This window comes from Esox lucius, chromosome 3, assembly GCF_011004845.1.
Source record: "Esox lucius isolate fEsoLuc1 chromosome 3, fEsoLuc1.pri, whole genome shotgun sequence".
Taxonomy (NCBI): domain Eukaryota; kingdom Metazoa; phylum Chordata; class Actinopteri; order Esociformes; family Esocidae; genus Esox; species Esox lucius.
The window spans coordinates 23,969,725-24,079,410 of record NC_047571.1 but is presented as its reverse complement, the minus strand read 5'-3'; the positions used below and the strand labels follow the sequence as shown (position 1 = coordinate 24,079,410).

At 41.5% G+C, this 109,686-nt stretch overlaps 10 protein-coding genes across 17 annotated transcripts; 6 read left to right on the top strand and 4 right to left on the bottom strand.

Annotated features, from left to right (window-relative positions):
* Positions 1–3,453: 3,453 nt before the first annotated feature.
* ranbp3b (RAN binding protein 3b) lies at positions 3,454–12,134 on the bottom strand. Of its 4 annotated transcripts, none has more exons than XM_010890830.4 (16): positions 12,058–12,134; positions 8,980–9,035; positions 8,830–8,866; positions 8,563–8,652; positions 8,348–8,425; positions 8,063–8,128; positions 7,551–7,747; positions 7,276–7,368; positions 6,941–7,032; positions 6,493–6,568; positions 5,611–5,704; positions 5,402–5,526; positions 5,138–5,258; positions 4,676–4,818; positions 4,126–4,303; positions 3,454–3,928 (listed from the first exon to the last, which is right to left on the bottom strand). In XM_010890830.4, exons 1-16 carry the CDS (start codon positions 12,077–12,079, stop codon positions 3,885–3,887), a joined length of 1,512 nt encoding a protein of 503 aa, XP_010889132.1. In that variant the 5' UTR covers positions 12,080–12,134; the 3' UTR covers positions 3,454–3,884. The 4 variants fall into 4 exon arrangements, with proteins under 4 accessions (XP_010889132.1, XP_010889153.1, XP_019896601.1 ...); XM_010890851.4 differs by having other exon boundaries at positions 7,551–7,735; XM_020041042.2 differs by lacking the exon at positions 12,058–12,134 and adding an exon at positions 9,974–10,076.
* A 5,863-nt stretch (positions 12,135–17,997) lies between these two features.
* On the top strand, positions 17,998–20,199 carry LOC105022442 (C-C motif chemokine 21). The gene is given in 5 exon segments (NM_001311038.1): positions 17,998–18,061; positions 18,524–18,645; positions 19,218–19,335; positions 19,516–19,612; positions 19,691–20,199. Coding segments are annotated over 4 exon segments (309 nt in total). The 5' UTR covers positions 17,998–18,061; positions 18,524–18,584; the 3' UTR covers positions 19,724–20,199.
* A 9,816-nt stretch (positions 20,200–30,015) lies between these two features.
* On the bottom strand, positions 30,016–36,244 carry LOC105022449 (serine/threonine-protein kinase NIM1). Its single transcript, XM_010890877.5, has 4 exons — positions 35,732–36,244; positions 35,012–35,320; positions 32,211–32,479; positions 30,016–31,095 (listed from the first exon to the last, which is right to left on the bottom strand). The coding sequence occupies exons 1-4, from the start codon at positions 35,802–35,804 to the stop codon at positions 30,349–30,351; spliced, it is 1,398 nt and encodes a 465-aa protein (XP_010889179.3). The 5' UTR covers positions 35,805–36,244; the 3' UTR covers positions 30,016–30,348.
* Positions 36,245–39,861: 3,617 nt separating this feature from the next.
* im:7138239 (uncharacterized protein LOC497366 homolog) lies at positions 39,862–46,477 on the top strand. Its single transcript, XM_029118926.2, has 7 exons — positions 39,862–40,121; positions 40,750–40,845; positions 42,823–42,959; positions 43,342–43,618; positions 44,099–44,280; positions 45,527–45,585; positions 45,993–46,477. The coding sequence occupies exons 1-7, from the start codon at positions 40,067–40,069 to the stop codon at positions 46,141–46,143; spliced, it is 957 nt and encodes a 318-aa protein (XP_028974759.1). The 5' UTR covers positions 39,862–40,066; the 3' UTR covers positions 46,144–46,477.
* Positions 46,478–48,368: 1,891 nt separating this feature from the next.
* Positions 48,369–50,681, top strand: admp (anti-dorsalizing morphogenic protein). The gene is made up of 5 exons (XM_010891636.3): positions 48,369–48,681; positions 48,907–49,043; positions 49,192–49,314; positions 49,395–49,590; positions 50,254–50,681. The coding sequence occupies exons 1-5, from the start codon at positions 48,369–48,371 to the stop codon at positions 50,679–50,681; spliced, it is 1,197 nt and encodes a 398-aa protein (XP_010889938.1).
* A 421-nt stretch (positions 50,682–51,102) lies between these two features.
* rab8a (RAB8A, member RAS oncogene family) lies at positions 51,103–67,086 on the bottom strand. Of its 2 annotated transcripts, XM_010890934.4 has the most exons (8): positions 66,905–67,086; positions 66,130–66,190; positions 65,897–65,957; positions 65,723–65,800; positions 65,503–65,592; positions 64,902–65,018; positions 64,696–64,793; positions 51,103–51,682 (listed from the first exon to the last, which is right to left on the bottom strand). In XM_010890934.4, exons 1-7 carry the CDS (start codon positions 67,026–67,028, stop codon positions 64,704–64,706), a joined length of 621 nt encoding a protein of 206 aa, XP_010889236.1. In that variant the 5' UTR covers positions 67,029–67,086; the 3' UTR covers positions 51,103–51,682; positions 64,696–64,703. The 2 variants fall into 2 exon arrangements, with proteins under 2 accessions (XP_010889236.1, XP_019900890.1); XM_020045331.3 differs by lacking the exon at positions 51,103–51,682 and having other exon boundaries at positions 61,381–64,793.
* cib3 (calcium and integrin binding family member 3) lies at positions 52,734–60,569 on the top strand. Its single transcript, XM_010890905.3, has 6 exons — positions 52,734–52,784; positions 53,279–53,313; positions 55,920–56,031; positions 57,604–57,751; positions 60,043–60,238; positions 60,429–60,569. Exons 1-6 carry the CDS (start codon positions 52,734–52,736, stop codon positions 60,448–60,450), a joined length of 564 nt encoding a protein of 187 aa, XP_010889207.1. The 3' UTR covers positions 60,451–60,569.
* A 471-nt stretch (positions 67,087–67,557) lies between the features above and the next one.
* Positions 67,558–75,247, bottom strand: tpm4b (tropomyosin 4b). Of its 2 annotated transcripts, none has more exons than XM_010890949.4 (9): positions 74,918–75,247; positions 73,323–73,448; positions 70,728–70,861; positions 70,421–70,538; positions 70,222–70,292; positions 70,001–70,076; positions 69,786–69,848; positions 69,418–69,487; positions 67,558–68,539 (listed from the first exon to the last, which is right to left on the bottom strand). In XM_010890949.4, the coding sequence occupies exons 1-9, from the start codon at positions 75,029–75,031 to the stop codon at positions 68,457–68,459; spliced, it is 855 nt and encodes a 284-aa protein (XP_010889251.1). In that variant the 5' UTR covers positions 75,032–75,247; the 3' UTR covers positions 67,558–68,456. The 2 variants fall into 2 exon arrangements, with proteins under 2 accessions (XP_010889251.1, XP_010889260.1); XM_010890958.4 differs by lacking the exon at positions 67,558–68,539 and adding an exon at positions 68,772–69,011.
* Positions 75,248–84,585: 9,338 nt separating this feature from the next.
* LOC105022495 (lipoprotein lipase) lies at positions 84,586–93,518 on the top strand. The gene is made up of 10 exons (XM_010890971.5): positions 84,586–84,771; positions 85,576–85,751; positions 85,913–86,092; positions 86,436–86,547; positions 88,469–88,702; positions 89,707–89,949; positions 90,243–90,363; positions 90,664–90,837; positions 91,290–91,400; positions 92,104–93,518. The coding sequence occupies exons 1-10, from the start codon at positions 84,681–84,683 to the stop codon at positions 92,168–92,170; spliced, it is 1,509 nt and encodes a 502-aa protein (XP_010889273.1). The 5' UTR covers positions 84,586–84,680; the 3' UTR covers positions 92,171–93,518.
* Positions 93,519–98,028: 4,510 nt separating this feature from the next.
* Positions 98,029–109,437, top strand: ap1m1 (adaptor related protein complex 1 subunit mu 1). Of its 3 annotated transcripts, XM_010890994.5 has the most exons (12): positions 98,033–98,248; positions 99,085–99,241; positions 99,623–99,690; positions 99,939–100,069; positions 100,204–100,351; positions 100,473–100,599; positions 100,769–100,911; positions 101,164–101,235; positions 101,413–101,571; positions 101,751–101,876; positions 106,583–106,658; positions 108,614–109,437. In XM_010890994.5, exons 1-12 carry the CDS (start codon positions 98,207–98,209, stop codon positions 108,634–108,636), a joined length of 1,272 nt encoding a protein of 423 aa, XP_010889296.1. In that variant the 5' UTR covers positions 98,033–98,206; the 3' UTR covers positions 108,637–109,437. The 3 variants fall into 3 exon arrangements, with proteins under 3 accessions (XP_010889286.1, XP_010889296.1, XP_019896585.1); XM_010890984.5 differs by lacking the exon at positions 106,583–106,658 and having other exon boundaries at positions 98,029–98,248; XM_020041026.3 differs by lacking the exons at positions 98,033–98,248; positions 106,583–106,658 and adding an exon at positions 98,271–98,377.
* Positions 109,438–109,686: the final 249 nt, after the last annotated feature.

The window sequence follows — 109,686 nt, the reverse complement described above, 5'->3', positions numbered from 1 at the left end:
ATCTAGTTTCGATATTTTGGGATGGATCCGCTCACCCCTAGCAAACAGTAGCCTAACTAAAAAAAAAAAAGTATACCTCTACTCCAGTAGCGTCATGTAGGCAACATTAGAGATTCCGTAGCAACAATAAGACTTCCGATTTTCGGATTCTGCCTTCAAAATAGAAGTCCGCGGTAAAACGAGATTTTAATAATATTAAATGTATCGATTTTGACACTTTGCTTAGTGTATATTGTTAAAATGGATTGTAGGAAATGTTCAGGAGAGTGGATAGAATAATTATATGCAAAGAAATCAAGGGGCACTGTGTATTTGCAATTTGTTGCTGGCATTTGCTGGCATTTTAAACACCAGCAACAATTGCAAATACACAATGCCCCTTGATTTTTTTGCATATAATTACTCTATCCACTCTCCTGAACATTTCCTACAATACATTCATTGTGGCGTATAGAATCGTTTTTTCTGTATGAGTCAATATGTATTTCATATCCATTGAGTTACACTGTGGAAAAAGAGGGTGTGGAAATATTGTGTTGCTAGATGTAGCACACCGTTCCCCATGATTAGACAGGTTTGTCTTACTCTACACATTCTCCTGGACATTTCCTACACTGCTTTCTCTGTGGAATATTCAATAGTTTATGAGCTATGAGGCAATATGTATTCCATATTCTGTCATTTGCACTGTCTGAATTTTACCCTTGGAACGTGTTTTAACACCCATTTTTTATCGAAATTACTCTTAAATGTGATCATATTTGAATTGTTGTCAATGTTTTAAGAGGTACATGTTTTCAAACAATTAATAAACTCAATTTATCTCAGTTTTTTAAGTAATTCGTTGGTCTCTTGCTCACAAGACGCTGATGGGGAATAGCCAAATTGTTTAAAAAACGATGTTTAATATTCGCTCTTTGTTGTACCTTCTTAGCGAAGTCACCATTACCAAAATGTTCCCGCAAACTCGAGGGTCAGCCAAGCGAAGGTGGTAAACTGGAGTGTTAACATCAATCTGTAGGGTGATGAGCCAAAGTCTCATCCTTTCAGTGTTGGAGAACGGAAGCCGATGGAAAGAGATCCATGAGCTAGGTTTCATTTTATTAACACAAATGGGGACTGCATACTCTCGAACCATTGTGATACATTTCCGTAAATTCTGCTTATTGCAACCTAGTAACCGCCATCCTGAGTTCAGTACCGTAGTTCAGCTGGTTTTGAAATAGTTCACTTCTTCTCTTTCGTTGATGTTTAAAGGCGGTTGCCATCCATCAACTTAAGTGCATTACCGCCACCTACTGTATTGGAGTGTGGTCCAGTCCCGAGTCCCAAATAAAAGTGCATTTCATTTCACTTGATGATTGATCCAGTAAGTCCCTAAGTGAATTACCTTGAACCCCTAACCTTCTTAAGCCCTCTCTCACCTTAAGCCTTTCCCTCTCATAATTCTGACACCCAAACACCACATATATTATTACCACTCAATATTATTACAAAAGTCACATCTTTCTGAAATATTCTAACCCAAAATATGTAAACAATTATTCAGCCCACAATGCCCAACTCTTAATCCAGTAAAACGACTTCCTCCCTCCTATTATTTCCAGCAATCCTCTGCTCCAACCACCACTTGTAATCTGTAGGGTCTCATTTTCTCCTCTGTGTCCCAACATACCTGCCACCAATACTTCCACAGTTCCTGTTTTACTGGCTTTTTTTTTTTAGCCAAACCATCCACCATGTCATTCCCCTCAACCCCTATATGTGCCAGGACCCATGTAAACTTTACCCTCATCCCCATCTGACAAATCCGGGTTTGAGTATCATACACAATGTCCTGCGTTGACTGTGATTTGAATGTATGCAAAAACTTTAAAAAGCTCGAGTGTGGAAGTTTACACATGTTGTAAGGTAGTGCGTCATTCAAGAAAAGAATAGATTGGTTTCACAGAGAACATAAAATATTCCTACGTTCATTAGTCATGACCAGCATTATCAAGCTGTCTTGCTAATATGCATTTGATATGCAAATGCTTCCCTCGACATCCCATTCTGTAGGTCCTAGAATGGCACGGTAGTTGGTACAGACGTTTTCTTCTGTGTCCTTAAAAGTCGTAATTCGAGAAATACTCAAAATAAACATGTTGATCCATTGTGCGAAGTTTGTGAACTTTATGTTTACCCGAATACGCAGCATCACCAACTAAAGACCCGATGTGTTATTTAAGTGTTCCTTTAATTTTTTTGAGCAGTGTAGTTTTGCAGAGATGCAAGCTAGATGGATTTCCATCCTGAGGGCACAAAGCGGAGATCCTCGGACGCACGAGCCAAGATGGATGCCATTCTCCTAAACCCAGCATAGCAAGCCTCATCTGCTGCACTGAGTGGAGCTCTGAAATCTGTTTGGTATTATAACTCCCAAAACTACAGAGATAGTTTAACAACTTATTTTCCATCTGGGAAAAATATTAAGTGCTTGGTCCAGGTTTCAAGAAATGAAAAATACAAAGTCAGTCCAAAATATTTTATTTTGCAAAGAGGGAGAAAATGGGTTGAGAAACATTGTGTTCCGCTATAGGATAATATATTCAAATGTACATGACCTTCAAGGGTAGATAGTTGTTGAATGCACTCACAAAATGTTTTCACTCACAAAATAAATCTCATTCCAATTAGTTTTTTTCTCCATATGAAATGAAAATTAATTATAAAAAACATTTATATATAATATCCAATAGAAAAATGTAGTATGAACACAAATGCACAAGATGACATGCAACATGTAGATAGATGTTGTCAGGTTATTTACTTGAGAAACAAAACAAAAAAAGCAGGGTCAATGATCAACAAAACAGCTCCATCAATAGGAAATATTCCTGGCTAATCTGTGGATATGACTCAATTATGTTTCTTCACAGTGTGCGATTCCCTTCACTGATTTCAAATAAATGAACTTGAGCAGCAGGAACCCATGTCTCCAACACATCCAATGTTTCTGTAATTGTGGGAAGTAGTGAGACTCCACACATCAAGAGAAAAGACATATTGGGGCACACCTTTTCTTTTGCCTTGTCCGTGGTTATCCTTGGAGCATTAACCCACAACAGAGCGTATTGTTTTAAATTCTTTATTTTCCAAGTCAATATGGAATCTAAGAAACTACTATCATTAAAGACCTATTGACGTTGACCAGGTCTAACCATTAGAAAACAGACAATGACCCAAAATAATTTACATGTCCAGAAACTATTCAACACGAGCTGCATGGATGGAGATGGTGGGATTATGCAGAAACATCAAACTGACCACATGACTGGTCAGCTGACTAACCATTGGTGGTTAGTTAATAACTGACCATAAGATAGGTCAGACTGTGACAGACTGAGTTCCTCTGGGGCCGCAGACGGTTGGCTGGGTCCCAGGGGTATGGTGGTGGTAAGTAAAAAAATCCACGTTAGAAACTGCAGTCTTAAACATGTGCCATACCTTAAAATATAGAGGAAAACACCCTCACACTCATCAATATGATGAGCAGCCAAGTCCCAAACCAAAAAGCTGTGAAGTCTTTATTTTTGCAGCCGAGGGAAAAAAATATATATAAAAAAAAAAAAGGAAAAAAAACAACTCCAGATTTTTTTTTTTTTACATTGGTTGAATGCAGAGGGGGGGAGGGGGGAGGGAATGAACTGCACAAGTTGGGTTGAGTTGGAAAGACACTCCAGCACAGGCTTCTATTCCTGGAGCTAGAATCTTCTTCCAAATATCCAAAAGTTCTGGTCTGAAGAACCCATGTTGGTCAAAGTAGGGTGTCCTTTGGGGTGCCTGCAGTAAAACGCCCATACAGCAGCAGCGTCCTGGCAGGCTGTCCTTTAGTAGGACAAACGTTATGTGCTCCCAACTGCCTGGGCCTCCTCTCCCTCAGAGTTCCCTGTTGGGATAGAGAAACAACCCTGTTAATCCTATCAGTGGCACGCTGAACAGCAACACTAGCAGTACATCAATTATGACTGTGAGAACTAGCTGCCCGCTACAGGAAAAAGATGTGCGCTGTTTTTCCTTGCACCAAAGAGGCAGTGGAAGAAACCCGAAATCGCACCGAGCTTTGTTTATTGTTATCGACCAGACCTGGAGCATTGTTGACCTGGTCTTCCTCGTCGCTGTCCCCTTCGGAGTGGGGCAAGTCTGCTTCCGGGGCGCAGTCTGAAGCCGGGGCCTCCTGGGGCTCCTGGTCCGCCCTGCTCTTCAAAGCCAGGATACGATGGTGCAGTGCTGCAGCCAGCTGACCAGTGTCCTTCGAACTGGCCTGTCAATCACGAGGCAGAGGGCAGTTATTAAAACCAATGACAACAGGGACAACAAGACATCGGCCTCACACACACCGTCCTCATTAATAGATTCAACTGAACCGTGGTGACACGAGGCAGCAGGAGTGTTCTACAACTCAGGTGTTTCACTTGCTCAGGCTTAACATACTTCCCCATCCCTGTACTCCCACTAGCGCAGGAGTATTCGACATTAACCCCCACAAGGTCTGGAGCCTGCTGTTTTTCTGTTCTACGCCCCCAGGTGCGTAAAGCTTTTGTAACACCTCCCCATGGATTAAAGTCCAAGGAGACACGACACCTGTGATATGACCACAATGTGAAGCAGGCTATAGGGTGGGCTGACGTTTTACCGATATTAGGAAGACCTTGACTCCCTGGTCCTCTGTGTCCATGGCGGTGACGCGGACACTCTTCTCGCTGGCCTTGTCCACCTGCATCTGAGGCCACAGCTTGGTGTTCAGAATCAACCTCAGGCTGCCCTGTGTCCGCATCACTGTGGGGCACAACCAAGCCCGTCGTGGGCATTACACTCTGAACTCTGTTATACACATAAATAATGTAAACAGACATACTTGCTCTGGTTCCACATCACTGGGATTGGATGTCAGCGACAGACCATTAGGTACAGTCCTGGCCATTCAGAAGGCCTATTGTCTGGTGTTCACCTAAGGTGTCTTTCTACCTAATCCATGACTGTACTTTATGAATCTATTACAAAAGAGCAGCAAAACACTACAGACAGTGACCTGAGGCGGTATTACTCTTCTGTTCACATGTTGAACGTGTACACGTCCAGACCAGTGTGGACCTACCAAGACGTGACTGTAGTGATCCGTCCTCTGTGGATGCCATGTCATTAAGCCTGAGCAGACCTCGACCCCGCTCGATCCACGACTGGGCAGTCTTATCAAACACAAACAACTTGCACTGGACCTAAGGAACGGAACAACAACAACGTAAAACCCTGATTCGAAAGAAGGCGATAAAATCTAAATCTGTAAGCGAGGTACATTGAGAATACAGAACTTGAGGTGTGTGTGTGTGTGTGTGCGCCTCTATACATATCAGCTGCTGACCTGTAAGACGTTACTCTCTGATTCCTCTCCAGTTTTCACATCTACTTTCTCTAGGATACACTTCTTGGCTGTAGCTTTGGTGTATGCTGCTGCAGATTCTTCCAAGGACTCTGTCACACTGTTACCTGGGATACAACAACGCACACACCAAATTAACGACACCAGTTGATACAGCAGGAATAAGCCCTGGGCTGTGGTAGCTCCCATACCCTTTTCTGGTGTGTTTTCCTTTGCTAAGGGTTCAGACACCGGGGGAGCCGCTTTGGAGTCCTCCACTGATGGTTCTCCTGCTTTAGGAGGACTCTGGAAAAACACAATACGTTGTTAGTTGTGCATGCATCGTCTCGACCACTCCTACAGCTCAAACCTGATAGGTGCACTCACAATAACGGTGCTTCTACAGTTTTATTGTCCTTATCAAAACACAACGAGCCATGCTTAAATCAACTGTACTGTATCCTAACCATCCCAGACCGTTGCCTCTCTCAGGAGACATTTGGGTTCAACTCGGTTTGCTCTATCACAACTACAATCCCGTTTCCAAAAATGTTGGGACTCAGTGTAAATTGCAGATAAAAACAGAATGCAACCAACTGCAAATCATTTAATGGAAAATAGTACAAAGACAACATCTCAAATGTTGAAACTGAGAGATGTTATTATTTTTGGAACAACAATTGAAAATCTTATATCAAGCAAGAATGGGAATACAATTCACTTTCAAAACTACAGCAATTGGACTCCGCAGTCCCCAAACGGTTACAGAGTGTTGTTAAAGGAAGAGGCGAAGCAACACAGTGGTAAACATGCCCATCCCAACTTTTCTGAAACATGTTGATAGCAACAATTTCAAATTAAAATGGCACATTTCTCCAGAAACAATAACATGTCTCAGTTTCAAGATTTGATATGACATTTGTCTTTGTACTACTTTCTATTGAATACAGAGTTTCAATGATTTGCACATCATTGAATTCTGTTTTAATTAACATTTTACGCAGCGTCTTAACTTTTTTGGAAACAGGGTGGTACTTCCAATGTTCTGGTAATGGCCTGAAGACCAACACCACCAAAAAGGACAGTTTACTCACTAGAACTCTCTCGTACATGTTCTGTCCAAAGACAAATTTGGCTTCCTTGTCGGCACTGTTCGTGGCGTTCTTTGAACTGAAATTTAGAAAAACAAGACATTACAACATTTTAGTCAACTTACAGACACGACTTCGGAGAACTGTACGATTAAAGTCTGGGATTTCTTTTTAAATCTCTCTCTCATACCTCAGTCAGCCAAGCAATACAAGCAATAGTAAATTTGATCACATAAATTACACATACATAAAGTTCCCCCTTTTCGAGGACCCGAAAAAACTATAATGTCCATAAATCCCAGAATGCATGTCCAACACATTCAACTAAGGCAGGTAAAACCTAAATCATGATTTTTGTAAAACAAAAAAACAATTGGCAAAAAAGATTGTCCAAATCCCGTCCTTACTTGTAATGAAGCATACATTTAAAGAAAAGGTGGTCAAATGTTACCTGGGCGTGGCAATGTACTGTAGGAAATAGTTAGTTCCTTCCTTCTGAGAATCCAGGGGGAATAACTTGCCATCTTTACTATACTCCTCCAACTTCATAGAGAGACAGGCGCAGGGACAAACCATTGTAAGAAGGAAATTACAATATTTCAATATAAAACTGAAACTAACCAACAACTTGATAATAATAAATTGTTGAAAATGAATTTCATAATTGATCAGTTAGATATATTTGGAACAAAGCAAAAAATATATACATAAATGTGTTTTCATTATAAATTATTTTTATCTAACATTCCACAAAAAATATTAATTCAAAGAGAAAACAAAATGTACCTTTGCTCGGTCTTTGATATTTTGCCCAAAGACAAAAGAGGCCTCTGCTGGACATTCGTTCTCTCCCCTGCTTCCATCGGCCCGTTCATGATTCTACAAGATACACAAGTCAGACATCATGGGCCAATTCATCTGCTGTTTTTTATGGATTAAAAAGGACAAACAAAAATAAAAATGTGTACCTATTACAACTACAAACGTCCACTAAAACCCATTTCGCACTAGTGCAAGTTTTTCCCCCTGTACATTACACAGGACAAGAGCGCAGTTCTCACCGGTGACTTGGCCAGGCCGTCTGAGTGCTCAGTGTTGTTCTGGAAGATGGTGGACCCTACTGTTGACCTGTCAGAGGACTTCACTCCGTTGGTGGACTCCGAGTTGGTCTTTGCCGGGGGAGCTTGAAGCAGGGCTGGCCGGAGCACACTGCGCTGCTGCTCTTTGGGTTTCTGACAGGGGACGCCTGGAACAGAATCTGCTAATGGATTGGATCTGAATGCCTTACACAACTACCCCATGCAAAACCATGTACCACTAATATATCCCAACTAACATGCATAATCATATGCTATTCACAACTACCACCATGCAAATCCATATTACCATGCTGGACTGTCATCTAGGTTGACCTGTGAGACTGTGAGCTGATTGGGAGAAATGCTTGGACCTAGTCATGGTCTATGATGGGGCACAACCTGTTTCCTTCTGGTCAGGTGGCCAGGAAAAAAATAGCCCTAGCCATAATCAAACCCAAAAAAACTCACTGTCAGAACAAGGCATCAATACCCACCTGAACTTGGCGCCAGGCCATGAATGAGAATTGGTGGCTTTAAACGAAAACCAACAGGCTTTTCTTCTGGAAAAAAATTAAAATAAGAACCACAGTTAGAAACATTCAAAAGATAAATAATCAGTGTAGCGCTGATACAATATTTCGACAATCTAATGAACACGAGTGCTAAGATCCAGACTACAGTTGATATACACACTAGCTACTCAGGTTACATACCAGTCAACTCCTGGAAACCTCCTACATGAAGCCTTGATGATTAGGCTTTACTCTAAGACATCTCACCTGGCTCGGAGTCCTCTGAATTCCCAGTTGGAGACTGGCAGACTTTCGGGGGCATGAAAACATTGTTTTTACTACCAACTGCAGAGAGAGAGAGAGAGAGAGAGGCAGCTATACACATTTAAAAGACTAGATGCAGCACAAAAAACATTATTGTTGAAATAAAATACAGACATTAGGGAGATAGCTCTGATGAGTTCTCTAATGGGGAATGTTACCAGCATGTGAAGGGGGAAAGTGTGTTAAGGACGAAGTTCTCTCCCTTTTCATTGGTGGACAGTAGCCACCACCGTCATCTTTGTCGGAATCTGAAAATATGCAAATAGCCCTTTCTTAGCATTTAATTTCAATCTAGCTGGCCTCCAGACTGTGCTGTGGCAGCTGATCCAGGGTAAATGTATTGAAATATTATGGATAACATGCATTGTAAGATTAGATGGAAATCCTGACTGAAATAGTCTGAGTCAGAACAGATGTAGGCACACCTTCTCCATCTTCCGCACTCGATCCATCTGCTGACCGCTGTAACCGAGAGTAGCACTAAATCAACTGTTGTTTTCTCAATCTGGGAACAATACAGTGAAATGATTGAGTTTATGGTGACTTTGAACGGAATGGAATACTGTCCGTCTTACCTTCTGCGCTTTATCCTTCTGGAACACGAACACTGGTGGTGCTATGGCAGCCTTCTCTGATTAATAAAGAAGGGAAAGCATGCTTTACCATACAGAACACTTATGCAGAGTACTGTGGGACTAATATCAACAGAGAACAAAGCCTGTGGCTCAAATTATTCATTCAACAATAACACATTTGTTGTGTCACACTGATAGCAAAAAACAGTTTGTGCAAACAGCAGCAGTGTTGAGTTCAGATATTTTTTTGCACACTGCTAAAAGACCTTAATGTAAATAAATCTAAATGAAGGCATGGGTTTTGGATTCTAAAAAGATGCGCAAGGTGCCAGTTGAGAGAATTCAGGAATAATCTGCTAAACCAAAAGTGGTTCTGCCAAAAAGAACTAACCACACGGATTCAGTGTGTTTGTTTTTTTCTCCAACCATCTGCTAACTGGCCTATCATGCAGAAGACCACCACTCCCCATTCAGACACCTCTGAATAGAAGGATTGAGAATAGACAAATTACAAAATCCTTTATTCCAAGAGTGGTTGAAGAAACAACACCATCAGTTCAGAACATGTTTTATCAATAAAAAAAACATAGCCTTAACACATTTAAATAAAAATAAATAATAATACCTAAATTAAATGAGGCATTTTAAAAAGGACTGTCAGTGTCAAACAAGAAGGATAACAGAAAAGTACTAAATTTAAACGGTTTCCAAATGTTAGTAGAAAGGCAGCCCCGTGAAAGAAAAAGTCTCCTCAGAATATTATCAGGAAAGGCCTACTCCATCCATCCCAATTTCCAACTCAGGCTTTGTTATATCACAGCACCTTCTAGCAGGCACAAGACAGTCAAAGACAGAGAAGGTGTACTCTTATGCACATCTAGCCAAGCCAGTCCCTTTCACATGCTAGGTGGATCAGTCGGGATTCGCCAGAGTCCAAACACACAGAACATTCAGCAGCCAACCACCACATTCCGCTTGCATGCGCCCAACCCACCAATATGAATTGGTAGAGTATGACCAGGCAAGGCGACCCTGTCCGACATTCCATCCAACCCGGACAATGCTGAACCAATTTGCACCATCCTCGGTGAGACCCTTGGGAACTGTCAGAAGGCCTCAGAGAAAATGAGAGTCCTCGTCACATTGACGCAACGGAGTCGCAAGGCAGGGGCTTCACAGCAGAACTACTCGGGAGCCCTTCAAATGACATTTCAACATAACTTTATTGGTTGTCCATGCAATTGGTCTGGTCGAAAGTGGTGATTTGGTGCCCACAAAACAGTACATGTCAACCGACTTTTTGACGTGCCAGTCTGTATTGTGGATACATTTTCTAGTTTGTACTCTCTTCTGATGCTAGAGACTGTAGAGTGTAAAAATCACAGGCCAACTGCTTGATGGGCTGGAACCACCAAGTCTGACAATCCTACCACAGTCAAAGGCACTTAAGACTTCTTCCCCATTCTAATGTTTGGTCAATCAACTAAACCTCTTGACCTGGTTTGCATGCTTTATATACTGAGTTGCTATTCCATGATTTGCTATTTGGCTATTTGCGTTAATTAGCAAGTTTATCAACTTAAGTGGTTAATAAGTTGGAAGTGTTTCCAGTCTTACTGCCAGAGTGTTCCATCTGTGGTTTGGTTATGCTCTGCCTTGGTTTTTAAAACAGAACAATACACAGACCAGCATACTTAACGACAGGTTAACACTTCCCTGTGGATATTCTGTCTCTGATTACATCCTACATGAAAACAAACTCAGCAAGTAAAGTACATTAAAAAAAGGTTTGACCAACACTGAATGCAGAAGCTTCTGTTCAGAAAAGGTAAGCCTACAATTTAGAGGACGAACCTGTCTGATTATACAAAAAATAGGACAGTCTACACAGCTAGGCCTACATGTTGGACACCACATTGACAAAAGGAATGCAATTTTAGATTCAAAACTCAGTCTAGATGACGTTCAGGGGACAAGCACAAGTTGCGCCTCGACGGGACAGGGTCATGGAATGGACTGTCCTGCATTGTAAATAAACATAAGCACATGATCTAGCTCAAACGCACGTTTTTTTTTTTAGCTCAAACCACTGCTGCCATACTTTGGTGGGCAACCTAGATTCCAATCCATATAACGTTTCATCCAAACCTCTCAAGTTAGCAAACAACATAATCTGGATGTTTTGGCGAAGTAATATATACGGTCACAATAACTAACACGTGATGACTAGGAAGTAACCTAGGTAGTACAAATCTGATTAGCGGACTTGCAGTTAAATAACTAGCTTTTGCGTAAACATAGTAGTGTCGACATGCTAGTCCTGCAATTAGCTACGCTGGCAATGAAAATTTAACAAGCTAACTGGCTTACCTTCCTAGAAAGTTTCGTTTTTTTTGACCAGTTAGCTAACTGGCTTTGACTTGAGAATTAGTAGTGATATAAACGTATTTTCAAGATATGTATTGTAACTTTCGAGCAAGGTCGCTAACGTATCTAACTAGTAAACCACATCGTAGTTAGCAATAACGTATAGCTTACTAACGGCAAACGAGCTAGCTAGCCTGCGTCCTCTAACATCCCATACAGTAGCTAGTAGCCACATGAAGTGAGAAATTTCACCGGCTACTTACTGAACTGTACGTAGTAATGTGTAAGTTAACGTACCTCCGCATAAAATATCTGGTTCACGCTAGCTGTGACTGTCAAATTAACACACCCTATATTTAATTAGCAGGCTAGTAAACAAACGTTTACGAGCATTAGTTGAAAAGTAAATATAGCAACTTGGCCAAATGTAAAATAAAAAAATAGATATTAGCTAGCTAGCCAACGTTACCCAGCTTCCCATCCCCGCCTAAATAGTCAATGCTACCTAGCTGTGGCTGTCTCGCTAGCTAGTGAAAGCTACCGCTGTTTTCTTCCGTATGCAGCAGGAGTGAAACTAAATGTCGATTCAGTATTCTATTTAAAATGCTACCAATCCCTATATTTGTTTACAAAATAATGCAAATACACCCCAAAGGCGATGCAGAGAATTCAACAGTTTTTGTATTGTTTCCTGACACGACCACTGCTCACCTTCGTTTGCCAAATCCGCCATTTTACTTCTATGCTCACACCCACAACCCACCGCGCAAAATACATCTGGGCCGAAACAAAGCTCACAGAGGATCTAATCAGTCACTATGCATAGAATTCCACTTCTAATTAGAACAACAGAACTATCCAATATTTTCTAAATTAACCTTTAATACAGTTATGATTGTATTGATTAGACTTTATTACATTTTATTGAAGAGTCTATGAGCCTTGAACACAGCGGTTCAGTTATGAGACATCATGCCATGCCATGCATGATCACAATAATCTAAAAATAACTTGTCCAAATAATGGTTGAAGTGAAAGGTTTCTAAGGTACAGTATGTAGAGCAACTGCATTCAAACATTTCAGTGTCAAATAGCCCCAAGTATGTGAGAGAAAAGTGGCCAGATATTTTCAAATACAGGTAACTGCTCACTCAGAATATACAGAATAATTTCAAAATGTATGGTATTCACCTATTCGCTGAGCCATCATTTAGTTAAGGGAAATTCTGTCCCAATTTACTTATAAGATACATTTATATAGCTACATAGTATATATTACTGAAATGAGAGTATAGCTAATTATTTTTGGGGTGTGTTCAGTCTTCCCAGAGCCTATGCAACTCTTAAATTAATCAGCTGGAGGAGGCTGGGGTCTATCCAAGCGAGGATCCCAAAGATCACTGGTAAGGGTTTGAAAGAGCTGTGAGTCACTGTGTCCTCAAAAGCTTGGCACGTCACACATGAGAGGTGCTAGGGATTATGCTATAGGACTTAGCCTCGGGGTATTGTAACATCTTCAATTATATGAGTTTGAGTACGTCTAGAGTTTATCATGTATCATATAATCATATAAATGTATTCCATGATGTGCTCCAATTTTACATTTTTACATTTTAAAAGTTTTATTATTAAGCCTAGCTGTGGCTGCCTAGCTGTGGCTGTCACTACTATAAGGAACTTATAGTAGTGAACACATACATATCTGTTTTCATGCTGCCCCCAACAGTAATAATCAGTTATGCATGTTTAAAGGATTAATAACTGCTTTAAATGAATGCAGCGATTCATAAAACAGACATAATTTAATGTCCTTAGGAGATGGTAACAGACTTGATTTTGTGGATTGTATGATGGCTCACAATTTTAAACAGTTGTCTTGCCAGTAATCTGAGGGGTTTGGTGCCAAACTGAAAATATTTTAGTTAGGTTTAAAGAAAAATCTTGCAATGACTTATGCCAATTTTTATATGTAAATGTTAATTTGGCCCTTTGTGTTTTGGTTCCTACCTGTATGTTGGGGTCTCAAAGCACATACTCTTTGAGCCAGTCATTAGTAAGGCCCTGACTACCACTGCAGAATGAGACAGAGTAAGGGCAAATCATATTTTCACATTGATGGGAAAAAATTATCTCATTGAGAGCTGATACAAAAGACAGAAATATTGATTAAGATTTGCATACAAATATTTTCTGCTCGTGTAATAAGGCCATTATATAATTTACTGAAACTTATTTTTGGAACTAGGCTCTAGCTTCAGATAGAGATGCAGAACAGATTCACCACTAGATGGGGTAGCTTACAATGACATGCAATGTGAAATTTGGTCTTTAATACAATTTTGAAAATGTGTTAGAAAACATAACTCATCCTATTATGTTTTATAATTAAGGAGAGATACTCTGTTCAAAGATGTTTCTGAGGCACTTAACAAAACACCCATACCTTCTTTAAATATGCAGTTGGAAACTTTTATGATATTTTGTGATAACTTTGTTATGTTTTGTGATAACTAGATATTTGTTTAAACCTACATTTTTTGTCTGGAGGTTTAATATATTGTTTATATGTGCATAATCTGTATAAAACAAACACTATTATACCTCAGGTAGCCATGAAATTCCAAGTTTGAAAGAAACTGGCTTAGATATGACTGGCACAGGCATGACACATGATACAATACATGGCTTGTCAGACCTATAATACATTGGTTTTAGTGTTCCAACCTATCTTGTTATGACTATTTATTTGTTTGTTGAAATTGTAATATGATGTAGGACTGGCACTGTATTTCAGTATAGTCAAGTATAGTCACTGTATTTCAGTACAGTCAAGTATAATCAATGTATTTCAGTACAGTCAAGTGTAGTCACTGTATCTCAGTACAGTATAGGCATGTTTTTTCTTCCAATTAATATTACTTGTTATTTATAAATGGTTGGCTAATGCTAGAATAGTGAATCCCCTTTTCCATATTTCACCTTGTTTTGCAATGTCTTTGGGATCTCAATCAAGAAATTCTTGTAAATTCAGGACACACTTGATGCTTCGCTGATGTCAAGAAAAGTAACTGACCCATTCTTCAAAGGACATTACGAAAACCAATACTGAGGGTTACGTCTGTGCCAAGTGGAGGCGTCTATAAGCAACAGTGATTAATGGCTTATGAGTAACTGTATCTCCTCAAATGCATGCAACATGACACCAACTACACAGGACTAAGAAAACAAATCACGTTATCTTTGGAAGAACTATAAAGCACATGTTTTTCAATGAACCTGAGTGCAGCAGTTTGTCCCAAATGGCCCCCCATTCCTAATGTAGTGGACTGTAACAGACCTGTGACCGCGGAACATATGTTTCTATTTGTTATGCAGTCCAGGTCCTCTTGGCAGTGGCCCATCATCTAGTTGAAGTCGTAATGGTATCTATTACTATGCCATTGGAAATGTGCAGTGGCATTGATCTGTCAGGGTCAGTAACTATGAAACAAGCATCAGGAAAGGGAATGGCTCAAGACAACCTTTTTTATTTGTGCCTAGATTATATTTGAATCCCTGATGACAGATTATTAAATAAGCAAACTGTAGCATTTAAAAAGCAAAAATATTAATTCTCATCCTCATCTCATCTCATTCTCATTCACTAATTCTCTCAAAAATATTCAAAGAGGTGCAAATCCCATGGTTTGGTAGTCTAATCCCCACCTCAACCCCACTAAATCTCCCCCCTTTTTTCTTGAGACAAATCTGTGTAAAATGAAAGGATACAAAAGCATTCATCCAGATACACACATAAATGCATCTCTGACCATGAAATCAAGCCTTTGGAATCGCCATCCCAGTCCCCTGACTTAAACCCCATTGAAAACCTGTGGGGTGAGCTGAAGAGGAGATTCCACAAGCAAAGACGAAGGACTCTTCATGGATGAATGGTCTCAGAAACCTTTATATGTATTCTCACAACTCATCAAACACCGCTGTAGAAGACTGTGTTTTGTGGAACATTGTTCCAGTGATTACAGTCTATGCATTTCTGCAACCTGCTTACAGATTCTGTCAAGAAAAGCATTTTAACAGAGTAAGAATGCATTGGTTACATGACAAGCAGAAGCAAAACACCCAAAACCACTGACAAGAATTATTCCCAGAGGGCATGCGAAAGAGAACGCGAAGACCAGATGACTCTGCTCACTGGGTCATGATTGGATAGGTTGGTCGCGTCCCAAACATAACCCCAATCCTGGGACACTTTTGAGAAAAGCAATGCACTTCATAGGGACTAGGGTGCTGTTTGAGACTCAACGTGATTGTGAAAGTGACAAAGTATCAACACTAAACAACGCTATTAGGCGTCCTGTCTACTCAGAGCTGACCCTTTTCCATCAATATCGGTGTTTTTAAGAGCTAAAATACCATAGACACAGCTTTTAGAAGGAAAGATGAGCCGACCGGCCAAACGGAGAAGAAGACCTCTTTCAATGACAGAAGGTCTTTAATGTTAGTTAGACTTACTTAGTGTGCTTCCCAGATGCACATTTTCTCTCCTTTGGTCAAATGCAGTGCACTTTAAAGGGAATAGGATGCCATTTGTGATTCAGGAATTGCTCTGCTTAATGTATGAGAGCATTTTTCAGCTGTCAGAACTTGATAGGGAAGAGGTAAATGGTTTATGAGCACAAAGCACTTTATATTGATGTGTATTTTGAGGATAATGTACATGTTTGTAATTAATTACTCAGTATGAAAATTGACATAGGTTGAGTTTATAGAGAGAAATTATGATTAAATATGTGTAGATGTTGGTATTTCTGTGCTTTCCTGTCTCTGTGCAAAGGAAGATAGGAGGTCAAAGTCACAGTTTAACAATGGAGGATAAGTTTATTAGGTTTTTATGGCTTGATAATGGAAGTATTACACTGAAACATGTGCTTAGTCTAATCCAACAGCTGCTCCTCTCTGTTCAACTTCAAGTAACAGGGGGAACTAGGGATGAGATTAGTGGAAGTGTGGACTACTTAAAGAAAACAAATCAACAATGGCCATCTCCACTACAGCTTTAATTTTTGTAATAGAGAATATACGAGAGAAGAGCCTCCAAGATACATTTTACTGACAGAAATACTCTCTGGTGAATATGAAGGACATACTTCTTTTTCAGTTGCATTCATGTGCATGTTCCCCTGGAAAGTATTTTCTGACACAACTTGCCTTAAACTATTAATCAAGGGCCAGATTAGCCAAGCCAGGCATGTTGCAACAGATTTATTTTCTTTGAATTGCCACACGAGACTGAAGATCTTACCCAAAACGTCATCCTTTTCTAAACACTTGGATTTTGCAAAAATGAATAACAATATGCAAGAACCATGTACACAAAGTGTCAAAAATAAGTACTGATAGATGAGCCTCATAATTTAACGCCTATTCACTTTAGCTATTCGTTAATATAAAAACATATAGCTATAATGCCAAAATGTCAATTTGCACATCACGCTTGCATGTCCACACAGGGAAGCATGGGTTCCCTGTCCACACCATCCCACACCTTCTAGTCACCCTATTTCTATGTTACCATGTTCACTGTATTATTAACTGCAACTGCACCCAATTATGCTATCAGCCACCCTACTCATGGCGTCCGTCACCTAGCACTCACAGTCAGGTCTTAATGTTGTTTGTTTGTGGAAGACTTCTTACCCAGATTTGACCCAATTTCCAGAGTCTTGTACTTGCCTTTGTTTTTGTTCCAGTTTTCTAGTCTTGGTACACTTCAGTTTTGCTTACCCTTTTTTGAATAAAGGTATTCGTGCACTTGCATACTATTTCCGGAGGCCTATCGTGACACACGCACATCAAAACTAGAACGAGATGGTTATACGTTCATTTTGCATCGTATACTTGTCTTTGAATAGGGCCAACGTTGAGGTATAACCCCAATCAATCATGAACAGTCCTTCAGGATTGATTTGGCAATGCCTTAAAGTTGGCCCTGTTAAAAGACAAATATACTTGGCAAACCGGAAGTATAACAATGATTTGGGAGGAGAGTGTCCAGATTTTGCAAGATCCCCTAAATTCTTTGACAAGAATTTGACCAAAATGCCCTGAGTGTTTATCATTGTTACCAAAATCAAAAGATGAACTGTATCGATATTGGTCTTCATGATAGATGTTGATGTGTAGAAGGTACCAAGCTATTTGTTCACATAGTTGCTCAGACACCCATCAATAACACACCAGAGTTCACTTTACAGTCCAGAGTCCAGACGGTTAGGAAATACAGTACTGAATAGAAACATGACCATATGAAACTCTCTGTCCTCTCAAGTTACTCAGGCTAGTGATGAAAATCAGATAAAAAATAACAGATTCAACAAACACTTACTGCACAACAAGAATTGTGAAGAGACATACATACATACACCAGTATGTGTAACACATTTCACATTGTGTATTTAATCCAGTTGTTTACGATACATGTTGTGTATGTTCATTTCTATTGAGCTGTGTGGTGATTTCTGTTTGGACTCCAGGATCCTATTACATTTTAACATAAAATAAATGTCAGTAAAAGTGTTTTAGGTGTGAAAGGGGTGAAAGGGGTGTGGCTCAGGTGCAGCAATATAACCGAAGCTCTGTCAGTGTGGGACTGACTTCCACATTCCCTAAACTACCTGCATAATCAAGGAAACCACAAGACAAAAGACATAATCGTGTGAGTAAGCCTGCCGGCTGTGGTTATCGATGAAAGTTTTCATATTTGACAGCTTAACTGTATCACTATCAACGTGGTATTTTGCACGCGTATTTAAAGTGTTGTCTGTGAAATTTCCATTGATTTTGACATTTACATTTTTTGTGTTATTAAATTGGTGCTTCCTCTATATACCTGGACTTCAAAAGGTGCATATCTGGCTTAGTTTCCATCGGCTCAGTTTGAAAATTATAAAGAAAATAATCAAACTAGAAAGTGTACCAATACTGAATAAATTGTATATTATCAATGCAAATCATGAATACATGAAAGATGAAGGTCCCCAGCACAGGGAGAGTTTTGCTACATTTAAAGTTTGTTCAAAGTTCTAAGTTCAACACTTAAAAGCTGATAGTGTGGCAGTGAGACGTAGGTATCTGTTGGAAGCACTGGCAGTGATAACGATTATGGTTTTTCCTGCAGGGTTTGATTCAACTCTTCAGCCGCAGGTTCTCGCCATAAAGTCCCAGGAACAGACTCTGCAATGCGGTTAAGCTTCCTGTTCCTCCTGACGCTAGCCGGTTTATACCTTACCCTGGCACAAGGTACAGTGTGAATGTGATAAACCTGGTTCTGTCATCACTCTATGATCTGCACACAGCCTTTCACCAAGAAGAGTAAAGGCGAACATAAATATCGTAAAGTCTTTCATACTGCTGGCTGGCATCAGTTCCCATAAATTCAGCCGTGCCTGGTGTTCTATTAAGTTGTTATCTAGTCCTTAAATGATTGAATCAACATTGCAATAAATGTTGCGTTAAGGGATATTTTCCTAATTTGCTCCCACCTTGTGGAAGTTAGCCGAATTACAGCAAAAGAAAGTATTGCATTTAAAACAGGTCCTTCTTCTAGAGCATTTGCTAGCAGGTTTTACTTTCATTTTGGTCAACCAGCTGTAAAAACTATATTTTTTGATATTTTTTCAATTTTAAAATGTGTTTTAGATGGTACAATCAACCACTACACAGTTAAGTGTTTTTTTCTTTGTTAATTTAACGAAAACCATCAGTTATGGCAAATATGAGAAAGTACACCTTCAAATAGAGCACGCTGATTAAAATGTACCTGTCTCATCACCGACACAGATGTTTAGCTGTCATAATATCTGTTGCCTCAGGAACATACGAGGACTGTTGTCTGAAGTTTGTGCATGAAATGAACAAGTACACTAAGAGGATGGTGATGAGCTACAGGATGCAGCAGACAGACGGCGGCTGCAATATCCCTGCTGTAGTGTAAGTTCTGACAAAACAAGGCAACATGGGAGCAGTGACCGTGCCATGCCGAATGTAAACAGATTAAGAGAGATTGACATTTAATGTCAGAGACATCCAACCACTGCATAGCCCGTGATTAAATAACTTAATGATTAGGGTTCAGTCTAAACTTTTTCTCATAATTCCTTCCAATCTCAGCCTCACCATGAAGAAAGGCAGGAGGTTCTGTGTCCACCCCAATGCGAAGTGGGTGAAGGAATTGATGGAAAATGTTCAGTCCAAGATGGATGGAAAGGTGAGAATTCTACCATCAAAACTGGATTCATCCATTGATTGAATCACTGAAACCAATGTTTTTGAACTGTCTGTGCAGAAGCCAAAGACGCCAAAGAAGCAGAGAGGCTAGAAGATCTTGGAGACCTTGTCATCATTGTCACAAGTGCCTTTTAATGACATCTTGCATTTTATTTTTTTTTTATTTTTTCTCTACCGCTTAAAGACATTTGATGCTTTAACAGAGACCATCCTGTTATGATGCATACTTACAGTATATTTCTGCATTGCCTGCTGATGCCTGCAGTCCAGCCATTCACAATGTTTTCACAGTATAACAAGCCCGTAGAATAAATGTGTGTGTAGGGAGGTGTATGAGAGAGAGATGTGCATGTTTGTATTTTTATAAACTTTTTGGATTTGATTTTAGCATTAAGTTTATATAAAACATATAAAGCAGGTCCCTACCCAAACGTGGTACGTGCCTACAATGTTTAAATGAAACCTGTTTTTATTTGTATTTTCAATGTTTTTACTTCAAATTTCATACTTTACTTTTCATACTTTTTATACTTGTTCCTTCTACAAAATAAATACTAAAAAATCCTGAATTTCTCTTTGTCGTGTGGATTGTTTATGAGTAATTACACAATCTTTATTATTTGCACAGAGTGTGTTTGTATGATATCTTTAGTAACAAGAGTTAGATACAGTATTTGTCTATTTATGACTCTGCCACTTTAAACCTTTAGACCTTCACAGGGATCAAGGAGAATATAATGCAAGTTCGAGGTTATCCTTTTTGGTCACTAATGGCACTTTAGTTGCTATATAGTGCATTACTTTTGACCAGAGCCTTATGAACCTTTTGGTGGTTTGAACTCAAACCACCATGACTGTGTAGTGAAACCATGAAAGGCAACCTGAGATCTGGTGTTTGGAGGCATTCTGCATGTAAACCACAATGTTTTGATGTATAGCAAAGATTTTTCAGAATGGAATAGAAATAATCTGAATCACCAAAGTGGTTCTTCAATTTGAATATTGGTGTTTTCAAGAGAGCGTTGTGAAAACACTGTTTGGGCTTCAGTGCATTTAAAAGGCAGCATCAAAGATTATTTATACTTTTGTTTTTTAAATTGTATTATTTGGGCATGAAAACCTTTGAAAGCCAATGTAAAACCAACCATTTAAGAAATACAAATGATTTATAGTCTAAACTTTGACAACTTCTGTGGTAATTAAATAATTGGAATTTCATTGGAATTGCTACACTTAAATATTTTTAAAACACAAGATTTCTTGTCAGTTGTTGTGTTTGAATGCTCCAGCAATGTTAGGATGCATTTGGGTATCTAAAAGCACTTAACAAGGGGTTCAAAATAGTGAACAAAGGCTATAGATATTGATTTAGAATGCACTGTGCATAACATTACTTCAGACAACTAAAGGTTTATTTATTCAATCAACGACAGCATGAATGGTTGAAATGGAAAAATAACTTAAAATCAAAAGGCACAGAATGTTTTCTGTAACATTCCAGGACAAAACATGTATATCAATGTAATAGAGGTATATACAGAGGGTGGACAAAATAATGGAAACTCCACATGGAAAAGACTGTTACTTTTACTTTGAAGTAACTGAATCACAGTTACAGACCTAGCTGCAGAGGTTGCATTAAGTTGATTACCAATTACCTGTTCACATGTCAGCTATAGGCGTGGCCTGACAATTAGCACAGTGATCAAAGCACCATGAGGCAACTAACAGAAGTCCAAGACGCCAAAATAGTTGTTGCACAAATTGGTCACAGAAACTGCAAAATTCTGTCAAGGGGAACAGGCTAACAAATCGTGACAGCATGTTCGTAACATGTATAAATTGTATCGGCAAAGAGGAACAGTGTTAGCAAGTCAAAGTTTAAATTCAGGAATAGACGGACAATTAACAAGATTAGGGGACAAGAACTGGCGGTGTGTACTCAAAAATTATTCCAATGACCTGCGACCCCTAAAGAACAATGCCCTACTTTAGCCAATGACATATCTGATCTGGCAAAGTAATTGCCTCACGGTGAAGGAAGACTACCCTCTGAAAGAGGTGATATATGAATGTTTTGCTTGTTGAAGAACAATCCCAGTAAGAAGAGTTTTGAATTCATATTTTAAGATGGACTTTGTTACTACGGACCTACGCCTGTTTTCCAAACCACCACGCAGGTCGCTCTTTATAAAGCGCATCGTGAGTACCACGTTACGGCCGTTTGGAATTGAATTAGGCAATTAATACGTTTTGAAATATAGCCTATTGCATTTCGATATAGCTTGCTTACTTATCAGAAGCTTATAATATCGCTGGCGATGTGTTCGACTACTTCTAGGCATCAATAAGAAAATATAAAACTCGAAGTAGTGACATTGATGGTGGACGAAACTGTTATTTGCAACCAATGGGGTGGACTTCGGCCAATCAAAATATCTCCGGCAATCAGTCACGTGACATCCAATTATCAGTTCCTCCGGTAGCTATAGAATATATGTTACTTAAATCACATCGCAATCAACACATGAGTGGTTAACTCGGAATATAAAGCATTGTTGGAAAAATATATTCTAATTGTTTGGAATACAAATTGCGCAATGGTCCCACATGTACAACCTAAAACATTTGGCACCACAGTGACCCGTTCTCAACAAAAACGATACGTCGTGAGCTTCACAAGGCTGACATTTGTGGCAGAGATGACTGTCATACCGTTTGTATCCAAGGCCAACACAGAAAGACACATGACTGGTGTAAGGAGCACAAAACCTCGACTCCTGAGCAAAGGGAAAAAGTATGGTCTTATCATCTTTCACTCTGTCACCTTACAATCATTGATTTTGTGCGTAGCCTATTAAAATAAATTAATATACAGGTCTGCTTAGACTGCTGCCCCCGCGACCCGGCCCCGGATAAGCGGAAGATGATGAATGAATACGGAACAAATTATTAATATCTGTTCAAAATACCGCTCTATGTTCTTATTCAGTCAAATAAGAAACTTGTTCATGGTTTTTAATTATATATATATATATATATATATATATATATATATATATATTCCCACCAACCTTTTTGATTGGTGTAAGAAGATATTTATCACAGTAAAGGATATGAATTGCAAGACTGATTCATTACATCAATTACTTATACAAAGACTAGCTTTGTGTTGTACTGTTGAATGTTCGAATACTGATTAATATCTGAGTTCATTAACAACTGTGACAAGTAGGATATCTATCATGGTCTCAAAGATCCCAGGCGATATTTTCTCGCCGGGCTGCAGCATGTCCATTCACATCCTCTGTCATGCTGGCTGTCTTATTCCATGACCAGACAAGGTTTGTAAAGTATGATAATGGATTCCAAACGGCATCCAATTACCGAAATAGTGCACTAGGTTTTACCAGAGGCCAATGAAACCCCCAACAGGATAGGGTTCCATTTGGAATGCACAGGATCTTACTGTTTTCTTGGACTCTTCGTCGTTCTCTGTTACAACGGACATGTTTGTTCGGATAGCATCTAACTGGAAGTCAAATTACTGGTTGGACAGGGCTGGCTGACTTTTAGATTGATTGTTTCCACTCTGGCACCTCAACGACTTAAACAACTTACAGATGAAGACAACCCTTAACTTTTTTTAAGCTTTATTCTGAGGGTTGAGAAACAATATATTTAACCCAAATAGCACAAGTGGTGCATAGTTACGCTGAAAATGCATACTTGGGAAAATTTGTGAAAAGCACAAAATTTGGCAGAGAGGTAGATGTATGTACCCGAAAAATAGCAACGGAGTTGGAACCTTAAGTTGAGTAGTCAAAGAATTTGGACTTTGGACCTTTTTACACTATGATACAGAGAGTAAACAAACGTGACAAGTTTAATTATTTCATATCAAGTTTCAGTTTACATTGGCGTGTACCAGCCACAAAATAGGAGCAGGCTATCCAACACTTAGATATTTAATCTTTTGACTCAAAATGGCCATCCAGTCAGCATGGAGGTTGTTGTGTACCAAGAAATTAATCTAGCTTCCAGCAGAATAAACTGATCTTTCTGCTCTTCTTGTGTCTGGTCTGGCAATAATGATATTTCATATATTCTTATTACCCTAGGCTGGATTTAAATCACAGCTGATATAACAAATCATACAGTTTAGTATAATTAGAATTGCTTGGAAAATGTTGTGCATTCCTGTACCAAATTCACTTGCCTCTGCAAACCTTTTATTAGAAAATCTGATCAGTGCTGTTTTACCAACTGCATAAACAACCATGCCGATGACCATAAAGTATTGTATTGAATGCTGTTATTGATACTGATATTGCATTTACATCTGAAAAAATAAATTCATCTGAAATGACTCTCTGCTGTTGCTCTGATGATGTTGACTGATAAAATGAAATATCCCTATATTTCAATTCAGAAGTCTAACTGTTTTAAAATTTCAATAAATACACTTTAAAATAAACATTTCTCTTCACTCTGAAATACTTGTAGGGAGTCCGCCTTTTACAAAATACAGTGGATATAAAAAGTCTACACACCCCTGTTAAAATGCCAGGTTCTTGTGATTTAAAAGAATGAGACCAAGATAAATCATGTCAGAACTTTTTCCACCTTTAATGTGACCTATAATGTGAAAAATTCAATTGAAAAACAAACTGAAATCTTCGAGGGGGAAGAATAAAAAATAAAAAACTCAATAACCTGGTTGCATAAGTGTGCACACCCTTAAACTAATACTTTGTTGAAGCACCTTTAGATTTTTTTTGTAAATGTTCCCTATGGCCCACACAGTGTTTTTTTTGTTGTTGATTTTTTTGATTGTATTACAGCACTGTCTTTTTGGGTAGGCGTCTATTAGCATGGCACATCTTGACGTGGCAATATTTGCCCACTGTTCTTTGCAAAAGCGCTCCAAATCTGTAAGGACATCTGTGCTCAGCCCTCTTCAGATCACCGCACAGATGTTCAATTGGATTCAGGTCTGGGCTGGGCCATTCCAAAACGTTAATCTTCTTCTGGTGAAGCCATGCTTTTGTGGATTTGGATGTGTGCTTTGGGTCGTGGTCGTGCTGAAAGGTGAAATTCCTCTTCATCTTCAGCTTTTTAACGGATGCCTGAAGGTTTTGTGCCAAAATTGCCTGGTATTTGGAACTGTTCATAATTCCCTCCACCCTGACTAAGTTCCCACTGAAGAAAAAAAGCCCCAAAGCATGATGCTGCCACCACCATGCCTCACTGTGGGCATGGTGTTCTTTGGGTGATGTGCAGTGTTGTTTTTGCGCCAAACATACCTTTTGGAATTATGGCCAAAAAATTCAACCTTGTTTTCATCAGACCACAACACATTTTCCCTAGTGCTTTTGGGGGACTTGATGTTTGTCTTTGCAAACTTCAGCCAGGCTTGGATGTTTTACTTTGTAAGAAAAGGTTTCCGTCTTGCCACCCTACCCCATAGCCCATTCATATGAAGAATACGGGAGAATGTTGTCACATGTAGCACACAGCCAGTACTTGCCAGAAATCCCTGCAGTTTAATGTTTAATGTTGCTGTAGGCCTCTTGGAAGCCTCCCTGACCAGTTTTCTTCTCGTCCTTTTATCAATTTTGGAGGGACGTCCAGTTCTTGGTAATGTCTCTGTTGTGCCATATTTTCTCCACTTGATGATGACTGTCTTAACTGTGTTCCATGATATATCTAAGGCTTTGGAAATTATTTTGTACCTTTCTCCTGACTGATATCTTTCAACAATGAGATCCCTCTAATGCTTTGGGAGCACTCTGCAGACCATGGCTTTTGCTCTGAGATGCAACTAAGAAAATGTCAGGCAAATCCTACTCGAACAGCTGAACTTTATTTGTGATTAATCAGAGTCACTTTAAATGATGGCAGGTGTGTAATTACCTCTATTTATCATGAGTTTGAATGTGATTGGTTAATTCTGAACACAGCCACATCCCCAGTTATAAGAGGGTGTGCACACTTATGCAACCAGGTTATTGTAAGGTTTTTATTTTTCATTTTTCCCCTCAAAGATTTCAATTGAATTGTTCACATTAAAAGTGGAAAAAGTTCTGACATGATTTATTATTGTCTCATTCTTTTACATCACAAAAACCAGGCATTTTCACAGGGGTGTGTAGACTTTTTATATCCATTGTAGCTTGCACAATCCCCACAAGGAGCACATTTGGAATCTTTTATTTTAATTAATAAAATTTATAATGTTTGTATAAATTCTTAGGTATTTCAATAACATTTGGATGAATCACATACATGTATTATTACTACTATAAAATAGCTGACATGTTATATATGTTGTTGAACTACAGAAAATGTAGTTTTTAATTTTATATAAGGGGCCCTGGGGGAAAAGACGTAGGAACTCTCTGAGCTAATGTTCTTATGGGAATAATGTCCGTGTTGCCTGTAACAGCTGAATCTGTCACCTTATGTTGTGCTATCCCTATTGTTGCAACACTCCAGTAACTTTCAACAAATTCCCTGTTTTTCCTGAAATTAAGGCTGGAGACTGGAGCGTTTGAGAGGGCAGGAGAGGGCCATGCAAAACTTTATTAAAATGCAGAGTTATGTTGCGTGCGAGTAAGCAATCAAAGATCACCTTAGCTTCCGACCCTTAATGCACTGGGTGACAATAGCAGGTCATGCGTGGTACCACATGCGTGTTTGCTAGCTTGTTGGCACTCACATAAAGATGGCTAAACATGGTTATCATGAGTATAACTTTGATCCACTAGACCCAGGCCACGCTCGGCCACTCTCATTTGAGTGTGAACAAGCTAGCAAGCGAAGGAGATGATTGTTGAAGGAGAGAATGGAACCGTCCCCAATCAACATCATCAGTTTTTAGTTCCTCTATAATCACATTGTCAAGGTCTTGTCATGGACTGTCAACGCCACCAATGTCGTCAAGAGAGCGTAACAGCGGCTCTACTCTCCACGGTGACTAAAGAGGTTTGGCATGCCACCCTGGGTCCTCTCCAAATTTTACTGTTGCGCCATCGAGCGCTTCTTGACTGGCTGAACCATACCCCGGTACCACATGTGGGTTTGCCAGGCCCTAAAGTGGGTGGTTAAAGGGATAGTTTGTTGAAAAATCATATTTGGATGAATTTCCTCTGTCCTTGGATTGTCTGAAGGCCCAAGGTGCCATAATCCACATAAAGTCATTGTTTACTTCACTCCCAGCCTGGAATTACAAACATTTATTAATTTAAACCATGCGACCGCTATAGAAATTTGGGCCCAGGACATCAAGCCTAGCTGATTGGGAATGAACCAGACTCCAGCAAAACTATTGGCTTAAAGGCAAACAGGAGGTGAAGGGAAACAGGGGGAGAGGCATTTGAATGCATGGCCGAAACAGAAAAAGGGATACTTTAAGCTCTTAACCACTCTTGCTTTGTCAGTGGTGACAGTGTTCATTATCAAATGTTGAGGCTGTCAGCAGCTGACAGGATCAGATTTGATTTTCCAGTCTTCCAGAACTTTTATGCGGTTAGCAAATTGTTGTTACACACGCGATTGCTCTCATTGACAATATTCAAACTGTTTGAGCTATACATAAGTTATGTATCATTGAATTGGCCCATTCAGCAATTTTTAGCTTGCTGTGGAAGGAGCTCAGTGTACATTCTTATATCTCTTACAAACACAGGTAAATACTGCTGAAGTAGTCCACTCTCAAACATCTTGAATTTTATATGGGGAAAAAGGTGTCAACTTCCTGACTACAAGAATAAATTATACATGTTATGATTCATGATCATTTTAAGCCATGTGTACTGTCAAAATAATAAATGTCCTCCTTAATTTTTGGGGCAAATCTGTGATGAGCTCCAAACTCTTTTATTAAATATTCGTTTGACATGATCTGTCCTCCTCATTAACAATAATAATTTCATAAATGTGATACCTTCCTTGTGTTATTTTCCCCAAGAGAATGTGTCCGTAAATTGGCGGTAAGCCATTGGAAATTGTTGTCAACTCTACGCGGCATTATTGACAAAGGAGCAACTAGTGTTTAATTGACACTCCACATAAAATGTAGTTGAGCAAAGAATTACAGCAACCAAAGTATGGTTGCTGTAATTCTTCAACAGCAAAGGTGTTGTTCAACATCAGTCCATTCAACATAACACATTAATGCTTGATGCTTGGCAATGTGGGTGGATTGACTTCCTGCCAGTGTCACTGTCTAAACCCCAAGGTTTTACACTGCGTTGTTATTGTTCTGGGGGAGTTGGGGTCAGTTCTCCTTCTCCATTTTCAATCGTTGTTAATCTAAGGAATGCGCTCTCAAACTTTTCCTTGTCTCCAGCTCTGTCTGAATTTAGGAGGACATGAGGTCTTGGATCACACCTTAGGAGTACCAGGCTTGAAAGATGTGTAGCTGTCCCTGTAGCTGTCCCAACCTCCTGGTTGTGTTGCAGATCAAGGCAACACCTGACGATTCAAGCCGCCACTCCACTGACCATTCCCACTGACAATTCCCACAGATTGTCCCTGTCTTTGTCCATCTGGCCATGCTTCTGACCTGGATTATGTTTTACAGGCTCTAGACATACACCATTTGCATTTATTAATTACTACAATTTTTATTCTTAAAACATTCACCAGCCACAGCCAAAAGAGGTATGGTCACCTCCTCAGCCTTGTTCTTCTCTAGGTTCCTCCTACGTTTCGTACGCTTCAACACTGTTGTTGTTTGCTCCTTGGGGTTTCAGGCTGGGTGTTTTGTAAAATCACTTTGTGACAACTGCTGATGTAATAAGGTCTTTATAAATACATTTGATTGATTGTTTAAGGTATTATAGTCTACACACATAACACTGGCTCAGTAATTTGTGACATATGAGATAAATTAATTAAGTCCATTTAAATAAATGTTTTATATATTGATGCTTATTAACCTTTTACTGACCTTTGTCATTCCTGGGATTCCATACATGAGGTAGCAGACTTTTAGCGTGTAATCAGTGAGATGCTCACATAATATTAACACCAGGGGAACTACAATATTTACTCAGGAAATACCATCACTTGGTATTTACCTGTTTAAAGTGATTGAACTCAATTAAATTGGATTCACTTGCAGTTCATTGACTTTTATAAAGAGATTAGTAAGTACAGCAGTTAGTATATGAAGCAGAACAAATTATTAGCTGGTGCACTCAATTACACATTATAAAACAGGTTTTTTAAATCCTGACAGGACATGCCTTGTTCCAAGGAGTACATTGTTGGCTATCAGGCAAATAAATAAATGTTAATACATGGCTCTGGGCAGAGCAACATCAAAATGTATGCCTGCTAACAGTTTCATTGGAATGATCAATCCATAAGAATTTCACCGAAGCTTTCTTCACTATCTGAATTATATATTGTATTTATCCACACACATTATTTCTACATGCTTCTAAGCTAGCATTTAGTTTGGTACAGTAGGGGTTAATGTAAGACTAGCTTTCTGCCTGTCTGACTTCAGATGATTTGTTTTACTTTCCAGGTGTGTGGGATAGGGTGGAGAGACCAATTGTCACAGTAATAAATGCCGAAGGTAAAATGTGTTGAGCATTAAAGCGAGGCCTCAGGGTATTGGCACTGCCGACGCTGAAAGATGATATATAAATGGTTGTCTGACATGTCTTGCTGCCGTCCTGCAGCCATAAGAAAGAAAATAACATATATTATATAGACTTGCTGGTGAAATTCGCTCTGGATATGAGTTTCCTAAGGACTAATGGACTAATGTGTGAGTAGAGAGAGAGATATATAACTTTCTTATGAGTCCAGTGTATAAATTATTGTGTTTTAAAATAATGAAATATGATTTCTGTTAGATGATATCCCCCACCAAATCTATGAACATCAAAGTTTGTGCACATGCTCTGTTCTACTTCCTGTAGTAAGCAGCACAGTGCCTGAACTGAAAGGCCGATTAGCTAGGATAAACAGGTGTGATACCCAGAAAAGCAGGCACAACATGAGAACACAAAAGAGCTATATGGATAGTGGGTCAGTGTTAGACGGCTATAACAACATACAAAATCTCAGTCTAACATCTGAATGGATTTTTGCTGCAAGCAGATTTTTTGACTAAGGCCCACACCATGGCAAAGAGAAAGGAATAGAAAAACAAAGGATATAAACGACCCACTGTGGATTGTGAGTAGCTGGGGCAACTGGATCAGGCTGAAACCTTATGGAATGTACCCATATTACATTGTAATACAACATTTCAAAGGACCTTTTAATTGCTCACTTCAGTAAGTAAACAAAATGTCAATTGTACGATCTTGACTTTAACATTAACACTCTTTGTATAAATAAATAGCAAACAATAAAATATAACTTATTATATTCCTTTAATGTGAAAAAAGTACTTTAATGCAAATAATAACATACCTGACATATAACAAATAACCCTCCCAAAAAATCTGTAGATACAAATAATATACAATATTTCCGTTAATATACAATTGTAGATTGGGATTCAATCTGGCAAACCTTTCGGTTGCAGTTTGACTCCATAACTGCTGGCTAGGCTAACTGCTGACTGCTGCCTCCTGAAAACAAAACAACCAAGAAGCTTATACGTTAGTGTAACATTTGATATTTGAATCTGATTGGATGATTTACACGGTGACACACCATATCACCACGGCTATCAACCTCAACCCTCTACATGATGATGCATACAGCAGAGGGTTTTATCAGATTTCCCTCGCTCCAGCGTCTCTTCATCTGGAAGTCTTTGGGACAGATAGCATTGTATCCCACAGCCTCCACTGCCTTTCTCTTCTGGATACGGTGCAGTAAGATCCTATAGGTGCCTGTCACAGGGCTCCTCAGGTCCTGACCGGCGTTGTTCACTAAGTGGCTCTCTGTAATGCCCAGGTCCTCCAGGGCTGTCTTCACACTCAGCTCGTCAGACCCCAGTACCCGTGAAGGCTCGGCCAGGAGGGCTGGGGTCAGACGGGTGGAGGGGTAAACCTGGGGATATTCAACACCTTTAAGCCAAGCGGAGGTCATAATATGGGTCAGGCTGAGACGGTCCGCAGGCACAGGCCTCAAGATTCCCTGGATGACGCGGTGGCAGGGTTCCGACACGTAGGCTGGGATGGTGTAGGAGCCCAGCAGGATGCAAGCCTTCAGCTTACTGAGGTTGGCAGCGTTGAAAGGCAGCATGGCGGTGGTCATGAAGTACAGTAATACACCCAGGGCCCAAATGTCAGCTGACTGACCCAGGTAGCCCTTGTCCTTGAAGAGCTCCGGGGCAGCGTACGGAGGGGAGCCGCAGAAGGTGGTGAGGAAGTTGCCGGGTCGCAAGCAGGTGCTGAAGCCGAAGTCGCCCACCTTGATGCAGTAGGCCGTTGTGCAGAACACATTCTCAGCCTTTAGGTCCCTGTGCACTATATTGTTGTCGTGCTGGAAGACGACAAAAACAAGGAACATTAAGAAAGGTTATTTTGCACGCAGTCCTTTGACTTGTTGCTATAGGAACTCGCCATTGGTGTGTCAAAGGAAGTCACTCTATTCACTATGTATTACATTACTTTGACTAGCGGCCTATGGTCAGACCTTGGTAGAACACTGCTGTATGTGGGATCAGTCCTGTATCTACTTGTGTCTTGCTAAGTGAAGATAGGCAGACAGGCAGGGATCTTGGTTTCATAAAATATTTCCTTTAGCAATGGTTGGTTTGCTAGCTTGAATAGCTGGTTTGCTGGCTAGCTAATATTAGCTAACATTTTTAACCCAATTGGTTTCATTGAAAACATTCTTGTCTTGTAGTTTCATTTCCTGATATCAAAGTGATTTAGGATCCTGGCTAATATCCAAGCTACACAAACTTAAATAGAGTGGTGATAAGTAACTAGGTACATTTCCATTGAGTCTCAGTCCATGATAAATTGACGTTAGTGAAACACAAGAGTAGAATGACAATTTGTGAAAGGCATTCCTTTGTATCAAAACAGTGATTGACCCTGAGTTTCAATTCTTGAAGGAAAATGGAATGATACAGCAAAACAAAGCTAAACTTTGGGAAGGCAAGAGACACAGGAAGAATAATGGAGCCAAGACTTTTAAATCAAGCTCAAACCTACATAAATCAGAGGAAACTAAAGGGACCACTTAGCCAATACAATGGTTTTGTTCGGTGGTAACTGCTTCTATATGTTATAGGTTAGATATTATGGGAATTTGTACTTTAGAGACAGGGTTAGGGTTAGTGTGAAGTATACAACCTACACATGTAATAAAACGTGTTTATCATTTTATTAAATCTTGCAGAGGTGTCCAGAGAAGGCTGTTGGCACAGGGGGTTGTCCATCCCAGATTGACGGCCTCTTAAATTTGTTTATTTTTCATTGTTTATCATGTGAGTGTTTTGTATTTATTCAAGTCAGCAAAGAGCAAAATATTCTTGGGCAGAGGTCGGGATTGCAGCGACTCATGACCCCATTATTTGTGGAGTTCTAAATATGGCCTTGTACGGAATAGGCAGCATCTGTATTTGACTGCTTAAGACAGGTACGCACCATGTGTTGAACTGCTGCCAGTATCTGGGCAAAGATGAGTTTACTCTCCAGGTCCGAGAGTCTCCCCCTGGTGGCAATGCGAGAGAACAGGTCTCCTCCGCCAGCATACTCCATCACCAGGTACAGGCGTTTAAACGTCTCAATCACCTCATACAGATACACTATGTTCGGGTGAGACAGCCTTTCCATGCAGCCTATTTCTGAGGCAAACAACGTGTGGGATCTCTTGTCCAGTTTGACTTTATCTAGTATCTTAACTGCCACTCTCTCTGGGTGAGAGAATCACAGAGAGATGGAGAGAGAGATGGGAGGGAGAAAGTGACAGACAGACATTCAGATAAGGTTATCATGTTTATAAATGGGATTTCAATAAGCTCTTTTGTTTCTCTTAATCTCTTCAGCTTTTCTGAAGCTGGCTGTTGTCCTCAATCCTTAAACTAGGCATGGAGTAAAAGACATGTGCAACAGGCTCAATCTACAGTGATTAGCGATAGTTTGATGAGATTATTGCCATTGTTTTCTCACATGTTGGATTAACCTGAATAGGTCCCTCTTCCAAGACTTACTGTGCAGAATGGCAACAAGGAAACATTAGCAAGGTAAGGTGGAAGGCTTTACAGTATCTCACGAAAGTTAGTACACCCCTCACATTTTTACAAATATTTGATTATATCTGTTCATGTGACAACACTGAAGAAATGACACTTTGCTGCAATGTAAAGTAGTGAGTGTACAGCTTCTATAACAATGTATATTTGCTGTCCCCTCAAAATGACTCAACAGACAGCCATTAATGTCTAAACTCAACAAAATTGAGTACACCCCTAAGTGAACATTTTCAAATTGGGCCCAAAGTGTCAATATTTTGTGTGGCCACTATTACTTACCAGCACTGCCTTAACCATCCTGGGCATGGAGTTCACCAGAGCTTCACAGGTTGCCACTGGAGTCTTCTTCCACTCCTCCATGAAGACATCACGGAGCTGGTGGATGTTAGAGACCTTGCGCTCCTCCACCTTCCATTTGAGGATGCCCCACAGATGCTCAATAGGGTTTAGGTTGGCCATTCCATCACCTTTACCCTCAGCTTCTTTAGCAAGGCAGTGGTCGTCTTGAAGGTGTGTTTGGGGTCGTTATCATGTTGGAATACTGACCTGCAGCCCAGTCTCCGAAGAGAGGGGATCATGCTCTGCTTCAGTATGTCACAGTACATGCTGGCATTCATGGTTCCCTCAATGAACTGTAGCTCCCCAGTGCCGGCAGCACTCATGTAGCCCCAGTCCATGACACTCCCACCACCATGCTTGACTGTAGGCAAGACACACTTGTCTTTGTTATCCTCACCTGATTGCCGCCAAACACACTTGAGACCATCTGAACCAAATAAGTTTATCTTGGTCTCATCAGACCACAGTACACGGTTCCAGTAATCCATGTCTTTAGTCTCCTTGTCTTCAGCAAACTGTTTGTGGGCTTTCTTGTGCATCATCTTTAGAAGAGGCTTCCTTCTGGGACGACAGCCATGCAGACCAATTTGATGCAGTGTGCAGTGTATGGTCTGAGCACTGACAGGCTGATCCCCCACCCCTTCAACCTCTGCAGCAATGCTGGCAGCACTCATACGTCTATTTCCCAAAGACAACCTCTGGATATGACGCTGAGCAGGTGCACTCAACTTCTTTGGTCGATCATGGCGAGGCTTGTTCTGAGTGGAACCTGTCCAGTCAAACCGCGGTATGGTCTTAGCGACCGTGCTGCAGCTCAGTTTCAGGGTCTTGGCAACCTTCTTATAGCCTAGGCCATCTTTATGTAGAGCAACTGTAAAGGTCCCAGCCTGAGGGGACCGTCCCGCTTCATGTTTTCTGTTTGTCCTTGACTTGTCTTGTCCATGTATGGTCTTTCCTGTTCTTGTTTCAGTTAATCAGTATATTATTTTCACCTGTGTTTAGCCCCCACCTGTTTCTGTTCTCCTCGTTAGTCTGTGTATTTAGTTCTGCCATTTTCTCCCTGTCGGTCATTGTGCACGTCTGCGTGTCATGTTTTATGTGCTTCTGAACTCCTGAACCTCTGAGTTTCTTGTAGTGCCCGGCACTCCGTTTTGCTTTCTATGCTTTTGTGTTCATTAAAAAGAAACGCCTCGAGATTCTGCACCTGCCTCCGTCTCCCTCTATGAAACGTGACAGCAACAATTCTTTTTTTCAGATCCTAAGAGAGTTCTTTGCCATGAGGTGCCAGTGACCATTATGAGGGATTGTGAGAGCGATAACACCAAATGTAACACACCTGCTCCCCATTCACACCTGAGACCTTGTAACACTAACGAGTCACATGACACCGGGGAGGGAAAATGGCTAATTGGGCCCAATTAGGCCATTTTCACTTAGAGGTGTAGTCACTTTTGAGGGGACAGCAAATTTACACTGTTATACAAGCTGTACACTCACTACTTTACATTGTAGCAAAGTGTCATTTCTTCAGTGTTGTCACATGAAAAGATATAATCAAATATTAGCAAAAATGTGAGGCCTGACAGCCTGGTAGAGTCCACATGAGAAAGAGTTGTTAAGTTCTACAGTAGTCTGTGAAGGTATCAGTCTAAGAACTGCTAGTGAAGTAATGACCCCCCAGGGAGGGAAAATGCTGGAGAAACCATAAACTCACAAAGCACTTGATTGATAAGTTACCATATTACATGTATAGGCATTGTTCCAAGACAGACATGAGATAAGTTGTCAAAATGCTGTGTATTCGTAGTACAGATTTTGTTTTAGAGATTTCATGTTAGAGGGCTATACTGTCACCTTTGGTCAAGTCATGGATGCCCAGTTTGACCTGGGAGAAGTTTCCAAAGCCGATCTCCCCTTTCAGCTCGTAGAAGGATATCCTTCTTCCAAATGTCAGATCATTCATAATTTTTTCAGTGTGTGCCAGGTTGTAGACCGCTTTCTCAAACACACTGTGTCTCATCGGCTTCTCCTGCTCAACCTCCTCCACCTCCTCTCCACCAGACCTCAGCTGGTTCTCTTCAATGTTCTTCTTGATGATCTCCTCCTTTAATCTGTCCTTCTGGTCTCCACACCTCAGAGCTATGGTGTGCTGAGCATTGTCCCCTAGGAGCCAAGACATAGGAACAACGAGAACATAAACGTTGTTACATGATAACAAAGTCTATTTAGAATGTATCTATGGATGTAACTTTGGCAAAAAGTCACTGAATAGTCAGGGCTAAGCACTGGAACATCAAGTTTCCTGTTCCCTCTATAGACTATTTGGTCAAAATTATTGTGGAATTCCCATATCTATTATAAACATTACTGGTACAGTGAGTTTCAGCATCAGCGTATCATAACATTGCTCAGTGAGATTTAAAAAGACTAGAGTTTATAAGGTAATTTGACATCAACCACTAAGACTGTGATGGTGCTGAGACACTGTTAAGGTTGAACAAAAAGAGAAAACATGTAAATGCATTTATATTAATAAGTAAATAAATAAAAGGTGTATATCAAGTCTTTACTTACATATCTCGTTCTCTTTAGTGGCTGTCCTGTTACTCCTCACAGCTCTGATGCTTTTTCTCTGGTTCTGAAACATATCTGATGGATTATGTGTGCTGCCCCAGAAGGTAAGACACAGTACCTAGACGTTCCTAACACTCAGAGACTAACCTAATTGTAGTAGTAGTTATTTCTCTTATTGTTGTTTTACTTAGTCAATGTTGGTCCTGGGGGATTTGGGAAATCCTCTTCACACACAGGTGGAATGCAACGGGAGACAATTTACATGGATTAATCAATAACATATTTTACGCAAGTGTCTCTTAGTTAGATGACCAAGCTTTGGTGGATAAAAATGGACGAACTCTCCGCCAGTGAACCTAGTTATTCTCTCCCTCTCTCTCTCACACGCTCTCTCACTCTCTGTGAGCTGGTCTGTCCTGTCAGGTAGTGCTGTCAGCAAGACAGTGCCTTTCTGCTATGTCAAGACCCATAATCCCCTCTGTGTCTGGCTCCTCCCACTGAGGCAGAGCATTCTACAAAGGGTATTTAACCCCTAGACTGGACCCGTCCCCTGACTGTCTGACCAAGCCATGATCCAGCCACAGAGATCCATGGGTGAGATTCTTTCGGCTTGGGTTTAAAGGCTGTGCGACATCCATAGGGCCATTCATTTTTACTAATCTGGTCAAATTATCTGTGAATATTCTGTGAATTTCTTCCTTTAATCCTGTGTTAGAAATAACCACAGGCCCTTGTGGGATGGCAGCTCTGCTCCCTTAGAGTAGCCTACATACAACTTCAACATACAGCTGGTCAGGATAAAACCTGAAAGTCTTCAGTGGCCGGACCCAGGACTGTCACTGAGACACTTGGGCTGTATGAATCATAGGTGCGGCCCGACAGGTTTTGTGACAAGGTCACTTTGGCAGATGGCAGGCAGGTCATCACAAACCGCTGACCCAGATATGATGAGAACATTCTTTGACAGGCAGGACCAGAGCTGTTAGCCTGCTGTCCACTGGTCTACATGTGCATCCTCTATATTACTCATGACAGGCTGTATGAATCATCAACTGTCCTGGTATAAGGTATGAAAACACGTGAGGCTCTCCTCAGGTCACTGGACAGGTATAGGGTGAATTGGCTCCTTCAGGCCAAAGTCAGGTGTGTATGTCCAGTTTACAATCAAATGGATGTACTGTTGGAGGTACTGGAAGTGCTTGAAAACCATAAGGTACTAAGAGAGAACCGGCAAACACGTGATAAGGACAGGCAACTAGGTAACGGAGTGGGTCAGAGCTGTCAGGGACTCTGCTGGCGTACATTCAACCTCTGACGGACGGGGTGGCCCATTAAATTGGCCTAGAGGTGAGGCATGACAGGAGATGGTGTCATGGGACAAGAGCTGTCCAGAGATTTTAGCTCACTACATAGACCGTACATAAGAATAAGTGTGGATACACGCGCAGCCAGACCAGAGGCGAGATCCCAACAGGACTGTGACAGACCTTGAGAGTGGGTCAGTAGTGATCGTCTGTCAGTCGTTGTTCGGCGAGCATGAGCTGCATGTGATGGTATCCATTCTGCGGTGGAGGCTATGAGACAATAATCCTGAATACCTAATCCCTCGGCCAGTCAGACACTAAGTCAACCGGCACATGCAATGGGATTATACAGCAGCAGACACACAGACGTGACATATTTATTACCAGTAATCAGGGGTCCACACAGAAATAGAATCACTGACTTGATGATTCACACTTACTGCGGCTCGGCAGTAAGTGCTTACTAGTCTGTGGCTCTCTGGTCTGGTGAGAGGAAGACAAGGCATCCCGGGAGTTATCTCACACACACACACACACACACACACACACACACACACACACACACACAGGTGAACAAACTACACAGCTACAGTGGTGTACAAGCCAAGCTAAGCAATAACATTGTGAACTTAGTTTATGGATCCCATGCCCAAATGTCCACCCACAATCTCAGACTGTAAAATCAGTGGCAATATTTATTCTCTTGTAAGAGCATGCAACAGATCAATTGTACCAATGCCAGACTAGATCACAGCATCTGGCCAATCAAAGAGTCCATGATTAGTGCACCAACAGAAGGACTGTGGCCTGTTGCAACCCCACCCAATAATCAACAATGACAGACAATACAATGTTTCATTGTGTTTGTAGAGTTCATCATTATGATTATTGGAATGTTTGTGATTTAGTGTTTCAGTGTTGGTGATTTAGATTTTTTATGTGCAAAAGGGATAGACTCTTGCAAGTAGTTATGATGTGTAAGCAACATGGTTAAAAAAGGATGGATGAGAAGATTAGAGCCAATGATTAATTGGCTCTAACAAGTAGTTATTTTTTACGAAAGGGGGAAGCTTGATTGTGAGGCAATAGTGAGACGTAAACAAACAACACAACTGCTGGAAGATAGTGCTACAGCGCCACCTGTGGAAAGTGTGGATATTCATGGAAGGAATACAGTTCAATTGGGTAAAATTTAAATATGGGGGATGTGAGGTAAGAAGTATTCAACAGTTTTTTTTTATAATTTCTTTTTTTTATGCTTGGCAAAGAAAAGTATTGTTATCAAGTAACACTTTACTGGTCAGATGCTCAAAAAAAAAAATATATATAGGCCACCCTGTCACCCCAAGTGCTTTCTGACACTGATGATTAAATATCTATCACTTTGTTATCTAAAGACCAGTAACCATTCTGGTACACAATATAGATATGTTGCTTATCTACAGATACTGATGCTTTGTCCATTGCTTGTTTTCAAGTTACAATTATCAGTTCTTCATTTATTTTTCCTCAATCTTCCAACTCTGTATTTACTTGACATTCCTTTGTATTCCCAAATGCTCAATTTCTTCCTGCATGAGAAACACTTAATGTGATGCCATGGGTCCCATTCTAGATCAGTCAATTGCGTAGCACATGTGGACCAGAGCAAGGCACTGTTCGCTGAGTTATTATTAGTATCTTTCTTTTCTTTATATTCAGGAGAAGCATATTGTGTTCACAAAGCACGCAACCTAACATATCGTGAATGATACAGGTACCCATGCCGACGTTACTTGGTTCCTTTGGTGCTGTGTTCTCTGGTGATTATTTCACAGAATGTATGGGATTTGGGTTCATTTTGATCAAACATGAAACTGTGTTATTCTGTGTGACCGGATGAAGGAAGATCCAATAGAAACTACAGCTGGCTGGGTCGTTCTAATTAGGGTGTCTGATCTGTGTTAAGGTGTGACCCCAGCCACCTGATGTTGATCCAGTGATCCAGGTGAGACAGGAGAGGATCAGGACAAACACATCAAACACATCAAAGAATAATGGATGTCTTAATACACAGGCTTATGGGATCAACATCAAGACAACGAATAACACACAATGCATACGTGTTGCTTTTACTTTCACAGACTTAATTTGGCCACTTTTAGAAAGAAAAAAACAAGTGGACCTAGGCACACCCATTGGCATTACTATGGAGCTCTAGAATGTTTTCAGAAAAAGACAAACTTGTCTTTTATATTATGGAATGTCTAGGCCTGAATCAAATCCTTTTCTGAAATAGATTACGGTTAAGACTTTAACAAACGCCTAACAACGTCTGTCAAACATTGCATCGTTTATTTTCCTTCCAAAACATTCCCCTCTCCTTTGCTCCGAGAGAAAACAAAAGACCGGGAGAGCGATGATGGAAGATGGCAGGCTGCGCTGAGATTCAAACCCCTGGGAAGACAGTGGCCATTTGGCTGGATGACGAATAAACACAAAGGCGTCACTCTTTCTCCAAAGACAGGCTCTGCTCTGCCCCATGCTGATCCCGTTTATGTGCTTTAGCCCGGTTTCTGTTTTAAGTCCAGGTGCTAAACACCTTCCCTCTGAGATAGAAGATGATTAATGCCTTTGAATCAGCAACAGTTTAATGGCTCAAAGCTTAATTAAGCTGTGGATGAACACACTCCCCCAATGGGATCCCACGGATTATACACAACGGCCATTCTGGCCAGCCCGCTGAGATGAAAAGAAGGCTCCATACTTTGGGGATCATGCCTTTGATGTGGACGGAGACCCCCGCCTGCTCGGCCCCATCCCACCGTGGGCATTTCAGCATGGAAATTTGATTAGTTTACCCTTCTTTTTTTTTTGGCTCCACACCACTAGCAGAGACGTTCCTTGTGCTGGTGGAGACATTTGTGACCAAAGGCTGATCCCGTATAAATATGAGAGGGTGTGGAGACCAACAGGTCACTCGTGAGGAACTAGCCATCCGGGCAGCTGTGCTGTGAGGAGGAACCATAAGGAAGCACACAGAGTATTTACCATGGATTTACTGCAGCCATGCCTGCTGCTCGTTCTGCTGGCCCTGAACTTATCCTGTGAGTACAAATTATTGTTTTTCCTCTCTCTGTTTGGCTCGGTGACGTACGCTGGACGGTTACCTACTGATGTGACTTAGGTCAGCAGTGATACTTTATAATCCCCTTTGATAAACCGGAGAACAAAGGCCCCGGGACAGTGAGAACAGAAAGACTATGTGACGTGATGATGTGCGTCTGAGTCTGGCGCTGGCAGTTTTGCTGTTGTGTCACATGATGTAATGTAGTGTGTGACAACCTGTAATTAGAGTGTCTATGATGTGATTTGCAGAGAACATTCAAATTGTGTTTGGTATTGGTAAAGACATTTATTTCGCAGCAGTTAAAATTACCAAAATCAATGTATAACTATCTATATATACATGATGTGAACATACTCTACTTCGGTTATATCATCTGGTAGTGCCTTGGAAACAGTACTCTAAGCCTGAATCTTAGAGTGCTGACCTCAGATCAGTTTTGCCTTTCGGATTAAATTCATTGTACAAAGTGGGCCTGATCTCTGAGCAGCACTCCTACCTTGAGGCAATATTATGACTTCCAAGAGCTCGGAGCTCTGACAGGTCAGGAATGCTGCTGTCACTGTGGACAGCTGAACAAGGTGTTGACGTGTGTTTATGTTCTTCAGTGGCGGCTGTGCTGAACAAACATGCGGAGCACAGGAACTTGTTCGCCCTAAGAGCCTGCTGCAGAAGACAGACTCACTTTGTTTACATCGGCCAAGGTAAAATAATGGCACTGTCCCATTCCCCATACACACTGCTTTAGACAGGTAATGTCCCATTCCCCATACACACTGCTTTGGACAGGTAATGTCCCATTCCTCATACACACTGCTTTAGACAGGTAATGTCCCATTCCCCATACACACTGCTGGGGACAGGTAATGTCCCATTCCTCATACACACTGCTTTAGACAGGTAATGTCCCATTCCCCATACACACTGCTGGGGACAGGTAATGTCCCATTCCCCATACACACTGCTTTAGACAGGTAATGTCCCATTCCTCATACACACTGCTTTAGACAGGTAATGTCCCATTCCCCATACACACTGCTTTAGACAGGTAATGTCCCATTCCCCATACACACTGCTTTGGACAGGTAATGTCCCATTCCCCATACACACTGCTTTAGACAGGTAATGTCCCATTCCTCATACACACTGCTTTGGACAGGTAATGTCCCATTCCCCATACACACTGCTTTAGACAGGTAATGTCCCATTCCTCATACACACTGCTTTAGACAGGCACTGTCCCATTCCCCATACACACTGCTTTAGACAGGCACTGTCCCATTCCTCATACACACTGCTTTAGACAGGTAATGTCCCATTCCCCATACACACTGCTTTGGACAGGTAATGTCCCATTCCCCATACACACTGCTGTGGACAGACAATGTCCCATTCCCCATACACACTGCTTTAGACAGGTAATGTCCCATTCCCCATACACACTGCTTTAGACAGGTAATGTCCCATTCCTCATACACACTGCTTTAGACAGGTAATGTCCCATTCCTCATACACACTGCTTTAGACAGGTAATGTCCCATTCCTCATACACACTGCTTTGGACAGGTAATGTCGCATTCCCCATACACACTGCTTTGGACAGGTAATGTCCCATTTCCCATATACACTGCTTTAGACAGGTAATGTCCCATTCCCCATACACACTGCTTTGGACAGGTAATGTCCCATTCCCCATATACACTGCTTTGGACAGGTAATGTCCCATTCCCCATACACACTGCTTTGGACAGGTAATGTCCCATTCCCCATAGACACTGCTTTGGAAAGGTAATGTCCCATCCCCCATACACACTGCTTTGGACAGGTAATGTCCCATTCCCCATAGACACTGCTTTGGAAAGGTAATGTCCCATCCCCCATACACACTGCTTTGGACAGGTAATGTCCCATTCCCCATAGACACTGCTTTGGAAAGGTAATGTCCCATTCCCCATAGACACTGCTTTGGACAGGTAATGTCCCATTCCCCATACACACTGCTGTGGACAGGTAATGTCCCATTCCCCATACACACTGCTGTGGACAGGTAATGTCCCATTCCCCATACACACTGCTGGGGACAGGTAATGTCCCATTCCCCATACACACTGCTGGGGACAGGTAATGTCCCATTCCCCATACACACTGCTGTGGACAGGTAATGTCCCATTCCCCATACACACTGCTGGGGACAGATAACGTCCCATTCCCCATACACACTGCTGTGGACAGGCAATGTCCCATTCCCCATACACACTGCTGGGGACAGATAATGTCCCATTCCCCATACACACTGTTGTGGACAGATAATGTCCCATTCCCCATACACACTGCTGTGGACAGGTAATGTCCCATTCCCCATACACACTGCTGTGGACAGGCACTTTATCTGTAACCATGCTGCTATAACATCATATGTAAGGGAGCCAAGGCTTCCCTTGGAAATACGGAAGAACACACAAAATCTTCTAATACTCCTACAGTTTTGTATAATAGACTTATTCAACAACCTTTTCTTGGATTACTTATGGGGTTTGATCATTGTAAACAATGTACAGTATATTAATGTAAACCTGCACAAGATACATGCCTCCATAGAGATGTTCTGCTCATTGGAGTAGCGTTGATCACTTGCATTGATTTAATGTGTATTATTGAGATTGTTCACCCTATGTCCTCAGACATTGCTGGTAGTCCTGTGAGTGTGGATGTGGGCCTGTGCAGAACGCATTGTGGGGTGGTACCAAGCAGGACATCATCTGAGGCTGGACTATATTCCAAACACTCCTCCATGTTGGAATACCTCCGGAGCAAAAAGGTAAGTCAGCCGTTGCCCCATTGACCACAGAAGGGCGCTAAAGCTCCGGGTTGTAATGAATATAGGAATTCTAAGGAATTCTATTAGGCATCCTTATTGGAGAATGGGATAAATAAAAAAACTCTACATTCGAAAAAAACAAAAAACCTGCGTTAATTATATATGATTATTATTATTATTGCAATGTTAGGGGAAGAAGTATGAACTACCTGGAATAATTTTGCCAACTGGTATTGTACGTCGCTCAGGATAACAGACTGCGAATAACTAAAATGTAACAAAATAAATACTCAGTTTGTGGGTTTAAATCTAAAGTGATTGGTCCTATAATGTTGAAAAAAAACATGTCTTGGCATGTCTTCTATTTTTACCTATTTAATAGGTGAGGGTGCGTGAACCTGCCACTGCAGCAAATAACGAGCGTTCTGGTCAAGCTCCGTCCTGCGGGGTGAACCATAACTGTGCACCGACCGGCATGAGGGTTGAGCGTGTGCTGCTGTTCGAGGGTCCCCGCGAGGTGGAGGTCATAGACGATTGCCAATGTGAAAACAAACTCACCCAATGTGTCCGTGTTCCCGCTCTCAAAACCTACTTCTTCGAGACACCATATGAGAACGTCATCGATGTGGGAAGCTGTGCGAGTTTGCAAAGTTCTCCAGGTGTGTAAGAATGTCTTTTCGAATTACAAAAATTATGAATGTGTTTATAAATGTTAGCCGGGTATGGCATAGGATTAAGCCCAGGAAGATGTTTTATTTTAGTTCATCTCCATTACCACTGTTATATCGGCCTATGTTTTCCTGAACCTAATAACAAATGACTGTCCAAGGGGAAAATGTTAACCCTTTTTCGTCATTGATGTAATACATGGTATAATTCTTGTCATAACTTTAATTGCTGTAAAGGCAAACTCAAATATGAAAAGTTCTTAATGGAAAAAGTGCCATTGATAATTCAGTGGGATCCTAATCAGAAAGGCCTATTACAGGGCCTGTGACAGACAAGAGCTTTTGAGTAAGAAACCTCTTTAGAAGGAGACAGTTAATGGACACAGAGCATACTGAACAATTGTCATGGTTCATAAGCATGTTCCAAATGAAAGTAACCCTAATAATATTTCATTATAATTTGTGTCTTAGATGGGTTCTCCTGTGTGCCCACTAAATTTGACTCTGCCTTGGTGAAGACACCTAACAAGGTAGACCTGATTCAGACGGTGCAGGCTTGTGAGCTAAAGGAGAGCTGCTACAGAGTTCCCTATGTGGAGTATTACTATGAGGTAGTCTACCATGCTGATGGAGTGAAAGAGGAAAAACTCAAGGTGAGCAGACATTTCAGTATCCAATGATTTTAAAAGTCACATAGCCCCTGCTCTGTCAAAACTCAAGACGCTACACTCTAGCAATGCATAATTTATCTTTTTAATATTATGTTAAAATAAAATAGCTAAAAGAAAGCTTGCAGTAGCATATTATATTTGTTTTACTTGTTTTTTGCATTCATTCTATATAGAAACTATATGGACATTTTTAAACTGCCAGCAATGCATGCCTGGCCAACAAGAGTTTACCCCAGTTTTGCCTTTTAGATTATATCCAGTAATTCCATTACTGGGGACCTAGGTCTGTATCCAGAGTCCGAGTGCTGATCTAGCATTTGTCCATATAATATTAATTAGGATTCAAAAGGCAGAACTGATCCTAAATTAGCATTCCTACTCAGCTGAAGACTTCACACTGGTCAAATGTTTAATCAGAACATTTAGGAAGTGGGCGATTCCATCTTTGTCAGAAACACTTAAAAGTAATCTTCATGTGTCAGACACTTCTTGACTTCGAAGCTAATTGGCCCAGCGCGAAACATTAACCTCCGCACATCCAATCCACTCCCCACTGGTTGGCACCGCGCAGAGAGACAGATACGGCAGGTGATAATTGCTTCAGGATGTGGGGTTATGGGTTGTGTACTGCACTGTTAATGGACATGTCTGTGACTGTCCACACACTGGAAATATGTTGCATACTGGCTGTATCTGTGTGAGTGTCTTTGGCTGGGAGATCAAAGGGTTGAATCTCCCCAATGGGTTACACTAGAATATTCTGTACAATTTAAGTGGAGCGACGCCATAGTATGCACAGAGTGTGCTTTTATATAGTGCGGATATAAAACACTTTTCATGGGTGTGTAGGGGGAAATTAAAGATACACACAGGTAAGGGTGTATAAGGGGGTTTACCTCAACTGTTAAGTAAACTGTTGTAATATTTAAGGCAATTGTATTTAGCTTTAAGCAATAACGTTTTAACGTAGATAAAAAGCAGAGAAGACAAAACATGCTATCTTGACTAATCAAATTCTCATAGATGTCTGACACCCCCTCTCACTGAAGGTGTGAAGAGACCAAACACAAATGGTCCTTGCAGGTGTCGAATCAAAGCACTTCGCATGCTAAGTTGTGGCCCTATCCCCCCTCCATCTACTGGTGAGTGGGTGGGCTGGCTGGTGTTCTCAGCCTGCGGTGAGCTGATGGCTGATGGCCTTGTCTCTGTGTTGTTAATGTCCCAACAGGAAATAGACGTAGGCAGATGTCTCGGCGGCTGCACCACAGGAAACCGCTGTCTTCTCAGGTAAGCTAGAACATGCCTCAATGAAGACCTCCTCCCCAACTTCTACTGGACCTCTCCTAACAACTGCCTGTTAGCTCTCACACCCTATAAAGCTATAAACCTGTTGTTGTTAAATTACGTCTTGTTTGGTTTCTGATTTATATTGCTCACAACTGTCCTCAGTATTCTCCATTTTCACTTTGGAATTTGTGTTTTCAGTGATTATCTTAGGGATAGGTTTATATTTTAACACACGAAAGCAAGTATTCCAAAGAAAGGTTTATTTTGCTTATCTGTTTTTTCTTAACAGATCCATTATATAGCAGACACCCTTATCCAAAACCACTTACACTGTTGAGTGCATAGTTTCATGCTACAACGAGCGTATAGCTCTTTACAGCTTGTCTTTGTTGCGGTCTGTATTGCAGGAGCCCCTCAGATTCCGAAGCGTGCCATCTATGGGCAGAGAGACCTACCAACTCTTGTCTCCCTCAGGGCTACGACAGCCACATATTCCTCAACCAGCACGGCCAGATCCGCACTGTCCTCTCCATCTCCTCCTGTCTGTGTCAGTCCTGAACCAGTCCTCAGCATGATGCCCTCTAGTGGAGCACAAAACAACAACAACAACAACAGGAATCCCCTGAAATGAGAGTCTTCTGTCCAGTCAGATTCAGAAACAACTGCTACAGTGCCCAACCCCTCAGAAGTAAAATAAATGTCAGTGATCTTGATTGGTAAAAAGCAATTCATGATTTTTGCCATTTGCCTAAATGCAGCATTAAGGTGCCCAAGGATTTGGGGCCTAGAGGTTTATTTTGTATGTTGTCTTCAACTCTTTCCTGTTATTGATGCCAGTCCTATACTTAGTTTGTCCACATCATATGGCTAATGATCACAATGCAACAAGTTGCTGGAGATATTGTATTATATGTATTATATGTATAAATTAATTGTGTAAATAAAATATATTCAAAAGAATGAATCAACTGTCTATCAGGGATCAAATCAGTTAATTACTGACCCAAACTCTGATTTTATTCCCAACGAATGTCAAATACATTAGCGAATATGCGTTTGGCCCCTGTGTAAAATAATTCTGTGCCTGTGTAAATAACTTTTGATGTTAATGTTCAGTTAGTGTCATTATAATGCATATAAATGTTTTCTTAGATGCATGTCACAGAAATGCTATTATAGAAAAACAAAATATCTCGACCCATGACTGGTCAAGTTTCTGAGTTTCATCTCAGAGTAAAAAAAAGGTTTTTAGATTACAATGAAGAGGACTAGCAAAACAAACATTTTATACCTCCAAAAGAATAGAAAGAACATTCATTTGATAGACTAGAATGGTGACCCGAGGGGAATATTCTATAGAAAATAAATCTTTGAGGTGCACACGTGTGTAAATATAGGGTTGAAGCGCGTTTTCATATATACGTGTAAAACAACAATTTGAGTTCGTAAAATCGGCTCTACTTGTGGCCTTAGTTCTTTGAAGAGATTTTATGACATTAACGATTAAGTGTCATGTGTAGTGAAAAAATAAATAACATGTGTCTTTAAGGTTACTTTACTACTTGCTAACTCCAGTGGAGACTGCAAGCTATTTTATAAAGTGTTAATCTTACAGGGCTTTGAATGTCTCTACATTTGGTAAATAAAATACGTTTTGTGCAGTGCTTAACTTGGTCCGGAACGGCGTTCTGGTAAAATCCAACACATTTTGATGAACATAGAGTAATGTGCGATTTGTCAGTTCCTGCACTTATACCAAGTCAAGCCCGGATTTTGTGCAATTATTAGGAACAAAAAGGCTTAATGATCGATCAAAATAAAATTGCAACATCTGATTTAATTAGATCACCATCATATCTTGTTACGAAATTTGTCTGTTGCTTAGATTTATTTCCAAAAAAATCACCCATGCATAGAATGCGGTACAATTAAAATAGTTTTAAATTACTGAAGGTGGAAAACGAAAAAGTGAATTCAAGATTTTTTAGGGGGTTACTTATGATATAAATCCATAATTACACATTGGAGCTAAAATAGCATACTGTAATGTTTCCCCTTAATTTTAAACTTATCAGCCTGCATTTCTCCATACGAATACATCTTGAATCAACATATTTAGAGATGGGTTAATTGATTGTAGGCCTTCATTTAGGTAAGTCAAAATAGCTGGTGTTGTGTTTGACCAGGTGTCAAGACGGATTAAAATGGAAACGAAGTGTAAACCACCAAATAGAAGCCCTTTTCTTTATGTGTATAGAAGTAATTATCGTCGCAGTAAGACATTATCCCCATTTGTCTAAATTAATGGATCCATTTTGTGGCGGTTAACCTCCTACGGTTAGCAAACTTCCTCCGCTGTGCGTTATATAGTGAGGTTTCATCATGTTCGGGCCTTTTGTTCAACATACGTTTTGAGACGTATTCATTTGAACACATTCTATAGGCCCTATTTGTGTTTCTTATCCCAACTCACCGTTATTCTTCTAAAGTAATGAGTTATTTTTCATAAGAAATGTTTACTTTATTTGCGTTTTTCCTCGCCAGACGAGAGGACCGTTTGAATGAAATCTACAATCGTGTTCGCACCTTGTTAACACCACCATTATGCTTCCTTTACATTCGCTGATTGTTGATTTACATTTGCGACTAAATAGCATCTTTTATGGCTGGTGTCCCCAACCAATGCTTGAGGATTTGATATAAAACCTGGGGCTTCCAAAGCTCTCTTCAGACTTCGACAGCTGGAGGACGAGACACGGATTTTCCAAGAACCCACAAGAACCATGCATCACCACTCTGAGATGGTACCTGTTGGCATAATCATTGCCACGTTATTGGGCATGGTTACTGCAAGGCCACCCCTAAACCATTTGGAAACACACTTTTCATTTGAAAACGAATCTGAAGAAGTCCGTTCAGCCGCTATCAAGAGGCTCCTGGAAGTTTTTGGTATGGAGGACCCACCTCTCCTCCGGGGCGACAAACATCCACCTCAGTACATGCTCGACCTTTACAACACTGTCGCAGATGTGGACGGCGTTACGAAGGATCCGTACCTTCTGGAAGGGAATACCGTTCGCAGTTTCTTCGACAAATGTACGAGTTTAATCTCTTTATTATTGTACATTTCCGATAGATAATTTATGCTATACCTATATTTTAGAATGTTACACCTGCCACTGTGTATAATTTACTTTATTCAGTGGTTAAAATTATGTATATTTGATGCAGATTCTACACACAGAGTCTAGGCTCTGGTAGTAGGCACAGAGAACGTTTTCTGCGTTCTGGTGTTGACAAAAAAAACATTTTCCCATACAGTGCACAGTGAGCAGGTGGAGTTCCTATTCAACTTGTCGTCGGTGTCCAGGAATGAAAAGGTTTTAACAGCTGAGCTACATTTTTTCAAATTGCGACCCCAGTCCTCAACAAAATTCAACCGGCATCACTTCTGTCAGGTAAGTTACTTGACTCCTTTTGCTTTTAGCAGACATTCATTATTTGGACAGATAAGAACAGTCCTTACATAAGCCAAAATACAGACTCATCTGAACCCTGTATCCTCAAAATATATGCTAACTGTGAATCCATTATTTCCACATACAGGTCAGTGTCTATCAGCTCATGGATACCAGCAAAATGAATGTAACTCAGGGGAAAAAGCTTCTTTCGTCTAGACTGATCCCAGTCCATTCCACTGGCTGGGAGGTTTTTACCATAACACAAGCTGTAAGTATTTAGCTCTCTCGCTCACTTGCTAGCACGCTCGCCCACCCATTCCTAACCACCACAACCCTCACCCTGTAAAGGTCCGTTCCTGGATGGTTGACGATGGCAATAACCTGGTTCTGCTGGTGACGATGAGGACCCTGGCAGGAAGCCAGATGGACCAGAAGGTGGTACGTTTCGCGTCAGGGAGGAACCACCACCAAAGCAAGCAGCCTATGCTGGTGCTGTTCACTGACGATGGACGACGGGCCGCCGCATTGGAGAACACAATTAGAGGTGGATTTTAAGCCCAATTCAGTGACTGCTTAAGTAATATAACTGCTTTAGAAATATAACTGCTTTAGTAGTATAACTGCTTAAGTAATATAACTGCTTTAGCAATATGACAGCTTTAGCAATATAACTGCTTTAGTAATATAACTGCTTTAGCAATATGACAACTTCAGTAATATAACTGCTTTAGCAGTATAACTGCTTTAGCAATATGACAACTTCAGTAATATAACTGCTTTAGTAATATAACTGCTTTAGCAATATAACTGCTTTAGCAATATGACAACTTCAGTAATATAACAGCTTTGGTAATATAACTGCTTCAGTAATATAACTGCTTCAGTAATATAATATCTTTCTCAGTGCAGTTTACATTTTCTATCTGACATTGCTCTCATCTGTAATTACATTATTTTACTGTCTTTATGATAACTTGTAACTGAAACTCATCATGGTGTATTTAACTGAGTCGGCCCCAGATGTCCCTAAACACCTCCCTCCACCTCCCTAACCACCTCCCTCCGTCTCCCTAACCACCTCCCTCCGTCTCCCTAACCACCTCCCTCCGTCTCCCTAACCACCTCCCTCCGTCTCCCTAACCACCTCCCTCCATCTCCCTAACCACCTACCTCCATTTTCCTAACCACCTCCCTCCATCTCTTCTAGATCCCAACCCCGGTGCCACCCCGGTGCCACCCAGCATCCCTGCCCTGCCCAACGTCCCGGTCCCCAACCGCAGCGTTCGTTCCCTGGACCACGAGGAGGACAGTGATAAGATGCCGTGCCAGCGCCTGCCCCTCTATGTGGACTTCGAGGAGATCGGCTGGTCCGGGTGGATCGTGTCACCCCGCGGCTATAATGCCTACCACTGTAAGGGCTCCTGTCCCTTCCCCCTGGGCCAGAACATGAGGCCCACTAACCATGCCACCGTCCAGTCCATCATCAATGCCCTGAAGCTCACTAAGGGCATTGAGACGCCCTGCTGTGTTCCTGACAAGCTCTTCTCCATCAACCTCCTCTACTTTGACGATGACGAGAATGTGGTGCTAAAGCAGTACGACGACATGGTCGCTGGAAGCTGTGGCTGTCACTGACCCAGGTGGGGGTAACTGTTGAACCGGGATGGCTGATGGGGCAGTGCTGGCCTCGTTTTCAGCAGGGAACAATGTTATTTCTGCTGTTTCTGCAGGGCTGACTGCTACAAGTGCAGGACTGTACAACTGAAACTGAGTCAGTCCAAATTCACAGAGTAAAGGAAATAATTGTGCAAACTCGCTAACCTGTAAATTAGGAGAACAAAGCATTCTGGACAGTCTGTACATGGCATTGTAATATATGTATATAGGTATAAATTATAATATATGACAGGGCATGACTTCATTTCCTGTGACAGATGTAAATGTGTATATTATATGGTTGCTGATGGTATTATACTATTATAAAGATTTAATAAATTGCAAAAAAAAGATTTACTTTTGTTGAGTTTTAATTTCTGACACTACAAACTGCTGTTTTTCCCCACACGTTTATATTTGTCTCATGCAGTTGAGCGGAATCCTTCAAGTTTTTTAATTAAAACATCATGTTGGTTGAATCACAAGGTCATATTGAATTTGACAACAAAAAGGGCACCAGTGAAAATGTAACAAACATTTAATCCGCCGGTCAACATGTCTGTCTGTCCACATTTGATGAGGACAGACAGACAGTTATGTCTTCAGCAGGCAGACAGACAGACGTCAGTACGATCACCATGGTGACCTGATGGGTCCCTGCTACTCTGACACTGGCTGGAGAAGCGGTGATGCTGTTAACAGGAAGTAGGAGTAAAAAAAGATGACTTCAACTAATTCCTTGAGGTTTAACGGACCAGGAAACACATTGGGTGCATGTGTGACATTATGTAACTACGTTTTCTTGCCTGGTTTCAGTCACTTCCGCCCATAGTTCTCAATGCACTTTCAGCACCTGGATAAATGGATGGATGGGGGAAAGGATGGATGGGTAACAGGTGGTCCTTGGTGGTGTTTAGAGTCTGCGCCATCTCATCATTTCCATCAGGAGGTGCTGTAGCGGTCCTGGTGCATTTTCCTGACTGGGTACATGCCACCAGGATGATGGTGGACAACATGTAGTAGATGATGAGAAAAGGTATTATAAAACATATATATATATGTAGACCACATATACAATATAATATAGAATAATATCCCTCACCACAGTTCAGTGAATGCCAAAACCGATAAGGAGCACTTAATGCATTAATAAAAGAGATACGTTTCTGAGACCATTTACAGTGCTCACATTATGTTATATTATATTACAGTGTTTACAGTTATGCTAATACCGATCATTTATATCCCTGAATAGTTTGAATTCCATTAGGGAGACTATAAGTATTCCAGGGTTTTTCGGGTTGCAGTATATTCCTGGGTTGGATAAAGTAGTAGGTTCCAAAGACAAATACAATAAAAGTATTATACCAGGACCAGTATGTGCCACGTCACCCCTTAACACTAGAAAGCTGGCGAATGACCAGCTGTATGCCAGAGTTCACCCACGGTGTGTTGAAAGGGATACCATAAATCAACGCATTGGCTGTGTCAATCGTCATATTTAGGTGAACATTACAAAAATAACAACATAACAGAAACAACAGAAAACAAAGATATCAAATTCCGAAAGAAAAACAAAAGTGTCGTGACATTGTCCCAAATAGCACTACTTGTGAGAAGAGCCCTAGACGACACCTTATGGACTCTGGTCTAAAGGAGTACACTGTAGGGGGAAAAGGTTGCCATTTGGGAGTTCCCCACTGTAACCTGAGTGTGAGGTGAGGTGTCAGTCAGCCACAGAGCAGCACCAAGGACTGATACCACTCTGTGACCATGCTGGAAGACAGCCCTTATTATCTACTGTCAAAGGGGCTGCCATTCAGATGGGTGGAAACGATGAAATGCTGCTATTATAAAGGGAACCGAAGGGCTCGGTGGCCGGGGACACCCGATCCAACCTGGCAACCTGGCCTGCTTTTGTTCCCATGCAGGCATTTCATATCTGACACATCCACAGTCCACCACCCCATAGGCCTGCCTTCGTTCTGAAACATGCCATGGCACAGACGCTCCAGGGTACCGCTCTGAGAAATGGGGAATAAACAGACAATATTCACCGCACAGCAGCTTGATGCGTATCAGGTCGGTGTGTGTGGTGGTGTGTGTGTGTGTGTGTGTGTGTGTGTCCGTGTGTATATGTGTCTGTGTGTGTATGTGTCTGTGTGTGTGGTGGTGCGTGTGTGTGTATCAGTGCATTTATTTAACCCCTCCTTGTGGCGTGTTGTCTGGTCTGCTATAGTGAATGGGGCCGAGTGTGTGCGTAGGCAACACAAGTTTGGACACTTTTGTTTGTCTTTGCCCGCTGAGAAAATAGACACAGTACATGTGGCCAGGGGCTTAACGTGATGCCATGAAACACAGCCGTATGGTGGTGTTCATACAAACCAAAGCAGGTGTTAGTAAGGCAACTACAGCAGCTTTATCTCAGTGTTAAATCACTATGTTCGGTCTCATTCCCATCCTCCCTAGAATCAGATGGGAAATTAGAACCAAAACCGACCAATATGTTGAGCCCTCTAAAAAATTTCCGAAATAATTTAGTATTGTAACTAATTCACCTGTGGTTGCATTCACAGGACTGCACGTTCTTCACGCGTAAAGAAATCCTAAGGTGAGCGAAGCGCTTGTGTTCAGTTGTTCAAGTTTCCTATTTTCAAAGTTAAACTGCTGAGTGTATCTAAGCCCTGATAGAATGTGCAACTCAACCCAAATGTTTACTCCTGTTCTGCATCATTGAACCTTCATCTATAATAATAACCTCTGTAAGTTATCGCACACACACATTATAACTGAACTAGCACATCTGGTGTTTTGGAAGTTGAGGGGAACAAAGATTTTTGTTTTCACACTAAATTCCACACAATCTTTATTTGGATACAACATCAGTAATGTTTGATCCTGTGATCTGCTGATCTTTCCATGGAATTATTCCAGGAGTCCCGCCAGGGAGATGTACTACAAAGCATGTTCTAGAAATCAGCTAACTTCACTCAACCAAGAAAAACAAAAAGAGTTGAGCTTTCTTAATGAAACAGACAATGAAGAAGAATTTCTTGTTGATAATCAAATAAACTGCCTTCATTATACTCCACAGGAGGAATGAAAAACACAATGAAAACAATGTTACCTGACGCGTCTCAGCTATTTAGAATTGACAGGCACACAGATGAAAGGCTCATCAGACAACTTATTCTACTTCCTGCTATTTCAATGTATCATTTAAATTGCAGCGTACAAAAATGCCTTAGAAATATGAAGTACTCTATGTTCTGGTAATATGCATAGCTTGTATTGAAGCAGTTGGCAAAGACATTTTGCATGCGCTGTGTTTCTGACCGAGTACTGTCGTTAGGCCCAGTAGAATGGTTGGTAATCAGATTCTACTTGCCAGGGAAACCATGGACATGCATAACAAATGTGCCTAAGTTTGTGCAACAAAAATTGTGGGCATTGTGGGAGCATAGTTCTAAAATTACAAATAATTAAAAAAATCTGAAAAATGTATACAGAACAGCTAGAAAATAAGTGAAACAATAATTGGCTGGTAAATAAATGGGGGTGCAAAAACAGTAGGTTACAGCAAAAAGCTGTTTAAATGTCAGTCACCACTTATAAAGAGGAAGCAGATGCTTAGGATTAAAAACTGTTCACATGCTGCTGGGAGGTAAATAAAACCCTGGTCCTGAAACAAAACGTACAATATTCAAGTCACCTCATAAGGAAAGAGAGGCATCTCCCAAGAGAAATCAGAAGTGACACTTTTGGATTCGATGACCAAACACACAATCCTGTTGTTGTAGTGGTTTGCCTTACGAAAGTGTTTATGTTTAAATCCACTTAAATGTTTTGTTGAATAAACACTCAATGAAATGACAGCTGGTTGCCTTTAACAATTGAATCGACCTCATTGCTGGCTTGCAGTGAAGTGTAATTCGTTTTGGAATCCAGCAAGCAGGAGAGTAGGTACTCTATATGGCCAAATAGTATATGGACCGGACCATCATACCTACATGAGCTTGTTGGACATCCCATTCCAAAACCATGGGCATTAATATGGATTTGGCCTCCGCTTTGCAGCTATAAAAGCCGCCACTTTTCGGGGAAGGCTTTCCACAAGACTTTGGAGTGACTCTATGGGAATTGGTATCCATTCAGCCAAAACAGTATTTGTGAGGTCAGGCACTGATGTAGGATGAGAAGGCCTGGCTCGCAATCGAAGTTCCAATTCATCCCAAAGGTGTTCAATGGGGTTGAGGTTAGGGCTCTGTGCAGGCCACTAGAGTTCTTCACACCAAACTTGCTGGATCATGTCTTTATAGACCCCACTTTTTGTACAGGGGCACAGTTATGCTGGGACACAAAAGAGCCATCCCCAAACTGTTGCCACAAAGTTGGAAGCACACAATTGTCAATGTCTTTGTATCCTATAGTGTTAAGATGACCCACCTCTGGAACTAAGGGGCCTAGCCCAAACCCTGAAACACAGCCCCAGATCATTATCCCTCCTCCACCAAACTTTACAGTAGGCACTACGCATTCCGGTCGGTAGATTTCTCCTGGCATCCGCCAGAACCAGATTCGTCAATAAGACTGAAGTGGTGTGATTCATCACTCCAGAGAACACCGTTCCACTGCTCCAGAGTCCAGTGGTGGTGTGCTTTACACCACTCCAGCCAATGCAGACCATTGCGTATGTTGATGTGAGGCTTGTGTACAGCTGCTCAGCCATGGAAATCCATTTTGTGAAGCTTCCCGACACACAATTCTTATGAGGAGTTGCTTCCAGAGGCAGTTTGGAACTCTGTGGTGAGTGACGCAACAGATGATAGGTGATTTTTACCTGTTATTCACCTTAGCATTTGGATGCCCCGCTCTGTCAGTTTGCTTGGCCTACCACTTGGTGGCTGGGCTGTTGTTGCTCCTAGACAGTTCCACTTCACAATTATAGCACTAACAGTTGACATGGGCAGATCTAGCAGGGTAGAGATTTTCACAAACTGACTTGTGGCCAAGACGGCATCCTGTGACAGTGAAACATTTAAAGCCACCAAGCTTTTTTTTTTTAAATGTTTTACAATCCATACATTGTTTTTGCGCACTGACCATTTATCTGATATTGATAGCTGATTTCATAAAATAACACTGACGTAACAAGGTTTGACTGAAATTTGAGTTTTCATGTAATCATCCATCTTCAACTTTCTTTCCCCTTTCTAGATTATTCTACCGTTATCGTGACTTGGCACCACAGCTCGTTCCACTTGACTACACGGGCCAGCCAGATGTGAGGCTGCCATACGAGCTGATCGGCAGCATGCCAGAACTGAAGGTTCACCCCATCCCGTACCTGTACACACATCAGCTGATATGACAATGTGTTTATCCATTATTAATACATAACTAATTGACAGTAGTCGCTGAGTGGCTGTGTTACCTGACTCCATTAAACTTCTAAAAGGCCCATACACCTGGTGCTGTTGGCTCCATTATGCACCTCTTAACACAAACTCCTTCATAATGATATCCACTAGTGATACCAGTGCCCTCTGACCTTTAGCTGTGGAACTCCAGAGGAAGGGAAATAATTCCTGCTAAAGCCCTGTGCAATTGCTCCTGTCTCACTGGCCTCGTTCCTATGGTTGTGTGGTGGAGGTTGCTGCTTGAATTGGGCTTGCATGACAAATGAGACCTGATAACCTGCGTGAGCTCTGTCATGTTAATTCAGCAGCTTTAACTTAGCAGCCTAAAATCTTGTGTTTGCGCCCCAATCAAATGTCAAGGCTGTGAGAAGCCATTACGTGTTACAAGTGGAATGTATAGATGGGCAATGAAGGCAAATCGGGGGAGGGCAGAAAATGTACAAGTATTAGGTAGAATGTATGTACAAGTATTAGGTAGAATGTATGTACAAGTATTAGGTAGAATGTATGTACAAGTATTAGGTAGAATGTATATACAAGTATTAGCTATACTGTATGTACAAGTATTAGCTATACTGTATGTACAAGTATTAGGTAGAATGTATGTACAAGTATTAGGTAGAATGTATGTACAAGTATTAGGTAGATTGTATGTACAAGTATTAGGTAGAATGTATGTACAAGTGGACAATGAATGGTTGTGCGATGAAGCAAATGCAAGTACAAATTGCAATTCTGAATGTACAATCGAGCAATGGAGGTGTAAGGTAGTATGGGCAACTATAATGCACGGATAGCGGCAATGAAGTCCCTGTGGTAGACATGTACATGTAACAACTGAAAAAGCAAGTACAATAGCAATTCTAGATGTAGTCAGTCAAATTGAAGGTGTGAGGTAGCATGTGCAACTGAAATGCAGGGATAGCAGCAATGAGGTTCCAGAGGTAGAAATGTACAAATGAAAACCTATCAGACTCTGCAAGGCAGTGTCAGAGTCCAGTAGTACAAAAGGAGCAGTGTAACAAGGTCCCTGAGAGGCAGTACTAAGCGGTGGGCGGGTGGGTGTGGTTAGTGATGGGTCACAGAAACCGTTCCTGAGCCTGCTGGCGCGGGAACGAAGAGACCTGTACCGCCTGCCTGATTGGAGGAGGGCGAACAGTTTGTGGCATGGATGTGAGGGGTCCCTGATGATGCAGTGCGCCCTACGCAGACACCACTTGTGCTGGAGGTCTTTTACAAGCCCAATGGCTAATTACACTCACAGGCTTTGACAGAACTTGACTGTGAACGGATACAAAATTGATGTTTTGTTGTTATCTAACTTAACAAAGCATATATTCATACAATAATTCCACAAGACCTTACATGCGGTTTCATGCAACAAAAAGACGACCCTGATCTTATTAGCCAAAGTCTTCATCTTTCACATAGAGCCTGCTAAGGCTTTAGCGCCACTGGCTAAGAAATATCTGTCTTCTCAGGACAACCCATTCCGTCAGAGGATTGCTGAGGTTTTCTCAGAGGACGGAGAAGGAAACATGACTCTGGATGACTTCCTGGATATGTTCTCAGTGCTGAGTGAGATGGCTCCACGAGACCTGAAGGCCTACTACGCTTTTAAGATCTACGGTCAGTGAGTAAAGCTGAATTCTATCAATCATGGAAAAGAACATTAACAGAAAGACAAAGAAACATGTTGATGACAAGGTCTATAGAAGAAGGGCTAAGATCTGGATTCAACTGCAGGCTAACATCTAGGGGCTATGGTTATAAATATTCAAATTTGAGCCACAACCTGCATATGTCTCTGTCTGGCAACCGTGGAGGGGCGTAAACCATGGATGTACAGTATAATAACCTCCCCCGGAGGACCAGTGGGTTGTGAATGATTAATTAAGCCTGTACAGACAGGACCAGCCTACATAAAAGCCTTGCATGGTCTGTGACGCCAGAGATTCGCCCTAATTAACCAGCAATGACATCTGAAGATGTTTAATTGCTGGCAGCGGGGCAGAGACATGACCACGGTCATGGGTCGAGGAAAGTTTTCATCAATTATTCATTTGTAAAAGAAAACACAAAGGAAGTCTACACTGAGAATGGCTTAGTTACTGGACAGGATGAACGGCTGAACCTCACTAGATAAACCAGGCAAGTTCAGCTCCATGGAAAGATAACACAGAAAAAGACAGCTCCTATTCAGGTGTTAACCATCTCTGTGGCCTGACTGACAAACTGACATTGTGAAGAGCCTCGTTCCGGGCACAAACCCACGCCATCCACACACATGCATATATTGCCCGTTATATATATTACATCTGATCCAGCAGACACCATCTGTCTGTAAACAATCAGTATTAACATTATTATCGACCATCCCAAAGCCCCCTTTTTAACCTAGCTACACCTACACCCATCCCAAGCCACAACCACACCCACACCTACATACACCCACACCTACCCACATCTAACCATTCCCACACCTACCCACACTCACACCTACCCACACTCACACCAAACTACACCCACACCTACCCACACTGACACCAAACTACACCCACACCTACCCACACTGACACCAAACTACACCCACACCTACCCACACTCACACCAAACTACACCCACACCTACCCACACTCACACCAAACTACACCCACACCTACCCACACTCACACCAAACTACACCCACACCTACCCACACTGACACCAAACTACACACACACCTACCCACACTGACACCAAACTACACACACACCTACCCACACTCACACCAAACTATACACACACCTACCCACACTGACACCAAACTACACACACACCTACCCACACTCACACCAAACTACACCCACACCTACCCACACTGACACCAAACTACACCCACACCTACCCACACTCACACCAAACTACACCCACACCTACCCACACTCACACCAAACTACACCCACACCTACCCACACTCACACCAAACTACACACACACCTACCCACACTCACACCAAACTACACACACACCTACCCACACTCACACCAAACTACACCCACACCTACCCACACTCACACCAAACTACACCCACACCTACCCACACTCACACCAAACTACACCCACACCTACCCACACTGACACCAAACTACACACACACCTACCCACACTGACACCAAACTACACCCACACCTACCCACACTCACACCAAACTACACCCACACCTACCCACACTCACACCAAACTACACCCACACCTACCCACACTCACACCAAACTACACCCACACCTACCCACACTCACACCAAACTACACCCACACCTACCCACACTCACACCAAACTACACCCACACCTACCCACATCTAACCATTCCCACACCTACCCACACTCTCACCAAACTACACCCACACCAAACTACACCCACACTCACACCAAACTACACTCACACCTACCCACACTCACTCACAGTCAACAACAAATCTATCCTGGACAATGCCAACCACATTTTAATTAACTTCAATTGAGTGTCTTCTAGGGTGTGTACGATGCGGTCAGGTGCAAGGCTGTGCCTGTCATAGGTTGTCCCAGTGTCAGAGGTGGGAACTTAAAGGATAACCCATTCCAACTTCAACCTCAGCACCTCCCATTCATAATAAAAAACATGATTTCAGGGGGAAAGCTGTGTGTAGGAAGAATTGTTCACAGAGAATCATTTGCAGGAAAGGTCAAATGTTGAGGTTTAATTTGCAAGGGAGAGCAACAGCCCCAACATCTTGTTTGGGATAGAGACCTGTTGCAAGGTCCCTTCTACGTCACAAATCAAAACGGCAACCACTAGGAGCAATCATTCTTCTTGCAAGAAACTGTGAGAATATAGATCAGATTTTTTCTCAGTATTAGTTATTATTTTTAATCCAACTAAGTACTAACCCTCCTCTCAGATTTCAACAACGATGACTTCCTGTGCAAGTCAGACCTGGAGAAGACCCTGAACAAGCTGACGCGGAACGAGCTGACGGAGGAAGAGGTGCGCATGGTGTGTGACAAGGTGATCGACGAGGCTGACCTGGACAACGATGGACGGCTCTCATTGGAGGATTTCCAGCACATGATTGTCCGTGCGCCTGACTTCCTCAGGTCAGTCGGGCCTTCTAGGACCAGAGTTTCTTTATAGTTAGGGGCAATGTGTATTTCTTTACTTTTAGTCCGGTCTTGGAAAGAACATTCTCCATTGAATATTTGTAATAACAGGATTTGTCTTACGCTGTCTGGGCATTCAACTACAGAGCTGCATTCAACAACGTGCATGTTGGCTTTATTTCCACAGCACTTTCCATATAAGGATATGACGACCAAAAAGATGACATGATCAATGGCAATGAGAAGAACATTCAGGAATAAATCCGATGGACTCAAGTGCATACTCCTCGTGTGATCCTCAAAACCTCCAGGAGAACAGCCAGAGGCCCAGTCACTTCTATTACATTTTGTTTAAGAGGATGCGTGGAATGTCCAACTGAGAATCTTGTAATGTCCCCCAGAGAAGTTATATGACGTGTTTCACAGCAGTGTGCGGATCTCACTCGATCATGGTAATGCAGGCCAGTCTGAAGGCTTGTGTCTCTGTAAATTTAGTATTTTGGCAGCTGACCTGTCTTTAGACCTGTTGGCAGCATACTATTCTGGCGGTATGTCAGGACAGGGCTCATTAGCTATGACAGTCAACAGTAGATTTGTATTCTAATCTACAGGGGCTCAGTTACAGCACGTTATCAAAACATCTGCTGCCACATTTCACTGAACCATGGAAGGGCAATGAAGAGAGAGGCATCAGTGTCATGGGCGCATTACCCCTCCATTGTGGGTTGAGCTGACAGCTTAATTGTCCCCATCCTTGTCACTATCCACAACCCCTGATGTCTGTAGACATATTCATTACTGCACACACCAAAGCGAAAGGCTTTCCAATGAAACATTTTTGGAAGAAACAATACAGTGGTCTGTATTTTAGCATTGTAGTCTCTCCTGGTTGTAGTTTGTTTCCCCCTTTTGGTTTCCAGTAAGACCTGTAACAGTCATTTGAAAAAACTTTTTTTAAAGAATCTTATTTTATTCAATCAAAAGTACAGATATCTACAAAAGCGTAGATCCATTTTAATATGATTTTAAAAAGTACAGTACAATTAGATGTTTTTTGTGATGTATTTACAACTGTTCTTTCAAAATGTAATGAATTTCAATGCATTTCTCTCCCAGTAAAACTCAAATTGACAACAGGATTAAGAGTTTAGATTTATTTTGAAAATTATTCTGACTAAAACGAAACAGACCCAGGTCTGTTTTTCTACATTGTTATAAAAATTAAATCAATCCAAATAAGGAGAAAACTGTTTCTTTGTGCTAACCTCACCTGTTAATCCACCTTCAGTATCACAAACACATCATTGCATCAAAAGTACCAAATATAGAAGAAAAATCTATAAACTGGTCATAATTGTGGCTCAATGCAAGACAAAAAAACTCCACACTCTTTCAATAAGAGTACCATTACATTTCCCATTGAGAGATGAGTTTTAAAGAAATAATGTATTACTTGTGGGCTAACTATTTCACAAATATACAATTCTCAAAAAATAAATCACAGAAATACAGAAAAATAGAGGTCCATATGCATAGCTCCAAAGTAGCCTTAGTGCCAGTGTTTTGCTGCTGGCTTGCCAACTCATTTCTGAGCAATTGCTTGGCAATGAGGGAAAATGAGCACAAACAGATCTGGAACCAGGCAAGCTTAAAATGTCAAGGATTAGACTGAGTATGAGTTAATATTATTTATGAGGTGCCCCCGGTACAGCAGTGAATACTGAAAAAGGTGCAGGCTATCTGTTGTGAATCTATCTTTTACATCCTCGACCCAGATCTGTTTGTTACCATGTCGACATCCTTCCTGTCCAGGGTTGGGGTCAATTTCAGTCAATTCAGAAATGTAAATTAAATTATTTCAATTCCCAAAGGTTTTTCATTTAAAATGATTGGGGGGGAAAGAAACACTTCAATATCAGTGTACTTCCTGAAGTTACCCTAACCCAGCCCCATTCCATGTCAAGCTAAACAAGGTAAAGAGTGGTTATGATAGTTAAAAAAACAGACTGGCACAGGAATTCCACCCTTTTCTTAAAAAAAGATATGTAAAAGAGCAGGAAAGAATAAAGTGGGAATTCTGGGGTAAAGAAGACTTCATGCTGTAGAACATCAACAAAGCACCTCTTCCTTACATTTCCAAAAAAATCTCACAGCTTTTCAATTGAATTTTCAGTGCATACTAAGGTCATTGCCTTGCTAATGTAAGAGCTTCAGCGGGTGATATGGTGTCACCTAGCTGTCAAACAAGGTTCTGACCAAAAGAAGGACAGGCATGTCAACCACAAACATCATCATGAACAAAATAACTAGTTGGTGAAGCAACTTATTGAAGTTGACTGGTCTTAACTTCAAGTCAAGAGATTGTCACATGTGGAATAGAATCAAATTTGGCAGGGCAGTAGCATATAACAAAACCTTAAACACCGGAAACCAATTATTGTTGGAAGAACCAACAAAAAGAACTATTTTACTCAGTCATAACAGGGCCTGTATTTGTAGCGTATAAAAGTAGCAACGCTGACCCAGGTCGGTTTTCCCTTTTTAAATCATAATGGATAAGACAGAGGACCTGACCATAGACCAGCACTTACAGACATCAAAAATGCTTAATTCATCAAATAGGTTTGCACATAACCAGACTAAGAGCATAGGTGCCACTGATATTTTGATGTGAACACAGGCTCTAAAGCGAAGAACACAAACCAAAAGTGGCATAGGAGAGGAAGTCATTTAAACTGGGTAACAGATCCAATACAATGTACATGTTATCTATCAACCACTACCACAAACCAATAGAATAGTTTTCCATATTAAATTGAACCAAAATAAAATATGTTGCAAAACTATCACTTGGCACAGACTACAACACACAGGTTATTGGTAAAGTGCAAGTAATGAATAGCATTGGAATGGATCAATTGCACTTTGTCTGTCTGTACAAAAACTGGTTGGTACTGGCAGACAGACAATGAAGAGATGCCTGGGTGGTTCACCAGGTGCTACCAGAGACGTCATATAGCTGGAGATGAACCAGAGGTCATAAATGGATGTTGTTGCTGTGCTGTTCTTGCAGTAAATAAATACGCTATAGGGTGCATCCGAAAAGGCAGCGTATTAAATCCCTGTGTCATGCACTACTTTAGACCAGAGACAAAACCTGGTGAAAAGTGGTTCACTATATAGGGACACCAGTTCAGACAGAATCAGTCTGTCTCTCTGGAAGTCTCTTGCTGGCTCACTAACAACAATGTACTAGATAACATTTTAACAGATAAACGTTTGTAGACAATGAAACTGTGAATAACTGGAATGAAGCCACAGGTCCTGACCTTATAAAAGTGTGTGGGTGAGTTTGAATAGCAACAGTGAACTAACATCGTTAAGAGAAAGAGGCCTCGTCTTTAGCATAGAGGTTGTGTTTAACGTAATGTAGCAACGAACGATTATCATGAAATGTAAGTTAAAAAAAGAACATTTGAACCAAATGTGTCTTGCAGACATAACAATCCAATTATCAAAAGAGATCATTATTCCCTGGAAGAATAATGATCCCTACAAGGCCTATTTCATAATTCATTTAACAACTCTGATTCATCAAAGCAAGAAAAGCCAATCAGACTCTGGATCAAGTTATTCTGTCTACAGAGTTGAGGACTACTAAAAGGGCATCTAAACATCCACATCACTATTTTTCTAATCGTCACAGGCTATTCAAGCAACTCTGACAAGACATAGGTGCAACTCCCAACTTTGGCAGTTGTGCATCCAGGAGGCTGAGCGTGAAAAACTGAACATTATATGTGGAGATTATAGTGAGACAACAGGGTGAGCCCATCTTGTGTAATGTCATTTGCAACTTCAGAAAAACTAGTGGCATCTTCACCTGTTGCAGATTGTGTCTGACTTATGGAAGGAGAAACAGGCGCTTGGAAGGCTAGCTGGAAGAACTGCAGCAACACCAGGAGTCAAGGAAATGTCATGAATGGGAGACATGTAGTCCACCTTACATGCCCCAAGGTGTGGACACGGAGGGGGGGGGGGGGGGGTTCCCCAATTCTCTCCCTACCAATCTCCTCTGAACCTAACTGGTTGATGTTCACAGATCTCTAAGTTTCAACCAATGCGGAAGTATCACCACCCAGGACACTGTTTACAACCACCTGACAGCTGGATCCAAGAGGAGAGACAGGGAGTGAATTGGGACTGGATGAAGGGAACAGGGGAGGAAACATGAGCGGCTGGGAGCAAATACAGTCCAGTTGTGTAGAGCAAGCCAGCGCCCCAATGTGTCCCTGCCAGGGGAGGCGGACGGTATGTAAGGCCTTGGGTATACCTCCCAAACAGCCCCTATTCCCTACAAAGTGCAAACTTCTTTTTAACCAGAACCCTATAAGCCCTGGTCAAAGGTGGCAGACTTTATAGGGAATACGGTGCCATTTAGGCTGAAGCCTTACTCTGCTCCTCACAGTAGAACGCAGCGGAAGAAGCTGCTCTTCTTCTGTGGCTCAGAGATCTTCACCCCGTGGCTGCTCCCCTGGGGACTGTTGCCCTCCTGGAACAAAACATTTCTATTTTAATAAAATGTACAGAATTGTATTGGCCCACCTTTAAGGTCCAACTTGAAATCTGAATATGAGAAAAGCGGGGAGATTGAACTTACCAATTTTGTGTCCATCTTTGACTTAATATCTCTAGCAAGTGTCAGAAATGCATTTTCCACATTGATATTGGCCTTTGCACTGGTCTCCATGAATTTGATCCCATACTCCAATGCCAGCTACGGAGAAATTAGAAATATGTTGACACAGGCCTCAGTTTTTAACCCCCAGAGGACCACGCTACAATGGTGCAAAAGAGGTTGCAGCAGTAAAACTCTTTTAATGTTGCGCCAATATCTGATGCTCTCTGAAACGGCAACCTTTGTTTTCTATCAACCATTGGAAATCTGTCTTCAGTAGTAATTACTTCAGTGACTATTAACAGGCTAATGTTGTTATCACTACCATCTTTTCTAAGGTTCCTATGTATTATTTCTCATTTCAGACATTTATATCTTGACGCCATAGCGGCCAAATGCAGCGCCGTGGGTTTTAAAATGCTTTTCATCAACATTACCCAAACCTCTCTCAAGACTACCCAGACGCCAGTTTAGAATTAAAACTAAAATGCGAAAGGTATGGGGAGGCCCAGGGAGACATGTGAGAAACCCGTTCTACATCAACCAGCCAATAAATTGATTACATAATTGCAGCAGAACTCACCTTCTCTCCTCTGTCTTTGGAGACCTGTCGTTTGTCATTGATATCACATTTGTTACCAAGGACCATCTTCTCAACATCAGCAGATGCATGCTATGGAGGGGAGATGAAGAGGTTTAATAGAAAGACACAGTTGGTGCTGGACGTTTTGACAGATTAGAAATTCCTTCATTATGTGTGTTTTGTTAAGAATATAATAACATATACATGTAAGTAAACATACCTCCTCTATGTTCCTTATCCAGTTCTTTATGTTTTCAAAGGACTTTTCATTGGTGATGTCATAGACTAGCATGATACCCTGCAAAGAGATGAAAGATGTCACATGAAGGTAAATAGAAGGCCGAATCCTCAAATTTGAGTTAATTAATTGAAATAAAAAGTTGCATCTATCCACCATTGCTCCTCTGTAATATGCTGTTGTGATTGTCCGAAAACGCTCCTGTCCTGCTGTGTCCCTAAAACAACAAACATGGGGAAAGGACAACAATCAGCAGAATTATGTACATACAGGAATTCATTAATATCCTTCAAACCTAAATGCAGTACGCTGTCAGTTGAACCATCTTATTTCTAAATGTAAAAACATTCTGATGGTTGAAGGTAGTGCAAGAAAAGAGCACAACTTACCATATCTGTAACTTAATCTTCTTGCCGTCTAGTTCTATTGTTCTAATCTTAAAGTCAATGCCTACGGAAGAGGAATGAAAACATAATGGAGTCTGAAATAAGCTATGCTACCTTGCTATTACACACAAGTACACACTAGTACTGTACATCCAACTACAACTTCCTACACACAACAATACAAAGGTAAAACTTAGATCAATAAGGTAGCGAGCTTATTAAAGAGGTTCGTTCACCTCCAACTATACTGTAGTTAGCGAGCTTACTGCTAGGCGAAAAGCAAGTATAGTAAACTACTGTAAATAAATGTAACGTTCCAGTACCATCACACACTGTTGTTCAAGCTATTTACCGTTATCTATGTACTACTGTATTTATCTAGCATTTCATAGTTTCGATTTCAGCTGCAAGCCAACCTTACAGACAGAGGAAGGACTCTAAACAGTCACTAGCTTGCTACTTCTTGCATTAGCTTGAGTTAATACAGTAGCTAGCTACCTGACGTAAAATGTTTAGAGTACAGTCGGTAGACCTGTTTAGCTAGCTACTTTGCTACTACAGCTATAACATGCCATTGTAACTAATTCAGCGCACTGGAAGTTAATCAGCTAGCTAGCCGGTTAACTTTATTTACATCGCTAGCTAGCTGGTCTGTCACTCAATAATAATCGGCTAATAACGTAGCTAAATACGCTAGCTAGTTAGCTCACCGAGAGTTGGCGATATATCAGTCGTTTTTTGAACATGGCATTGTGGATAACGTAAGAATCAAACCTACCTATGGTGGAAATGAATGTGGAATTAAAGGCATCCTCTGAGAACCTGAACAACACACAGGTTTTCCCGACGCCGGAATCTCCGATTAACAGTAATTTAAACAAATAATCGTATGTCTTCGCCATACTTGATATTGCGGAAATCCCGCCCGGCGAAAAGCTGTGCACTGCGGTTCTACATACAAGGCATTTCGACCGGCTTACATCTTAGTGGGCGTGGTTTTTACTGGTACAGGACATTCAGACGAGCTCCTTCATGTAAACTTCTGATACTCGAATATCTCGACATAGCAATTTTTGTCCACCCTTGACGGAATATCAACATTTGATAGGTTGCCAATAGTTATCTCTATGTCAGGAACAGTGCAATAATAGTGTATATACTTTCTGCCATAATGAATACATTCTACTTCTCAGCCAATTATATTGAAGTTGTTACTGTAATATTATGAACTCAAGCTTTAAATATTATAATTGTCCTATGAAAGAGAATGGAGTTGCTCGTTGAGACGAGAGATCCGCCCTCGGGTGAAATATCGTGTTTTTAGGGAGACTTCTGCAGGGTAGTTTCCAGATAACATCGCCCCCTTCTGTCGCGTTATGACGTTGCCCCTTGATAGATCAGTATCCCACATATCCATAGTGATATTAAATGTTTAATTCACTGTTTTATTTTATTTTATTAACATAACAGATTGTTATATAAATATGTGGATTGTTGGTTATCTTTCGCATTCTCTGTCTTGCACAAATAATAGCCATCACAATACAGACAATTTGAAATTACATTTTCTCAACACAAACATCATATATCAGATCGAGGCCTAAAAAGCCTATCTGGAGTGTTTGTATAATTTGGTATGCATCTCTATCTGTTCATTATGCTGTTTTAAAAGTTATTTTACTGTATCTCTTCACAATGTGAATGGAGTGAGAATGTTATGTTTCACAGCAACGACCTGGGGAAAAGCTGTGGAATGTGTGGGGATGCATGAACCAACTGAATGCTTGGGATGATTAGATGACCTTGATGATGCAGTATACAGTATCCTACTAGGACAGGTTAACACCTACTCTTGCTATTCAGCAGCACCTGGTTTCCCATCCAGGGAACGACTAGAGTGATCTATTCAGAGCCAGCAGTTGTATCTAATGTATGAGACACTGGCTATTCATGACATAAAGTAGAAAAGGACATTAAAACTAACATGAAGGCCAAGTTGGGAGTATATTAAAATGGCTAACGGAAACAAAAAAAAAAAATGTTACCAGTTTTTTTGTATTTTGGCAAATGCTTTTATCCACAGCGACTTACAGGAGCACTTAGAATTAGTTGTCTTGCTAAGGGGCAAAATGACAGATTTTTCACCTTGCACCTCGTGATTATATACCAACCTTCCGGTTCCTCGTGAACTGATCAAACCACCAGGGTACACCTGCTACAAGTGTAACCTCTACTTTCACAACAATTACAACTGGGTATGCCATTCAATTTGTGGGATAAAAATGCTGGAATGATGATTTTTCTTGGCTTTTTGTTTATTCTTGTCTTCTTCACAAACTATTTAGCTCTATGAGGGTTTGATCCAAGACCTGATGCATGTCCAGGTTTTCTTCTTTTGCACTGGATAAATGTTCTGTAATGAAAGGTATCAAATAACTGAGATTTTCAGGGGAACAGAGAATCTGAAGACAACATGTATTCTACATGTTTTTAGTTTTCTAGTTTTTCACAGTTATATTGTAAGAAAATCAATAACAAATATGAATGAATTCAATGCATGTCTTACTGGGAAGTTTCAGTGAACAAGCAAGAAGATTAGACTAAGAGGTGTCAGATCAGAAAGGGAAGGATTCAAGGAGAGGAACTGCATAGAACAGGCAGAACTTTATTTTAACTTTGGTTTTACAGAGTGGGTCTCAAAAAGACCGCAGAGGCACAAAGAGGAGACAAGATACGAGATGAGGTGAGAGTAGGAGAAAGCATCCAATTTCAAATGGTCAAAGATGAAGAGTAAAGGGTAATCTACATGGCGGTCATGTCAGTGAGGGCATGGTCCAGCTCCTCACTGATGGCCTTGTACTTCAGCTTCTGAGCATACAGTTCATCTAGAGGTCAAAGTTCAGCCAAGGTCAGCCAGTCAGAGGAAAGGTGAGGCAGGAGACAGCCGTATCAGCAGTGCAGCGAGAAGGGCACAGACAAATAGAGAAAAGGGAAAAAAGAGAAAAGGGACAAAGACGGGGAGAAGAGAAGGAGGGAGCAAGTAAAAGGGAGGGAGCAAGAGAATGAAAAAGAGGAATGGATGGAGAGAGGGAAACAAAGAAATAGGGGAGAGAGGGAATGGACAAAGAGTGAACAGGAAGTAAAAAAGAAGAAGAAATTAAGTGATTTCTAAAGGTCAGAAATTCAGGACTGGGCAGAGAAAAAGACTACAGACCCATTTGTCATATACCCTTAACCATATCTATTATCACATTGTGCAGAGACATAAACAACAAAATGTGTGTACTGTACCTTCTAAGTCATCTATAGTTTTTTCCAATTTAGCCACCGACCTCTCTGAAAACTCAGCACGAGTCTCAGCCTAAACACAGATGAAGAACTGGTTATGGTCAGTTATAACCAATGTTACAACCTACATGGTCTGTAAAGTATAAGTATATAAACATGATAGTTTTTAAAGGAATTGTATAAAGATAGTATATTAGGGTGGTTTATGAAGGTAATGTATAAGGGCAGTGTGTAAAGGTAGTGCACAAGGTTAGTTTGTAAAGTAAATGTATGAGGTTGGTGTGTAAATGGCTGTGTGTAAACGTAATGTATCAAGATAGTGTGTATAAGGGAGGGATGGTCTCTCCACTATTCCTGTCCAGTGTCCTGACCTCTTTCAGTTTGTCACTAAGCACTTTGATCTCCTCTTCATACTTGTCCTCTTTCTCTGAATACTACAGCGACAAAAGATTCATTAAAACAACAAATTATAAAATACTATCAATGTATTCAATGGCACATTTCAGAGCTTAGGTTTTCATAAGGCACTTTACAGAGAGGGCACAAATAAAACCAAATGGAGAAATGGGGTCGGGGGGACACTAACCTTGTCAGACTGAGCCTCTAGGGACTTGAGGTTGTTAGTGACATTCTTCAGCTCTTCCTCCAGGTCGCCACATTTCCTGCAGGGGAAGGACCAAGGGAATCAACTTTAATCAACCAGGCAAATCTCACACCCATGTAAAAGCATTACACTATTTCTGACTAACACAGATGACACATGTCCATACATCTAAATGTAGTAACATAAGGAATATTGGTTCTCACAGCTCAGAGATTTCTGCTCTCTCCTCGGCCCTCTCCAGCTCCCCCTCCAGGATGACCAACTTGCGAGCAACCTGAAAAAGAGCAAACCATGAGTCAGAGGGCATCAATTAATTTTCTTGAATGAACTGGACCTTAACTCTTCCCATGTTGAATGAACAGAAAAAAGGCTGGGGTTTTCCATTATCAAATGTGCTCTCACCTCCTCATATTTCCTGTCGGCCTCCTCAGCAATGTGTTTGGCCTCTTTCAGCTGCATCTCCTGGATCTCCATCTTCTCCTCATCCTTGGAGGCCCTGTTCTCTATCACCTTCATACCCCTGAACACACACACACACACACGCACTATATGTACCAGTGTCTTGGGCCATATTCACAAAGTGTCTCAGAGAAAAAGGGTCATGAATACGTTTGACCTTGCAATCACAGTCTGCACTCCGACTGTGACACGTTCTGTACATTGCCGATTAGGAGTGGCGCGAAGAGAATTGCTTTTGTCCTGAACTGACCTCTCGCTCTCATCTGCAGCCTTCTCAGCCTCCTCCAGTTTCTGTAGAGCGGTGGCCAGCCTCTCCTGAGCCCGGTCCAACTCCTCCTCCACCAGCTGGATCCTGCGGTTCAGAGCCGCCACATCGCCCTCAGCCTGCACAAGGGGTGAAAGGTTGTTGTGATGTCAGACGTGGCAAGGAAGTGTTATATATGAACACTTAGTGTTACTGTTCATCTGTGCGCATCTGTGCTGAAAGTCAGTCCTTAAATCACACTGCGTACGAGACCCTGTCAATTTTTATTTGATAAGTAGTAATGTTGATAAGAAGAGTGAGTCAGTTTGTGTAGGTTTACAGCCGATGGTTGCTTCTCCTTTTTTTGCAAATATAAATATTTGCAATGCACGGCTATGGGCAATTGCTAAAAAAAAGTCTCTGCATACGTTTTCCAGAAATTAAATAAGGAGAACAAGAACCAATCCTATATCCTATAACACTATAGAACATTTTAATACATTTGCCGTTAATCATCCCAATGTTGCTTTCAACATATTGGGTGATCTTCTGTATGTGTAGTTTATTGCTTCTGAAGTAATAGGATTTTCCATTTCGTGGCGTCCAAAGATCCACCTGTCATCTTGTACGAAGTGTTAGATTTGCTGTAAAAATAAAATGTGTGAATAATGAATTAGTCATAGTTGTAGGAAGGGACAGACAGGAAAAGGGCTGGAGTGTTTAGGACATTTTTTATTATAATCCTCCAGTCCTGAGATGGTGAGATGGAGCGATGTCACATGACCAGATGATGACCATAGACAAACCAGACGGAGTCCGGCTTTCCTAAATTACAATGTTGGGTGTTTTTCCAGATGTAAGGAGCCTTGTTTATACTTTCAACATTAATACTCATAGAAGCTGTATGTGAATTGGCAGAGCAAGGTATCGGTTTCGGGTCTGCAGTTATGTCTCTCTTTCTTGCTTTCCCTTCTCTGAAAAGAGTGTATGTGATTCATAAATGCATGGGGGTGGTGGCATTCCCCTACAGTGTATCTCGGTAACTATCTATCTAACCGTAATATTGGACAAAGAAACGGATGGAACGTTAATTAATTCATCATCCACAGGGTGACGACACATTCCTCTGGGAGGTTTTCCTCTCTTTGTTTCTCCTTCTACCAACTCTGAAACGTCTGAACACCTACCATGTGTTACTGCTCGAGTATCACCCACCATGCATTAATACCAGCTAATAAAATACGATTATTGTATATTCAAGTTAATTGGACTTTCAGTATTTTTTACATTTAATATGGCTCCTACAGGTTGGAGTTATGGAGTATGGCGCTACATTAGTGTTGAATTTAAACACAATGTGAAGCTTAGCCAGAAATACGATTCTGTCTGTCTACCGGTCCATTTCCTTCCAGTCTGTCTGTGTTTCAGTGGCTTAATCAGTCTGCCTTTGTCCGTCATTTGGTCTTGCTGTATATCTGTGTCTGTCTGTGCTTCCTTGGTGTCAGTCTGCCTGTCTTTGTCTCTGGTATCCCCACCGGAAGCCATTCCAGTACGGTGTCCATTAGCTGCAGCCGTGTGAGGTTCACTGTTTGTTTTAGCTGCATTCCTCACATTCCTGTATGGCTGCACTGCTAGCGGGGCTCCCAATCGGCACCATATCCCCTATAAGCATTAGTGCACTACTTTTAACCAGAGCTAGATAGGGAAAAGGGAGAATTTTGGGATGCGGCCTGAGACTGAGAGTCCCCTCCCTTAACCTTCTGCGGGAGAATGATCGCTGGTACAAACCCCTCCATGCTACACAAGACCAGTGGATTTGTGGAAGTCAGTGAAGACAGAGGTAGAGGGATGTCTGAAGAAGATTCCTGCTTAGTACTAGTTCCTCACCTCATATTTCAGCGTTTGCTCACTGATTATACCTCTTTGTGGTTTCAATGTCAGAATTTGGACAAAGTTCAGTAGTTGCTATCTTTGTGTAAACCCCGTACAGATAGAGGAAGCCTGTTGATTTTGTTCATATATGAAGTTTAAGGTTGGAAATTGCATTGACTGTGCTTCATGACTGTATTCTTTGGGTAAGTCCTGATAAACCCGGTTCTGGTCATATTATGTGGTTTTCCCACTTAGCTCAATTGCACTAACTGTCAGTTTCCCTGGTTAAGAACATCTGCTAAATGTAATGTAAATGTCTGGGGGAGAGCTGGGCATTTTGTTATCCCACATTTTCATCTTCTGACTCAATCACTGTTAAACAGCCAGCAAAGTATTTTTTAAGCCTGGGTCTTCTGATAACAGATTCAGTTTGAGCTGTAACATGTTCTCCAATGGTATTCGGTGTAAGACCAACCCAGTTCTGTGAATCATGTGTACACAAGGACAAGGCAATTGACATTTGCGTGAGAAACCCCAAAGTAAGGGGTTTTATTTGGTTGACTTAAAACTCAATGTGATACGCTGAAAACATTGCTATATCTGAAGTGGGATTGTTTCAGGAGGGTTACACTACGATAACCAGCACATAGGCAATGGACCAACGATGACCTCAGGGCTACGAAGCCTTCAGGACACTCTCCCAGTATGTTCAGCCTGCACTGTACTCACGTCAGTGGCCTTCTTCTCAGACAGCTCCAGTTTCTCCTGTGCGTCCTTCAGGGCCTCGGAGTATTTGTCCAGCTCATCTTCTGTTCCCTTCAACTTCTTCTGCAGTCCCAGCAGCTCATCTTCCAGCTGCGACACACAGGACAGATCAGGACACAGGGTCAGTAATGGTGTTCATATAGGGAATATGTCATGTAGAACAGACATGCATGTGTCATGTGGAACAAGGAATCATGACAGGTCTATATAAGGTATTACATCTGCTACCTTTTGAATTTAGTAGGACGCTGGGGGCAACGTGTAAATCCATGCAGTCAGAGTGTTGTAGACTCCACCTTTATTACATGATGTAATTGACCAAACACGAACTATCAAGATCCCTGACCTTAGCCCCTGGCCCCAGTATGAGCAACTCGGAGCCAAGGACACCAGAGCAAAGCCTCATCATTGTTTCACCTGATCCGCTACAGGATTCATTTCCTGTGTTGGAAATGTCTGAAGGTGTTGTCATCAGTGCTACAAACACCCCTGGTTTCCTACTGGATCCTGGGTCAAACACTAGAATATTCCTGCCTCAGAGAGGGCGAAGGATGAAGCCTCCCAAATGGCAGCTTATTCCCCTATAGGGCTCTGGTCTAAACTAATGCACTATACTGGGACTGTAGTGCCATTCTGGATGCATCCTTACTATCTCCTCTGGAATGTTCTTGAACTTTACTCAGATCACAGAGGAGTGGCGCTGAGTGCATCTCTACCCCAGAGACCTGTAAAGTCACACCAGTGTGAGGAGCCTAGTGGCAGCTGGCATAACTGCCTTTTTATTCCGGTTCCTGGTGTCCCTGTTGTTCCTATGTTGGTGGTGGTGGGGGGGTAATCCTCCTGGTGCTCTGTGGCCATCTACAAGCTGTCAGTCATCGTACAACCTAGGGACACCTACTACACCCTTTGATTGAGGGGGCTTATGGAGCCACACAAGTATTGGCTCAGGTAGATTTAAGGAATGTGATTATTATATCTATGGTCCTGTTAAACTTTCTTTTTATAACACTAGTTGTTTCTAGCCTGTTATCTGATATGCTCTGTGCAATACTGGCCATATTCAGTCCTTTCAGGTCTGATGTGGTGCCTTGAGGGTTACAGCCAGAGGAAGCTTTGGAATGCCAGATGATTCACTCTCTGCCATTCTCTCCCTCCCGTAGGGCTTCATCCCTCTCTCCCTCTTTCTAATGGAGGGAAGGAGGAACGCCCTCTGAACAATCAGCTGTTTCGTCTCAGAGCTAGATTCTCAATCAATCAGTAGCTCGTTTTTGTCTACAATTTATTTATTTTAAATGAGCATACGCGCATTGCTTATCCATTAATATTTTGTATCGTACTCGGTTTTGGGGCCAGTTTCTCAAAGTTCTTTCTTTGACAACAACTACATTTACATCCGTTTGGATTCAAATGGCAGATCTCCTTACCACACAGCACATGAGCTACCGTAAAACTTTCATTTTCAAATGCCTTTAATTTCCCATTAGACACAGGATAACATGATGTGTCTGTCTGCCCACCACCTGCCTCGGTGCCCAACACTCTTCCCCCTCTCCCATCACCTGTTTGCATTTGTCCTCAGCTGATTTCTTGTCCGTCTCTGCCTGTTCGGCCCGGTCGATGGCGTTCTCCTTGTCCAGTTTCAGCATCTGCATCTTCTTCTTGATGGCCTCCATGGTGACAGTGGTCTGTGTACAGCGGTTTTGGCAACACGAGAAACTTTGTAAGTCTGGGACAGGGAATGTCTAGCTGGCAGACGCTTTTCTAAGATCTCAGGTCCACCAGAGCCAACGAGGCAGCCAGCACAGGGAAAGCAGAGCGAGAGAGAGTGAGGAGGGAGAACAGAGGATGCTGACTGAAACCCAGGGCTGATGTAAGAGATTTAAAGTTGCCTGGAGGTTTTAGAGAGACAGCCCCAGTCCCCAGTGACATAGACCCCCCCCCCACCCCTTAGTCCCTCCCTAGCCTGCTTTAGCAAGCTACCCTCAGCACCCCCCCTCCTTCCCACATCTGAACCATCCCACTCGCTCCTCCTCCTCCACTTTCTTAGGAATGGCTTGGTGTGACATAGGCAACTTTCGGCCGGTCTCCTTTTTTGGAAGGCTGTTTTATTTCCATTTTCTTGTATTTTCGGGAACATGAGAAGGGAAGGTGGAAAGGAAGGGGGAGAAAAAAGGTTTTGATTCAGGATTTTGTTTTAACATATGGGTGTTTAGACGACAAGCCTACTATTCTGAGATAACATAGAGCCAACTGGGTTAGAAACTAAGGCAACACTGACAGGGTATGTTTCACAAAGAAATAACCATTCTTAGCTGATCATGAGAGACCGTTGTTTGGTCTGTGAACCACAGATATGCCAATAAACTACAATTAGATCTGTGCACAGTTTTCCCTCCTTCAAAACAAAGATTAAAGAGTTCCAGTCTCCGTCGGAATAACCCAAGGCTGCCTGGGGTTCTGTAAGCGTTTTATTCCAGCTTTTGTTTCCTTCCTCACTGTGGAATGCTCAAAAAGATGTTGATACCAGCATTGGTTAGGGGAGACATAGTTCTCATTCTACTGTGGAGAGAAAAAAAAGCTGGATGGAAAAAAGACCTGGCCAATGAAGTGAGGAGTTCATATTACCTTTTAGAACAGAATTTCCATTTTTCAGAGTGCATTCAAACAGTTTTATAATTAAGATCCCCTTAATTACTGTTTTTTTTTTTTAGTGTACGTTTGGAATATTTACCTTAAGAGAATATTTACTGTTAAAAAAGAAACGTTGTTTAAAATGAGTTTGCAACTTACGAAGCCGATGGATGGCCACCCGCAACTTTCTACTGTGATGTGTGTGATGTGAATGTGATGATAGCTTATACCCACAGGTGACACAAGACTAGGAACTGCTTCTAATGACTAGTGCCAAGAGCTTTTATATACATTGTTGTTTAATCCACCCTATAGAGCATACCCAAACCGCACTGTTCTGGTCCAAATGTTTTTCTTCTTACCGTCCAATACTGTCCTGGGAGTGGTAGTGAATCGTAACCAGGCAGGTCGAGTACAGCTTGGATTTGCTAGGTTTGGCCCTGCAGTGTGAATCAGACATGTCATATTGGCTCATTACCACCCTGTACTGTTTGTCTGCCTACAGTGTTACAGATACACTAAAACAGCTGCTCCTTCTAAAGATAGAGGCGGGTGTGAAATCACAGAACAATGTTGTGACCAGTAGTAATATAGACTAATACACCAGGGATGCATGAAAAGAATTTGGTGCTTATGTTTGAGAAGTGAAGTGATGAAGACCATCCACACCAACGTTTTGTATGAAACTGCATGTATTCACACACACGCATACCCGCCGCGTCCACCACAGAGGCAATGTTCAAGTTTGTCAGGATGATCCGGTCGTGAAATCCAGTTGACTTTGCTATTATAAATGACTGAAACGGTGATATAAGAGAACTGTTAACATATGTTGTGATGTTTACAGAATTAGACCAGTTGTGACTTGAGATGTGAATGTACCGTTCTCCTCAACAGAGCGAGAGAGTGAGAGATATAGAATAACCAAGAGAGAGAATAGGGTTTGTGAGAAAGAGGAGAGAACCAGAGAGAGAGAGAGGAAAACAAAACCCTCCCACAGGAAACTCTGCTGAACTCCTCTTCTCCTTGTATGGTAAAAACTCCCCTAAAAGCAGCCAGGCCACCTTGGGTCCAACAACTAAAGTACATCTAAGTTTACACACAAAAGCTATGGGAATGGATTCAGTGTGTGAGGGTATGTTAATGTATGAGTGTATTTTTGTTTTAACAGATGGGATTAGGACCCACAAGTCCTCACAAGGATAGTAAAACATTAAGAAACTAACCATATTTGAACCATGAGGAGTCCATTTCTGGCTTAGCGTTAGGGTCAAATTTACAATTAGGGGTAGTGTTAAAATTAAGATTACTTTAAGGTTTAGGCATTATGAGTTAGGGTTAGACATTAGGGCTAAGTTAGAGTTTGACAAAAATGTGGTTAGTTTATTGAGGTTAGGGTTGGGTTAAGTTAAGGTTAGGTTCAGGATTAGAGAACATGGGTTTTTTTATTTTTTCTGGTCCCTGCATTGATAGAAATACGTGTGTGTGTGTGTGTGTTTGTATAAATACTTTTGTGTGTGTTTCTGTGTTTGTATTTGTGAGTAAGAATGTGAGCCACTGCTCAGTAACATATGCCATGTTGATGGATCAACATTTGTATACATACAGCATGTAAACAAGGGTTATGACACACACACGTATAGCACAGCTCTGCCACTGTTGATTAAACTCAGCCCTCTTTCACACCCTAGGCTAGAACTCCAGTTAGAAAAGGTCTTTAGGAATGGAATGTACCGGGACTACATCCACCTGATATGTAATAAGAATTGGAAAATGGCTTCATGACTGGTCTGGTTTCCTGGCTACAGATTAAGAGTCCAGGACTAAATAGGTTGTACGGAACACAGAATGTATTTTTGTTTGGATCGGTCATGTCTGTCTGTCTGTCATCATTCTAATCACTTCTATTTTGAGGCTACGACATAAGGTGGTAGAGAAACAGTAATGAACTCATCCTGTCCATGTGCTGGTCTGACAGTCTCCCTGAAGTAACTCATCCTGTCCATGTACTGGTCTGTCAGTCTCCCTGAAGTAACTCATCCTGTCCATGTACTGGTCTGTCAGTCTCCCTGAAGTAACTCATCCTGTCCATGTACTGGTCTGTCAGTCTCCCTGAAGTAACTCATCCTGTCCATATACTTGTCTGTCAGTCTCCCTGAAGTAACTCATCCTGTCCATGTACTTGTCTGTCAGTCTCCCTGAGGTAAATTATTTATTAGAGGACAGTGAGGAGTTAATACAGGACCAATCCAACTCTATGATTTCAGGCTGTAGTTTTGATAGTAGAGAGACTGAATTGTCCCCAGAAAAGACCACAGAAAGGTCTCCAGAAATGACCACAGACATGTCCTCAGAGGTGTCCCCAGAAATATCCCAAGAGGTGTCTGAAAATATCGCCAGAAATGTCTCTAGAAATGCTGCACACGTGTGTACATCCTCCAATTTGTATATATCTTAAAAATAAATGAGTGTTTGATAATAAATTATGAATATTTTCAGTGCATATACAAGTGGTAATTTTAACTGTCCAAATAAAGTGTAACCAATACTTTTACTTCTGGTTTATCAAGGTTTAGGCCTAGTCATCTTGGCCTCAAAACTGGTGTCGGTCAACAGACACCTAATGATGACGTTTCCATTTTGGTCCAAGATGCAGACAGTATCAGAATGGGGTCAGCGCAAGCTCTGTCCTGACAGACAGGCAGCAGGCTTTGTAATTTCTCTATGTAAAAATATAGAAAGCAGTGTCATCTAGTGGTCACATTAGATGGGGTCAAACTCACTCCACTTACATGCACAAGTTATCCAATGGGGATCTTCATTTGTGTTCTGCTGGTTTTTCTTTTGGGTTGTGACTGTCTTTTTTACTCTGTTTGTCTTTTATTAATTCAAACAAAAATACTTTTTGTAATTTGATGTATTGTTATTAAATCTCTGTCAAAAAAAACTTTTTTCATAAATTTTCATTTCTTTTAAACAGTCAACAGATGGTATTTTGACATTTAGCACTCTAGTCCTAGCTACACAAAAAAGTAGGCTGAAAGTGGAACAGAAACATAGCAGGAATGGTTCTCAACTGGGTTGTAGACACAGTAACTCACAGTAAGTATGAGCAAGAATCCACTCTAGCTACAAGTAATAATAGAGCAATTTCTTGAATATTCTGTCTGCATGTATTCAATCCTGAAGGGCTAGAACACAAAGATATTTGATTATTAAGGCAATGTGATAAAACCAATTATATTGCCATCTACTGGTCAGTTGGACTGACAGAAAAGGGAAGATTGTGTCATATTCTTCTATACAATGGTTTCAAGTCCACAAATAAAATGTTAAGATGTTCTTAGTGGTGCAGCTGTAGAACTGAAGACCTTAGGGCCAATGCATGATCTGTTCAGTCTCCTGTGGAGGAAGAGACTCATGCACTAGTTGTCTCAGTGTGTGTGTGGACTATGTTAGTTTACTGGTGTGGTGGGGACACAGAGGAAGCTCTTTACCGCTCCACTTCATCCCGTCGATCTGGGTAGGGTTGTTCCCTTTCCTGAGATCAACAATTAGCAGTGTTGTCTGATTTTGAGGGTGAGATTGTTGTATTCGCACCACACTGCCACATTTCAAGTCCTTTCACGATTCAGATCAACAGCAGAGGGCGATGTTGGATTAAATACAAAAGAAAGGATACTCCAAGGCCCAGTTGTTTTAAAAGTGAATGATCCAGTTTTGTAAATCCCATGTTTTGCTATCCAGGATCAGGTAATCTATCTTACTTTTGTACCAGTTTTTCAAAGCAACACTGGATTGGATCACCCTCGTCCAGATACAAACTTTTCAAGATTGGATTACCAGTGCTCGACATGGGACTACAGTGGGGAGAACAAGTATTTGATACACTGCTGATTTTGCAGATTTTCCCACTTGTAGCATGTAGAAGTCTGTAATTTTTATCATAGGTACTCTTCAACGGTGAGTGACGGAATTTAAAACAAAAATCCAGAAAATCACATTGTATGATTTTTAAATAATACATTTGCATATTATTGCATTATTGCAAGTATTTGATACATCAGAAAAGCAGAACTTAATATTTGGAACAGAAACCATTGTTTGCAGTTACAGAGATCATACGTTTCTTGTAGTTCTTGACCAGGTTTGCACACACTGCAGCAGGGATTTTGGCCCACTTCTCCATACAGACCATCTCCAGATCCTTCAGGTTTTGGGGCTGTCGCTGGGCAATACGGACTTTCAGCTCCATCCAAAGATTTTCTATTGGGTTCAGGTCTGGAGACTGGCTAGGCCACTCCAGGACCTTGAGATGCTAGTTACGGGGCCACTCCTTAGTTGCCCTGGCTGTATGTTTTGTGTCGTTTTCATGCTGGAAGACCCAGCCACGACCCATCTTCAATGCTCTTACTGAGGGAAGGAGGTTGTTGGCCAAGATCTTGCGATGCATGGCCCCATCCATTCTCCCCTCAATACGGTGCGGTCGTCCTGTCCCCTTTGCAGAAAAGCATCCCCAAAGAATGATGTTTCCACCTCCATGCTTCACAGTTGGGATGATGTTCTTGGGGTTGTACTCATCCTTCTTCTTCCTCCAAACACGGCGAGTGGAGTTTAGACCAAAAAGCTCTATTTTTGCCTCATCAGCCCACATGATCTTCTCCCATTCCTCCTCTGGATCATCCAGATGGTCATTGGCAAACTTCAGACAGGCCTGGACATGCGGCTGGCTTGAGCAGGGGGACCTTGAATGCGCTGCAGGATTTTAATCCATGACGGTGTAGTGTGTTACTAATGGTTTTCTTTGAGACTGTGGTCCCAGGTCTCTTCAGGTCATTGACCAGGTCCTGTTGTGTAATTCTGGGCTGATCCCTAACCTTCCTCGTGATCATTGATGCCCCACGAGGTGAGATCTTGCATGGTGCCCCAGACCGAGGGAGATTGACCGTCATCTTGAACTTCTTCCATTTTCTAACAGTTGTTGCCTTCTCACCAAGCTGCTTGTTTATTGTCCTGTAGCCCATCCCAGCCTTGTGCAGATCTACAATTTTATCCCTGGTGTCCTTACACAGCTCTCTGGACTTGGCCATTGTGGAGAGGTTGGAGTCTGTTTGATTGAGTGTGTGGACAGGTGTCTTTTATACAGGTAACTAGTTCAAACAGGAGCAGTTAATACAGGTAATGAGTAGAGAACAGGAGGGCTTCTTAAAAGAAAAACTAACAGGTCTATGAGAGCCAGAATTCTTACTGGTTGGTAGGTGATCAAATACTTATGTCATGCAATAGAAAGCAAATTAATTATTTAAAAATCATACAATATGATTTTCTGGATTTTTGTTTTAGATTCCGTCTCTCACAGTTGAAGTGTACCTATGATAAAAATTACAGACCTCTACATGCTTTGTAAGTAGGGAAACCTGCAAAATCGGCAGTGTATCAAATACTTGTTCTCCCCACTGTACATATCAAATGTTGAACCATAGAAATTGCCCATTTTGAATTTGATGCCAGCAATATGTTTAAAAAAAGGACAGGGGCCTGTTTATTACTGTGTTGCAACTACTATTTTAAGAACACCGTTTGGGAACTGAGGAGACTAATTGCTGTAGTTTTGAAAGTGAAATGCTTTCCAATTCTTGCTTAATATAGGATTTCACCTGCGAAACATTTCAGGACCTCCTTTGTTGCAATTTGTCGTTTCATAATGCACCAAATGTTTTCAGTGGGGGACAGGTCTGGACTGCAGGCAGGCCAGTTTAGCACCCGGACTCTTACTACAGAGTCATGCTGTTGTAATACGTGCAGAATGTGGTTTGGAATTGTCTTGCCAATATAAGCAAGGCCTTCACTGAAAAACATGTTCCATCAGTCCATTTTAAATGATCTCGGTCCTATGATCTTGTTTATATCTGGTTTCTTCTTTGCATGGTAGAGTTTTAACTTGCATTGTGGATGCAGCGACAAACTTTGTTCAAAGACAAGTGTTCCTGAGCCCATGCAGTGATTACCACTACAGCAGGGCTGGCCAACCCTGTTCCTGGAGAGCCACAGTCCTGTAGTTTTTCTCTCCAACTCTAATTCAGCACACCTGATTCTAATAAGTAGTTGGATGAAAAGCAGACTCAGGTTAGTCACAAATGAGGCTGAAGAGAAAACCTACAGGACTGTGGCTCACCAGGAACAGGGTTGGCCAGCCCTGCACAACAGAATCATGTGTGTTTTTAATGCCGTGCTGCCTGAGGGCCCGAAGATCATGGCCATCCAATATTGGTTTTCAGCCTTGTCCCTTGCATACAGAGATTTCTCTGGATTAATTGAATCTTTTAATGATATTATGTACCATAGATTGAGATCCCCAAACTCTTTGCAGTTTTACATTGAGGAAAAGTATTCTTAAATTGTCGCACAATTTGCCTGCGCATTCTTTCACAGAGTGGTGAACCCCCTCATCCTCTCTGGGATGCTCTTTTTATACCCAATCATGTTAATGACCTGTTGCCAATGAATCTAATTAGTTGTGAGATGTTCCACTTGGCTGTTTTTTGTAATGCAAAACCTTTCCAGTCTTTTGAACAACACATTTTCAAGATATAAACCAATCCAGTAGCTGAAATCCAATCAGATTACTACTGAACAACTGGGCCCAGGAACTGCGTTACTAGAATGCATTGGGTTTCTAACTCCTACACTAATACTCATCTGTACATAGAACATTGCTCCAGAAGTCTTGGGGATCATCCAAGTGCCTAGCAATCTTCACTCATCATTCATTTTCTTCTTAGTGAGCAGTGGTTTCTGCCTTCCTACACTGTCTTGAATCCCATTTTTGAGTCATGAACACTGACCTTAGCTGACCTTGCCCCACTCTTGGAACCATTTTGATAGGATGGCCACAAAAAGATGTGACCAAATTCCATGTGAAATATATTTAAAAACGCAAATATAAGACAGGGTAAATATAACAAGGCAGGGGCACAGAATTCATAGGAATCAAGAAATTCTGCAATATGTTAGAAAAAATATCAGAAAATGGTACAAAGTTGTATACCCTATTTTCTGATAGTGTACCATATACCTTTACTCCTAAGACAGGCCAGAGCCTTAGTTAAACTCAAGTTTTAGAAACTGTTCTTCATGGGTTGGCATCTACCAGATCCAGCACAACTAATTATGATTTATTTGATGTGAATCAAACTCAATAGCAGCTGGCTACACTTTGAGATTTCTGTTTTTAAACCAGACTTTATTATAACACAATAAAAAGGTACATTTTTGAACCTTTTGGGGTGCCATGCTGGTGGAACCATTCCAGGTCAGAAATATTACATGATAAATCCCTCTGAAAGGGGTAACAGATTAACCCCTGAGCAAAAGTTACAATTAAGTTTAGAGGAAGCAGATACTTCTATATGACCAGTCATTAGCATGAATGTCATTCCCGGTAAACATAACATTTGTACTAGGCAAATGAGCAGGCTGATCATTTACTATAATGTGACTGCTTGTAGATTGAAATGAAATAAATCAATAGGTAATTTATGAAACATTGGAAATATCTCTTTTAGTGATAAACATCATGATTTTATAATGTTAATGTGTGAACAATGTTTGTTTTTCTCTGAACTGACAAAGGTATTCAATCAAACAAATAATGAAAATAAAGTATTGTTTTGATATATTTAATGTACATATGCTACACCTAAAATTCACTGTGACTAATGAAATTCAGTATACTTACTCAATTCTAATATATTAGTTTAAATTCCTCAGTAGTCTTCTATCTTCTGGCATGACTGACATCATGAGATGCCAATTGAGTGAGTCCAAACATTTTGTCTGGTATTTCAACAGAGCTGCCTGTGCAATGGTTGCGAACGATAGTGGAGAAATATTCAGGAATTATTGAAAAACAATTATACATATTTCAAAGTGCTTATTTTAGACCGATGTTTGCTACTGATAAGCCAGTTTACAACACTGAGGGAATGTATCCAATATTAAACGCCTATTCACTTGTTTGAGGTCTGTTTGATGTTCCAGGAGTCCCGGTCTGTGTAAACTGAAGTACACTTGCAGGACATCAGAGACAAAACTTCCCACACGTGGTAACATCATGGAAAGTGTGTAAAGCCAATGGCTGTGGAAGCATGGAGCACGTGCATGTTATGTTGTTTTCTTGCCACGAGAACAGAGGGAATATATGATCGATACAAAAGTTATTATAATTGGCTTTTACATGTATTCTTCAAATGTAAAAATTACATTTTCTAGGCCTTAATGCAATATAAGTTGGTGTCTACTAAAGTAAGTTACTCCTACACCAGTGATTGGTAAATACTTGCTAACAGTGATATATGCTCACCGTAAATCTATTAAGGACTAGCGTGCCACCAACATCAACCGAATACTCGGAAAACCGATGGTCTCAGCTAAAGAGCCATGTGATTGGTTGACATTGTCCGGATTTGGTGAGGTTATCCGCGCCTCCATGGTTTAGACCAATTAAAATGGTTTTCATTTACATGCGTGAACAGGGCCGGTATAAATATACAGTTTGGAACTTGAGTACTTCATAAATAATATCGTATTTCGAATACAAATGTACTTTCACAAGTAGCTGAATACAACTGATAGTTGAAAAAAGTATTTGGTGTTTGGAAAGTTTTTTAATTCAGTTGAACTGATTGTACTATGGGAAAAGATATTACCATTTTGTTCATTATTGTGATTTGTATTGTCAAGTCTACATGTGAGATCTACATCACAGAAACTTCTGCTATCAGTAAGTTGCGCGATTACGTTATTCTCTCGTCCGTTTATCCATTCTGATTCAGTTAAATGTAATAGGCCTATCTACAAATATGTCCTAATGATTAATTGGCTACAGTAGCTACATCATGCTGACACACTTGCTCAGAAGGAAAGTAACGCGATTCAATATTAATGATTATATTCATCATTTGTACTTACTTGACAATGTATGGCTGAGGTGCAGTATACAACTCGTTTTAACTGTAGACAACACTCTTGATTGCAAACTTTATACAATTAATGTATAATGCTCTTAAAGCAAATAAACGTTATAAGAAGTAGATGGCAACTCTGATAGCAAAAATCACCCTCAAAGTTTCCCCCTGTAATTCCAGTGTGATATGTCATTATATTTCCTTGGAGAATCCGATCACTCCACTAGCACGTGAACGTTGCATACCCGTTGTGCCAGCTTCAAATAAATGAAATTTGGGTTTTGGGTGAACATGAAAGATTGCGTTAAGTTCGTTCATTGTGCAAAGAAACAAACTCGTAATGGCACATTCAGTTAAAGCTTACCTAAAGCAGACGAGTAATCAAATCCAGTTTCATTGCAATAAACATATAGTTATCCATTTTGCTGTTTATGAGTTTTTTACCCGTATTTGAGAAGGGAAATACCAGTTCTTAGTATTTCTCCTCGCGTTACTATTTGGTTCAACCCTCAATAATTGGAATTTTGAAACCTGCATCTTTGAAGGCCGATAATACACTTTTTAGGAAGAGTTGTTAAATAATAGGACCGTGCATTGAGTCTGTTCTTTTCCCCCTCCAGGCAACAGTACTGACTGGATAGGTGACTACACTGACATAAAGACCAAATTCTCAGTACGCTCAGCTGAAGAGCCAGAGGAAGATCTGTGTTACTTGGTGCCTGGGATTAAGGACTCAGTGGCACACTGTGGCTTTAACAAAAGTCGACCCACTTTTGCCATCATACATGGTTGGTCAGTAAGTATCTGTCTGTAGAGTAGAAGTATAACCTGGCCATAGCACATCGTATATCAATTATCAATAAAATCCAAAATGCACCATATACCGCCAATTTTAGTCAATTGGTTTACTTTACGGACTAATATGTAGTACATTTATATTCCTGTCCTGTATTCCAGGTGTCTGGTCTGTTTGAGAGCTGGATCCACAAGCTGGTAACAGCCCTGTTTGAGCGTGTGCCCGAATCCAACGTCATAGTTGTTGACTGGCTTGACAGGGCCCAGCTTCACTACCCCAGTTCTGCTGGCAACACCAGGCTGGTTGGAAGGGACATAGCCAGGCTTATCCACTGGCTAGAGGTGGGAAATTCAATAAGGATAATAGGATGATACAATAATAATATTTTGGATTCATGTGGCCTTTTTTCCCGGTTGCTCAAAGTGCTCTGCTTGCAAGGTCGTTGCTCCATATTTGCTTGGGGGAGATAGTAAGGGGTGAGAAGAGGCTGGTGTTTCAGAGTGTGCACTTAAAATAAACCAGGGGAATTAGTCATTTGATTTTATAAATAGTTGATTGTTGTATGGCATCTGAGGTAAGTACAAAACCATTGTCCACATGGTTATTCATTCTGTTTTATTCCTATTGTAAATGTTTGTCCATCTAAGCTGTATCTGAAAGTGGCCTGCTGTTCCCTTTTCTCAGGTGGATCTGAAGTATGACCTGGCCAACCTGCACATGCTGGGTTATAGCCTGGGAGCACACGTCGCAGGCGTTGCTGGGAACCTGACCAACAACAAGGTCAACAGGATTACTGGTAGGTAGGACTAAGAGTCCAGTAGGGGCAGGAGCATATACGCTGATGAGCCAAAAGATTATGACCACTCATAGGTGAAGTGAATCAGGGGCGTTGGACTGGGGGGAAAAGGGGTACTAAGTATATAGGGCCCTAATGTGTAGAGGGGCCCTCGAAAATGTTTGAATCTTGAATAAAGTGGGGAGGGGCCCTCAGAGACCGCCTATGTACAGGGCCCAGAATTTTGTGCTACATCCATGAAGTGAATAACATTGATCATGTGACAAGCTCTGGGTAGAGTACATGGTTAGTGAGCAATCAGCTCTCGTAGTCAACGTGTTGGATGCAGGAGAACTGGGCAAGACAAAAGACCTGTAAAGACCTGAGGAAAGACCCGACGCCTGGGTCAGAGCATCTTTGAAACGGCAAGGCTTATGGGGTGCTCCCGGTCAGCAGTGGTGAGTACCTACCAACAGTGGTCCGAGGAGGGACAAACCAAAAGCCAGGGATTAGGTGTTGGGTGTCCAAGGCTCATTGATGCATGAGGGCAACGAAGGCTATCCTGTCTGGTCCGAACTGACAGAAGGTCTACTGTGGCACAAGTCACTGAAAATGTTAATGATGGTTCTGGGAGGAGTGTGTCACAACACACAGTGTATCGCTCCCTGCTGCATATGGGTCTGCGTAGCTGCAAACTGGACCTTGGAGCAGTGGATGAAGGTTGCCTGGTCCGATGAGTCCCGTTTGCTTTTGTATCACGTGGGCGGCCGTGTATGTGTGTGTTGTTTACCTGGGGAAGTGATGGCACCAGGATGCACTGTGGGAAGATGACAAGCCGGTGGAGGGAGTGTGATGATCTGGGCGATGTTCTGCTGGGAAACCCTGGGTCCAGGCATTCATTTGGACATCAATTTGACACGTGCCACCTACCTAAACATCATTGCAGATCAGATACACCCCTTCAGTGCAGTGGTGTTCCCTGATGGCAGTGACCTATTCAGCAGGATGATGTGCCCTGCCACACTGAACACATTGTTCGGGAATGGTTTGAGGAACATGTTGAAGAGTTCTAGGTGTCGCCCTGGCCTCCAAAATCCCCAGATCTCAGTCTGATTGAGCATTTGTGGGATGTACTGGACCAGCAAGTCCAATCCATGGCGGCTCCACCTCGCAGATACCACAGGACAACTTTGGGGGTCTTGTAGAGTCCATGCCTCGGTGGGGTGGTGTTGTATTGGTGGTATGTAGAAGACCAACAACATATTAGGCAGGTGGTCATAATATTTTGGCTCATCAGTGTGTTTACCATCACAGAACAGTCCCAGAAGGCACTGGCCAGAAGGCACTGGCCAAGACTAACCCATATCTGGACACAGAGGACATGGTGATTGACGGGGCCTCTTTGACATCCAGGATCCTGTAATTGAAATTCCCTTGAGCCTGCTTTACAAACATTATAATGTCTGGTTCAGGTAGGAAAACAAGATCAGTGGTCCCTGGATCAATATTAACTCTGACGCTCAGGAAGCCTGGACCAGAAAGGCATCATGATGCAGTGTGTGGTTGATATGTCACAAATAAGGGCTGTTCTTAAGCATGACGCAACACAGAGTGTCTGGACACAGCCCTTAGCCCTGCTATACTGGCAATATACCACAACCCGAGGTGCCTTATTGCTATTAGGTTAACAACGCAATTAGAACAGTTTTTATTGTCAGACCTGTGGTTTGCAGTTTAATGTTTATAGTATGTACAGATGTTGTTAGGACCAGAACAGAGGCAGATAGTGTATGGGGAGCTCTAGAGTATGTAGTATAACAAAGAAATAGGTGCCGCACAATATCATAGAGGCATATAAAGCCTTTACAGCAGAGCAGTTATTATCCGATATCATCTTAGTATCTTAGCACGGTAGTGCACTAACATCCGGCCTCTTTGTCAGGCCTGGACCCGGCTGGCCCTCTCTTTGAGTACGCAGAGCACGCAAACCGCCTGTCCCCTGGCGATGCCAAATTCGTGGACGTCCTCCACACCAACATCATGGGGTCACCAGACCTCAGCATCGGCATCCAGAGACCCGTGGGCCACGTGGACATCTACCCCAACGGAGGAACGGCACAGCCAGGGTGCTCTCTCCAGGACACACTGCAAATGATGAAGAACTTTGGCATGTACCGTGAGTTGACCCCGTGCTTGATTCAGACTCCCACAAAACCTCTCCGGCGCTGGATGGCCGCGGTGTACGAAGGCGTAGGCTGTTGTTTTTCAGATTCTAGTTGCGGTTTCAATTAGACTGAGGCTTTTGCTTTTTGCACCAGATTCATTTTACTGGGAGAGAGCAGGTAATTATGGCAGGTTCTTCCTGATGTACGATACACCGTTGGTGGACAAAATAACGGAAACACTATAACAATATATTAATATCAAAGACCCAGTAACATGGCCTCATTTTCCTTGGCCGTTATAGGACCATGCGGCTCAATCATTGGATCAAATGGCTGCCTATGCCATAACAGATCTGTTTTTCGGGCATTGAGCAACAATCGTGTTAAGTGTCTGTCTATCCCTGTTCGGTCAGCTTCCACTTGCGACCACTGTTAATCTTTACCAGTTCAGTTTGTCCATGTTTGGCATGTGCTGTCAGTGTTTTCTCTGACCCATTGAATCATTTAGCAGTTTTTCTGACCAATTCACCTGCAATTCGGGAACTGAGTATTTGGTTCCTTTCGAAACTCGGTTAGTTGCCTCATGTTACTTCGCAAACTAAAATAGCAAAGTGCTAATTGTCAGACCTCTTATAGTTGACATAGATTAATGCTGATTCGCAATCAACCTAATGTGACGTTGTTTTGTCCACCCCTCCTATACAAAATAATGAAACATTTTGGAGAATTAAATGCTTTACGGGACACATAAGAAATCCAAACAACAATCTCATTAACCCAATAACTGTAATTTTAAGGTGTTTGTAATTGTGTATTTGTCTTCACATTGGTTTGACCTCTCACATCGTACGTCCGTTCTGCTCAGTGACCCAAATGGTCCACATTTGTCGGTGACGTAAAGCATTTACTGCAGTAGTTTGATGAACTGGACGTCTCTTTTCACACCTTCCTCCAAAGGCTTTGTGGGAAGCGAAAACTAGCGGACGTCCCCGTAATTTCCTAACTTTCCTCACAGACTTTGATCAGCTCTTAAAGTGCTCACATGAGCGTTCCGTGCACCTGTTCATCGACTCGCTGGTGAACCAGCAGCAGCAGAGCATGGCCTACCGCTGCAGCTCGAAAGACGCCTTCAACAGGGGCCTGTGTCTCAGCTGCCGCAAGAACCGCTGTAACAACTTGGGCTACGGCATCAACAAGATACGGACCACCCGGAGCAACAAGATGTACCTGAAGACTGGTGCCACCATGCCCTATAAAGGTGAGATGGTTAGCGCTCACTCTGCTACAAAACTGAACAATACCTGGGATTTTCCCTCACGGTTGACGTTGGGTGAATCAGTTTGACAGTTAAAGTCGTTTTTGGTCCTATATTCGCTGTAATTATTACATCAAAACAACCATGACAAACTTCTAACGCACCTGACAAGTTTATGTGAAAAACATGATAGTCACTGAGTGCCAAGAACGTGTGGCTGAATACTAACACCACTTTATAAAATAAAGTGTTGTCAAAGTGAAGGTCTAACAAAAGCCCTGTCCTTCCACCCCCAGTCTTCCACTACCAGATGAAGTTCCATGTCTTCAACCAGCAGAACCTAACTCTGAACGAGCAACCAATCAAAGTGTCTTTGTTTGGAACACATGGAGAGAAAGAAGACGTCCAACTGGTTCTGTAAGCACATCTGCTAAATGTTCAGCTGCTTCCTAGGGAATGTAGCACTTTGTTACAAACATCTTAAATAGACAATTTGGGGGAATTCTGTGCTGTACTGGCAGGACAGAGAAGTCTGAGAAATATAGTATAAATTAGTGTGCTATGATTTACTGCCGGGTGAAATTTAACCCAATGCTGCTGGATGAGATGGATGGTGAAGGAAGCAGGTTAGAACGCTGGACAACCCTAGGCCATATTTCACTGACGGTACAGCGATTACACTGCTGTGATAACGTTACTGTACTGCTTACCTCTCAGGTCTAGTGTGAGTTCCAACACCACATCATCTTTCCTGCTGACAACAGATGTTGACCTGGGAGAACTGCTGAGAGTCAGGTTGCGGTGGGATAGTGACTCCTACTTCTCATTCTTCAACCCAAACAAGTTCCTGGTTCGCAGGATGAGAGTCAAAGCAGGGGAGACACAGTCCAAGTGAGCATTCAGCTATAGCTACTCTACCGAATGTAATGTCTCTTGTAGAACCAACTTGATTGACACTTGTTTACTTAATATTGTTACTTGACTCTACAGTCCAAACAGATTATCTTGAGTTTACTTAATTTTCATTCTATACAATTATATCTATGGCCTCAATGGATTCAGGAGAGTGGAAGATTGTAGCAAGCTTTCCTCCTCGGCTTCTGCGCCTAGCCATTCATATTTTTCTCGCACTGCTCTTCCAAACAGTAAGTTGCGTGAGTCAACGAATGTGAGGGTACTCTCATTCACCTGATGACCTAGGAAAAGCCCAATCCACTTAAGAAATTGCTAAACTGGGATAAGACCAGGAAATCCCTGATGACAATACTACTCCTCTCCCAGTTGATGCTGGCCTTTTTCCCCCCTGGGACTTCCCAGCCAATCATGAGTTACTCTTTCTGTAGGGTTGTTTTCAAAGCAGAGAGTTACAGGGAGTTTGCCAACCTGGTCCAAGGAGGTGATCCTGTGACCTTCACCAAATCTAAAGAGGCTCGGAACAGCAGGACACACAAGAGGTGAGATACTCCTGAACTCTGATCGTTTGATTGATTTAGAGTCTGTTCACATAACAAAAGTTCTGTTGAGAATACCAAGATTTGTTGTGGTCATTAAGTTGACTCTACTTTTCTGTATAAAAACTGGTGAAATCTTTATTGCCAACTGTCACCTTCCGAGTTGACAGACTCCCCCCATAGATCACTGCAGTTTAAATGTATATATTTCTTTCACATTTAGTTTTAGTCTAGTTGGTTAATTGATGAAGGGGTTGCCAAGCAACATATTTACACTGTGAAACTGTGACTCTTGTGTCTATGACTGTGTCTGGTCTGTGACTGTGTTTGGTCTGTGACTCTGTGTCTATGACTGTGTCTGGTCTGTGACTTTGTCTGGTCTGTGACTGTGTCTGTGTCTGGTCTGTGACTCTGTGTCTGTGTCTGTGACTGTGTCTGGACTGTGACTGTGTCTGTGACTCTGTGTCTATGACTGTGTCTGGTCTGTGACTGTGTCTGGTCGGTGACTGTGTCTGTGTCTGGTCTGTGACTCTGTGTCTATGACTGTGTCTGGTCTGTGACTGTGTCTGGTCTGTGACTCTGTGTCTGGTCTGTGACTGTGTCTGGTCTGTGACTGTGTCTGGTCTGTGACTCTGTCTATGACTGTGTCTGGTCTGCGACTGTGTCTGGTCTGTGACTGTGTCTTTGTGTCTCTGACTATCCACAGGACCCACAGGCTCAAGATACACGGTAGTTCATTCAAAGGCCTTAATGTCGCATCCGCCGGCATGTAGACATCTTCATTATCCCCGTCATCAGAGAATTGAGATGTCATTTTAGTAACGGCTAGCTCAGTAGTGATAAAAGGGTATATGTTTTGACATTCCAGTCGAAAGCTCAGTTTGCTAGTATAGTCCTTCATAATGGACAGCTCTGGATGTTTCAGGACAAGTGTTATGTTAGAGTGTGTTTTCTGTTGCTTTGGTGACGTTTTGATTTGATGTTTCTGAAGTATCTGTATGTCTCACTGTATGTCCCTTGTGTTCAGAATACAGTTTTAAATGATCTATGCAGTCATTATGTCATTATTAAATTGACTGACAACCCTTTATCTGTTACAGGATTTCAGTGATAAAGAAAGTGATAAAAGCATCAAATGTGAACAATATATATTTTTATTAGTATTTAAGACTATTTGTGTGCCAGCACGATTTAGGTTACAAACCTTTGAAATCCAAGCCACCTAATGGTCATATACCGGTCCGTACATTTTACAGGCTGGCATTGAACTAGGACACTTATAGGCTGTCATTGAACCAGAACACTTATAGTCTGTCATTGAACCAGAACACTTATAGGCTGTCATTGAACTAGGACTCTTTACAGGCTGTCATTTAACTAGGACACTTACAGGCTGTCATTGAACCAGAACACTTTACAGGCTGTCATTGAACTAGGACTCTTTAAAGGCTGTCATTTAACTAGGACACTTACAGGCTGTCATTGAACTAGGACACTTTACAGGCTGTCATTGAACTAGGACTCTTTACAGGCTGTCATTGAACTAGGACTCTTACAGGCTGTCATTGAACTTGGACACTTTACAGGCTGTCATTGAACTAGGACTCTTTACAGGCTGTCATTGAACTAGGACACTTACAGGCTGTCATTGAACTAGGACACTTTACAGGCTGTCATTGAACTAGGTCTCCATGCCGAAAGAAATCTGCACTACAATATTACACCCATAATGTATGCACATTTTAGTACAGAAAAGATTAGGAATACAGGGACTAGATAGGGAATAACGGGCCATTTGAGACAGACCTGAACAGTTTAATTGGATCTTCCCGTGGGTGCTCTCATATGTTATCTACAGTAACTTTCTAAAATAAAAAATATTGATAAAATGTCTTAAAATGAAGGAAAATAAGAATATTGGAAGTTTTGCTGTCTGGTAAAAGTTCCAGACTTGGACGTACAAGGTTACAATAGGCAGTGTTGTGACATATACAAACATTTAATTGGTTGTATATAATGTATCAATAAGATTGTATATAATGTTTTGCTGTCTGCGCAAACTGTTTTAAAACCCAACAATATGTATTTATGTTTTTCTTCCAATAAACATTATGGCTTGATTATGTATTGATTTTCTGGAGTTCAAATCAGCAACATCGGTAGCTTATGGTGGTAACTTCATAACATTAAGCAGTTGTTGGTTGGGGTTGAAGTGCCAGGACATAATGTACACAACCCAAAACCCATTTGGTCCTGTGTGGTAGACTATAAAACATCTATTATCAGTAGGACAAAATGCTGGAACCAGTAGAAAATGTAGAGCGCAGGCTTCTGAAACATGGACCAGGGTGGTCCATAAAGGATCAAAAGCACACAAACACACACCATGTCATGAATCCAAGTGTCTGGGATGACGCCTGTGTATGCATATACACGTGTAAGTGCTTGTGTGTATGAGATTGTTCAACAGCAGAACTATATAAAGCTGCATCATGCTTTACAGGGGCCACAAAAGGGAAGGCATAACAAACACAGACTGAAAATGATCACATGGTGTCTGTGCTTACAGTAGAGGCAATGGCGTAAAGTTCATTGACTCTTTAGACACTTAGGACTCGGGCAGTCAGTAGTCTCCCTGGTGGTCTATGGTGGTCAAACTGGTAAATAGAAAGCACTGTGGATGGTATTTGGGATACCAACCATGACAGCATTTCGTGTTACGGATGATGACGTTTCTCAACATGGGGTTATGTTTTACAACAAAGACGAACAGTTCAGTCAGTGTTGCATACACACAAACAACACATACATACAGTAAACATTAAAAATCGGGTTTTCACCCTCTGTTGTCTAGCCGGGTGAAAAATTGCACCACGTCTTATTTTAAGTTGTGGACTGAAGCCAACACAAATCTGAACCATTTGGCTGAAGCCCATACAGATCTGAGGTGTTGACTGAACCCCATACAGATCTGAGGTATTGACTGAAACCCATACAGATCTGAGGTGTTGGCTGAAGCCCACAAAGAGAAGGTGGTTCAAGCACACACAGATCTGAGTGCAGGCAGGTTATCAGTTATCTATCTGTTGGCATTTTTGCAATAGGCATCACTACAAAGTACAACCACACATATTTTCCGTAAATCATTGTTATATTTGGCCAGATAAAGACAAACAACAGTCGCATGACAAATTGACCAGGGCCAGTAGGTAATTGTTACAACACTGGTTGTAGTGTATATGTTGTGTATGTGTGTGTGTGTGTGTTGCAAGGGTATTCAAGGGATCTGGTTCTCTGTCATATGACATGTCATACGATGTGGAACCTGCTGGTACTGATCACATGCACATGCAAGAGCTAGCTAGCGGAGACGTGCTTGGTTTTACCAGCCACACACTGGACTAGTGTACTATTCTCACACATTTAAGTATAAAGGGGTCTCATATGTTCTGTTGTTTTTTGGTTCATTTGTTAGTTGGTGAATGTTTGGAAAGACTATGCACATAGGAGTTACTATCCGAGCAAAAGGGGGATGTCCTGAAGACATCCAGGTGACCCTGAAGATCTCTTTGAGGATGTGTCAAAGGCCCCTTCTAGTTTGCAGAGCACACTGCACAAACATAATTAGAACGGTTACCATTTAGCAGACACTTTGTCCAAAGCTAAACCCACAAAGCTATGATAGTAACTACATATATTTTTATATTCTGGCCCGAGCAGGAATCAAACCCTGACGTGGCTAGCTGCACCATACTCTACAAACAACCCACTGTACCCTATATGGTCAGTGTTAAAGCCATTGGACAGGGTTCATCATGCCTTAAAATGCACAAAATGCTCAGTACACACAGCTGTATTTTGTATCAGAAAGGAGACAGACCCAGTTAGAAGTCTCGTAGTTCGATCCATTTCATTATTCATTTATAGCAATTTGCAATGCGAACACTCCCTTTGTACCTAAAATCACCCAGGTTCCCTTTTTAACAAATCTATGTTTCACTCAAATCAACTATTTCAGATGGACACTAACGTATCTCTGTCTCACTAAAAGTCTCTCAATGTTTCGTTCTCTCACTTGCTGTCCCCACTCTATCTACAGCCCTGTCTGTATTTTTCTGTCCCTCTCTGTCTCCCTCTTGCAAAGATCTGGCTTGTGGCCAGGAGTCTCTGTGGAGCATGGACTGAAGGTGATGACAACTGTTCACATTGAGAAACACAGGGATGTTTGAGGCATATCTATGGAAACAGGAGTAAGGGTCAGCCTGAGAGACGGCCATAGACAGACAGGACAGTCAGACAGCACAGCTGTTAATGTTACAAAACATCAGAGAGAAAACACAATTTCCTCTGTTTCGCTAATATAAAAACAGGCTGCATGGTATTCTTCAATTTAAAAATAAAAATCAGATTTTCTTCAGCTGCACTGGGAAGACTAAAGCGCTTAACGTTCCAAGTAGAACTCTTTCCCAGGTAAAGAACCTTTGAATTAAGTGTGAGGGTCTTGGTGTCTTATGAATGCTCTTGAAATGTATCAGAACATGTGCAAATGTGTCCCTTTCATAGCAGACTGGCTAATGTTAACCACAGTTATTTTACAGTAACATTTGTTGATTAAAGAACTACATCAGCATTAAAGAGTAAATATTTTTGCATTAACATTAATTGATCAAGTATTCTATTCTACTCAAAATATTTTTAAATCATTGTTTAATTAATAATAAAACATAGTATTAGTATTTCTATTTACACAACTTCTACTGAATTATACTAAACTATCATTAAAATGAAGGGTACAGTGTGTCATTTAGGATGTAGAAGATATTTTAGTGCAATACTTCCCCACAATATGCCAATACATGCCTGTGTGAAGTAAAATGTTCATCATTACAACTTCTGATAAACCAACATTTGCTGGAATACTTGAGGGAAAGTTGGAGAAAGAGACAGGTCTCCAGACTGAAGACACTTATTTTAGTTAACTCACATTTTTCAATCTAAATGATCATCTACTGCTCCTACATTCATACCCTAACTCAGGTATGTCCCACAGTGAAAAGTGTCCAACATTTCATGTCTATGTCCCAGTGAAGAAACCCCTGCTTTACTCTTCTGACACAAACAGTTTGTGTCTACTTTGTGAAGAGTAGGTAAACAGATTAACAGTTACTGTATGTAGTGTAGCCTTAGATGTACTGTGTGCAGTGTAGCTTAAACCACCCTGACAATAAAGGGATGTTACAACTCACACTTGATCATAAATTACATTTACATTAAACCTGAATTAACAGGCAGTTCAGATGTTACATAAAGCTCATTGCTTTGCCCTAGTCTGTTTCACTATACAAATACTCCACCTAGTGTCTAATAATACAGACTGGCTTACATAGTTTGTTTACACAGGCAGCAGGACCTTTGATTTTAGGCATAAAATATGAACACACATCCAAACTAACAGATCAATCTAACATACCTACAATCTAATATCATACCAGAATAACATTTGCTAAATCAGGCTTATTATTATTTTTAGCTAGTAGCAGTAGCAGATCCTACCAAAAGGATCATGAATGTTTCCCTGACATGAATGTTACACTTTGTAGAACTTTATTCTCAAAATATGTAACCATATTTTCTAAATACATTTTACAAACGTTTTTTTTAAAACTATCTGTGGAAAAAATATTAAGCTACACGCACTGTTTTTCAAGGAAGAAATACGCCACCGTAAATACCCAATAACGGCAAAGCTAAATCACATTTAGACATTCCTGACAATTTATTTAAAATAAATATTCAGACCCATTATTCAATACTTTGTAGAAGTGATTTTGGCGGCGATCACTGCTTCAAGTCTTTAGTATTCTATCAGCTTGCACACCTGTAAGTTATTGGAAATTTCTTCAATTATACCTTGCAGATCCTCTCATGCTCTGTGTGACTGGATGAGGAGAGTCTGTGAGTTTTGTTCCTCAGGTCCCTCACAGATGATAAAAGAGGTCCATGTTCGAGCATTGACTGGGCCATTCAAGGAAAGATTTATCTTCACACCTGTATAAGATCCTGTGCACTCTGGATTAGGATTCCTTCAAGGACTTTGCTATATTTTGTTCTGTTTATCCTTCACTCAATCCTGGTTCCTGCTATTGAGAAGCATCCCCATTGCATGATGCTCCCACTACCCTGCTATACCATAGGGTAGATATTTGCCAGATTCTGTTTTTTGACGGACATAGGGCTTGTCATTCAGCCCGAACCGTTTAGGTCTAATAACACCAGAGAATATATTTCCTCACAATGTTTGGTAAACTCAAGTTGGCATGTTATATACCTTTTACTGAGGATTAGTTTCCGTCTAGCCACTTTACCATAAAGTCCTTAATGATCGAATGCTACAGAGATGGTTGTCGTTCCGCAGATTCTCCTATCACTGCAGAAAATCTCTGAAGCTTTGTTAGTGGCCATTGGGTTCTTTTTCAGGACGTCTGGCTTGGTTGGTGGTAAGGGTTACGTTGGTGGCTTCTTATATTTCTGAATGATGAAATAATAAAATGTGTTCTTGGGAAAGCTTCCCCTGAACTATGCTTCAACATGTCTCTCTGGATAAGAGCATCTGCTAAAATGCAGGCTTTTATTTTGAAGGTTACCTCCTTACCAGCCAATTTTGACACGATTGTCTGCGTTTACATCCAGGACCCCTCAATATTTTGATAGAAATTGAACATTCCAACATTCCTGTTAATAACGACAACATTTTTCTAGCCAGCTGGCTATTGATTCATGCTGTGCAGCTAGCTAGCTAGTTTATCGAGATGTCGGCAAGTGCTGTGTATGTCTTGGATTTAAAAGGCAAGGTAAGATAACGGGACGCGTTGGCTTTGCTACCTCAAGAAACCAGTTGATAGCTAGCAGTTGTTGATAGAGTATCCTATTTTATAGCCTGCAGACTTGCTAAATACAGTACTAAAACTAACGCCACCGAGGTAATTGTATCAGAGTAATATCTATCTGAATGCCCACGGTCTCGGATTTTGTTTTGAAACAGCTAGCTAACGGATCTCCTTTTGAGAATGTATCTAGGGCGTTTAAGAAGACTCACGGCATATAGTCCCATGGACTATACTGTAGTTAACTATTACACACACAAGCCGTGTTGAGTCAACTCGAATATGCTAATCTTTTTGTTGCGTTACTTTTCTCTAAAGATATATCCATTATCCAGATCTAGATATATACATTTTCCATTAAAATAGGGAAATGTAGATCTTCTCCATAAGTTCAAACCAGTTTTGGGTTGCAATTTTGTACAAATAGTCCCATTCGGTTTCCACATCATGTGTACACTAGTGGCGAATAAATTAATTCCTCCACAAAGGTTATTGTGAAAAGTTGTGGAAAAAAATATTGCATTTTACCCAGTCAGATAGGATCCTCCCTATTTCGTCAAAAAAATTCTCCAATGCAAGTTCTGTATGGGGGGAAAAAGGGAATGAATACACCCCAGATTATTAAAAGGATAGGGGCTGTCAGGATACTCTGGTCCCATGCAACTAATTAAGAAGACAATGTTTGCTAGATAACTTGGTCAAAGGAAAGAATGTGCCCAGATGAAGTGGGTGTATACATGAGTAGTGTAATTGGGTTTTGTGGATACTGTGTCACTTTGTGTGTTGTTGTCATGTCTCTGTAGGTCCTGATCTGTAAGAACTATCGTGGAGATGTGGACATGTCTGAGATTGAGCACTTCTTAAACCTCCTGATGGAAAAGGAGGAGGAGGGTGCCCTGTCTCCCATTTTGGCCAACGGAGGGGTGCGCTTCATGTGGATCAAACACAACAATCTCTACTGTATCCTAGCTAGAGCGTGCTACACACACTCCCTCTCCTGGACTGCATTTCATTCACACGGACTGCTCAGTTCTAACCTTTTTCCCAATTATTGGCAAAATCTATATTTTTATTGGAACCAAAAACAATTATTGGCAAAACATGATCTGATTTGTCAGAAGATCTTAATGCTTCTGGTGTTACAAAATATCTGTGTAACTGTTTTCTGTTCTATTTTATTTTATCCTGTCCCACCATGGTCCTCACACTGTGCATCCCAATCATAACCCTGTAGCCCAATGTGTCAGGTGTCAGTTGTCTTTCAAAAACATTGGCATCACCAGTTTTGTCTTTACCAACCTATCATAAATACAAATCTTCTTAACCCTCGCCACGGATCAGTTGTGGCAACATCCAAGAAAAACGCTTGTGTGTCCCTGGTTTTCTCCTTTCTCTACAAAATAATCCAGGTAGGACTGACATGTTTTAGTAATGTATTAAATGGTAATGTGTGACGTCACAGGCAGTAATGCTGTTTGTGTACGTGAAGCGCTTTCTGAACTTTAATTTGCCACCATACCCTATTTACAAGCATGGCCAATGGGATGATATCTTATTGACATGTACTTTTAAAGAACCATTCAGAATAGGCCTATATAACAATTTCTGAAGTTGGAAGGAGAAGCATTATGAAGCATGTTACATTTGTAATCCCCAGGTATTCTCAGAGTATTTCAAGGAGTTAGAAGAGGAGAGTATCAGGGATAACTTTGTCATCATCTATGAGCTCATGGATGAGCTTATGGACTTCGGCTACCCCCAGACCACTGACAGCAAGATCCTGCAGGAGTACATAACAACAATATTACAAAGCAACTGTCTTAAACACGTTATACATGCAGCACACAGAGTAGCCTGTGCAAAAGGCCCTAACATCTACCTGTGGTCTCCATCTCTATGGCTTTGGTTGTGTTGGTCCACAGGTACATCACCCAGGAGGGTCACAAGCTGGACACCAGTGCCCCCCGCCCCCCGGCAACCATCACCAACGCTGTGTCATGGAGGTCAGAGGGCATCAAGTATAGGAAGAATGAGGTGTTCCTAGACGTCGTAGAGTCGGTCAACCTCCTTGTAGGTTTTCTTGTAGAAGTGTTGTCTGTGTTTTTGAGTCCATACAGTAGCCAAATGTTTTTTTCAGGTAATTGTGGCTCTCGGTTTCAGTCAGTGCCCCCCCCCTCTTTACTCTCTTCAGGTCAGTGCTAATGGTAATGTGTTGTGCAGTGAGATTGTTGGTTCCATCAAGATGCGTGTGTTCCTGTCTGGAATGCCAGAGCTTCGCCTGGGCCTGAATGACAAGGTTCTGTTTGAGAACACTGGACGTGAGTCTATTCCACACTATTCTATTACCTAAAATCCTATTTTCTGCCTTTTCTGTTCAGTGAGACAATGTGGTTAAGGAGTTCTTGATTGTACCAAGAGACTCTAAACATGAAATACATTTCTTCTTATCTCTTCCTGTGCAAATCACCGTTCTTTCTTCCTGTGTAGGAGGAAAGAGTAAGTCAGTGGAGCTGGAGGATGTAAAGTTTAATCAGTGTGTCCGTTTGTCCCGCTTTGAGAACGACCGCACAATCTCCTTCATTCCCCCCGACGGAGAGTTTGAGCTCATGTCCTACCGCCTCAACACACATGTAATTACCGTCTTTCGGACAGTACCTTTACACACACGCTCACACGCAGACACACACACACACACACACTGATTAAGTACAGACCCTCAACACGCACACACATACTCTGCTTTTTGATCAAAGACAGACCTTCAGAAAACACCCAAGTGCCAGATTTTGGTTAGCGTGTTGTCAATTTGTGTGTTAGCGTGCTGTTGGATTTGTGTTGTTAATCCTGGAATAAATTGAAAAATTACCATTTTGTTGTTACAGGTGAAGCCACTAATATGGATTGAGTCTGTTATAGAGAAGCATTCTCACAGCCGCATTGAGTACATGATCAAGGTTTGCTACAGCTCATATTTTTAGTTTGTGTTCAAATACAGTAGTGAAAAAAAGGTTTGTGAAGGTTGTAGCACTGTCTGTATTAAAATGTTATCATCTCAGTCGGGTTCTTTATGCCTGGGTATGCACCTGTGTTTTTCGTGTTTTTTTTTACAGCTACTTGTTGTTTGTTCTCAGGCTAAGAGTCAGTTCAAGAGGCGTTCGACTGCCAACAACGTAGAGATCCACATTCCAGTTCCCATGGATGCCGACACACCCCAGTTCAAGACCACGGTGGGCAGTGTGAAGTGGATCCCGGAGAACAGCGAGATCGTCTGGTCCTTGAAGTCTTTCCCTGTAAGATCAATCTTCTGCCTGCCCCAAAATACTCTTACAGAGAAGACTGACATGGTCATATTTTCACTTGAAACTGACAAGCTTAGCTTAATGCTTGGTGGATCTCATGTCTGCTTCATCACCTGTAGTGACTTGATCTGGACCAACCGGTGTGTGTGTGTGTGTGTGTTCACTCTCAGGGGGGTAAAGAGTACTTAATGCGAGCACACTTTGGCCTGCCCAGTGTGGAGGCAGAAGACAAGGAGGGGAAACCTCCCATCAGTGTCAAGTTTGAGATTCCTTACTTCACCACCTCTGGCATACAGGTCAGTCTGTCTAACGAGATGCCCCTTTACATCCACTGTGCGATAGACTGTACGTCTGTATACAGGTCAGTCTGTCTAAGGAGATACCCCTTTACATCCACTGTGCGATAGACTGTACGTCTGTATACAGGTCAGTCTGTCTAACGAGATCCCCCTTTACATCCACTGTGCGATAGACTGTACGTCTGTATACAGGTCAGTCTGTCTAACAAGATCCCTTTTTATATTCACTGTATAATAGACTGTACATATTTATTCAGGTCACCTACCATACAATTACTTTCTTTTTCCAGGAGTACTTTCAGTTGTCAGTGGCCTAATGGTTAGAGGGTAAAATAATCTGCCGTTGTGCCTTTGAGCATGGAACTTAACCCTTATTGCTCACACAGTCACATTTGTCTGTAATGTGGCCTAGACTGTTTGAAATGTCACCACTGTAGAATTCATCAAAGAGCTGTGGAAAGCCCTTTACGGTGCCAAGCCTGTGTTACTCCTGTCATGCAGGTTTTAAACCTCATGGTGGTGCTGTTGTGCATCTAACGCCATTCATCATAATGTATTGTGGGTTATGAACATTTAGTGCAGTAAAGAGTCTTTGTGATGGTAGATTTGCCATTCTAGTACATTTTCTGCCCCTCCATGTTGGTGTCACGTTACTTAGGTCTTCGTATCACTCGCACATCACTATCACGTACAGTGGATATGAAAAGTCTACACACCCCTGTTAAAATGCCAGGTTACTGTGATGTAAAAGAATGAGACAAAGATTAATCATCTTTTACATCACAAAAACCTTGCATTTTCACAGGGATGCGTAGACTTCTTATATCCGCTGTATCACTATCACACGTTACTATCACATATCACTGTCATGCTTGTAAGACGATGAAAATAATCTAGGAAAGTTGTGCTTTTATAATAATAATAATAAACCACAAATCTTTTCGAATGCTGTGAGAGTGAATAGCCAGAGGGGGCAATATTTGGGCAGTGTTGTCACTGGTGATCTAACTACAGTCTTAAGCCTTCACATTACATTTTTCCCAGTTGACTCCTATAAAATAGCCCTCAGTGCTAAAATGTGTTACATCCTATTGATTCCTCTACCATTTGCCAACACACAGCCATACGTAGAGTGTCCTCTGTAATTACTGAGACAGTGAAGCATTTTTTATTTAGCCCTACACTCCAACAGATTGGACTTAAATCCAACTATTACTACAGTGTTAATGTATTGGTTTTTAGCTTTTATTTGGGTGTATTTTTATACATATCGGTATCACAATTTTAACTTTATTTATTATCCTCCTTTCCAGGGCTTCAAATGTTTTGGAACAATTGGCTTGACAGGTGCTTCTGCTTAGTATGGCGTGTTACGTAATATCATTTGTGCAGGCATAAGAAGGCGGTCAATGTCTAGTCTCAATTCCATATTTTGCGTTTGGCTTTGGAGCTGGATGCTGTGCCAGTTAAACGAAGCCAAAGCGGCAGCCTGGGCCCAGTCCCGGTGTTCAGGAAAACCCCTTGGCCCATTTTCTTAACCATCAGGGTTTCACAGATTATTTTTCTTGCCGCCTCCTCAAAAGCACTTTAAAGGAGAAGATCCTAAGGGAGAAAACTCCATCCTTCTGTAACAATGTGCTTTGAAAAAGAGTCGAAGGTGGAGGACGTGTTGAATCGAGAAAGACTGGAGCTTCCCGGTGTCAAGTGCTATACAGTATGTTGATGGGGAATCCACTGTAAAAGTGCAGGGTTAAGATGACCGGTATTGACTAACAGTCATGTCGTGTACCATGTGATTTCCTTCAGACAGTTGGGATTATGTCCCAAGTGCCTAATCTGGGTTTTGTGACAGGTCTCCGTTAGTGCAGAATGCAGCCCTGCAGTGTTGCTTTAGCCAGATCGAGGCAACAGGGATATGTGAGCTGAAATCAACACTGACGGGCGTAATCCAGAATTCTCCAGGCAGTCGGCCCTGAGTGTACAGAGCAGGAAGGACACTTAGCAGCAGTGAACTGCCGTCATGTTGTCCGAATATAGTGACTCAGGGACGTACCTAAAACTGCTCCGTTAGAAACCTCCGTTCAGTTTTCTCTGGAGAAACCTCAACATGACCCAGCAGCGGTGTGCTTGCCAGAATTCAGACAGCTGTAGGAGTTTTTCCCTCTGCAGTATGTTTGTCTCTTTCATCCCCCAAATTGGCACCCTACGGACCATGGTCAAAAGTAGTGCTCTAGTTATAAAATAGTGCACCATTTGGGAGGCAGATCTGATGCTTATTTTTTGTTGGTGCCTCTCATGCCCTTCACAGCGATGGAGGCTGTTTCTGGACTCACAGTTGTTGCCGGTTAGATGTTATTGCTAAGGGGTCAGATTTGGGAGCAAGTTGGAATTTCCTACCATTTCCACCATCCAACTTTATTAAGTTGTATGGACATTAGTCAGCCCACTCAGACATGTAGCATGAACCCACCCTTGGGCCTAATTCGATTGCTGATGCGGCAAATGAGGAAGTTTAGGCAATATTATGAAAAAACACAGTAATTTTCCTAAGTAAGTTATTGAGTGGCAGCTGACACAGTCCCTCTTCTTCTGCTTCCTCTCCTTTCACTAGCCCGCGGACCAAATGTCACCACATTCCCTGTGTGGAGCAGTAGGTTTGGTCGAAAGCAGTGTACTTTGTAGGACACGGGGCGCCCTTTGGGAAGCACGCGTAGTGTGCCACTAGTATCTGTACAATAGAGCCAGGGGAGCAGATGTTTGTAATGTAGGCTAGAGATACATCAGATCAAATCAAAAAACATGCGTATGAGAACACATCACATATGTGATTCCCACCAGGCTGTTGTTGTAGGCTAGCTAGCGCCAGAGACCTGTGACCTTACTGCAGAAGACGTGACGGCCCTGGCCTCCGCTGTCCTCAATGGGAGAGGTCTGGCCCAAGTGGCTTAATTATAGCCTGGTCTCACAATTTATGTCCTCTAGCCTGCTTAGCTCTTCCGTGGCTGTCATATGTGGCTACTGCAGCACGTACTGTGTGAGACCCGGCTGGTTTAATGGGATGTGTAGAAATCAAGGCATGGGAAAGTGGCTGTTGACATCACCACTAAGTACAGGGACACGCATATTAACCATGCAAATAAAACCCTCAGGCCCGTTAGCCAGTGGGAATACATGGGAGTCAGGAACCCTGGAGTCTGTGTGGTCATTTACAGAGAAATATTTTGGACGTTTTTTTATTACAATGACGCAGACAGAGAACCTGCAGTTGGCCGGTTGAATGTCAGACCCTCACCTCGGCCTGTGTGGCGAAGACTCACAGAAACGGCTCAACTCGTGTTAGGGTTGTCTCGGCATTCACACACTCTGTGGTTGAGCTATATGGACCATTGCTGTGCCCTGCCTGCTGATTGTGTGGGACTGACTGTCACTTAGTCCGCCTGTCCGCTTGTCTGGAACCTGTGTGATCTGGATGTGTCTGGAACCTGTGTGATCTGGATGTGTCTGGAACCTGTGTGATCTGGATGTGTCTGGAACCTGTGTGATCTGGATGTGTCTGGAACCTGTGTGATCTGGATGTGTCTGGAACCTGTGTGATCTGGATGTGTCTGGAACCTGTGTGATCTGGATGTGTCTGGAACCTGTGTGATCTGGATGTGTCTGGAACCTGTGTGATCTGGATGTGTCTGGAACCTGTGTGATCTGGATGTGTTTAGCCTCCTCCTGTGTTTTGGACCAATATACAGTCTTAGACACAGGTGTCTCCCCACACGTTGTGCCCCCCCCCCCCCCTTCCCCCGATTCTGGTTCCTCTCTAGGTTTGTTCCTAAATTTCAGCCCCTTTCAGGGAGTTTGTCCTAGCCACTGTGCTTCAACACTGTTGTTGCTTGCTCCTTGGGGTTTTCAGGCCGGGGGTTTTGTAAAAGCACTTTATGACCACTGCTGATGTGAAAAGGGCTTTATAAATACATTTGATTGATTGATGCCAACCTACAGGCGAATAACAGTGGTTGCAGATTCCTGGCTATTCCAAAGTACTAAGGGTTGTTTTCCGTCATCCGGTCAGTGAGACATGGCTGAGACAATACATTGTTGTGTGCTGCGTATGAAATGGTGTGGTTGCAGCCCGTAGGTGATGAAACATCCTGTGAGTTCTCTTGTGTAAGTCTTAATTATTCTGCTGACGACCGCATTTCTTACCCTGCTCTCCGAGGAATGCAGTAATGTACATTTGAGCTGCTCGTTTCCCTTGAAGACGGACAAGATGGTCCGATAGGGGAGTAGAAGGACCCACTTCCCTAAACTCATTCTTATCTTCTGCGTACGGCCAGGGGGGAGATGATCATACTGTCCGCCTAGAACCCCAACTTCCCTACAAAACCCCAGGAACCCCAGGAACCCTAGACATAGGCTGTAGATTTGATTGTAGCGTGCACATTTGTTCTCATCAATCCATGTGACACTGAACGGTAAATGTGATGGAACAAAAGCGGAAGTCTTATTACGGTTGCGTGGGACCACCGTCAGCAGAATGGCGAAAAGGGATACCTGCACAGTTGGTGATTCAGGAATAGTAACTGTGTATGGCAATCCAGATTCACGCGCTTACGTAAACACTGACCTCCAGCTTTTCGGTTCCACAGTCAGGCCACAAGATTATACCGACGGTGTTCACTGTTTTTGGGTGTGCGTCTGTGTGTTTGCAGGTGCGCTACCTGAAGATCATCGAGAAGAGTGGCTACCAGGCTTTACCCTGGGTGCGCTACATCACTCAAAATGGAGGTACGTACAGGAAGGGGTTTCTGTGGCAGCGTCCCAAATGGCATCCTGTTGTCTACCTAATACACTAATTATGAGTAAAGCCAATGTGGAAAGTAGCTCACTACAGGTATTTGCCAACATGCCAACACTTCACTAAATTATGGAAAACAAAATAGACTGAAACCTGGTGCTTCTACACAGGTGTGGAATTGACATCCCATCATGCTTAGGGTCAGGTATAAAATGCTGGCGCAGGCGCAGGTCCGGTTTAATATTGTTTTATCCACCAAGGCTAACAAGGGATTTCTGTGACTCGAGGAGTTTTTTTTGGGGGGTATGTTTAGCAGGAGTTTCCATGTTAAGGTCTGCCCAACTTGCAGATGTTTTACATGACCATCTCAGTGTCCGGATCCAATTAAACACTTAAGTGTGATTCTGGATTGGCATCTTGATTCAGCCAACGTTATAAAAAAAAAAAACCTTGCTAAGTAATTAACTCTAGAAGAATGTTATCAACACCCCTGCAATAGGGTTGCAAAGTACATTGGATCTTTTCTGGCTTGTGTTGGCCCATTGACCCATTTAAAACACCATGTTTCTTTACTTTGGTAGTAATCTGTACATAGGAATTAGGTGCAGTTTGGGACACGTGATTCTGAGTAACTCTGTCCGTGTTTTTACTTCCAGGTCCTAACAACTCAGCGGTGGTGAACGTCTTTGTTCCAGCCTAGCAGTAACTAATCTGATTATACCTGTTTCAGAGCAGCTCTAATTCGCCAAAGTCAACATGTCTTTAAGCCATGGGTTGGTTTTGTCAGGTGTATTAGTGCTGGACTACAACAGGGATGTGTGCCTGGGCCATGTGTGGTCCAAGTGTTGACCAGGCTAGACCAGGCTAAACAACACTTCACTGTGTTGCCTCCACCATGGGCTGCCAGGGATTGGGTAACACTTAAGTTGGGCAACTCAGTGTAGATTGATGGGAAACAGATTAGTTTACACAGTTCTGTCGAAAGGGGATATAAAAACACATAGAGGACAAGGGTTCATGTGGCAACGTCTTGTACAATTCACCAGATTTAGGGTGCTTTTGAGCTATGAAGTGGTGCACTATGAGGGGAATGCATTTGGTGGAGACAATTCCAGGGAGTGGACATTAAACCTACGGATAAATAATTACCACTGCATATACCTGTGTTCAGCAGAGCGGAAGCCAAGCTGATGGACTAAAGGGGTTCGCAGCAAGGGTTCATATGGTTCATAGGGTTCATATGGTTCATAAGGATCATATGGTTTATTGGATTGAATTTTAAGAAATGCACAAGTTAATATGTAGAGTTTTTGCACTGAAAATCACCAAAATGGAAATCACCAAAAATGCATTGAAATGTTGGATATGAGTTTGAAAACTGTAAAGTGTTCTCTCCGCTTTATAGCAAAATGTGTAGAATTATGGGAAATTTGCGTTAAAGCAATATTTTGTCTCTGCTGTGAAGATTTGTGAAGAATGTGAAATGTTCATGCCCGGAACAAAAAAACTGCACTCCTGTACAATCAGTAAGATGTTTTGAAGTTTTCAATTTTTCCTTGTGCTTTGGTCTGTAACTTACTGTGGGCCATGACTCAAAAGAACCCTAAATGAGTGGGTCACAAAGCAAAATAGGTAGGAAACCCTGGACTACTGCACATCCTTAACTGAATACTTCTTTGGTCATATTTGTGTCATTAAGATCTCCCATGTGCTGTAATGCCTTTCCACTGATTGCTAAAATATCCTCATCTCATTTCCCTGATATCAGTTAGTGTGCTTGATTCATTGTTTTCGGGCTGGGCAGGACATCCTCAGCTGTCTGCAGTTTATTCCACCCTTCTATCCTTCTCTCACTCCATTTCCTCCTCTCCTCCATATCCAGTTATTTATTCTTCTTTCTTTCTGTCCATTTAATTAACTCTGATCATTTCCTCCTTCCATCCAGACTACCAGCTCCGGACGCAGTGAGCAGTGTCCGCGGTGGGCAGGTGGCAGGACGAGGTCTATGATCGAGGGGAAGAGTCTGCTACCTGACCCGACATACATCTGAGACAGGTGTCAATCATATAAGACAATTGGACCATGTCTCTTTGTACCATTGAAACCATGTTTATTTCTAACCAATACAAATGTATGAAGGGGCTTCTTCTCAAGAGAAAATCTGGGTTTACGTACATGTATTGTAGCGTTGGCCAATATTATGAGATGTGCTGAGCACTTAAGCTCACAATATAAGTACTTCCTATTTGAAGGAATTGTGTGCCCATGGGCACTTTTGAAGAAATGCGGAAGTTGACTTTACATCAGAGCTATGAAATCCACTGTTACAACATGGGGTGGCCTATGAAATGGTACCTTATTCCCTATAAAGTGCCCTTCCTTACAACTGTACCTATAGGGCTGTGATGAAATTGGGTTTCCTTTGGGACCAAAGGTTCATGACTAATGTTTTTTATGTTGCCAGGGTCATGCCTTAAGTTGGATGGTTCACATCCAGGTCAAAGACAAGTTAAACTTCATATGGTCTTCTTGGAATATGTTTTGTTTTCATATTCTTTGCCATATTTCTAATGTATTGATTATTTGTATTTAAAGTGCCTTTCTAAAGTATTCAGACCCCTGCCCAATTGTCCCATATTATGAAATTACAAATAGTACTTTGAAATGTTCTCTTTCATGTTTTATTTTGAAGCATTGAACCACTAAAACTATTGTACGGTGACATTCCTTACATTTTGAGAAGATATAAATAAAAAAAGATTGGCAACATCTTGCTTACATAAGTATTCAATCTGTGCTGTGTAAATTTCCAGTTTACATAAAGGAAAGAAATTCCCCTAACTTGGACAACATTTTCACTCTTTGGTCTTCTCCACATTTTCTGGATAAAACCCCAATGCTGAATGATGATTGGTCTGACTGTGAATCTCAAGGAAATTAAGAGCATTTTACAAAAGTTAAATAATCTATACAAACAAATACAAATGCGTTGATTAGGAAAAGGGTACAAAATGTAAG

What these genes read in the sequence shown, in the direction of transcription:
- ranbp3b (XM_020041042.2), bottom strand. Translation starts at nt 10,061, where the DNA reads ATGGTGCAAATTGGTTCAGCATTGTCCGGGTTGGATGGAATGTCGGAC. An exon ending in CTTTCCCCCTTCACATGCTG is followed by an intron (nt 8,426 to 8,562) that starts GTAACATTCCCC and finishes CTCTCTCTGCAG; the next exon opens with TTGGTAGTAAAAACAATGTT. An exon ending in TTCAGAGGACTCCGAGCCAG is followed by an intron (nt 8,129 to 8,347) that starts GTGAGATGTCTT and finishes ATTTTTTTCCAG; the next exon opens with AAGAAAAGCCTGTTGGTTTT.
- LOC105022449 (XM_010890877.5), bottom strand. Translation starts at nt 35,804, where the DNA reads ATGTTTCAGAACCAGAGAAAAAGCATCAGAGCTGTGAGGAGTAACAGG. An exon ending in CACTAAAGAGAACGAGATAT is followed by an intron (nt 35,321 to 35,731) that starts GTAAGTAAAGAC and finishes CTTGGCTCCTAG; the next exon opens with GGGACAATGCTCAGCACACC. An exon ending in CATCCATGACTTGACCAAAG is followed by an intron (nt 32,480 to 35,011) that starts GTGACAGTATAG and finishes TCTCTCACCCAG; the next exon opens with AGAGAGTGGCAGTTAAGATA.
- im:7138239 (XM_029118926.2), top strand. Translation starts at nt 40,067, where the DNA reads ATGGATTTACTGCAGCCATGCCTGCTGCTCGTTCTGCTGGCCCTGAAC. An exon ending in CTTTGTTTACATCGGCCAAG is followed by an intron (nt 40,846 to 42,822) that starts GTAAAATAATGG and finishes CTATGTCCTCAG; the next exon opens with ACATTGCTGGTAGTCCTGTG. An exon ending in GAGTTTGCAAAGTTCTCCAG is followed by an intron (nt 43,619 to 44,098) that starts GTGTGTAAGAAT and finishes TTTGTGTCTTAG; the next exon opens with ATGGGTTCTCCTGTGTGCCC.
- admp (XM_010891636.3), top strand. Translation starts at nt 48,369, where the DNA reads ATGCATCACCACTCTGAGATGGTACCTGTTGGCATAATCATTGCCACG. An exon ending in TCGCAGTTTCTTCGACAAAT is followed by an intron (nt 48,682 to 48,906) that starts GTACGAGTTTAA and finishes TTTCCCATACAG; the next exon opens with TGCACAGTGAGCAGGTGGAG. An exon ending in ACCGGCATCACTTCTGTCAG is followed by an intron (nt 49,044 to 49,191) that starts GTAAGTTACTTG and finishes TTCCACATACAG; the next exon opens with GTCAGTGTCTATCAGCTCAT.
- cib3 (XM_010890905.3), top strand. Translation starts at nt 52,734, where the DNA reads ATGGGGAATAAACAGACAATATTCACCGCACAGCAGCTTGATGCGTAT. An exon ending in ACGCGTAAAGAAATCCTAAG is followed by an intron (nt 53,314 to 55,919) that starts GTGAGCGAAGCG and finishes TCCCCTTTCTAG; the next exon opens with ATTATTCTACCGTTATCGTG. An exon ending in CTACGCTTTTAAGATCTACG is followed by an intron (nt 57,752 to 60,042) that starts GTCAGTGAGTAA and finishes CCCTCCTCTCAG; the next exon opens with ATTTCAACAACGATGACTTC.
- rab8a (XM_010890934.4), bottom strand. Translation starts at nt 67,028, where the DNA reads ATGGCGAAGACATACGATTATTTGTTTAAATTACTGTTAATCGGAGAT. An exon ending in GGATAAGGAACATAGAGGAG is followed by an intron (nt 65,593 to 65,722) that starts GTATGTTTACTT and finishes TCCCCTCCATAG; the next exon opens with CATGCATCTGCTGATGTTGA. An exon ending in CAAAGATGGACACAAAATTG is followed by an intron (nt 64,794 to 64,901) that starts GTAAGTTCAATC and finishes GTTTTGTTCCAG; the next exon opens with GAGGGCAACAGTCCCCAGGG.
- tpm4b (XM_010890949.4), bottom strand. Translation starts at nt 75,031, where the DNA reads ATGGAGGCCATCAAGAAGAAGATGCAGATGCTGAAACTGGACAAGGAG. An exon ending in CCGACAGGAAATATGAGGAG is followed by an intron (nt 70,293 to 70,420) that starts GTGAGAGCACAT and finishes GCTCTTTTTCAG; the next exon opens with GTTGCTCGCAAGTTGGTCAT. An exon ending in TTAGTGACAAACTGAAAGAG is followed by an intron (nt 69,488 to 69,785) that starts GTCAGGACACTG and finishes ATCTGTGTTTAG; the next exon opens with GCTGAGACTCGTGCTGAGTT.
- LOC105022495 (XM_010890971.5), top strand. Translation starts at nt 84,681, where the DNA reads ATGGGAAAAGATATTACCATTTTGTTCATTATTGTGATTTGTATTGTC. An exon ending in CACAGAAACTTCTGCTATCA is followed by an intron (nt 84,772 to 85,575) that starts GTAAGTTGCGCG and finishes TTCCCCCTCCAG; the next exon opens with GCAACAGTACTGACTGGATA. An exon ending in GAAGAACTTTGGCATGTACC is followed by an intron (nt 88,703 to 89,706) that starts GTGAGTTGACCC and finishes CTTTCCTCACAG; the next exon opens with ACTTTGATCAGCTCTTAAAG.
- ap1m1 (XM_010890984.5), top strand. Translation starts at nt 98,207, where the DNA reads ATGTCGGCAAGTGCTGTGTATGTCTTGGATTTAAAAGGCAAG. An exon ending in CAAACACAACAATCTCTACT is followed by an intron (nt 99,242 to 99,622) that starts GTATCCTAGCTA and finishes GCCACGGATCAG; the next exon opens with TTGTGGCAACATCCAAGAAA. An exon ending in GACAGCAAGATCCTGCAGGA is followed by an intron (nt 100,070 to 100,203) that starts GTACATAACAAC and finishes GTTGGTCCACAG; the next exon opens with GTACATCACCCAGGAGGGTC.